Source organism: Toxotes jaculatrix, chromosome 4 (genome assembly GCF_017976425.1).
Source record: "Toxotes jaculatrix isolate fToxJac2 chromosome 4, fToxJac2.pri, whole genome shotgun sequence".
Lineage (NCBI taxonomy): Eukaryota > Metazoa > Chordata > Actinopteri > Toxotidae > Toxotes > Toxotes jaculatrix.
The window spans coordinates 6,880,137-7,002,032 of record NC_054397.1 but is presented as its reverse complement, the minus strand read 5'-3'; the positions used below and the strand labels follow the sequence as shown (position 1 = coordinate 7,002,032).

The following is a 121,896-nucleotide window of genomic DNA, read 5'->3' as shown; positions in this document are numbered from 1 at the left end:
CATACTATACTATGACGTTTTTTATGACTTTTTGAGGTCAAAAATTTTTTTGACTTTTTTTGTCCGAAAAAAACGCCATACTATACGATGACGTTTTTTATGACATTTTGAGGTCAAAAATTTTTTTGACTTTTTTTGTCCGAAAAAAAACGCCATACTATACTATGACGTTTTTTATGACATTTTGAGGTCAAAAATTTTTTTGACTTTTTTTGTCCGAAAAAAACGCCATACTATACTATGACGTTTTTTATGACATTTTGAGGTCAAAAATTTTTTTGACTTTTTTTGTCCGAAAAAAACGCCATACTATACTATGACGTTTTTTATGACTTTTTGAGGTCAAAAAATTTTTTGACTTTTTTCGGCCGATTTTGACGCCTTACTATACTATGACGCTTTTTATGACATTTTGAGGTCAAAATTTTTTTTGACTTTTTTTGTCTGAAAAAAAATGCCATACTATACTATGACGTTTTTTATGACATTTTGAGGTCAAAAATTTTTTTGACTTTTTTTGTCCGAAAAAAACGCCATACTATACCATGACGTTTTTTATGACATTTTGAGGTCAAAATTTTTTTTGACTTTTTTTGTCCGAAAAAAACGCCATACTATACTATGACGTTTTTTATGACATTTTGAGGTCAAAATTTTTTTTAACTTTTTTTGTCCGAAAAAAAAACGCCATAGTATACTATGACGTTTTTTATGACATTATGAGGTCAAAATTTTTTTTGACTTTTTTTGTCCGAAAAAAACGCCATACTATACTATGACGTTTTTTATGACATTTTGAGGTCAAAAATTTTTTGACTTTTTTTGTCAGAAAAAAAATGCCATACTATACTATGACGTTTTTTATGACATTTTGAGGTCAAAAATTTTTTTGACTTTTTTTGTCCGAAAAAAACGCCATACTATACTATGATGTTTTTTATGACTTTTTGAGGTCAAAATTTTTTCTACCTTTTTTGTCCGAAAAAAAACGCCATACTATACTATGACGTTTTTTATGACATTTTTGAGGTCAAAATTTTTTCTACCTTTTTTGTCCGAAAAAAAACGCCATACTATACTATGACGTTTTTTATGACATTTTGAGGTCAAAAATTTTTTTGACTTTTTTTGTCCGAAAAAAACGCCATACTATACTATGACGTTTTTTATGACTTTTTGAGGTCAAAAATGTTTTTGACTTTTTTCGGCCGATTTTGACGCCTTACTATACTATGACGCTTTTTATGACATTTTGAGGTCAAAAATTTTTTTGACTTTTTTTGTCCGAAAAAAACGCCCTACTATACTATGACGTTTTTTATGACTTTTTGAGGTCAAAATTTTTTTTGACTTTTTTTGTCCGAAAAAAACGCCATACTATACTATGACGTTTTTTATGACATTTTGAGGTCAAAAATTTTTTTGACTTTTTTTGTCAGAAAAAAATGCCATACTATACTATGACGTTTTTTATGACATTTTGAGGTCAAAAATTTTTTTGACTTTTTTTGTCCGAAAAAAACGCCATACTATACTATGATGTTTTTTATGACTTTTTGAGGTCAAAAAATTTTTTGACTTTTTTCGGCCGATTTTGACGCCTTACTATACTATGACGCTTTTTATGACATTTTGAGGTCAAAAATTTTTTTGACTTTTTTTGTCTGAAAAAAAATGCCATACTATACTATGACGTTTTTTATGACATTTTGAGGTCAAAATTTTTTTTGACTTTTTTTGTCCGAAAAAAACGCCATACTATACTATGACGTTTTTTTATGACTTTTTGAGGTCAAAATTTTTTTTGACTTTTTTTGTCCGAAAAAAACGCCATTCTATACTATGATGTTTTTTATGAATTTTTGAGGTCAAAAATTTTTTTGACTTTTTTCCTCCGATTTTGACGCCTTACTATACTATGACGTTCTTTATGACTTTTTGAGGTCAAAAATTTTTTTGACTTTTTTCGTCCTTTTTTGATGGCTTACTATACTATGACGTTTTTTATGACATTTTGAGGTCAAAAATTTTTTTGACTTTTTTTGTCAAAAAAAACGGCATACTATACTATTACGTTTTTTATGACATTTTGAGGTCAAAATTTTTTTTGACTTTTTTTGTCCGAAAAAAACGCCATACTATACTATGACGTATTTTATGACATTTTGAGGTCAAAATTTTTTTTGACTTTTTTTGGCCGATTTTGACGGCTTACTATACTATGACGTTTTTTATGACATTTTGAGGTCAAAAATTTTTTTGACTTTTTTTGGCCGATTTTGACGCCATACTATACTATGACGTTTTTTATGACTTTTTGAGGTCAAAAATTTTTTTGACTTTTTTTGTCCGAAAAAAACGCCATACTATACGATGACGTTTTTTATGACATTTTGAGGTCAAAAATTTTTTTGACTTTTTTTGTCCGAAAAAAACGCCATACTATACTATGACGTTTTTTATGACATTTTGAGGTCAAAAATTTTTTTGACTTTTTTTGTCCGAAAAAAACGCCATACTATACTATGACGTTTTTTATGACATTTTGAGGTCAAAAATTTTTTTGACTTTTTTTGTCCGAAAAAAACGCCATACTATACTATGACGTTTTTTATGACTTTTTGAGGTCAAAAAATTTTTTGACTTTTTTCGGCCGATTTTGACGCCTTACTATACTATGACGCTTTTTATGACATTTTGAGGTCAAAATTTTTTTTGACTTTTTTTGTCTGAAAAAAAATGCCATACTATACTATGACGTTTTTTATGACATTTTGAGGTCAAAAATTTTTTTGACTTTTTTTGTCCGAAAAAAACGCCATACTATACCATGACGTTTTTTATGACATTTTGAGGTCAAAATTTTTTTGACTTTTTTTGTCCGAAAAAAACGCCATACTATACTATGACGTTTTTTATGACATTTTGAGGTCAAAATTTTTTTTAACTTTTTTTGTCCGAAAAAAAAACGCCATAGTATACTATGACGTTTTTTATGACATTATGAGGTCAAAATTTTTTTTGACTTTTTTTGTCCGAAAAAAACGCCATACTATACTATGACGTTTTTTATGACATTTTGAGGTCAAAAATTTTTTGACTTTTTTTGTCAGAAAAAAAATGCCATACTATACTATGACGTTTTTTATGACATTTTGAGGTCAAAAATTTTTTTGACTTTTTTTGTCCGAAAAAAACGCCATACTATACTATGACGTTTTTTATGACTTTTTGAGGTCAAAAAATTTTTTGACTTTTTTCGGCCGATTTTGACGCCTTACTATACTATGACGTTTTTTATGACTTTTTGAGGTCAAAAATTTTTTTGACTTTTTTTGTCCGAAAAAAACGCCATACTATACGATGACTATTTTTATGACATTTTGAGGTCAAAAATTTTTTTGACTTTTTTTGTCTGAAAAAAAATGCCATACTATATACTATGACGTTTTTTATGACATTTTGAGGTCAAAAATTTTTTTGACTTTTTTTGTCCGAAAAAAACGCCATACTATACTATGACGTTTTTTATGACTTTTTGAGGTCAAAAAATTTTTTGACTTTTTTCGGCCGATTTTGACGCCTTACTATACTATGACGCTTTTTATGACATTTTGAGGTCAAAATTTTTTTTGATTTTTTTTGTCTGAAAAAAAATGCCATACTATACTATGACGTTTTTTATGACATTTTGAGGTCAAAAATTTTTTTGACTTTTTTTGTCCGAAAAAAACGCCATACTATACCATGACGTTTTTTATGACATTTTGAGGTCAAAAATTTTTTTGACTTTTTTTGTCCGAAAAAAACGCCATACTATACTATGACGTTTTTTATGACTTTTTGAGGTCAAAATTTTTTCTACCTTTTTTGTCCGAAAAAAAACGCCATACTATACTATGACGTTTTTTATGACTTTTTGAGGTCAAAACTTTTTTTGACTTTTTTTGTCCGAAAAAAACGCCATACTATACTATGACGTTTTTTATGACTTTTTGAGGTCAAACTTTTTTTGGCCGATTTTGACGCCTTACTATACTATGACGCTTTTTATGACATTTTGAGGTCAAAAATTTTTTTGACTTTTTTTGTCCGAAAAAAACGCCCTACTATACTATGACGTTTTTTATGACTTTTTGAGGTCAAAAATTTTTTTGACTTTTTTTGTCCGAAAAAAACGCCATACTATACTATGACGTTTTTTATGACATTTTGAGGTCAAAATTTTTTCTACCTTTTTTGTCCGAAAAAAAAAACGCCATACTATACTATGACGTTTTTTATGACATTTTGAGGTTAAAAATTTTTTTGACTTTTTTTGTCCGAAAAAAACGCCATACTATACTATGACGTTTTTTATGACTTTTTGAGGTCAAAAAATTTTTTGACTTTTTTCGGCCGATTTTGACGCCTTACTATACTATGACGCTTTTTATGACATTTTGAGGTCAAAAATTTTTTTGACTTTTTTTGTCCGAAAAAAACGCCCTACTATACTATGACGTTTTTTATGACATTTTGAGGTCAAAAATTTTTTTGACTTTTTTTGTCCGAAAAAAAAATGCCATACTATACTATGACGTTTTTTATGACTTTTTGAGGTCAAAATTTTTTTTGACTTTTTTCGGCCGATTTTGACGGCTTACTATACTATGACGTTTTTTATGACTTTTTGAGGTCAAAAAATTTTTTGACTTTTTTCGGCCGATTTTGACGCCTTACTATACTATGATGCTTTTTATGACATTTTGAGGTCAAAAATTTTTTTGACTTTTGTCCGAAAACAACGCCATACTATACTATGACGTTTTTTATGACTTTTTGAGGTCAAAATTTTTTTTGACTTTTTTTGTCTGAAAAAAACGCCATACTATACTATGACGTTTTTTATGACTTTTTGAGGTCAAAAATTTTTTTGACTTTTTTTGTCTGAAAAAAAATGCCATACTATACTATGACGTTTTTTATGACTTTTTGAGGTCAAAAATTTTTGACTTTTTTCGGCCGATTTTGACACCTTACTATACTATGACGTTTTTTATGAATTTTTGAGGTCAAAAATTTTTTTGACTTTTTTCCTCCGATTTTGACGCCTTACTATACTATGACGTTCTTTATGACTTTTTGAGGTCAAAAATTTTTTTGACTTTTTTCGTCCTTTTTTGATGGCTTACTATACTATGACGTTTTTTATGACATTTTGAGGTCAAAATTTTTTTGACTTTTTTTGTCCGAAAAAAACGCCATAGTATACTATGACGTTTTTTATGACATTTTGAGGTCAAAATTTTTTTTGACTTTTTTTGTCCGAAAAAAACACCATACTATACTATGACGTTTTTTATGACATTTTGAGGTCAAAAATTTTTTTGACTTTTTTTGTCTGAAAAAAACACCATACTATACTATGACGTTTTTTATGACATTTTGAGGTCAAAAATTTTTTTGACTTTTTTCGGCCGATTTTGACGCCTTACTATACTATGATGTTTTTTATGACTTTTTGAGGTTAAAATTTTTTTTGACTTTTTTTGTCCGAAAAAAACGCCATACTATACTATGACGTTTTTTATGACATTTTGAGGTCAAAAATTTTTTTGACTTTTTTTGTCCGAAAACAACGCCATACTATACTATGACGTTTTTTATGACTTTTTGAGGTCAAAAATTTTTTTGACTTTTTTTGTCCGAAAAAAACGCCATACTATACTATGACGTTTTTTATGACATTTTGAGGTCAAAAATTTTTTTGACTTTTTTTGTCCGAAAAAAACGCCATACTATACTATGACGTTTTTTATGACATTTTGAGGTCAAAAATTTTTTTGACTTTTTTTGTCCGAAAAAAACGCCATACTATACTATGACGTTTTTTATGACATTTTGAGGTCAAATTTTTTTTTGACTTTTTTTGTCCGAAAAAAACGCCATACTATACTATGACGTTTTTTATGACATTTTGAGGTCAAAATTTTTTTTGACTTTTTTCGGCCGATTTTGACGCCTTACTATACTATGACGTGTTTTTATGACTTTTTGAGGTCAAAAATTTTTTTGACTTTTTTTGTCTGAAAAAAAAACGCCATACTATACTATGACGTTTTTTAGGACTTTTTGAGGTCAAAAATTTTTTTGACTTTTTTTCGGCCGATTTTGACGCCTTACTATACTATGACGTTTTTTATGACATTTTGAGGTCAAAAAATTTTTTGACTTTTTTCATACTTTTTTGACGGCTTACTATACTATGACGTTTTTTATGACTTTTTGAGGTCAAAAATTTTTTTGACTTTTTTTGTCTGAAAAAAAACGCCATACTATACTATGACGTTTTTTAGGACTTTTTGAGGTCAAAAATTTTTTTGACTTTTTTTCGGCCGATTTTGACGCCTTACTATACTATGACGTTTTTTATGACATTTTGAGGTCAAAAAAATTTTGACTTTTTTCGTCCTTTTTTGACGGCTTACTATACTATGACGTTTTTTATGACATTTTGAGGTCAAAATTTTTCTTGACTTTTTTTGTCCGAAAAAAACGCCATACTATACTATGACGTTTTTCATGACATTTTGAGGTCAAAAATTTTTTTGACTTTTTTTGTCCGAAAAAAACGCCATACTATACTATGACGTTTTTTATGACATTTTGAGGTCAAAATTTTTTTTGACTTTTTTTGGCCAATTTTGACGGCTTACTATACTATGACGTTTTTTATGACATTTTGAGGTCAAAAAATTTTTTGACTTTTTTTGGCCGATTTTGACGCCTTACTATACTATAACGTTTTTTATGACATTTTGAGGTCAAAATTTTTTTTGACTTTTTTTGTCCGAAAAAAACGCCATACTATACTATGACGTTTTTTAGGACTTTTTGAGGTCAAAAATTTTTTTGACTTTTTTCGGCCGATTTTGACGCCTTACTATACTATGACGTGTTTTTATGACTTTTTGAGGTCAAAAATTTTTTTGACTTTTTTTGTCCGAAAAAAAACGCCATACTATACTATGACGTTTTTTAGGACTTTTTGAGGTCAAAAATTTTTTTGACTTTTTTTCGGCCGATTTTGACGCCTTACTATACTATGACGTTTTTTATGACATTTTGAGGTCAAAAATTTTTTTGACTTTTTTCGTCCTTTTTTGACGGCTTACTATACTATGACGTTTTTTATGACATTTTGAGGTCAAAATTTTTCTTGACTTTTTTTGTCCGAAAAAAACGCCATACTATACTATGACGTTTTTCATGACATTTTGAGGTCAAAAATTTTTTTGACTTTTTTTGTCCGAAAAAAACGCCATACTATACTATGACGTTTTTTATGACATTTTGAGGTCAAAAATTTTTTTGACTTTTTTCGGCCGATTTTGACGCCTTACTATACTATGACGTTTTTTATGACATTTTGAGGTCAAAAATTATTTTGACTTTTTTTGGCCGATTTTGATGCCTTACTATACTATGACGATTTTTATGACATTTTGAGGTCAAAATTTTTTTTGACTTTTTTTGTCCGAAAAAAAAACGTCATACTATACTATGACGTTTTTTTATGACATTTTGAGGTCAAAAATTTTTTTGACTTTTTTTGTCAAAAAAAAACCGCCATACTATGCTATGGCGTTTATATGAAAATAAAAATGAAAATTCATATTTTATACTAAAATATGAAATTTCTTTTGTATATTTTGACGCCTTACGGCCGTATTTCGTTTTTTTTTATGACGTTTTGAGGTCTTACTAAAATATGACTTTTTTTGGCATATTTTCACGCGTTATACTACTCTCCCACCTGACTGAGAGAAAATCAGTAACAGTTTAACAACACACAACAGGGAAAACTGCTCTTTATTTCTCAAGAAAAATATTATACCAGTTCCTGGGGCAGGTATTTATGAAACAGTGATATGGCAAAAAAATGGCCAGTGATGTTCATAGCAAACTGTAGGATATTGATAAAACTTTAAGAAGTTCATTGTCACTGCTTAAGTGATTTCAGCTAGTTTGCTGTTAAAATTCAACACTCATTTCACTCAGAAATGACCAGGACCTGGATTGTCAAATTGTGCTTGATTAAAAATCAAAAAAGTGCTGATGGTTACAGATAAAGGTTTGATTCCGTTTCCCAAGAGTGCTATGAGAGTAACTATTAAAGCAAAGCAAAAGGGTGTCCAATTTACTGTTACATCCTTTAAAAACCACAAGATATGCATGAACCACAGCTAAGTACCAAATATAAAGTTGAGTTCAAGTATAAAAAAACTCATTAAAATATACCTCAATTAACGGCATAATGCAGGGTGGCTAGCTTTACTCATGCAGGCTATAAAGAAGCCTATGTCCCCACTAATATAAGAATTCACAGGCAAAAGTTCATTCAGAGAAATCCATGTTTAGAAAATCTATCATGAAAAACATACAAAATTTCATTCTTAGCCATAAAACTAACAAAACACCTGATAGCTTACTGGATGCTCCTGAATGTGCTACATAACAGCATCATTTAATTTACCCACTGAGTGAAAGTGAGTTCATTTAGTGACTGAATTCATTTGGGTTCAGCACAACTCATCAGGTACCAATTCACTGGCTGACAGCAGATGTCTATAATGACTCACTAATGTAAGAAAAAAAAAGACAGGATACAAACAAGAATGTTAAAAAAAACAGGCACAGAAATTATACACATAATCCCTTAATGACAGACCTCATAGACCTTGCTTAGACTCAGTTAAACTGCTGATGATTCATAAGAATGCTAGTGCTGGAGGGCAGTAAGGGTTAGGGTTAGGGTTAGACCATCGATGATCTCATGATTAAACAGATAAAGAAGGTCAAACTTCCTATCAAACTGGCTCCCAATATTTTTCCCTGAAATATGTATAGTGTAAACAGCAAAGAGGTAAGGTCAGTTAAATTTTTTATCTGCACACTTTCATAATTTTCAGAGTTTAAAAAGCTGAAATGCCTTACCCCACACAGAAAGAACCTTATCCTAAGCTTGTGAAATGTAACATAATTTTGCACCACATCTGTTCTGCCAGAAAACTGTAAACTGAGGTTTTTAAGAGTTATTCAGTCAGAATGTATAAACTAAAATAAATCACACACACAAGATCCTTTCATACACATCCTCAAGCCTTTCTCCTGCAGATGAAGCTCTGCCACACTGAAGTCTTCTGATGTGAAGACCACATCAAGGAGAAAAATACATCTCTTTGGTCAGCATTGACATAATGCATGGAATTTGTTTCTTTGCATGAAAACCTGGTGAGTTGGAGACAGACTCAAACTCTACTGCCACCTTGTGGTTCACTCGTATCATGATGTGCTGGAGCTCCAATTCCTTTCCATATTTTCTGATCATATCACACAGTGACTGGATGAACCAGGACCCGGTCATCGTGTTCCTCCATGAGTAGTAGCCTGTAGATAGGTGAGTGATAGAATAAAAGGTGTATCAATACAATGTTTAAAAAGGACACAATACATATGCAAAAAAAGAACTGTGGTTGAGTGTATAAGTGTTAACCTGGGGCTGTGGAGTAGGCATAGAGGAAGTCAGCTTCCACAGGAATCTTGGTAGTACCATCTCCAGGGTTGTCGGTTTCAATGCCTGGATCCAGATCAGTGCCTCTGCAAGCCTACTCAATGTGCACATAAACAGAACAAGAACTGGTTACAGGTTACATAATTTGGCAAAGCCCAAGGGAGCTTAGTGCAGGAGGGAAAACAAACAAACAAACAAACTCTTAAAATACCTGGATGAAGAAGAGTTTGGGCTTTCCCACTAGTGATTTGCAGCGGTCACCTCGAAAAAGTGATGTGAGGTACTTAAGATCTATGGAGCCATCTGTCCCAAAGAACACACCCTCATCTCCATGACTCAACAGAACACAGATGAAGGAGGCCGAGCAGCTGTGATCTTCCTTTGACACTATTTAAAAAAGAAAAAAAAAAGTATAGCATTTAATATATTTTTGATCCAGAGAGTCATAGTCTTCATTTGTAACTGTTATTTGGATTCACTTTGCATTATACGTACCAGCAGTTAAAACCTGTTTCATCTGCTCGACTGTCTGGTCATTGTAAATCTTCACTTTATAGCCCAGTTTGCCAAACTCTTTCATCACGTTGGCTGCATCTACATCTGTACCATTTCGCTGGTTCATGCCTTTAAAAAAAGGAAACAAAACAATGAGATTGTTCTGTTTACCTGACAAGCACAAAGAAAACACATTTACAAAAGAAAAAAAAAATTAAGGAAGTAACATCTCTTTTCCCCATCACTGTATACACTGTAGGCAGCTGGATACATAGCAAATATTGATTTATGTTCTTATAATTGTAAAGGCCATGCACACCCATGGTACAACTCCAAATGGGCAAGTTAAAAAGTTTTGGCTGATTAGACTTTTGTGAATTATGCTTGACGTCTGCCTCACTCTCCTGTTAGCTTTGTCACACCTGTAAGGGTGGGAAATTTACACCATTTACCTACACAGTTACCATTGACTGCGCTCCATTTAGTCATGCCTCTGTGCAGAAACAGGTGCTAGAGATGCAGCTGTAAACTTTAATTCCATCTTAGCACAGCTTGTCAGTGTTGGCAAAAACATTATAAAAGTGTGCAACCTGTGCTGTTTTGTGTGTCCATTTCAAATGGAGTGAAAGCAACACCCAACCTGCACAAACTGCCCCTGTGCTGGTGCGGTTATGGGTTGCACCTATTCTTATCAGCACATAATGTCTAGCAGCCTCACACATATCTTCAACCTAATAAGCCATAAAAAGTGAAAACCCCTACACAGGGGTAAATAGTAAAATTATTGACGGCTTAATTCCTGGCTCAGTGTCGCAGTGTGATGACTTACTGGGATACCTGGAATGGAACAGAGCCATTGTTTTGTTATTAGTTAACACTTGTGCTTCTCCTGCTATGTCAAGTCAAAATGTCTGCTGTGAAAAAGGCCTGTGCTGGCAGTTGCAAAAAAATCTATTAGTTTATTTCCCTATTCATTGCAATGCAGTGTCTTTGTTTAATGTCTCCAATTTTATTTTTTTCTTAATTAAATTTCTCTGTGTTTTTCTACTTTTACCCCTGGTGTATGTACACCATGGGTACACTGTCAAACTTAGATGTTTACTGTAGGTTAAGTAGTGTGCTCTGTGCATTTTGTTGGAACGAGTCTGAGTTTTAACAAAGCTGGATGAAAGTAAATATGCTGTATATTGTCAGCAAAACCATTTAGCCACCTGGCCACTGCCTGTTGAAGGACTGATCCCCTCTTATATGTTAACTACAGTAGCTAGACGATCCTATTGGCTATGACAGGCTTCACTGATGCTGATGTTTATCCCACTCATATGATGAACTTGCTCTTAGAACATCATGCTGTCTCTTGAGCAAGCAGTCATGTGTACTCAGTTAATCCTGCTAGACGAGTTTATAAAACAAAAGTCCGACAGCAAACCAAGACCATAACAGACTGATGTTCTGTGCAGTAAGGGCAGACTGGAGCTGTATTTGCTTGCACTGATATTCAAGGTCCTTTCAGCCAGACATTAGTGGCTCTTTATATACTAACAGACACCGCTCTCTTAAGCTTAGATCGCAGTGTCCCTGTTTCAACTCAAGGCCTCATAAAGTATCTCCAACTAATGTAGACATCAAGCTTTTATATCCTCAGAGAAGCAAGCACTAGACAAATAATCCCCTATAGATCCTTAAGGGGCAGACATGGTCATGCTTCACAAAAAGATTATGAATACCCAAAGGACACATGTAACAGTATCTGTGATATCCTACTGAATACTGTCTCCCTAAAGCAACACCATACATTGTCATATGTATTATTGTCCACAGTCTACATCAAACTTTGAAGAGGAACTACTCCAACCATGGATATCCATGTGCAGGCCATATGGGTGTTTGAACTTCCTGATGAGCGAGTAACAGTGTGCTGCACTAGCAGTTATTGAATTCTATGATACTATCAAATGAACGGATGTATAAAACTAATAATGTTGTTAAGTAACCACCTGCTTGTTCTCGTTCTCTCCAGCCAACACACGGACTGCCACTGGTCTAATCTGATCATTTAATTAACTGGCATGGGATGTAGTTAAATGGTATCCACAGAAACACACAAGTGTAAATTGTGTCCCTCGTGGTGTGGACTCTCTCTGGTGGCTCTGGTGTACACTGAGATGGAAAGTGCAAGAAGCAAAGAATTACTTCACTCATTTAAAAAAAAAAAAAAAAAAAAAAAAAGAAAAAAAAAGGGCTGCTCGGGTTTCTCAGGCCAAGGTGTCTGTTTCTGTATAAAGACCCTTCATATAGGGATGGGGCCGATCCGATCCAGTATCGGTATCGCGTTATTAACTTTTACACTTAAATGATAAACCAAAGCGGGACACCGTAACAGGTAAGTCATACAGGTAATTCACACACCAACAATATATTACTCACAGACTTACGTCCCTTCTAGGTACAACAGGAAGAAAATGAACCGTGAGTGAGATCCGGCCCTCGGGATATTTGAGATTTTTAAAACCTTTATTTGTTTCTGCCACAAGAGCCAGTATACTTAATTTGTGCAAGCAGCCCTTTTTATTTCTATTTTATTTGGAGAGGGGTGGTGTAAGAGAAGGTTACCCTTTATAGCTATCTCTTGAATTTAATAAATATTACAACAGGATTATAACAGGATTTCCTATTTTTCCAGAGGCAGAGGCACCTCAACTATTTTAGTTTATGCAAAGCGAGGATTTCAAAACGGGAGTCTCTAAAATCCGACTTTTGAACAAATCAAGTAGAAATACTAACTGTACTCATTACCCTGTAACTTTTACTACAAATGACTTTATGTTTAAGTATGAAGCATAACAAATGACAAGTGCCTTTCATAAGAACCTATCCTATTGCTGTCTCATTATTGCTTATTTAGTCTGGAGACAAAACTGTAATGATGCAGGGTGAAGAAAAGCAAGTAAATATTCACCTTTAAGAATATGTTACCACCAGCTTGTTATTTTTTCTTACCATGATTACTGAATATATTTCATTCCTCAGTTTCAGCAGTAAGTAAAACATAGGTTGCATCTGTGTGAAATGCAGTTTCACTGAAATTAAGCAATGCGGTAAGGTTTCCCAGCAGTTTCATTCTGACTGCGTTTCATCTGAAAAATAAAACACCCACAGCCCTGCCCAAATAAGCACAAAAACAAACACCTGTTCTCCTGTCAAAGTTCTTATTGTTGATGATGATGCACTGGCCGATGCTGGGGAAATTGAGGCTGTATCTGTAGCTGTCGGAGTGGGGCTTGGCATCCACGTCCATAGGAAGAGACGAAGATCCCCCTGACCTTAAGGACAATGTAAGATGACAACAACAACAACACCACCAGTAAGATATACGCTATAGGCAGGAGACTAACGTAAGTTAAGCAGGAAACAGTGGGAACTACAGGCGTACATTAGTACTTCATATATTTCTTGAATAACTCAATGCTAAAACAGTTAACAGGATTACAGACAACAGCTAGTATGTATGTAGTCAGTTGCGGATGAAATAATATGCTAATAACAAGATATAATCTAAGAATCTGACGACGAACCGTTTTCTCATCACTGGCCGAGTCCTTTGTTGTCTAAACACAACAAAGACAGCTAACTAGCTAAAATAACCATGACTCACTGTTGTCCATCGCCTCGCCTTGCATCTGTGGAGTCTTCTCCAGGTCCAGATCCATTAGCCGACATATTTTAGAGACAGCAAAGAAATCGCTAACCAACCTGTAAAATTACACGCCCTATGTGATGAACAACAGTCTTCACAAACACCGTAAACAGACCTGCTCAGACAGAGGAAGCGAATATGTGTGCCTAGCTAGCAGTCAAATATGCTGATGTCACGCAGAGATGCGCTCGTTTTAAACACCCACGCCTGCCGTGTGGGAGGCGATCCACACAACCAATAACCGTTGCTGTTTTTTTCTCTCATTTTTTTTTAAAGAAACATTGAGGTCAAAGTTTTCACTAGAAATATTACTTGAATTTTTACATTGCATGTAATCGGGTTAACTAAAAATAACAGTTTATCTAATCACCCCACCCCACCAGATTGACTGTTCACAATGCTGTTCGCACACGGCCCTAAAGCTAGTCATATTCAAATAAAAAAAATAAAAGATTCCCGTATAAAAAAGGCAGTTAAGGCTAGAGTAGCTGTACTTTAACACACTAAAGCATTAAATACTGCTTACACAATTGTGCATCAGTAATTGTTCAAGTGTGTAACTCTCTGAAACTGGCTATTCTGTGTGAGTACTTATAATTGAATACTAAATGATACTATGAGATAACTACACAGATTAAGATTTATATTTCTACCTAGCCTAACCAAATATATATTTATTTAACATTTTGCTGACACATTATTGTTTTGTGTGAAAATTTTCAAAGACTTTGTGTCAATCTGTTATTAACGTAAGTTGTAATTACTGTAATTAAACCCATCCCTAGACCAATTGATAATTAAAAAGTAAAAGTTTGCTTTATATATCTTAACTAGTACGAGCTGTTCTGTGATAAAAAAAAAAAAATGAACGAAACCAAAGCTATGCATTTCATCTCAATACAGACTTTAATTTAACTGTCAGCTTCTAACACAATCCTGCTAAAAAACTGAATTAACAGACAGAAAAAGTGAAAAGTATGCTGGGACTATAAGTCAATACATTTGTATATATATATTTTTAACTTATGCACATATATGTGTTTGCAATTACTGAACATGGTTTAGGAAAAATTCCCAAAACAAACTCACAAAGTGAGACTTTTGAAGTCTTCAGTAGCAGACTTCAAAAGTTGACTTATCATCATTCAAACCAAGTAGTGCAATAACACCTTCATTCTTTTTGTGCAGGGAAAAAACATAGCTTGAAACAAGAAATGGAATAAAAAAAAGTAGGAATGAAAAAAGTTAAAAACAAAGATGCAATAGTGGGGTTACACAATTAAGACCAATGGTTAAAAATCAAGATTATCTTGTATTAAAAAAGACAGAGACGACAGAAAGAAGCCTGTAAACCCATTCTGTAATTGAAGAGATGTAATGTAGTACCAAGACATATATTTAAAGGATGTATAAAGCATAAGTTTAAAGCTGGAAGGGATAGTGTAGATCAAAAAAAAAAATTTAATATAATTTAAAATACAAAGCTTTTCTAGGTGGTAAAGGGTGACTTACGGTATCAGGATAGGATAGGATAGGATATCCACATCTGAGTAAACAAAAATGACCAAGAAAAAAAATTTAAAAGTGCATCACCACTTTGATTCTCTATTAACATAACCAGTTAATATCACAATTACTCTACCATTTAATACATTAACAAAGAAATATTTGCAACATTATGTTCTGTGATCTTCATTTTTAGTGTTCTTCTTTTAAGTACACTTGAATAAAAAATTACATTTAGACTTTCATCAACCATACAGTCCTTCCACTCAAGTGACGAACAACAAAAGAGACAAATACAGAGACAGAATTCAGCCTTCTCGATTCACACTGTCATCACATTTCATTCTGTGCCAGGTGTATACACACTGAGGCACTCTTATTGCTGTCTGTTAAAAATATTCACTCGCAACACACAAAGACTTAAATATCCTAATTCAAGATTAAAGCTATGATCAATACGTCTGAAGGAAACCAGGAAGACAAAAACACTTGCCGCATATTTCGCATCCCTTCAATCATCATAAAGCCAGTAGAACCCGCACAAGGCTCAGTGACTGCTCTAAATTGAACAACTGTTCAAACTGTGAGCCTCAACATATACTCTGAAAACAGAATTTTGATGGCTGATCCTCTAGTAAGCAAGAGCACAAAGTTTAGATATGAAAATACAAGTCTGAAATTCATGTGCTTGGGTTGGAGAAGCAGGGTAAACTAGCACATAACACATTTTATCTTAAACATAATGATCAGTGTAAATCTAGGGTTAGGGTTAACAAAAATAAACGGGGAAAAGGACAGGGTTTAAATGACCCCCCCACCCGAACCCCCAAATTCCTTGCCAGAGTGCCATTAATATTTTTATATTTTAAATTGTCAACACAAGATTTGTACCACTACTTCAGTTTTCCTGGTATTCAATATGTTAACATTTGCTTCAACGTGTAATGAAATAAATACCATATTAAAATTTATATGCTGCACACAGAAATGCCATTATTTTTCCAAAAAAAATCAAAAAAATAGACAAAAGAATAGAAAAAGTAAATGCTATTCTTCAAGACTGAAAAAAGTAAAGACTCCCTATTTATGAAATATAACCAAACCAGACTTTATCAGGTCAAATTAAGTAGGAGGAGCGGCATAACCATAATGAACTATTTTCATGTCTCTTCACCACTGCTATGTATGTCAGGGAGAAAAAAAATAGCCAACAAATTTTGAAATAGCCTAGTTGAGTGCAAAAATAAAAAAGGCTAATGGGTAGATATAGTATATCTCTATAGTTGCTGTTTCACTTCAGTGAATAACGTAGCACCTTAATTAACCATAAATCCAAAGGCAAACTCAGTATCATTTTTGAAATGTGCCGTTAATTACGTCCTTGAGAAAAGAGTAGTGCTTAACTGACATTTGTCAGTACCACTGAAGCCTTCCCATCTATGCATATCATGTGGTCTGAAACTGGTGTAGTTAGTATCTACTGTGTGAACTTCTGAAAACGTTGGGTATGACTAAACTTTAAGTTGTTGTGGTGCTGCACTGGGGAAGCTGAATTGCAAAATAATGAAAAATAATGAATGCACAACAAACACAAACACATAAATTACATTTTAGGTAGTGGATCACAAATATCTAAGCAAATATATCTTTTAAGATTTCATCTGGATGAATTATGCCTGTTGCCAAATACAACTCAAAGGCCGTACCAAGGCCCCTGGACTGAGAACAAGCAGAAGACCAAGACCAAGTGTTTGAGAGGCAGTGAGAGGGGATTCTGAACACTAACCAGATGCAATGTTACAACAATGCACAGTGTGTGTTCTATCTATGTTGATAGTTAAATCCACATGGCCTTGATCCTGCGCAAATCTCTACTGGAATAGGGGAGCTGAGGTGGGGTGGTCAGTTAAAGCAACGGACACTGAAGATAGACTGATGTCAGGCTTGATTCCCCACTTTAGCTAATGTAAAGTAGCAGTTACCATCTTATTTATACACGACTAAGGGAAACAGGCTCATCTAACTGTGATCAGAAGATGTCGGGGCACATGTCCCAGGTGCCTTGATCCTTTGCCTCCCAGTAACCCCCCTTGTAGACATGCAAGGTCTCTCCGGATACAGGGTCGTCGATCTTCTCAAACCACAGTGCTTGGTAGTTGTCTAGATGGGTGCCTGTAGGAAAAGAGTGAAAATCTATTACCAAGAAGAAGCTTTAGAGGGACCTGAGGTGAGGGTTAGGAAGCCACAGAGCCGTGACAACATATCATGCTTAAATTAAGCCGATATGCTCTCAGATGGTTGATCAAGGAATAGAGGTAAATATATTAAATGTTACCAATTGCTTGGTCTTCAGATGCACCATATTCAAACCAAATGCAGAAGGCAAAATATTGATTTGCTCCTCCATGTACCATGTGGAGAGAACAAAGCTCACGACTAATGCACCAACTGCCCATGACCAAAGTATAGTGATCAAGGGCTAACAAAGTACCACTCTAAAAGACAGTATTTCAGTGCTAGGATCATTGTGCAAATTCTACAATTAGCTAAAGCTAGTCTCCAGGAAGAGTACCTCAAGTCCATTGATACGCGCCTAAATAACACAAAAATGGGGGGGGGGGGCAATAAAGAGCAGGACTGATGTTACTTGCTTTTGACCGGAGCTCCATTAGGACCTTCCTTGCCTTCCAGTAAGAGAGAACAAGTTGCAAGGGATGTAAAGAGGTAAAGAAGAAATGATGGAAGATGAACAAGGGTTTTTCAATCTAGATTCTACTACTACTACTACTAAATTACTACAAAATCTGAAATAACTGCACTGTATATTCTATATTATAACCAGAATACTTGCTTAAATAAGGGAAAAGTGAAGGTCCATAAGGGGCTGAAAAAGAAAAATGCACGATGAATGCTTGTGTGTTAATAAATGAAAGAATGGGTATAAACTGAAAATGATTGATAAAAAAAATGGTGAATGAAAATGTAAAGGGCTACTTGCATGCAACAGGTGTATGAGGGGGAGAGTCCTCTGTGTCAGCTGAGCAACACCAGCACAAAAAAAGATGTAAATCATCCACAACTCAGGAGACTAAAATCCACACCAATTTCTTGTTTGTGTACATTTTAAAAGTGCTATTTGTAGAATCTTAAACACTATAGACTTGTCAGAACAACTGTGACAGCTCAGTACACTCGTTGTAAATAAAAACAAGAGACCACAGTCGAGACTATTTTTGACCTCAATCTCATGCAAGTGTGACATTAACGGCAATATTAACCCGTTAATGCCTTTGCTTGGTGGTACGAAAATAATCTGCTTCTTCCGTTAATGTTTTTTTAACCTCTGTTTACGTTGACCAGCCCTCCACACATTTATACTGTCAAGAATTTTTTTTTTTTGCCTTAGAAGAATATGGGCAATTTCCTGAATTTGAAAATGCAAGGTAGAAGCTAATGTAAGTGAAAAAATGTATTCAGTGCTGGTCTCATTTGTTTAAGGGAATTATAATGTTTCAAAGTACACATGGTAAAGATTTAGTGGGCATTACGCGTCCTCTGTCAACCTGTCACATAGAGCTCTGTCCACCATGAACATGAACAGTTGAAAATGTAAGGAAATCTCGAGTGTCTTGTTCCAAGCAGCAGGTGACAAAAAGCAAGTTGTTTCTCCACAAACAGCAGCACTATTTTGAGTAGCTGTAGAGTCATTAGGGTAGAGAAACAGGCCTATCGGCCTCCTGTGGAGATGCTAAGGTCAATTCTCACTCACTACTTTGATAAAATACCACTCAAAGCACCTTTAAAAGTACACTTTATGTTTAACTGTGAAGTGATACTTGCTTTCATCAGAAACCTCACTCGCTTCTGTCCCAGTCTCCTGTGCATCAGCTAAATGGAGCAGGAATGGATCAAGGGACAGTAAAATGTGAATGAGCTTTTCTCAAGATGATACAGAAGTCACTTAGCACCTTCCTATTACACACACAAACATGTTTTGATTCTAGCAGCAATATAGAGTGTAGAACTAGGGTGGGGAAAAAACTAAGAGAAAAGTACTTGCTTTTCAGGGGTGAATCATTGATTGAATCCTCAATGACATCTTAGGGTTGAGACAGAGACAAGCAGATATAGCAGGTATACCAAGACAGACAAAATGGACAAAATATGAATGGACAGAAAAACATTGGACAGAAACACAAGACAAACAGTTAAACTCCAAAACAAAGCTGGCTTCTTTCTTTCCCTACCTTCCTCAGGTGAGCTGGCTACTTTAACAGCTTCCCTCTCCCTTTCTCGACGGGAAAGGCGCTGTTTTTCTTCTAGCCTCTGTTTCTCTGCATTAGCCTCATCCCAATGGCCTTCCTCCATTAATCGCTGGTCAGGGCGCCTTCGACTGTCTGTTGGTGCCACTCCCTCTTCTGGCTCATTGAGTGTCAGGGCCAGTGAGGAGAAGTAGTACATGTTCTCTGCTCCCTCCCTGGAATGTCATTACAATAAAAGATCAGACGCACAAAGCCAGAGCCACCCCACCTCTACAGCTCCATTTGTTTAAAAACACTTTCAACTTTTTCAATATTACCAGTCTTAAATAAATAAAATAACGACTTACGGTAAAGGGTTCTTTCTCCAGATTTCTTTGGCTTTGAGGGTCTGATAGACAGTCCTCTGTTTACCTTCAGTGCCGTTCTCGCCTTTGCTGCTCTGCATTACCCTGGAAAACTCCATCTTCTCATCCCATGTTCCCGACAGCACATAATGGGCCTTTCCATCCTTATCTGTTACTACTCCTGTCACCTGAGAGAAAAACACAGCTTTCAGTTAAGAATGTAATACACCCAAAACTGTAACTGTGTGTATTGATATCCTACTGTAAACTCTGGTTTTTACATTCAGTAAGTGCTGTACCATTAAAGAACATTACAAAGCCCACCTTTCTTGGTACATCTCTGGAGAAGTAACTGTAGGGAGCAAACTTGAGGTGGCAGCGATCTCCTGTCCTGTGGTTCACCACATCTATTTCCCCTGACTGGAAGGAGAAAATGTAAATGACCAAAATGTTTTGTTGTCAAAGACTTTAAGGACAAACCAAGCAGAATGATGTGCAAAATGGTCTATGAAAACATCTGTCCTTTATTTTTTCTGATATCATTAGTAGTTGTGTCATACGTTTAATAATGATAATGTAAGTTTAATCAGTACTTTATCAGCTTTAGGGTTACCTGATCGATCCATAATTTCCCCACAATAATGTTGTGTACTGTTGTAGTAACTTTTTTCCAAGAGTAGTGATTGTTGCTCTTATCAAATAAACACTGGATAGAACCTGGTAACAGAGAGGAAGCAATGTGAAAATGTACCTGTATCCTACATATCTACATACTAAAGTTATGAGCTTGTAAATGAGACACTCCATGGGAACAGGAATTATTTTAAAATGTACACAGTGACACAGTGTACACTTACTAACAGTTTAACATATACACGCACACTCACCCAAGGGCATGATAGAGAGATATTTTCCTCTAAACTTGCTGGCCAATGTAATTTCTTGTCTGAGGGTCCAACCCTTTTCAGAGATTGCATGGTGAGCAGCAGCAGGTGGATGGTGACTCACCTGAGAAGAGGTGAGAGAAGCGAAGAGACAGAGAAAGTAGCAAAGTCAAGATATGATCACTATAATTACATGATGGCCTAAGCCTGTTGAACAAATAAACATACTTGTATAAACATATTTCAAGCATGTTTATTTTTTTAGAACTGGCACTTTCAGTATAAATGGAAACAGCTGTATGCTGGAAACAGCCACTTGTTAAATGTATTTCATGTTTAGTTAGATGTTTTTTTTTTCAACATACCTGTTCACACAGGGAGCGGTAGCCACAATCTCTGAGACGATCAAGCTCAAAAGTTTCTCCCAGCAGAGGATTGAAGGGTTTTCCGGTGCGGTGGACAGTGGTGGAGTAGGAAGAGATTGTGAAAGCAGCGACGTAACACATCTGCTCTAGTGAACTCTGACATTTAGCTGCCTTATCCAGCAGCTCGTAGTACTCCAGGTCTTCAGAAAGACGTTGCAGCATTGAGAGGGGCTCATTGAAATTCACCTAGCAGGTGCACAGTCACACAGAGAAGAAGTCTGATTATTTCTGTTTGTTCTCAAAGAAAAGCCACTTACATGCCAACAAGTGCACAGTTTCTTACAGGCATTGGTATTTTTGAGAGCTCCTTTCCAATGCAGTTCTTCATGATGCTCCACAGATTGAGGTAATAGTTGGGCTTGTCAGGGATACGAGTTCGTCTTTGTCTGACTGGCTCTAGCTCAAGAGGCTGGGGAGACTCCGGGTTGGAAGCCAAAGACAGCTCATCAAACTGAAAGAAAAAAAAGGAAAATATCCTAAATGATCAAGTAACTTTGCCGTATTGACAAGGAGAGGAGAAAACAAATCACAACAGATCAAAACTTGCTTGTAAAATCAAATTCAACACACATTTACTGACTGATCATCCATTCCAGTCTCACTGCTGATCCCACTAACATTGCTGCCAGATCTCCTGACGAACAGAGAAACAAGACAGCAGAAAAGTCAAGTCAAAACAGTACACATGGAGAGAAAATAACAAGAAAAGTTTAAAAAAAAAAAAAAATCACTGATAATTGCAAAGAAACAACAGTTAGTAACCTGTGATACTTGGGGTCAGCAGGGACAGTTATAAACTCTGCTGGGTCTTCCATAGCATCAAAGAACTCATTGTCATCATCCTCATCACTGGCATCACCTTTTCCTGAAACACCACCTAAAGTGAAAATATAATAAATATAATAAAAATATAATAAACAACTGAAAGGCTCAACTGGCCTCAGCTGATTGGTGGGGGTATGGGGCATGGTGGATTAAGTAAGGCTCCAAAGACTAAAGTTCAGTTAAGGTTGAGAGCCTTACCTTTGTTAGCTAAGGCGGGATTGCTGAATGAAGGGGGGAGAACTGTAGCTCCTCTGAAAGCTCTTTCCAAGTGGTTGTGCTGTTTAGCCAGTTGCTCTAAAGTCTCCTCCAGTCGTATCCTCTGGTCTCTTTCAGTCTGTAAGGCCTTCTGCCAGCGCTTACTGTGGTTCTGGGCCAGGGAGAGGAAGTCTCTACATGCCTTGGGGAGCATGCGAATGCAACAGGAATACGTCAGCGAGAGACTCAACAACAGTGTAGTGTGTTCCTCTATTGTTTACACTAGGGTAACTTACATTGATCATGGCATTAGAGGTGATTCGGAACAATGTGGCCCTCTCTGTAACTTGTCGGATCTTTTCCCCCATGTCCCCTCCAACACGAATCCCCTCCAGTTCTGACAAAGACCTGTGTGTGTAACATAGAATAAGAAACAAATAGACAAACAAAGTAAACAAAATTGCCATCACTCTTCTCTTCCTTGAATGACATTATTTCTCTCTAAAGTCAATCTGCTCTGATAACTGATACCTTTGGAGGGCAGACCCATGCTTGACAATGAGATCATTGCAGGTGGTGAGGTCCTCCACCTTGCTGCTCAGTGTTCGTAATGTAGATTGGATTTCTGTGTTACGGCAGCCCCCACCTTGTCCTGAGGTGGGGGGCACTGCAGGACAATCGTCACCTGAGTCATCTAAGGAAGAGGAAAAGAAGATAATATGACCAAAAGAAAGAAATGTCACAAAATACACACATTTACGCCTAGCATACCAGCTGTTCTAAAAGCTATAAAGGATTTTCCTGTGTGTCCAATCAATGCTTCTTCCCTCTCACCAGATTCAGCCTGCATACGGACAGCCTTTGCTTTGGCAAGCTCCAGAGCAGTGATCCATCGCTGGCGCTCTACTTCTGAGCTGGCCTTAAGGTGGTAGGTCTGTGCTCCACCATTGGAAATTACAAAATTGCATGAGTCCTCCACAGCAATATTGGCTGTGGCCAAGTTGATGGTGCCTCGGCATGTGTGACCCATCTCTGCCTGGGTCCTGCAGACATACAAAATGAAGGATAAAAAATGCAGGGATCTAAATAACTGATTTGTGAAGTTAAGGCTTAATGTTCACCCCATGAAAATCAAATAATGTAGATATAACTTACCTATAATATGACAACAGTCCATTGCTCAAAACAAACCAGCGTCTCTGATAACCTTTTATGTAGTTAGTCCATTTGAAGAGCCAACCCTTGTATGTGTCTCCAGGGGTTGGAGTAGGAGGCTTAGGTTCTGCCATCACAACAGCTTGTGGTTTCACTGGGTGAGGTTAGAGCCTTAGGGAAAAAAACTAGTTAAGACTTTTATTACAATATTTAATTATTGGACATACTGCAATTTGTATATCAGAAATATTGAACATGATATATGAATGAATGCTGGATTATCCACACTTGAAAATGTTGTTTACAAATGTTACCGCTATAAACGTTAAGTAAAGCTATGAATGCAGCCAAATACGACTCTGGCTTAGTGTGTAGTCAGTGCTGAGCGCTTTCTATAATGACGCTACGACACTCTTCAGCTTGGTATCAAGTTTAACGTGGAATCAGCATATTACAACATAACAAATGGTGGAGAGTTGACATGACTCTGTTTAGCTAACGTTTCAAGCGTCTTAACGGCAACTCCCAAGCTGAGAAAATCCATTACTGATACCAGTCGTCTTAACCCACCGCTCATATGCCAGCGTCACGTAAACACAGCATGTATATTGTGAAGTACTTCGAGGAACAAGATGCCATTTCCAAACATCAAAGCTACTTAAAACAGCGTCCGTCACTAAGCCTGCTGCTAGCTAAACAACAGGAAGCTGTCAAACAAGCTGACACGTCGTAAACGATGCGAACGATCATTTCCAACTGTGAGACTCTCTCAGAGTTTCGTTGCTTTAACTAAGATATGTTCATATTTTCCTGACACCGACCTTTTCCGTGCAAGACTTCAACCAGCATGTCGTATTGGATGAAGCGATGTTAGCGCGCTAGTATTAGCTTTGCTCATAGACGGCTTTGCTAACTACTTTGCTACAGGTTGTGCAACAAAATAGCGGTCGACCAGACCCTTGACCGTCAACTTCAGTTCCGCCGATGACAAGCGACATTCCACAACTGAAAATAAATTAATTAAATAAAATGAAATAATAAAATATATAATGCGACAAAAACACCGGATTTACAATCTATCTATAGTGATTATCCTGCTATAAACCTTACTGGCTATTTGGACTGTAAGAACGCCTTCGCTATTATTAAAACAATCCAGTACAGTTAAAACCTTTTAATACAGTTGCGCAATAGCTAGGCTAAAATAAATAAATACGTATGTTTTAATATAATTTAATTTTAAATTAATTCTACTTAAAACAAGTGGGACACACTGCTGGTAATTACTCACCAATGTCATGTGCCTTTTAAGAAACCATTACAAGACTGCCCTCTACTGGAAAAAAAAAATCCTCCTTGTTTTTGGACGTCTGCTGCAAACGTTTGTGGAACATTCACTTGTAATGTCAGGTTGTATTCTCCCTTATCTGCTGTAAGTTAACAAAAGTCAAAGACCACCAATTACATTATTGAATGTCCTCACACATTGTATATTTATGTATATGTATGTGTCAATCTTCTAGGGTAATTAAAGGGAAGCTACACTGTGTGCAATTCTACAAAACATTTTCAGTGGTTATATTTTTGCATTACTGTCATTTTTTCTGGTGTAACCCACATTTAACTTATTACAAGTCACATGAAATTTGCTATATTCTTTTGCAACTTAAAATCAGAACCTAAGTGCATTTTACACCTTTGTTCCCCATGTTCATTACCACCTGAACAGTTTCAAACTCAATGCAACAAAAATGGGTGGTGGCTGTCATAAAGCTCAACGGTAACATTCAAATTGGCACTGCTCATATTACGCAAACAAATCAGGGTTGTCATTAAAACAATGTTCTCATTTTGGCAATGAGTGGCCTCTGAATGACTCTTCACCTTGAAAATTTTAAACAGAAAAGGAAAAAAAAATTCTCATTTGTATTCATTTTATTCAACAATTCTTTACTACATTGACACTTGCATAAACTAGGGCATGAAAGTGTAGCAGTTACTTTACTTAAAACATTCTGTGTATGAATGTGTATGTATGTGTGTGTTTATGTATATATGTATGAAAATGCCTGTATTAACCATAATTCACTCCTCCCCAATTACTCATTTAGTGATGGTGTTTGCATTCATACTTTTTCCACTCCCACTAAGCACAATATATGGTGTTTTCTGAGATTTCTGTTTCTCTTGAAGCAAAGCCACAGTCCCTAGAGGAGTATCGCTGCTGCTCATTTTCTTCAGAAGTGCCTCTTCCTCTCGCTTTTTCATTCTCCTCTCTGTCTTCATCTTTCCAGACCCTTTCCCATGGAATCTGTGTGAAAGCTGCCTGAAAGCTTCTTTTGGAGTGAGTTTCCGCCCAGACTCATCCACATACTCAATCTTGACTTCAGGTTTGTAACTATCCTTTTCTTTAAATTCTTGTGTGAAGCCTCTGTATTCTTCTCTGCGACTGTACTTGTCATCAAAGCCCATCTTGTCCTCAATGCAGTAGTTGTCATTGGGTAGGGCACCCTTTGGCGCTTTGACACGGGCTACCTTCTGCATCTGGGTGTCCAACAGACCTTTGTTTTTGCAAAGCAGCAAGGCAGCAGCAAGGCCAGAGTTGACAATGGGCTCCTCATCTAAAATGGTGGCTGAGGCTGTGGAGAAGTCAGGTTGTTTTTGCTCTTCATCCAAGTTCACTGTGCTCCACCCAACATTCTCATCCATTTCGGAGTCTGAACCTCCAGCATCATCTTTCTCTTCCTCCTGTTCAAAATCCATAATGTCTTCTTGGTCCTCTCTGTTACCTGACAGTCCATAAGTTGGAATATCACCCAGAGTTCGGCAAAACTCAGAGGTGGCATTGAAAACAATGTTGTCCCTCCTTTCAGGATCATTGTCATTATCGCCACTACCAAGCCATTTAATCTGCTCTGCCACCTTCTCCCCAGAGTCTTTGAGAAGCTGTTTTTGCTTCAGCTTCCTCTGCTTCCCCAGCTGTTTCTGCAGCTCCTGCTCTGCCTCGTCCTCCTCAATTACAGTTGGCTCAGGAGATGCAAAGTCCTCGTCATCACTTATTTCCATTTCCGCCATCCTGATATCATCAGACATCTGGGGGACATTGTCTGGCAGTTTGCTTTGTTCCTCCTTTACCTCCTGACCCTCTTCATCCACCAGTCTGCGACCTCGGCCACGTGCCCTGGAACCAAAATCAGAGCTGCGAGTGTCATCGAGGAGAAGTTCATCTGCAGCTGTGCTCTTCTCCTTCTTCCTGATCTTCTTTACGCGGCGTTTTGTCTTTTTAAAGCTCACCATTTCTTGGGGTGTGTAATACTCTGAGGCGATAGCGAGAGCAGGCATTTCCAAGGACTGGGCCTGATTTCGCAGGGCGTCTCTCATGGCCTGGAGCTCCCGCTCTCGCTCTCCGTCAGCAAAGCCTCCAGCATTCAACCGGAAGCTCTTCTTCTTTTCGCCCTCAATTTCCTCATCATATTTTGAAAGAACAGAGCGGGGCTTAAACGTTACCATGTCATCCACAGTCTCTTCTTCTTCATAAGGCTTGTAATCTGGCTTTTTCTTTTTCAACTCCACATTCTTTTCTGCTTTTTCCTTGTCAACCAGGCCCACATTTACAAGCACATCTTCTTCGTCCTCAAGAACACCTTTGTCCTGTAGGGTCAGGACAACAGTCTGACCCTCACTGAAGGATTCCACCTTGTGCTGCACTTTTAGTCCCTTTAGATCTTGAGATGTGTAGGCATCATTTTTGCTTTGAGCAAACTCCTCCTCTACCAAACTGCTCACACCAAACTCCTCATCCATCTCCTCCAGAAGTTTGGCTCTTTTCTCTGCCATTTCTTTTTCTTTTGCCAACTTTCTGCTTCTCTCTACCCAAGCAGCTGTGTCATCAAACCAGTCATCCTCACCTAAGGTCTTTACTTTTCCCAATTTTTGGTTGAGGATGCGTTTCTCTTTCACAGCAGCAAGCTTCTCTCTCATCTCTTTCTGCTGCTGGATAAGAACAGGGTTGATGGTCTCAGCCACCACTGGCTCCTCTTTGGTCCCGAGCTCTTTCTTGTTCTCATTTAACTCCAGAGGCTTCAGACCCAGCTTCGCCCTGAGTTTGTTTGTTTCCTCAATACTGAGCGATGCATCTCCGCTTGCAGACTGGGGTTCCACTTCTGCATTGCTCTCCTCATATCCAAGGTCAACCTTCTCCTTTTTCACGCGTGGTTCCACGCTGCTCTTTTCGCCTTTGCTGCGGCTCTCTCGCCCACTTCTTTCCCTGGACCTGGAGCGCTTTCGTTTCTCTTTATCCCGAGTCCCATCGCGATCCGAAGTGTCTCGGTCCTTGTGGCGATGTTTCTTATGTTCGCGTCGGCGCTCTTCTGTGTCTTTGTCGCGGCTCTTTTCCTTGTGTTTCTTTGACGACCCCATTATCTTATCTGCTGGTCACGGCAACACAAACTCAAAAACCCCTCAAAAAGCAAAATATACTTGCGCGCACACAGTCTTTTAAAGGAAAAAATGTAGTTAGCTTTCCTTCGCTAACTAGCTCACATTAGCTTTGAAGGCTAATTGGATAACCGACGACACAACTCGCTCAGGGCAGAGCAAAAAATGAAAACTTGCATTCGAAATCCGATATTGGTCGAAGACGAGTAAGGACGTGGAATGAATGTTTAGCTGATTGTTTTTTTTAGTCCAATTTAACCATCCGCACACCACGTTAACGTACACAAGTTTGATACTTCAACGAACAAACAGCGATCGACGGTGCGACTGTTTCCTTCCTGTGGTCGATCTTCAGCCACCGGTTAATGTATTCCGCCACCTGCTGTATGGGAGTGTTCATATCAGGCTAAGATCACATTCACGAATTGCTGCATTTTGGGACCGATAGTACGTTATTGTTTACTAAATGGCTATAACCACAGTCGGAGAGAATTTGTGAAACCTTTGTTGCAATCTATGAAGTGCTAGGCAACGGCATTCCCTTCACTTTTCACTGTGAACGGTAAAATGTAAGCTAACTCAGCTAGCGTAGTTTTAATTAATATGACTAAAACCAGTATTTTGTCGACATGGTGCGTTTGTCGTTAGCTGCCTAATTTTAAGGTTACTTCTGTTTGCAAAATCAAGATTACTCCGATAACTAACCTAATCCTCAGCTTCAGGCGTAGCTGAGATGCTTGTTTGTTTCAAGTTTTACCGAGACGTATAAAGTTAGCTCCGTGTTGACCAGCTTTTAGCAAGCTAGGTAGCATTAGCCAGCCATCCCAGCAAGCTTGGCAACTTTGGCGACTCGCTATCATCGGATTTTGTGATTTGATCGACACAAATAATACTTGTGGTGGTGTTCTGTCGACAGAAAATCTAAGTAATTTCAACCAGCAGGTTAGCTGATGCAGATCGGGGTTATTGCGTGTTGCCATGGCGATTGCGGGACGTAACTAGGTTAGAGTTGGTGAGCTGCTAAAGTTCCCAAAGGAAGAACGAAGCTACATACACTCACATTTTATTGTTTGTGTCCACCAATTATGCGTTTTCTACCGTTTGTTGCTGCGCTTTCTGACCGTTAAGCTAATATTAGCCGATATCTGTCCCTGTGGGAAGCAGTGACGGAAACCTCGCGCTAACTCTTTGCGCTGTGGAGGGAATGTCTCATTGTTTTTCCCCGGGCATCTGAGCGGGCCACACATAGAAAACCCAACGGCAGCGAACGTTAACGGATAGGTCACAAAAACTGGCCAGTAATTGTACATGATCAACGTAAATGACAGATGTTCCTTTAAAGCTGATTGTTAATCGGAGCGTTATCGTTAGCTAATATTAACAGCAGTTGGTAAGAAATGACGCATTTGATGTTTCCTTGTAACCATTAGCTTTAAAAGTTAACACAAACCGGGTTCATAAAACCTATCTGCATTAATGACATTAGCGTTAACGTTAGTACTTAGCGTTATACCGTTTTGTAACGTATGGCGAGCAATGCGTCGTTAGTAATAGCGAACTGCTGTTAGCCAAGTAACCCATTTCATCAGGTTAGCTTCAGGTTTGCTGTAGTTTTTAGGTACTAACGTTTGGTTAACGTTGAAGTGACAGTGACAGGTATAGACGTTACTTGGAAACGTTATATATTCGCTTAAAATGCGTGACTTAAGTCCTTTTACTTATTTGCTGTTTTAACCTAAGGCTGTATTACTTGATTGTTGCTCTGTGGTCCTGTATGGGGACCAGTATAAAGAAGCGTGTGAATTCCAGCAAGCTGCAAAGTTTACTGAACTGCAACATGTCATTTTTGTTGAGTGTTTTTAATGTAGACTTGTAAAACTTGCCTGTTGTTTTGTGGTTTCTGTCTGGTGACCAGTATGCATTTGTTGTGGATTCCAGCAAGCTGTAAGTGGGCGACATGGCAACTGGGGGCACTCCTCTTGATGACAGTTCAGAAGAGCTGCACAACTGGACTGTAACCAATAGCAGTCTGGAAGATAGACTCAACAACATGGTAAGTGATGATCAGAGTCTGGTAGAAACTATAGACAAATGACTTGTAGTTTCATTTTCACATAATTTTATACTGGAGGGACTCCTCAACACTTACTGCAGTCAATTTTACCAGAAGTTTGTCATTCAAACTGTAAAGTACATTTTGCTCTGTAAAATATATCTCACTGTCTTGTGTCTATCATGGTTACTGTTGTCATGATGTGAACAGTATATACATTATATATTTGTCCCTTTAAAAGGAAACATACATAAAAATAAACAGCAAAAATATATTTTTCTGTTGATCAGGACTGGGGTGTACAGCAGAAGAAAGCCAACCGATCTTCAGAGAAGAACAAGAAGAAGCTAGCAGCTGCAGTAGTGGAGAGCCGCCTGACTAATGATATTTCGCCAGAGTCCACTCCTGGGGCTGGTCGCCGGAGAGCACGCACTCCTCATTCCTTTCCACACATCAAATACACTACCCAGATGTCTGTTCCAGACCAAGCTGAGCTAGACAAACTGCGTCAGAGGATTAATTTCACAGACCTGGATGAGGTAAAAAACTGTTGTATCCCATTAGAAATTAGTATTTTTGGTTGATTGTGGTCAGTATGCTGTTTATTTGCATCCCAGGACTACAAAGATAGATGTTTGAGGTTTTTTTTTTTTTGATATATTGTATCTTTACTCAGCTGTGTTGTGATGTGACGGGCTCCATTTGCTGCTGGTGATTTCTGACAGTAAGCTTTGTAACCAGTGTGTGATCTTGTTGGATGTAAAATTAGAAAGGCACCCTGTGGAGTTCTTGACTACTAAAAGCACTTTAGAGCACACTGCAGATTCTCATTATTGTCAAGTTTCAAGTTTTACTAGTTTTTTTTTGTGGGATCTTAAGAACATGAAATAAAAAATGCCTTATCACACTGTCACAGAATAAGAAGTTGTAGTCCTTTTTCAGTGATTAAGATCCAATGGACTGCCTGGTTCTCTAGCAGCCAATGGAGGAAGTGATAGCAGAATATTTTTCATAGTTACCTCTGCCAAGGAGGTTATACTTTCACCCGCATCTGTTTGTTGGTTTGTCAGCAGGATTACACAAAAAGTACTGGACTGATTTGCACCAAACATGGAGAGATGGCTTAAGGGCCAGGGAAGAACCCATTAAATTTAGGTGCGGATCTGCTTAAAGGCGCGGATCCTGATATGTTTTATCACTTTTCTTAACATAGTGAGATAGTGTGATATTCAACATTTTTGTCAATATTTGGCCTCAGTGGAGGTATGTGTTCTACTGAGACCTTTCTTACCTTTCTAGTTTAGTATAGAGCTGTTTGACAGACGTTGTTCTGTCGCACCACTGAGGGTGGCAGAATGACAGAGCAGTGTAGAGTGTAAACTTTTACTGGAGAAAGAAAAACAACAGAGTGAAAATCTGTAAGTATTTGTAAGGCTTACTTACAAATACTTATGGTGTTACAGATATTTACAGTATCCGGGTTTTTAGAAGAAAATACCTATAATCTTGAGTGGTGATCTGTCTGACTTCTTCTCCTTCTTCTTGTCTTACTCAGAGGAGCATCGGCAGTGACTCCCAGGGGCGTGTCACAGCTGCCAACAACCAGCGCCAGTTAGCTGGAGAGAATAAGAAACCCTACAACTTCCTACCTCTGCATGTAAACACTAACAAAAGCAAGGAACTGCTCCCTCCCTCCTCTTCGGCCCCAGCCACCCCAGCAATCACCAAGGAAACCAAGAAGCAGAGCCCAGGACTCAGAGATACGTTAACCCCTGTCGTTCCTACCAAGGAAACTCCAAGGCTCAGCCATGGTGGCACAGAGAGAGGGCCCTTGCTGCACAGAGATTATGGGAGAGGAGAGCCAAGAATAGACAGCAGCCAGGTAATATTTTGTGCTGTGGTTACTAAAGTTTAGTCTTGATGTCTTGTAGTCTGAGGATTGAGCAGAACAATGTTTCTCTCAGAAATGCACAATTCTGTACAAAAGTGCCAATTTATAGAGTAGATGCTAAAATACTTTCCTAAGTTCAAACTTCAACCTGCTAATGGTTTTAGAGGAAAACTCTATCTTACTTTGATGAGGATCATCAAAGTAATTTGAATTTATCCTCTTGGCAATTAGAATATATGTACCAAATTTCATAGCAGTTCATCTGATGATTTTTAGAAGTTTCACACTGAGTTATAGATGTCAGACTGATGTTTGCACAAGAGGAAAAGTCATATGATCAGGGAAATCAGCAGGCTTCATTTATTGGGGACCATCATTGTCTGTACAAAATATTATGGCAGTCTATGCAGTTGGTTTTGGAATATTTTGTCTAGACCAAAGTGGTGGGCAGACAGACAGTGCCAAAAAAAGGTAACTGGTAAACTGGTTTGGGGGATTAAGAAATTGGTTAACTTACAGCTTTCCAGCAGTGGAAGTAAGTGAAGGTTTGAAAAAAGACATTAATTTCACATTCAATTGAAGTATGTGTCTTTTCATATGTAGATTTGGCATTGTCTGTGTATCACTGCACTCTCACTATTACTGTGAAACCAGAACTAGGATGAAAGTGAGGGAGAGCTAGTGCAGCTGAAACTAGGCTGTATTTAGGGCAATTTATAAATATGCCACCCTTGGTGCCCAGTGAGTTTTGTGCCCAACCCCCTTTCTGCCCTTGTTCAGCCCAGTCTGAGCTGTCGCTACAGATGCTCGCTCACCTTTCCTTACGCTTTTCTTCGTCTTCATTTACTCCTCTGAAACCCACACCTGTACATCACCCTCCTCTCTGTATATGGTCTCAGGTGGTGAGCAAACTGATACAGATCCGGGAGTACATCAGTAAGGCCAGCTCCATGAGGGATGACCTGGTGGAGAAGAATGATGTGCCGGCCAACGTGGAGCGTCTTTCTCATCTCATCGACCACCTCAAGGAGCAGGAGAAGTCCTATTTGCGGTTCCTGCAGAAAATGCTGGTAAGTATATGAACTGTTTCTCGAGCTTCATGGCTGATATCTTTTATAGAATCTGCTTTTGTGCCATCAGATAAAGCCATATAATTTTGGATAAATGTGGTGTGTCATGTGCAAAGGATGTTTCTTAACTAATTTATAGCTGAAGTGGAACCTGTTTTTGTTGGTATCTTGGCAGCTTGCCACACATATATTTTTAATGGCTCTTTCTCTGTGGCCTGACACACTTTAACAGTGGAGTCATGTTTCTTATGATGATAAAATTGGGACATAGCATACCAGCTTTCTTTGCTATGGGATAGTTTTTTCTGATCTCTATACATTGATTTAGGTGTTTCTCTGACCTATATAGTAGTTCTTACTATAGACAAAAAAAATATTGTTCAGACTTAAATTCATAGGAGGTTGGAGTATGTATGCATTTCCATCTATGTATTTTGAATCATTTTCAGTTACTACCTTGTTACCTTGATGCGCAAAACATTGTTCCTCATATACTTTCCTATTTAAGTCATTTTCTGTTCTCTGTACCATTTTTAATAGGCGCGGGAGAATGAGGAGGATGACGTGGGGACCCTGGACTCTGCAGTGGGCTCCAGTTCACTGGCAGATAGCACGTCTCTTAACATTGAGATGCGCTCTTCAGATGCCTCAAATGCAATGGTATGTACAATTGTTGGGGACTGTTTGCAAAAAAATCTGTCTACTTTCAATCCATGTTAATGCTCTATGTTGCATTGTCTGTAGCCAGTATTATTATTGGTATCAGATGACTCTGTTGTGTCGTGAGGAAATAGAACAATAAGCCCCTATTCTACCTTTATCATCGTATGTTATTCTTATTTGCTATGTCAGTACTTGACAATCTTCTTCTACCATTTCTGCTGAGTAACAGACTCAGTGTTTGTAATGGGTTTGGATTTTGTAGGATGGTAGGCCAGAAGTTGTACGTGCTGACCAGAAGGAAGAATTAGAGAATCTGCGTAAGCAGCACGAGCTGCTGAAGAAGATGCTGGAGCAGCAGGAGCAGCTCAGGGCCCTGCAGGGCCGGCAGGAAGCTCTAATGGCCATGCAGCACAGTGCAGAACAGGCACTTGCTGTGATTGAAGACACTGGTGAGATACACACTGACATAGTCACAGATACGGTCACAGCTAAGTGCAGACTAATGGTTGTATGCAGCATGCATTTCTTTTTTCACAGGAAGAAATGCCTCAGCACCACTCAGCTGGAATCTTTTTAATGAACATTTGATTACTAGAACTGATTTTATTATGGAAGGCATATCTATGTATCAGTGTTATCTGGTAAATACGTTAAGATTTATCTGTCCACTGCTTGAAGTTAGGTTTAATGATATTTTCCTTGTTCCTTGTTTAATTCCTTTGACATTTGTTGTTGTCATTAGTTGTCACAGAAACCACAGGCAGTGTTTCAGGCCTGAGCATCACATCAGAACTGAATGATGAGTTAAACGATTTGATCCAGCGGTTCCACAACCAGCTACATGACTCTCAGGTATTGTAAACACTGCAACTGGGCTGCCATATTCTCCATAAATAATAGCATTATATCATTTAGAAATATTTCATACACCGAATGTCTACTGACTTGTGTACTTCAGATTTGAAAACAACTTTTATCTTTTATCAAGAAATGCATAATAAGTGTTAAATTTAATAAAGAAGTTATAGCGCAAGTCTTTCATTATCTATGTCCTGTAGACTAAAGCAGTGCCAGACAACCGTCGCCAAGCAGAGAGTCTTTCCCTCTCCAGAGAGGTGTGCTGGTCTAGGGCTCCCCAGACTGTTGGCCCACCTCAACACAGGCCACTCCTCCACTCTGCCTCTGGGCCACACACAGGGCTAGACACTGGAGCAACAGCGGCCAGTGCAAAACTCACCAAGCTCCAAGAACTCCAAGACAAAAAGCAAACCATGGATAAGATCCTGCAGGAGCTGCATTCACTCAGAGACCAGACTCTCAATAATAACTCATGTAAGAGTCTTTCCTAATCTTTTCTGTGATAATTCTGTGGCATCTTTCTCTGTAAATTGTTAATGAACTGCACGTGGTTCCCTTCAGGTCGTGGCTTGTCAACACAGTGCAGTCTGAGTATGGGAGGATCCTCAGATTGTCCATCTGCTCTCTGCTCTAATGGGGCCTCAGCTTCCACTTCCTTTCATCCTTCACTCACACAACACCAGGACAGCTCTAACTCCACAGACAAGCTCAAGTACGCACAAAAACACACACCTTCAAGCAGTTGAATAGGAAGGTCAGATATCAGAAGCAGGTGTTGTAGCATGGTGGAAGTGTAACATAAGGTGGTGTAGTATAACCTTGCAGCCACAAAACCTATTACGTGTCCTCCTACTGACAATTTTCAGCCTTTGCTAAAATGTTCTTAAACAAGACACACTGCCTTCACCCCTGGTAGGGGTGATTTTCTGTAGGTGCCTCTGCACTTTGACCTTTAGTAGTCAGGAAAATTGGTGTGCCACTCAACCATTTTAATTATTAAGCCTAGCATACATTACATTACATTATACTACATATTTGTTGTTCTTTTTTGCTTCCTGTAGGAAGCTAAAGGAGGTCCACAAGCGTTTGAATGAGCTGCGGGAGTTAGTTCAGTACTATGAGCAGACTTCTGATATGATGGTGGATGCGGTCAATGAGAATGTGAAAGAGGATGATGATGATGAAGAGGAGGAGGAAGAAGATGAGACAGAGGACGGCTCTATGTTTGAGGCCATGTTTGACTCTGAGCAGGAGAACCGCCAGCCTGTAACTAACATCAGGTGGGTGTATATAAACAAATTAGGAGTTAAATGAAGAAAACCACACTTTTAAAGAAACCGTTCCAGTCAGAGGAAAAGAAGGAAAGTTTTGTCGTTGTTGATAACAAACTCAAATTACAGTATAGGAGTGTTACTGGCATGTATCCATAACAAACACTGCACATGATCTGTTTAGAAACCCTCAGCGCAGTGGGAACTGGACAGACCTGAACAGCCTGACAAACGGGCGCAGTGTCAGGAGTAGTGGCACTAACAACCGGGACAGCAGACTCAACACTGAGTGTGAAATCAACAACCGTTCAGCAGCCAACCTTCGCAGCCTCAACATCCCCTCAGCCATAGGTGCCCACATGCACACACATCTGTGTTAATGCAAAGTTTTAAGGGGTCAAGACATTTTAGAATGTAATAGTACAATAATAATATTTCTACAACTTTACTCCTATTTAGAGTGTCAGTACAACAGGGACACACCTTATAATCAAGTGAAGGACGAGGATGAAGATGAGGACTGTCTTGACAATGATGCAGTGGCACAGGCTGTGACTCAAGACAGTGAGGCATCGGGGTCCAGCAGGAGGAGCAGCCTGGGGAACGATGGAGGTTTTCCCCAAAAGGTTCATCGACAGACAGCGAAGCAGAAACTACGGCAGCTGCAGGAACTGGTGGCCATGGTTCAGGTGAAACAGCATTTTCACATTAAATTGGACATCTTGCATCTTGTTCAGCATTTAAACAATGTGTTTTTGTCTGTATCTAGAGTGATGACACAGATGGTACAACAGCTAATGAGGATGAAACTTTACACCAACAACCAAATAATACCAGAGCTACTGCAGCTAGGCCACTTGGGGGTGGATCTAAGAATCCCGGAGACCTAACCCTCTCCAGCAAGGCCAGGTACAGCATATGAAAGTTTTGAGTGCAATGAATGCAATTTTGAATGCATTCTATTTATTCCTTGTCTTTGTGCTTTGACCTTGGTTAATTTGCATTACATTAAAAACTACTTTGGGCATAGGGAGAAGTTATACAAGGAGAAACTTCTTCAGCAGAAACAGGAATTGAAGCAGCTCCATGAAGAGCGCCAGAGACTCATTGAAATTCAAGGCAAGATCCAGGACTTGCAGTGGGCTTGCCCTGACCTCCAGGTATTTTAATAAAATTAAATGGCTCCATAAACTACAGGCTCTAAAATAACCATGAAGTTGAATCAACACCTCATTTTCAACTAAAACTGAGGATTTATTGCACAGCTGGTGTATTAGACTGCACTAGTTTTAGCTAGGTCTACCTAATAAACTGGCAACTGAGTGTAAACTTGCTTCTGTAAAGGGTTACATATTTGTAACAAAAATATATTGTTTCCTGTACTGTCTCCTTCCTAGTCATCAGTGTCTAGCACATTGAGTCAGCAGGGTTTGCTCAAAAAGGTCCCAGTTGCAGTTTCCACTCCGGCCACTATGCCGGCCACTATGCCGGCCACTGGACCAAAAACCAACTCGGCTGTGCTCAAACCCACTGCTCCAGAAGCAGCTACTTCTTCAGTCACTGACAATGAGGTAAAACCCTTGACTACCACTACTCAAATGTCAAAATGTGATGTTCATCTTCAGAACAGTACCGATCTGTTAACTGAACCCCTCTGTTCTTGCGCTGCCAGCAGCTTTGGTCAGAGATGCGTCGCCACCAGATCCTACGGGAAGAACTGCGCCAACGCAGAAAGCACTTAGAGTCCTTGATGGCTGAACACCAGAGGCGCAGCGGTCTCAGTGACTCTCCCCGTCGGACTGATGACCAAGATAGCCTTGCTACACCCTCACAACCTGTCAGTAGGGATGAAAGGTAGGGGACATACTGCTCCAGTGGCCTGTCTCATATATGTCCAAGTTAGAAGTTGGTTAGCTGTTTAGGTATTTGACAAATTTTAGCAGAGCACTTTAACTATTTGGCTGATGTGCCATTAGGACAATGGCAACCTGGGGTTCCACTCCCTGCCACCTTGATGATGATGATGATGATGATGATGATGATGGTGATGATGACGACGACGACAATGATGAGTATCACTCAGAGATCGGCGCTGAGGAGGAAGAGGAGCAGGAAGAATGTGCAGAGAGCAGCTCTGATGATGACATCCACATCTACTCTTCAAGCAGGAACCAGTGCTCATACAGTAACAGGAATAATCAAGGAAGGTCAGATAAAGTGGAGGCTGGAGGAATTGTGTTACTATCCAGGACTGATAACTGTAATGTGACTTTTAAAATCAAATGTTCACTTTTCTCTGTCTCCAGTAACCTGAAGCCTCCACCAGCCTTTGCAGGTGAGGGTAGTGGACATCTTCATAACAAGATCAAGGCCAAGCAGCAGCAGCAGCAGCAGCAGTCCAGAAGTTTGAACCAGTCTGCGAGCCAGCATGGTGGTACACGACGGCAAGAAAACCTGCGCTGGGCTTCAGAACTTTCCTTTGCTGAGGGCTCATGCCACTGGCAGGAACAGGTCAGCCAGTTGCAGAGACAGCTGGACTTCAGCACCAGCATGTGTCAAACACTCCTTCAGGACCAGCAGGTTGGTGCACTGAAAAAATACATGCACATGCAGAGACAGTGAATGATGTTTGTAACTGACACACATTTCTAGACTTAGTTTGAAGCCACAGTGGATTTTGGATAGGTTTCTTTTTACTCTCTCATTTAAAACAAAATAAATAATAATTATCATTTCTGTCTCTCACCTCTTTCCACAGACACTGTCATACATGTTGCAAACACTGCTGACAGGTCAGTACAGCTTGCTACCCAACAACGTGTCATCACCACAGGTCCACCTGGTCATGCACCAACTCAACCAGTGTTACACCCAGCTGGCTTGGCAGCAAAACAACGTACAAAGGTGAAAGCAGTAGCACACATATGTTCACCACTGTTTGTTTCAATTGATACAACTTTTTAAATTTTCTACATTCTGCCAAACTTTTCCTCCAGACTAAAGCAGGTCCTAAGCGACCTACTTCGCCAGCAGCAGCAGCAGCAACAACAGCAGCAGCCTTCCTCTTCAGCATCAGGTTGGCAAACACAGAAGCACGGCCCATCCCAGGAATCCAACTCTGGTCCCTCAGCCTCTCCTGGTGTCTTCCTCCCCTTCTCCTCTACCCTGCATCCTTCAACAAACATGTCAACAGCTGCCTTATCCCCGTTCCCTCCCAGTATGATATGCATATTTATTAGCTCTTGGGCGTAATTCTGACACAAAACATTTTTTTCCAGACTAGCTTAAGATGGTTTTTGGTTATGGTGCAATGTAGAGTGCCAAAATCCTCTTAGATACTCTAAGATCAAAAGTATGAGTGCATTTCTGAAAATGCACTGCCAAGATATGAAACATGTTTTTTTCCATGTACTTCTTATACACTGACTAAACAGTGTTGTTTCTATTACTGGTACAAATGCTCATTTTCAATCAGAACTTTTCAATTTGAATTAAGTAATATATTTTAAAGTGACTCAGTTGTGCTTAAATGAAAGGCCAAAAGTCCTGCTGTCATGATTTAATTGCTTTTTTGGACCATTAACCCACTAGCTTAAGCTAATTAAGCCCTTTTTTCCATTCACTCTGCAGGCTTTAACTTGTATCCACTGTTCCCTCCTGCCATGGGTGAGTTCCCTCAGGGTGCGGTAGGTCATACTGCACCTGACCACCAGAAGCAGCAATTAGACCCGAACACCTCTATCAAAACGGAGTACATGAGTTTCCCCCCTCCACTGCAGCGCTCTCCTCTTAACACAACAACAGAAAGAGGGTATGTCCATCATTTTTGCCTGAAAAGACATTTGCATTTGCTCATGCAACATTGTTGTTTATATATTTATTTTCCACATGACCCCTTTAGACCAGCTGGCTGGCTTAACACTTCCTACACAAACAACACCGTCCAGCATCACCCATCTAAAACACAATCACAAGAGTCGCCCTCCTCCTCCCCTACTTTTGTGAACCGCCACTCCAGACCTCAAGACTTTGACCAGGCTTCACAGGAAAGCTTCAGCAGCATGCCCGATCCTGTTGACCCCACCACCATAACAAAGACTTTCAAAGCTGGTCGTAAGGCCTCTGCACAAGCCAACCTAGCCTCCCGAAGCAAGACTCCCAACTCTAAGAGTCGTCGCAGAAGGAGCAAAGGGCACAACAGGAACAATGAAGGTATCAAAATGGAGTTGAATTTCCTTTAGTATTTCCTGTTACCAGATTAGACAAGAAATTTCTGTAGTAGTTTTCTTTAATTTATTTTGTGTCTCTCTCAGGCCACGACAGTGACAGTGTTAGCAGCACTGCAGACTTTGCCCAGGAGAGGGCAGCCCCTTCTCGTCAGAAGGATCAGAATCAGAGTCTGCTGGACAAGCTAACTCAAGAGAAACTAGACAACAAGACTAAGCTTGGGAATAAAAGAAATGACCTCTCCTCCGGTATGGTTAAAACTACACGTAGTGAAAGTTATGCACCAACGCTCACTCCTCTTTTGTCTGTGTTTACTTTTTCTTTGTATACATTTAATATCCTCATAAGGCTTATTCTATGTTGAAATGTTTTCTGTGATTAAAACATCATATCATTTGATATAATTTTAATTTACTTTTCTTTGCACATTTGTCATGACCACGTTTAATTTTATTTCTGGGTTAAATTACTTTGTTGTCACTTTAATTTATCTTACTCACAGCGTATGCTTGGAGAACACCCTTCCTCTCTAACAGAATTGCATGCACAGAAGCACCAGGTAAACTCACAATGCAAATCCAAGCATCATTTGGTTCTTATGTCACCTCAACATCCCATGCATGGGCTATTTGTGACTTAACCTAAACCAGAGCTTCTAAGTTGGAGGGCATACTGTTCTGTTCTGTTTCACTCATGGATGAGATTATGCAAATGCCCATTCATTTGTCTTGAACCATTAGATGCAAGCAGTGACTTCTCTCTGTTCGAGGCTCTGAGGGAGACGATTTATTCTGAGGTGGCTACCTTGATATCACAGAATGAGTCCCGACCTCACTTTCTCATCGAGCTCTTCCATGAGCTGCAGCTGCTCAACACAGACTACTTACGGCAGAGGGCACTCTATTCCCTCCAGGTAAGCAAAGACACATGCACCTGCTTACTGCTAATCTGTGTGGAGAACAAGTACTGTTATACTTACTTAAGTACTAAATCTAGTATGGATGTACCCTTAAGGGGTATGTGTCCTTAAACACTATGATCTGACTTTGGCCTTAGATATGAATGCGATGTTTCCTTGATAGCTTCAGGCCATGGTTACAATAGCCCCCTTCTTGTTTCTCACAGGATATAGTGACCAGGCACCTGGCAGAGAAGAGTGCAGCTGAGGACCAGCTGCCTCCTCTTGGTCCTGTGGTGTGGGCTGCAGGTTCTCAGTCTGAGCTGACACCCAGTGAGAGTCTGGCTACTAGTGATGCAGTAAGAGACACATTCTTGTTTCCCAACTTGGAATTCTCTCACATTTCCCATCTTGTGCCCTCTTATTCTTATCTTCTGTTTGAGTATGTTCCTGTTCTTATATCTTTCTCTCAAACCTTACCTTACTTTCCCTACTTTTTTTTTACATGCTTGCTCTTCTGTATTTCAATACATCTTTGATTAGTTTCTCTCTCAGCCTTGTCTCCTTTCATCCTTTCTTGCCTTGTCTCTTGTCATCCTTCCATGTCTCTCTTTATTCTCTGATTTTAATTTTCCCTCACCCCATCTTCATTGTCTTTGAATTTAAGGTTTCAGAAGCCTGTCTGTATTAAAAAAAAAAAAAAAATGACCCTCATCTCTCCATGTCTCTTTTTTCAGATCAGACATGCATTCTTTGTTCTGGGCCAAGGTCCCCAGAGTTCTGCTAATTGGAAGCCAGGCCTTTTGTCTGTCTAAATAATGCCTTTGTTCAAGAATGATGGATGAAATGTCTAATTTTCCATGTTAGGAGAATGGCAAGAGGAGCTACCATTGCTATTGTTTGTAGTAGAAGATAAAAAAAAAATTCTCTTGCCTCTGTGAATGCTTTAGGGGGGTGTTAGGCTGTTTTTATGGAGTGGTTCTGTGTTGAATCATCCATTCCCTAACATTTAAAACAATCAAGGGAAAGTTAAGTGCATGCTGTGTGTGAATGTGTACCTTAAAGCAGAATACTCATCTTTTTCAGGAGGTGGTGGAGAAAAACTTGAAGCTCACACAGGACACAATGAAGAAGAGGGATGATGCAGAATCTGTGGACAATGACAGCACCATGTCAACCTCCTCCAACCTGGAGCCATTTGCTAATGATGACCTGGGTATAGTTTTGCATGTATTAAGCATCTGATTTTGGGAAGCAAGGGGTTAAAGCTTGGAAAACTGTATACCTACCTTTTTCCACATCCCGGTGTTCAGCTGAATTGCTGTGCTCATTACCTTTAACTATAGCAAATTAAGGTACCCCTTCCCAGTTTCTCCAGCAGGGCTTCTCAGGGCTTGTCTTGGTGTACCAACCACTTTACACCCCAGGATCAATATTACATGGCAAAATTAAACAATATTACCTTTCAGAACAGGACTGTATGGCCGTGGAAGAATGCTCCAACGCCATATCAAATGACTCTCAGATTTGGGGAACTTCAGTATCATAGATTGGGAGCAGTGAGCCCTGGCATAATTAGTTTGATCCTCTAGTGTAAACCTGGTTGTAGATTCATTAATATCCATTACTGTCTCCTCTTTTCTCTTGCTGCATTGATTTTAAAAATTTCCATATCCCATTTCTGTTTCTCCCTGCTCTCCTTTCTTTGCTGCTCTGATAGGCAACACGGTGATTCATTTAGACAAAGCTCTGGCCAGGATTAGGGAGTATGAGCGCATGAAGCTTAAAGCTGAATTTAACCCCTGCAACGCCAGCACTGCAGACTCTGAAGTCTCACATGCTGAACATCCTTCCGCTAACCCTGGTGAACCAGTGGAAGGTACCCAATCACATAAACTTGCCTGATTGCAATATGTGCAAAGAACTGTAGCAACACAGCACTGCCTTTCACTTTGCGGTTAACTTCTGAATAAAATATCAATGTTATTTTTGTGTGAGCAGGGGGTGCGACTGGTGACGTGCGCTGTCCTCAGATTGACACGCAGCAGTTGGATCGTCAGATCAAAGCCATCATGACAGAAGTCATACCCTTCCTTAAGGTAGAATAACCGACACAGGGAGGAGGAGACCGCAGGAGTCTGTGGCTTTGTGCCAGGAGAGAATGTACTGGAATTGGGGGGAAAAAAAAACATTTCTTATTCTTGAACTTAACTGTTAAATTAAAATGATGTGCTTGTCAGAAATTCGTTGCTAAACATTTTAAGGTTCAAACTGAATGTGAAAGTACTGGCTAGAAATTCATGTGAAAATGATTGAATTCAGATTTTTTAACTTTAAAATCTGATATTCAAATTCTTGGGGCAGATTTAATATCTATCCATTTTTCATCAATACTGGGTGCAATAGCTTGTATGTCTAAAGGTATTTGAGTTAAATATTTTCTTTAATTAGGAGAACATGGATGAGGTGTGCTCCCTCCAGCTGTTGACATCTGTGCGGCGCATGGTTCTTACTCTCACACAACAAAATGATGAAAGCAAGGAGTTTGTCCGCTTTTTCCACAAACAGCTGGGAGGCATCCTGCAGGTATGAGAAGTGCCAGATTCTTCAAACAGTGGCAATATGCCTTTAATCAGATCAAATAAAGAACAGTCTGTCTGACATTTCATGCTTTGTTTCTTGCACCAGGACTCTCTTAGCAAATTTGTTGGCCGCACTCTGAAGGACTGTGGAGAGGACCTTCTGGTGGAAATCTCAGAGATCCTTTTCAATGAACTGGCCTTTTTTAGGCTCATGCAGGATTTGGACAACAGCAGCAGCATCGCTTTGGCAGCCAAACACAAAAATAAGAAGAAGGCTGAACAATCCAGTAAAGCAAAACACAGTCTCAAGGTTAGTTGTTTTTCTGTTTCCACTTTGTGTGATGAAAAAATTAACAAAGTTTTACGAATTAAAATAATTTGACTCTTGATTTTAAATTGTTCCTCCCATTGGGAAAATAAGATAGCTGGTGGTAATAAATCAGTTTCTCCAGCCTAATCAGATGAAGACAAGTTATAAGTAATTTTAATACTGATCTTGAAATTGCCAATATGACTTACAAAATCAGTAGTCTGTGTTACAATGTCGACTTTTCTTCCAGGACCAAGATGAGGCTGAGCAGGAAGGTGATTCTACGCTCCAGGAGCTCTACCTGCAGACAGAGATGAAGAACAACAGGAGCAGTGAAGCTTCAGAGGTTGAAGAGGAAGATGAGGATGAAGGGGTTGGACAGGGAATGCCTCTGTCAATCAGTAAGTGAAGGTCTATTTTAGTTTTAAAGAGTGAATTTCTGCTCCCTGCCTCTTTCCATGTTCTTTTTAAAATGAAACTTTGAATCTCAGTACATATCTTTATGATACATCAGTCTCTGTCTTCTGTAGACCACAGGGCAGTTTCAACTTTAAACTGAAAACACTGTACCTTGTCACATTGAAACATTATTTGAAAATATTTGCTTTACATTATTAGAAAATTTATAATAATGGCAAAAGCTTTTGAAAACAATCCATAGCACAACAAAACAGTGTGGCAGGAAATTAGCAAAAAATTCAGTCCTGCTCAAAGAGACCATTTTCAAAATGAAAATATTTGTGTCCATCCACAAGTCCAATGCTTTTTGCCTGGATGTGTTTGTATATGCTGTATAAATGCATTCATGTTACATAACTCACACTTATATGTCATTCATGTGCTGCCCTTTTTTTCAGGTCTCTCCAAAGCAGAGACTCAGCCCCTGACAAACTATGGCAGTGGGGAGGATGAGAATGAGGAGGAGGAAATCGAGGAGTTTGAGGCCGGACCTGTTGATGTCCAAACTTCCTTGCAGGCTTCTGCTGATGGACAGGTAGAGCAGGAGGTCAGGATAACAGTGAGGACAACGGTAACCATTTTACTAAAACACCTGTGTTCTTTATCTGACCTTTGTAATTGTGTTGTGTTCTAGGGGACAACAGCCAGTGAAACCCTGGAGACAAAAACTGAACAGAGGAGTTCAGAGAATAATGAGGGTGAGGCCTTCTTAATATTTTTTAGAGGGAAATTTACAAGTGGCACAATTTGAGTCTGGGTCTTGTGTGATAGAAATCTTGTACGTTCAGATTCCTAAACAGTCTATTATCTTTTATCATAAAACTTTGTCTTGCAAAAATCAACAAGCCAGTTGGGACCGCGAATTCCACAGGAGATGAACATACCTTAGCGGCGTGCCAGAATCCAGAGGAGGAGAGTAAAGCTGAGGCTGCTGCTTCAGAAGAAAACACTGCGGTCTCTCAGGAAGGCCAGGAAGTCCCCAAGGAGTCAACCACTACCAGCAGTCCGGACACAGACTCACCAGTCATGATCAACGTAGATGTAAGTCCAAGTGTGAAGATGCCACTTTAACTGAACATTGTCAGGACATTTTTGTTCATCCTGTCATTAGGTTTTACCAAAATTATTTTACTTATATCTGAAATAAATGTCTGACATTTTATTGGTGCTGTTCTGTATTGATTTTTTTCTTTTTCTATTTTTTTTTTTAATATTATTGATGCAGGAGATGGGGTCAGGTAACACTAGTCAGAAGTCTGATGAGGAAGACTTTGTGAAGGTGGATGACTTGCCATTGCAGCTTACAGTCATGTGTGAGGTGTGTAACTAACCTACTCCAAAATATTGTGTACCTTTTATAAAAGCTCTTAAAAACAAATTCATTAAAAATTCCATTATACATAATGAATATACTATGTGTGCTGTAATGTTAGGAGGAGCTTCAGAAGAGAATAGTGGAGGAGCAGCAGAATAACAACCTGTCTGTGGAGATCCTTAATGGGAACACTGAATCGCTGACTGGGCTGGTGGGAAATGCAGAAGCACTGAAGGAACCAGGTATGGATTACAGCTTTGTTTTTGTCAGTTAGGATTACCGGTTTGTTTGTGTTGTTGCCCAACACCCTACAAAAGCCAAGCTTTTGTTACCATGTCTCTTGTTACCATATGTACATCCATACAGGTCTGAGCAGCTTTTTGTACAACCATAAGCCAATACTCCGATCCTTTTGGAGTGAATGAGTGTTTTCTTTTGTCTTTTTCAGACACCGTTGGTGCCCAGAGTGTGTAAAGAATTATACCGATGTCTCAAAATCTACTGTTTTTAGCAACACTATGCTTTCACCCTCAATCTGTTCTGGATTTATGAATGTTGGTTCTTAATCTGCTAGTTTAAAAGGAGCAACGGTTCATAACACTCGTCGCAAATTAGTTGACACACACCAGATAAAATTAAACCTCTACACATAATCAACACTTCATTTTATTCCTGAACATTTAATGTGATTTATTGGTAATCTGGGGCAGGGTTCTCTCTATGCTGCTCAGTTAAGCCTCTGTTTGAGTCTTTGTAGTACTGAAACTCGTGTTCAGATCTGCCTTAGTCTCCTTCTTGGTTCTGGTATCAGTTTGCATCAGGTATCAGTTGTGATTTTTTTTTTTTATGTTTTATTTTTCTTGGCCCTGCCTTACTGTTGTACAGCTCATCTTTTCTGCACTTGATTCTTAATTATAAAGAGATAACAGTAGGATGGAAGTTCAGCTGTAGCCTGGCTTTCAGCTAATTGTTTCTCCAGGTTGAACACTTTTTTCCTTTATATCGGAGCTTGAGGCTCAGACTTAACTTTTATCCCTTCAGATGCATCTTTATATGCTGTTTTGTTCTGTTAACGGTTAGTCTCCATTGATTTTCATGTAATTAAAATATTGACTACAGCAATAGGTTTTAATTAATAAAATGCTGGAACTTTCAAAAATGGTGGTGTGGGCCTTTCCTCATGATGCTGCTGCAGCTGATTTAAGATCATGTCTTGTAGCTACTTTCCAATGTGTGGTACATAAATATCTACTGATCTCAGAAAGACAGGAAACTTGGGGCCATGTCTGTTGGGGCACAATAGCAACTTTGGGATCCCCACACAGGTCAAATTCAACCATGACTGACACAACTACACAATAACTGAGAAATCTACCACCACTTAATTTAAACTGACCGATTCATGTAGTTCACAGTGTAAAAAGTATAAAAATAGAACTGCTGAATTTGTCAATCATTTTAATAACATCTTGTTGTTTTTAAGATAATGGTCAGCAATGAGGTACAATTATCAGTATTGTGTTAAATGGTTAGTCGTGGTGAGACAGTACCTGTAACTGAGCTGTTCTCAACCTTTTCAGCTGTGTGAAACCCAGATTTGGGAAGCAAAAAAAAAAAAAAAACTAAAGCAGAGCCTTCTAACACTCATAGTGTGCAGGGACAAAATAGTGAGCATGGGCAGCATTTGAGAAATTTACTAAATGTTTGCATTAATTTAATTACACGTGCACTCCTCTCAAGGTCCCTAGGCCTGTGTTGAGATCCATATACACTTACAGTAAAAATGAAAGCGAAAACATTTACAGGTTTGATTCACTTTTGTACCAATTTCCCTCCACAGAATAAAGCAGGATTTAGTATTTACAAAGCTTTAAGTTTTCCTGAATGGTCTAAAAAGGAGAAGACAAATGTCAAAATGACACTGGGGAGATGTCAAACTTTGGTTCAGGAGATTAGTTGTTGTGCAAACACTTAGAGGAACTATCAAATGTTTTGTCCCCTGATCAGCTGAGCTTGTCTTACTCACTGCCTCTGGGAGCAGCTAAGCATTTCCAAACTGATTAGAGTATCACCATGGCATGCAGGGGTTAGGACAGTCACGGATATACGACTCAAGTCTGCCTTCAGACACTTGCATCAGTGTTGTGTATGTGGTCAACTGAAAAAGGCAAAAGCAGGAAAGGAGAAAAAAAAACATTATTTACACTGAAATAATCGAAATAGCTTTGAATTTATAAATGCAGATTGTTGTGAAAAGGCTCACCTTGTTTAACACCGGTTTGGTAGACAGCACATTGTACATGGTCTTTAGAGAGATGTTCTAAACAGGGTGACAGGTCAAAGGTGTCTCAGCACTTTGATAGAACAGGAGTGTAACATTTGTACTTCAGACCTAAAATCACATGACTGGGACCACTCCACTACATCTGCAAACATTTACATCCTCAAATCAGAGACAGACAGTTGTCCAGTTCTGCAGAGGAAGTGGGTGCCATCAGTACTCACCTTCTGTGTGGTCTGGTTCATACACTTCATGGCTGGAGTTCTGCGATCGTCCAGGAAAAAAGGCTCCTCCCAGTGGTCATAGTTTGTCTCCAGGACATACCACCGGCCCAGCTTCAGGTCAATCCTGAAATATAGTAGTTAAAAACCTCAGCATGTGACTTGCAGCCATACTTCATGACTGCTTTGTGTAATAGAGTTAAATCAGGTGATCTGAAACCAAAGCTGTCATCAGTTCCTATTTGAGCAAATGGTTAGTGTTTCACAAGACAAACATGAGGCAAGCTGCATCATTTTGACCTTTGAGCGACTACTTCCACCCTTACATTTCATTGTAGCTTAGTAGGTTATATTGTTTTATGTTGTTGCCTATGACTCTCTTATGTAGAAGTCAGTCTTGATGGTGATATAGCACATGGCATTTAACAGGCAAAGCAATTACAAAATCAATTCTGTGTCCTAGAATGCAAATATTGTTTATTGTTGACACTAAATGCTCCAGTACTTACTCTAACAAATCAATGCTGAGCAGTCTGGAGCGGGTGATGATGCAGCCTTGGCCTGTCTGGTTTCCCCCCAGGATGAAGTAGGCTGGAGCGAGCAGCTTCGTCTGAGCCAGGCGCTTTTTGGCCTCCTCGTAGCTGATGACAGTGAGATAATGAGATTATTAAATTAGATTTGGGACTATTCATTCATATCTTGGACTGCACTGTATTTCTTTTCTCATGTTTAATTTGAGCTTATTTTTTTATTTTACCCCTCAAAAATCCTTCTTTATTTATGTATTTTTATATTGCACTGTGATTCTTTATGTTAAGCACTTGAATGCCTTGAGCTGCACAAATAAGCTTGCCTTGAGATTGATTTCAGCATTTTATGTTTCAAGATTCTAAAGGTAGATTTTAAAAAAAATTAAAAAATTGCAAGGCTTTTTCCTTAATCTTTTGAAACCTGAATTCTGCACATCAGCTTGTTCTCTTATACTGGTGTACCTCAGCATTTAACAGCACATTACTGCCACCAGACATTGATATGCATCACTGTCCTCGAAAATAGTGTGCGTCACATCATCACTGTGCTTCAGCTGTGCATGCAGATAGAACACAAGATGCAAATAACAGAAGGACCAGTGCCACTAATGGTAAAACCAACAGTGTACCTCTACATAACAAAGAGGAAAAAAATACCTGTTAGCGGTTTCTAGTACAGAGCGAGTGAGAAAGCTCATCCACATCCCATCTCTCTTCCCCAGGATCCACTCCATGATTCCTGCATGTGGACAAATTGAGAAGATCACTCATTAATCATGAAACATACTACAGACCTTCTCTCTAATGCCTGTATAATCAGAGTAAAGCTAAACAGTTTCACTCACCAACGTATCCTCCATCTAGACTGAAGCGTTCGTTCATAGTCAGAGTGAAAACGTGCTGAGAGGAAAAAGAGAAAATTCTCTTACATATGTCTTACATACAGAATTCTGGAAGAGGTTATACACAATTCAACAGCTGTCATGTGACGGTGAATTAGGTTTTATGCTGTTTGAATCGTCAGTAATGATACTAAACGACTTACAGGCTTGATGCCGGTCAGCATGCCAACATATCCAGCAAAGTTTGTGGACTTGAAGACAGTCTGGTTATTTCTCTTGAAGTCGAGGTTGACCACTAGAGGCTTCAGCTTCTCACTAATGATCCATGACTTGTTTTTCACATCCCAGCTGTGAAGACAGAACAACCTCAGCTCATGAGATGTTGTTTTACTAGATCTAATTCAAGACCATCAAGCTTGAAAATGGTGATATTCTTACCCCAAAAATAATCCAAAATCCAGATTTCTGCCATGAACGAGGTTACCTGTAAGAGTGCAAAGCCAAAAACATTTCAGGACTGATTTATGAATTTAAGTTAATTAATCAACCTGATTCTGGACGATGACCCACCTTTACTATCTTCTGCAACTACTGACGTGCACACAGTGAACACCTCATAGAAGATGTTGAACAAAACAACTTCACCTAGATTATAAAAGTGAAAAAAAAATCAATTGAGGGGACTTTTTTTTTTTTTTTAAACTAACAATTACTAAATGGAGAGTTAAAAACATTTGTGTTTTCTTACCAAGAGGAATCCCTGAAGCTGTGGCAATTCCTTTGATTTCCTCACTGAAAGGATCTGGGAGTGTGTCCACCATCAAAGGCTACCGAAAAGTATAGAAGCAGTGGAAGAAGTGCAGTCAGAAAAGCTTTCAAAACAATCTTCAAATATAATACAAATTCAAAGGAAAACGGTTCAGAGGAGAAATGTCACTCACCAGTGTAATGTCAACAAGCTCTATCAGCGTTCCACTGGGCACAAAAGCATTAGCCAAGTCTTTGATGGCCTGAATCATGCTGGCCAACTTAAAAGAAAAATATCATGAGTAAAAAAAGTTGAGATTTTTGTAAGACTCAGAGCATATTATTTTGAGGAACAGTGCTCTCACATCTGTTTTTTTGTCGTTGATCAGAGTCGTCCATCTCTTGCTGGGTGGTAAGTCGAGGTCCACTGTGTACCAGCTGACAGCTCCTCTGAACCTGATTGGAAATGAAAAAGCTGTAAAACTACCACAGCATAATTACACAAATGAACAGCCCTATTCACAACATCACTGATTATTTTTATTTATCTGTTCTGAATTAATTCGAAGTTTCATAACTCCGGATTTAAAAATCCAGCAGCTGAGGCCGTGCAGGATAATTTTACCTGATCAGTAAATCACTGATCTAGTATATAAGGTGACTAATAAAGTGACTCATTTACTAGTTAAATTAATTGTCAACAATGATTTTAGAACTAAAATCATCCATCGTGCTAAAGTCCCACATATTTACGGATTCCAGCCTCACAGACTCATGCTTTCCTCGGTTTTATATCATTGTAAATTTTTTAATTACAGTAAATCTTTGTGTTTTTGACAAATGTACAAACAAAACAATCTGAAGATGTCACCATTTATGGCTGTATACACTGCAGCTGACCTACTGACCTAATCAATGTAAATAATTAACTATGATTTCATGTCTCATATGGATCAGCTGTTATGTAAAGTTTTTCAGTTGTGAATATCCTATCACATCTAGGTCATTACATTGCTGTGTAATCTATAATAGATAGGTAATACATGTAAGGTAAACAACTACCAGTATTGACCTTTAACTATTTCAAATCTGACTGTGGCTGACCACAGTCAGTATAAGTTAAATGCTTTAATAAACCAGTGTAAAAAGTGTATCTTTAAATGAAAAAAAAAACATAAATAAAAAAGCCAGACAAAACACTACAGAAAGGCTCCCACAAAATATATTCATTAACATCCTATGCCTCTCACATAGACCACTATGGCCAGGATAGATTTTCTGTTGCTTGTCTGATCAGTTTCTCCTCCACTGTTCAAGTTCCAACTGAGATATCATGAGGTATATTTTCTAAGACTTTGGAAAGCTCCTCCAGACCCACAGAAAACACTAAATGTTTTCACAAACTAAGCTGTACTCCATTTGACAAATAAAGGGATGTGTAAAATCAGTGTCCCATTAAAATATTATCATCAGTTGATGAATCCTGTCTAAATACAAATTTTCTTTCCTTTATTTTGTGGCTGCAGCATAGGTTACTCTCTGTTTGATTTCTAAAATAAACAGCAGCAAAACAGAAAAACAAAGTAAATTAATCAATCAGTTGATTGACAGAAACATAATAAGTACATTTACTCAAGTCCTGTATTAAAGCACAATTTCAAAGTACTTTACATAAGTGTTTCTACTTTGATCTGCTCCATACTTGCATCACTACTGTACTGCTACTTTTACTCAAGTAAAAGTAGTATTTCTTCCTCCTCTGCTAACCAAACACAGCATGTAGAAACTACAACTTGAGTAGATGTTCTCATTCACGAGAAGCAAGTTGAGGCAGCACAGCTCGGGTGTGAGGCACAGGCGTTACAAAACACTTCAGTGACTTAACACAACAGGGAGTTTGTTGGAAGTGTTTGTTGTTGTGACAACAATTTCAGACCAGTGTTACTTACGTGGGGCCGTTTGGTGGGTACATTTCTGAGCGGCACTCTTCTGTATACTGCAAATAAAAGAAAAATATAAGCAGCAAATCACAGGTTTGAAGGTGCTTATGTGACTTCAGAGTAAAAACATCAATACAGTTGAATGCAGTTAAACAACACACTCAGTCTTTGTCATCTTTAGGCGTTAAACAGCACGATAATCACGCACAAATGTCGCTTACCGGCGGTATGAACTGTGTCGATGTGACAGAGAATAAAGCCGCTAAAATAAGAAAAACACAGTGACCCATTTTCATTAGATTCCACCCAAACTGTTGTCTGTTCAGCGTCGGTTTCTTTATTCATTACATGATGTTTACCCCGTGACTGTGAGCTGACTTCCGTGTAACAGAGGGGAAACCGGAAGCCCTTCGAGGGAAACAAAACACATTTGCACAAATAAAACAGAAACAAATCAGATGCTTTTGCCTTTTTTTTATAACATTCTGAACTATCTCGTTTTTTGTTTGCTATAAAAGCGGAAGCCTCGTACAAAATAATTAAAAGAGTGATATACAACACCCCTCGAACCAGATCGCAAAGGCCAGTTGGTTGGTTCCATACGGAAGTGAAAAATACCACGGGTAGTAAGGTTGATTGCATTTATTTCCTCATGCGACATCTGCTTTATCTATTTAAAGAGCGTTTACAGATTTTTGTTTTGCTTCACTGAGCAACTTTACATTTGGTCTAATAATGTGTTAATAATGCACAGTGGTAGAAAGTGACTGAGAACATTTACATAAGTACTGCGCGCGCACACACGCACACGCACTTTTGGCTATGCAGTAAGTACAGTAAGCATAGCCAAAAGTATGTAGACAACTGAGTTATTAGTTTTCCCACTTTCTCATTTGTGTAAATTATGGATTTTTTCTTTTTTTTACCGGTGACATTTATCTTCATTGCATGAACTCATGGCAAACTGCACCATATACCATCAAACAGTTTAGTCATAGTATAAATAAATGATACATTATGACCTTTCATAAAAGATCAATTAAATGTCAGTACTGGTAGTTGTTTACATTACAAGTACTACCTTCGCAGTTCTAGATCAAATTGATAATTAACCATCAAAGTGAAATGACAGTTAATTATTTACAGTATAGAAGCCAATGGGTCACATGAAGTGTATAAATGTCACCACAAAGGTAAGTCAAACTGGCTGCAGGAAAAAAAAAATCAGCAAAAATGAATTGACCATGTAATGTTTATTAAAAATATAAAATGAAACAAAAAGTACATCTAACGTTAGATTAAAAGGCCAAATGACGACATTTACAAAGACATGGCAGCAATCTACAAAGTTGAGTCTTCATTTGCAGTACCTGTCTGCTTTCATTTTGCTTCTCCTGTAATGAAAAAAAATATTTTATCACTTAAATGTCTTTGCCTAAAATCAAATGACTGAATTCAAAATCCACCACAAACAAATGTATATTTATTTTCTTGACAAATAAATTTTACTGTATCAGCGTACAATAAATAAATCAAAAGCCACACTTCAGAAGTATTTAGTTGTAAAGATGATCCTTCTATTGTGTTTTTTTTATGAACACACATTTAAGAAAAAAAATGCCAAAACACTGCACATCAAGAACAGGTGAAAAGTGCAACCTCTCTCACATTTTATGAAGTTTACAATGTGTTTGGATTTTGAACATGCCAACCTTTTAATTGGCTTAGTATTATGTCGTGTGTGGATTTACAGACAGTCTTTGATGCATTTCAAATTTAGCACAAATTTAAGTGTTTTTTTTTTTTTTCAAATGAAAACACTCCACTGAGTTTCAATTCATTAATCTCTTGTATAAATTTTCTTTTGAGAGAAACAAACATTTCAGGGACAGTGATTATGAAACATCACTACAACAAGTGTTTGACAATAAATACATAATGAACTTATTTTCCCACCTGTCAAGCAAAGCTTCATGAAACTTCCCGTCCACTCTGGCTTTCTTTAACGTGGAAGTGCCTTCCTCATTAACCCTGAGCCGGCGATCCTGAAAACTCTGAAACTTCTTTCTGTAATTCACATGGTAACATTAATAAGACAATTACAAAAGGTTGTGCAAAAGAAAATGACTCACCACCACAACCACACACACTAACACAGAATTAAAATTACAGAATTACAGAAACATAACTTATCCTTTTCTTTTGAGAACTGACACCAAGGCTCTAAGCTGCTAAATCTTAAAAAAATCCAGATAATGAGCCCAAGTATTAACTAAAGCAGAGTATTTAAATGTTGACAGTGGCTGCCAAATGGCAACAGGCTGAGTGGCTAAGCCTACTAGCTGCCACAAATCAACACGTACTATTATTTAAATATTCAGCTAAGGCTGGAAGTTTTTCTAGGGATAACAGTTGAAACCACTAATTAAGGGAGAAAATGAAACACAATTTCAGCCTGAATTTATCTAAATAAGCTCTGATACTGCTGTATAAAGGTAACAGTGCACTGCCATACACTGTGAGGACTTCACTCTGCTTCATGAATATTTTCCCTTAAAAATGTGCATGTTATTTCAGTGCAAATTGCCATAACACTTAATATAATATCTTGCTCAACAGTGCTATAAACAACCAAGACATCTTGTCGGGAACTTCTTTGATATTTAGTTTTTCTTTGCTTTGTCTGTGTTTTATGATTCGCAAGCTGCACTCCATCCTGAAAGGCATTTCAGACGCTAATAACTACATCAAGACACAGGCTCAAGGGCAGCCATTATCAACATGTCAACGTGACGAGTCCATTTCCCCAGCATTCATCTAAAACAAATAATAGAGTGGGAACACGAGCCAAAGCATGCCAAGCAAAAAACAGCTTCAGACATATTGCCTGGAACTTAATAGGCCTTGGACGGGTCGTATATAAAACACTCGCAGCATGGAAAGCTAAAATGTGGTGTTGCCTGCTTTCTCATCCCAGTCTAACAGCAGACCATCAATTGCATCTTTAAGGCGCGGGACTGATGAGGTGGTAGCTTAAAGGCGTGATCTCACATCCAGAGATGTGATTTTGTTGTCAAAATCTTGTCAGTGCAGACTGACACAATGTGAGGATAATGGGAAGGAAATCATGGTTGTTTTCCTCGGTCAGAATAAAGTGCTTTTGGATTTATTTCAGAGGGTGCTGCTAAAACTGTAAAATGTTAAAATGTTGTGAAACACAAATATGATTACTGATGTTGTGACATTGTTTTATTATAAGAATTTGTGGTGACATTATTCGGCCACTCACAAGAAAAAAAAAAAGCAAAGATTAGACATAAGTCTGAAAAATTTACCTAATACTTTGTAGGAAAAATATGTTTTTTGCAGCTTTCCTGTCCTGCTATCCATTTTGCAACCCCTCATATTCATCTGTGTATTTAACATACATTAATACTAAGCAGCCTGCCCCCCTAACAATGCCCTAATTTGAAAGTACTTGGGTGAAATAACTTCACCTTGACCCCACTCTGGATAAGTGGCATAAAATGGATGGATGGGTGGATGGACTTCTGATCTTAAATTGCTCATTAAATGCAAAAAGGTCTACTGAACCTAGCATATAACAGTTAATTTGAAAGTTTAATGCTGAGAGAATCCAACATGGGTTTCCCTCATTTGTTTTTGACTGGGCTGCTTGTGTAAAAAGTCAGCACTAAAGTCATACACAGTGGAGGTTACGTACACATAATTGATCTCACAGGACTTCACGTTGCCCCTGTCCTCATCTGCAATGTCATCTTTACGCTTGACCTCTCGTTCCACACTTGATCTGATCTGTTCATCATTCAGGAGGAAAAAAAAACAAAGTGAGAGAAGTTGTGCATTAAATATCAATTTCTTGAACCTCCTGAAATGAGGTCACAAACATTTTCCCCCTTCCATCTCAACAGTCAGGTCCTCACAGAGACTGCATGCTTAAAATGAAAGGATTAACACGTAACCCTGTGGAAGAACACAATTTACACATCACCTTCACCATCTCGCCATCCCCTGCTGCCTTGCTCTTGGCCACGATGTCCCCACTGTCACTGTAGGAGATGAAACAGCTATTTGCTGCCAGGAGAGCCATTTTGCCCTGAGGCAGAACAGAGAGAAAACAGAGGAGAAGGTAGTAGATTAGATAGAACTGCAGTGGGATTGGTTGTTGTGACAGAAAGGTTGCCTGATTTTTGATGTAAAAGAGTCTCAAGGTTGTGCCGGGCAGGTCGTTTATAGGTTCAACAAAGCATCAAGGCGAGCAACGTGCCACAGTGATAAAGTAGATGCATTCTGCATAATGAATTAGTTGTTAAATAAAAAAAAAGGGTCCCATTTTCACATGAGATGCCACAACTGCAAAAATGTTGTACAGCTCTGCAATGTGAGTAAGTATATTGAGAACTACTGACAACTAAAGTCATATTTCAAAGATTTGCCCAATAAATGTTGATTCTGATTCTATTTTTACAGCTACTAATTTAACTAACACAAACTTTAATGACTAAAAAAAATCTATCTGTACTTTTTCAAAACTAATCAAAATATCCCTTAAGACTAACAAAGCCTCGCAGTGAAGAGTTGCACTCAAGTGGAAACACAATGCCACAGGGTCTATTAAGCTATTTATGGGCAGTCACTGTAATCACGAAGGCAATTAAAAACAAAACAGCACAAGTCACAGGACTAGGATGGAACAGGAAAAAATAAATAATCAGGTAAGATGGGGAAAAAATTACTCAGGTGGCCTACATAGATTAGCTGGGCCAAAATTAGGAGAAGAAACATTTGAAGATTTACTCACATCCTGGAAAACTGGTTCCCATTGTTCCCTGGAGCCGATGGCATCTGAGCGCCCCACCACCAAACCCTCAGAGTTGATTCCCAGGTACTTGCCATATCCAGACTTCAAGGCTATTCTACAACAGCATTAAAAAAAAAATCACAAAATGAAATACTTACTTGCCTTTTCAATATCTAAAAATCAGACAACATAAGGAATGCTTATCTAATGTTCAAAACATTGTTAGTTTTTCCGAGAGAATGTTTTTCTTCATGACAAGAAAGGTGAAACTAGCATATGAGAAATAGGTCCACAACAGGCAGCACCTCTTCAAGGTGGGAGGTGGGGGGGCCCACAGGAGCGTAAATTACATTTGCACAACAAGACAATATAAACAGATCCTTCATATAAAATTCAGAAGTAGGGTAATAAATCTGAGGGTGAAAGATTATCTATGGACGTAAATACAATGTGCAGTTGGTCTTTGTGTACTCACCGTGTGTCTGACACCTTGATGGCAGTAAACTGCTCTGGAGGGTCTGGTCCTTCATCATCTGAAACATATAAAAAATGTTTACCTTCTTATGGTTGTTAACATTGCTTTTCAAATTGCCATATACAGTGTCATATTTTTCTATCATTTTGGACTGTTTTCAGATTTAATCTCAATTTATTTTATCCATATTGTTGATTTCAGACCTTCTTAATTCTGGTTTTAGGCCACATTATTGTTTTTTCTTATTCATTAGTTGCAGTTTTTAAGTTTAATATTTGTCTAAATGTTTGATTTTTTTGCCTAAAGCCGTTATTGTCCTGTGTTCACAGGGCGCCGCAGCTAAAGAGAGTGAACTGCTCTGTATAAATAATGGCTGAATGAATGAATAATTAGACTGCTGTCTACCTGTTAAAAAACAAAAAATCTTGCAGCGAGCTAACAGCTAAGTTAAAAAATTCTACGATGCAAGATATTTGACCTGTAACCAAATGCTGGACTGGAAAAGGCTTTTGCCGCACAAAAAGAATAATGTAGGGTTTAGTTAACTGCTGTGCAACTATCTCAGTATTGACATGTATAATTTCTTTGCACGCCAAGGTTATCCTTAAGTCCCGTTTCATGTTTTACTTATGCATTCTTGTAATTAATAATGCAAACCCATTTGGCTACGTAGTGCTGTGCTGATCTGGGTCCAGTTCACCAGCATTGAGACATTTGGAGTATGATACGGAGGGAACTGCTGTGTTACATTTAAATGCTTTATTTTATGCTGAGGTGTCCTTGTGATTTCATAAAACTGTGGCCTGCCTGTGATTAGGCCACTCCCTGACCTTTTACAATAAATCAGAGCTTTGTGCAATTTGCAGTGCGTCATCCAGGCATCTGGTCAGGGATGAGCAGAGTCTGCTTGACATTAACGAAGGAAGCATTAATAAAGCAGAGGTAAAATGTGACATAAGCTGATTTTTCAAAAGGCTGATTATCTTTGGAATATGTCAGACTGTGACCCTCTGAGGTGAACATCAGCATGTTTCCTCCGACCTGCAGGTGAATGTGAACATTTTTCCACCTTTCTAAAAAGGCTGTATCATCCACAGTGTGCCATCGCTGCAGAAAATCCAGTAAAGAGGGGAAAATCTCTAATCTCTCTTTCTATACTGCTGGCTTGCATCCTCTTTCATCTCTTAGAAATGAGCTTATGTGCATGCAGAGGATGAGGACCCACTAAGGGAATTGGGATGTTTCAATCTCCCAACCATTTTTCACTGTTTCTCATAAAACGTGGGATGAATTAATTGTTAGTAGTGTCTTTTTCCGGGCAGACTGTAGCAATGAGCACCACTCCCTAAGAAGTGCCTGGAGGCAGAAGTGAGTGAGAACTCATAGTTAGCTCTGTCCTTCCCCTCAACTCAACCCCTGTTCAGCCTTTTCAGTCTGGTGTCTGGATTTACTACTTAAACACTTACTGCTTTGTGGACTGAAGTCAACCCCCCCCCCCCCCCCTCTTCCCCCAATGCCTGGAGCCTACAATAAATGTAACCTCAAAATTGAGTTTTAAGTTCATGTTTGTACAACTGTGGGATAAGTGAACAGCTGTAAAATCTTTCTTTTAATTCAAGATGCAGATAAAACTAAATGCAAAACAGCTTATCCATCCTACATCAAACAAGATGATATTTTTAAATTACAATACACAAAAACACACACACACATATATATTTGTACAAAACTGGAAAGTGATATACAACAACATTGAGTTATTGCCCAGGCACAATGGGGGGTCAGAGGATTATTCCATGTTCTACCACATTACACTACATAATCGGGAAAATTCTACAGAAATGTGCCATTTTTGCCCTTAATCTAAGTTAAGCCTATAATTTGAAATGTGCAATGAGAATTATCAAAAAACCCAAAAAAGCAACCTAAATCAGTAGGAAGTCTAGGCATCACACAACTAGTAGAAAAGGAACATAAGTGGGGACATTAGTGCAAAATGTTCTCATATACAGCTCAGAAATATATATTTCATAGTTGAAAAGTGATTATACAGTGTGTTAAGTCAAATTTTCTCCTCTGAAAAATAACTTGGTCAAATTTTGAAGTCACCGCAGCGTCTACTCACCTTTGTGTGGTGCACCAAGTGTGAAAAGTCCAGTATCCAGGGCATGGATGTAAGCGTTGTTCTGCATCTCTATGGCAACCGTTCCGGTAATTTCCCCGAAGTTGCTGATGGACCACCACCCACCTAGTGAGCAGACGCATGGCATCAGTGTTTGCTTTAAAGCCACAGCAACATCCAGATGCAATCTCTCCTTAGAGGACAATTTTTGAAGTAAACTGCACTCATATAAAACGCTGCACTCATACAAACCCACTGACAAACTACAAGTTTGTCAGTGGGTTTACAAGTTACGGGAAGTTGCTGCATCAATCAGAATCATTTAGTGATCAATCAGTGATCCAAATATAAATGCAGTGGTTGCCCTAAAGCATTAAAACAAAACCTGAAAGTGTAGTCTGCTATCACACTAACATCAAATACATTTAATTTATTAATGTTTAAGTGAAAGACTTGCTTGCATCAATTATGTTGGTAAGACCAGATGTAAATCAGGAATATATTTGTAAATACTGTAGTTTACTACTGTCTGTAACTTGCCCGTTACAGACAGTGGGGTCCTAATGTCTGAGACAACTTTCCCATTGAAGTTAAGCTTCAATGGGACAATCAAAATTGTCTTAAAGTGCTTTAAAGAAACCCAAAACCTGACCCCAGAGCAAGAGCTTAAGGTGACAGTGGCAAGGAGAAACTCTTGCGCAGAACCTGGCTCATATCAGGAGACCCTCCTGCCGATGGCTGGGCTGGGTGAAAGGAGGAAAATGTGGGACAGCTGGGAATGGAGGAGTGGAGGAGAAGGAGAAACACATTAGTAGATATACATACCTATTATATCAAGTTTTTCTTCTTCATCTGTCGCTTTTCTCTTCTTATCTTTGTGCTTCTTCTTCCTGTGAAAAAAAAATACTATTAAAAATTACTTATATACATATATATGTGTGCGTGTGTGTTTGTAATTACGTGACTAAATGTTGAATCACACAGTTAGACCTTGCAAAACATAACCAAACATTTGGAGTCTTAAGCCGGCTAGTTTACTTCTTGAAAAGTGAATACATTTTCCTTGAAATGCAACTACAAGGCTCTTAAAATCGATTACAAACTGTTGAGTTACCATTTAGTTTTCAATATGAATGAATATTCTCAGACAAGAGCTGCAGAAACTTCAATAAGCACCAATTCTGATGACTTTTAATACATTTTGCAGTGCTCTGACATAAATTCAAAACAAGATGCTTTTTTGCTGAGTAACATCAAAATGCCCCATAGCAACAAAGTGAATGATGTTTTAGACACATACATTTATTTGCAAATTATTACGAGTAAACATGTGCAGAAACGCCTGAAAACAAAAGAGTATACTGGGCTACAGTTTTTATATTTCTGTTCCACACGTTATAACTTTCTTGCTATAAATTTTCTTGTCAGTTATTTCTCTGAGCAGTTTCTTGGACCTCATGATGTGCTGGTTTCATCTGCCATGTAAAGCAACAGTGTTTTCTTCTTCTTCTAGTAGTAGCAGTAGTATTTGTTGTTGTCGTACATACTATTAATGTTTTCTGAAAAATACTTTGTATGGTTAAATATTTTAGCCTTAGATATATAATCTAAAGCTGCTTTTAAAGTTACTTTTAGACAATGTACCGTTTCCTTGTTCAAAACTGAAAGATGGTTCATTTGTTAGCTATTAGCATTAGCAGCTAAGAAAGGTGCTAATGTGTTGGCTAGCCTCAAACAACCGACTGAGCTTAACATTCTGCGAAGGGCAACAGACTGTTAATAGTTGGTAAAAAGTTAAAAAGGACTAATCACTAAATTAAGAATTGACACTGAGCAGTAGAGAAGCCTTCAACGTAACGTCCTCGCTTTTAGCCTCTGCTACTGTAGCTTAAGTTACCACAGGTTGCAAAGATCCACTTACTTATCCGTTAATTATGCTGCAGGCGAAAGCGATGAGTGGTGCTGAAGTGAGAGCAGAACTTACCCTTTGTTAAGACCTTTCAAAACCAGTTTGGTTGATTTTACATGTGAGTATTCAGCCATTTCTTCACCTAAGGTAGCGGTTAGCACGGTTAGTAAACACTCGCTAAGTATCGAGTACGGCGGCCGCAGAGGAACATTCAGCGTCGTATCGCCACATCTCATCCAACCAGTCAGCATAGGCATGCAACCTAAATCAAATCTACCCAACTACCTACAGAGGATGTCAGCTGGTTAGGACGCTGAAATATCTTACATTACACATTGCACAATACATTTTGTGCTACAGACAGAGGTGGAATGAGTACTCAGATCATATACTTAAGTAAAAGTGCATTCAAAATTGTATTTAGGTGGAAGAAATCTTATCAGCAAGATATACTTAAAGCATTAAAAGTATTTGCATTAAAAGTATTTGCTTGTCCATGATTACCACATTTATCTCCCTAAGTATATAAATTGCTTCTTTGCTGGGTTTGAACTTAGTTTGGTGAGGCCAAATTAACCAGTGAACAGAGGAGAGTGAAAAACCAGTGAAAGTGGATGGGAGGTAGGTCCTAATTAGATATTCACACCCATACATTTTTTTTCCCACAGGTATTGATAGTTTGTGCTAACCTGTACCTTTGTGTGAGTTTTTCAGGGAGTTTTTCCATACTACACAGTAAAGTTAACTACAAGAGAATAATCCGTTTTCATTCAACATCATCTGCATAACACTGAATACATTTCTGGCCTTCCTTCATACATCAGATTTAATCATAGCAGATCATAAATCATACAAGTCAGTTCCTTCTATATATATCAGGCTTCAGGTCAGGGTCTGAACGAGTGGCATTTGTCTCATCTTGCTTGTCCACACACACACACACACACACACACACACACACACACACACACACACACACACACACACACACACACACACACACACACACACAGATATACTAGAAATGTTAAATGTTCTCGGAGTCAGACCCCTGACACGCTTCCCCCAAATGCAAAAATAGTCACACCGGTCGACTTGTAAGGTAGGCCGGAGGGGATGACCCCAAGAACGGTGTTCTTATATAACTGTTTATGTTAATGTCGCCTCATTAAATAGGAATGGGCCAATCAGGAGCCTGTGACAGGAGGTAATAAATCATTTGTGAACACTGTCAAGGAGTAAAATAAATTAGACAGTGGCCCATGTTATCTGCCCAGTGCAGTAAAACTCATCTGGTAAGAACTCTATCATCCAACAGAAAAAAAAATTGTCCGGACTAGAGAAAAATTGATGAAGGCAGTCCAAAACCAGGCAGACAAAACATGTCTTAACTGATGCAGGACAGAAACTACAGTAATACCTCAGTGAGATTCCTGATGTTGCTGTGCATGAAGAAAAAAGTCTGAGTCAGAGTGTGGAAGATTAATCTGGTCAGAAAAGTCCCATAAGCTTTAGGGAAGTTAGCCAGTGGGGTTTTTTAGAAGTCTTGAATCAACAGTTTTCCACTCAACTGTGTTTGTACTCCTTCTGTCATTTGTCAAATTCAGTGATGCTTTGACAGCAATCCCTGTTGTTGATGGGATTAAACAGTCATAACTTGTACTGAGAGAGCTGAGTGGTTAAGCCCATAAGTACTTAAAAAGAGCTGAAGGAAGACAGTGTCAAGCAAAATGGTAACATACACAGTACCTGATACTTCAGGCCCTCGGTATAAAGCAACAGCAAAAAAGGCAAGCTATAGCAGCTCTCAACTTCACGATTATATATATATGTACACTACTTTCTAATGTAGAACCATTTACTGGGAGTTTTGGAACTGATGGTGGTGTCATGGTAGAGAAGGAAAAAGACCAGCCAGAGAGATTTTTCACAACCTGGTAAACTGAAGTTGTTCTTATTAATAGCTTAATAATGATTAGCGTTAGCAAATAATTTATTAACTATTTATAAAGAGGTTTGTTAAAACACACAAAGCTTTTATAAAGGGTAACGCCACAAAATCCCAAGCCCCACTACACTGAATGTATCAAGCTGTCAATATAACAGAGATCCAAGGATCTTATTGTTCAGGCTTTAAATGGCCAATAAAAGTGACACCCTGATTCAATTTCCAAGCGAAATAACATCTCAGTAAAATAATGTTTTGACAAGAATTGAAAAACAGCCATTACTTAGTCCTCCTGTCATATGTTATCACCTCACAGATCACAATGTCGACTTGATGGAGTGACTCAAAATCCTCCTCCCAAAATGTAGGATGATACACGTTACATGCAAATAATCTAACAGTACGACACCCCTTGCAGTCTAAATGTTAGATCTGTCATCTGGTGAAGGATGAGTTAATTCTGGAACGCTCCTATGTCCTTTGTGTCTTTCATGTCCTTGTTAAAGTGCTTTTTGTCTAACACATCTGCCTGCTCCATTAGCTGCCTTTCACCTGTGAAAAAGCCCATTTATCATCCTTATATATACTGTACAAAACCCACAACACAGCTGACAAGAAATTAACTCCTTCTTGTTGAGGTGAAATCTTCTTCTTGTTTGTTTTTGCATCAGTATAAAAAAGTTTTAGTTTTAGTTTAAGTTTTAGTTTTTTATTTGACGTTGCTGATTGAGTCTGTCTGTTGGTCTGACCATGCATGACTTTGGTTCTTGACAAAGACTGGATGGATTTCCATGAATCATTCATGACATTCATGGTCCCCAGAGGATGCATCCCAATTCATTTGGTGAATCTCTGACTTTTTCTGTAGTGTCACCACGAGGCTCTGATTTCGAGTGAGGAATCCTAATTATTGCATTTGAGAGCTTAAAAACTGATAATGATTGATCAGCTGATGTTACATAAGCACATAACATAAACATTTTTTACCAAGGATCTCTTACATTTCTTTGGTAAAGACATGCAAGCAAAGCATTTACTGAACAGGACATTTTACAGTTGAAAAAATAACTTCTTTATGCTAATCTAACTTAATAAATATTTTGTGTCAATCTAGTATGTCAACGTTATCACTCTGAGCATGTTAGCATGCTGATGTTAGCATTTTTCTCAAAAATATATAAAAGAGCATTAATAAAATTCAGTGTCAGGTAACTTCACATACACAAAAAGATAGTGGGTAGCTTTAAATGGTATCGCATCCAAAGTACAAAATAACTTTATGAAATGTAATATTAAATGGCTCCTACATGTTGCCATAAGTGTCTGATTTCAACTCCCTTCTCACACCTTCTCTAATTACCTCTCTTATAGGCTTGTTTGTTGCACCTCTGTCTTCTCTCCTCCTGTCCTTCTATTTTCATCCTTACTCTGAAAAAACTTTTATTTCTGAAGTCACTTCTGTCACCTCACCCCGGTCACCCCCGCCCCCTGACCCCCTCCTGTCCTACATCTGTCACATATAATCCTCCTCTGGGGATTTTAGTGATAGAAGGTTAAGTTGCTGACAGTGTGGAGCAGGTGTTTTCATAAGTGGCAGCGTGCTGTTACATTGCACTATGGCCGCACTCTCACTTTGTCAATGTCACCGCTCCTTCACGATGTGTTTCCTTGGCTTTCATGGTGTGTGTTTGTACAGGCTGCTGGAGTTTATGATGTGGATGACATCTGAGTGAAGGAGACAGATGAAGATGGATCAAGCACATAGCTCCATGCCCCGGGGCTTCCTAGTTAAAAATGGTGTAATGATGTAATTTCCTGAGAGTGACACTGGAGAGGAGACTGAGATGTTGGGCAGGTGGAGAATTTAAATGTATGGCCTATTTAAGCTATTTAGTCTATAATGTGTAGTTATTTTAACTCCATAATTCACTAAATTGATGACAATATTTTGGTGAGATGTGAAATAAATCACAGTACATAAAGGTCCATATAAGAGCTTGATGAATGACAGTTATTAAATCTTATTTATCATCCCTTAATGACAGCTTTTTAATAATATCATGAAGTTTTCAGCAATGAATTCAGGCTTCACTTGACTAAAATGACCTTGTCACACAGTAATTATGTGATAGAATATTGCATCTCAGCTTGTGATTGAACACAGAGTGAAAAGGAAGGCTCTTTGGAAGAGAAAGTGCCTGACATGCATATTTACTCCTGTATTATTAAATGAAGGGTGTAAAAACATTTATTAACAAAAGACACACAATTAAAAAGATTAACTTGAGAAGTGCAAGAGGAGCTATTTATCCTCGGATGAATAGAGTGCCTGCCTTAATACCTTTCATGGTGGACTGGACTGCAGTATTACTTGCCTTCATGGAGCTCTGGGCCTGGAAATTGACTACAGTCTACAGTCATTTAGGGGTCTTATGGCAATTTGGCTGCAGGTTATGGAAGAGAGGAGTTCAGAGAATGGATAAACACCTGTGACATTTCCTTTCAGCACTACGTCCAAGGTAACGGTTTCTACTCTACCCTTTCTCTCCTCTCTTACCAGATTTTAACTCTTCCTCTTAATCCTTAAATCTCTGTACTGGATGTTACATGACTACACATTTTGCCTTTGACAGATGGCTCAATTTAAAATGTAGTTTCTGACTTTCAGGTATAACCGACAAACAAAATGTGATGTGAAGCAACATATTTCTGTGCCATAAATATCACACTGAAGAATAAACAAAGCAGAGTGTCATCAGAGTGTGTTAAAATGAGAAACATGTACTGTAGTGTGCTGTCTGTGTGGATGAAATTGCACTTTAAAGAGTACAAAAACATGAACCATTATGCTATCAGTGACCTCTTTCAAACACGTTACTCATCAATGTTATAGAGGAAATAAAAGATGTTGAAAACCTTTACAGCCTTTTACAGCCTGCTGCCCTTGAGGACTGTGTTCAGTGCCAGGTTTTATAAAAAGTACACTGGCCTCTGTCTAATTATAAATTTTCTGAAACCAGTCATTTTGTGAGCCACTGAAACTAAAACCTTTTTTTTTTCCGGTAAAAACTTTCTTTACGGCTAGATATAGCATTGCAGGGTTGTTGCAAGCATGTATTTTTCAAAGTTTAAAATGATGACCTGCATACATCTTCCTTTCTCTCTCCCTCTCTCTGTTCCATTGACCTAGGCTGTGGTGTTTGCTCTGAATGGTTAGTGTCTGTGGCTCTACACTGCTGGCTTACGAAGTCTTGCTCTTGTTCTTGCTTCAGAGGATCCCAAATCCCCGCTTCACTCCTTCTGTCAACCCCACCCCCCCCACCCCCTCCTGTCTTTCCACTCCTTGCATGCCATCTAAACAGTCTTTTCAACCCCATCTTCACAGACTTTGAGATTGCCTTCCATCAGTCGTGAATGTTAAAAGAGACTAATTTATTATCCAGCCCGGGTCCCTCTGCAGCAGGGCCCAGGAAGGCGGTCAGGCTGCATGAATGAGTCATCGAATCTTGTAGTTCTGCAAATTTTCACTGGGTGGCAGTATTCACACATGGCTCTATGTGTGAAGCACAAGCCACCTAAAGATCAGCATGACACGCTCCCCACTGATCACAGTTTGCCAATGTGAATTTTAGGCAACATCCCATAATGAATCAAGATTAGATATATTTTTGAGTCATGCATATATGTATGATGCAAATGAATTCAGAAGACATTCAGTAAGATTTTATTTTGCCATGAGAATGTTTTTCTTTCTGAGAGAAGTCAACAAGAAGTGGATCTAATCCCAAAAAATTATTCCAAAATGGCAATAATTCGTTTTTAGACAATTTAAACGAAAACATGCTTCAAATTTTTCTTTATAAACATACTCTATAAGTTGCTTTCTTCAATTTTAAGTAGTGACATTGACAGCGTAGCACACTAGAGTGAGTTTAGCTGTGTGGTAGCAAATGAACCGCCATGTTTGCACACTCCATAGGCGGTATATTCTGTCCCCTTAAATATTCCACTCTCTGCTCTTTAACAACTAATTGCAATCTGTTTTGAATTAAATCCAGGTGAAGGTATTGCAGTGCCTGAGCGTAACATAAACACTGTTCATTTCACCTCCAGTATCTAACCTCTCCGATGGTCTCTTCAGTCATTTGCCACTTCACTCGTTGTGGCTGTGCAGCATCAAGTCAAAAAGCCTCTCAGAATGTGAGGGGAGTGGCTGAATAATTCACAGTCTTGTGTATTTTTAAACTCATCCTTACATTTATAATGCAGAGAAATTTGACTCATATGACACTGACACACTGTTAATCTTTTAGTGTCTGCACATCTCTGTAGGCTTTTATCGGTGAATCACTGCCAGTTAACAAATACATGGGATGCACTCGCGCACAGACACACATACTCACACACACGTACATCTGTACAAAGTGAGATTTGTAAGCCTGTTTTCATTTCCTTCTAAAGCTCCACGAGCACAGATGGCCTCTTGTTTCCCTCTAGTCTTTCTAACAGAGAGGAGTTCCTCAATTTGACATCACCTGCTACAAACTGGCAAGAATCCACCAGCAGCTTTGAATCTGCTCCAAAAATGACCAGGGCATGCAAAAGATATTTTTTTAATCATCATTCATCCTTAATGATTCAGAAGATTTAAAGATACTGTGTCTCTTTAATTAAAGACACCTCCTATTATGATGCAGTGTACTGTATATAGCGCACAGTGGAGTGAAAGGAGATGGAATGAGGTGGGACATGAATCACCAGCTGGATCTGAACCAGGTTTGAACCCACAGCCTCACAAGCATATGGTAATCATGCAATAATGAACTGTTGTCTGCTGTGCTCTCTGCAAGGTATTCTCCATAACATATTGCAATGGGTCTGTTCATACCGTGGCGGTATCGGCTCTGTACAACACACACACACATGCACACACCTACGCACACACACAAACACACACGCAGGCACGCAGGCACGCACGCACACACACACACACACACACACATACCCCTTCCTTACAGTCTACACTGGCAGTAAATGATTGTTTTCACAATTCATACTGAACCACACAAACACATTTGAACAAACACAAAAAAGGGCAGGGTACTGTTGCTGGCTGACATCTCTTTTTTAAAATGTCATTGTTATTAAATAAATGAACAAAAATGGCAGTGAATTAGGAACTTTTCACTTCTTGTAGCAAATTCAGCTCAAATGATGAATCTTTTTGTTTATACATATGCAATAAGTATTAGAAAGCATAAAACACAATGGGAATGCAGCTCAGGTTTACAAGTGCACCAGAATGTGAAGTTTGACTGAGCTTTCGGGAAAATGTAAAATATTTTTTTCATCAACATACTGACAAAACTTTCATTTTGAACGTGCATATTTTATATTTTTTCAAATAGATTCTTACTGACCATTTTTCTTCCCTTGTAGTGTCTTATTATGGCAACTAAAGCACAATTAAGGTATTTGTGGCTATCAGCAAAATAGGACCGCTTTCTGCACAACATTCACAAGATTACCTTCCCAGGTGCTGATGAAAACTGGACTCATTTATCAAAATCAAAAGTGGATCATGGCACACTGTGAGGCTATGTGCCAGTATTCTTCATAAGTTTATATTTGTTTAATCTCAAGTGCAGCTGTGCGAACAACTGGTTTCACCACAGGCGGTATTTATGGTTAAATTTAGGAAAGTGAACCCATTTGGTTGAGGTTAGGTTAAGATTGTGGTTAGGGTTAAATATTATAACTGACTTGAGGTATGAGACAGGACATAAACCTTCACTGTTTAAACACTTTGTACAGTCATCCATAACTCCACCAGATCCTTAGTTTTCCCTGCAGTATCTGAATATCACTGTGCTTTCCTGCACTGGTGCTAAATATTACCACTGAATATAAACTGGTGGCGCAAATTAATTGGATATTAATTGAATCTAGGAGAATGGGGGTTGAGAGGGATTTAAGTGGCTGTAAAAGGGAAATAAAGACACTGTGGTGCTACTTGTGTTTGATGTTGTGGGTTTTTGGGTCTGTACCACATAAACATCAAAACAGTAGCAAAACAGCTACATTTGGTGGTTGGTTGAATCTAGTATTGCTCATTTGTTTTTGATGGATGATATAAATAGCTTGAATTGGCTTTATTTACAAAATGTGTTCTATAAATAAAACTCCCCAAGCCCTACCTTTCTTCACAGACTGTGGCTTCAAACATGAATGATGCCTGGTGACCTCACTGGTTAAATCAAGGTGCCGCATGTTTGTTAAACAGACGTATTGATGAGAGGACAATGTCATTTTGTTCCTTGCAATCAGACACACTGCTGTTGGAGAATAATCAGCTCTACTGACACAGTTCAAGTGGAAAATCAATGCAGAATTCCTTGCAGAGTTTTAGCACTTATTAACCACTATTTGTATTCCGGTAGATGAGGGATTCACTGTGGTAATGTCTCAAATCATTGTGAAAATCAAATATTACTCTTTGTTCTAATCAGAATCATTTTGGCACATTTGAACAGTTAAAATTATATTTAGAAAACTAGTGAGTGTATTTTTCTGCTATGTATTTCTATGCTTATATCAACATCACACACACTTCAAAGATAAAGTAAATTCAGGTCTGCTACAGTGTGTACAGAGTACAGAGCTGACTTACAGTAACCAGTCTTTTTCTTCTGGCCTCATCCTAATCCCATAGAAATTGTGTTAGGATTATGCACAAAGGGTGCATTTTAGACACAGATTTGCATGTTTGGATTAGTAAAGCCTTGTAATGGAGGCTTGCAGAAAGCCACCATCTTGTTCTGACACCCGCTAAACCGAAGCATGGTTGCTTTTGCTTTTAACTACCAGACATTACTCATCTGTCTGTCTGCCAGCTCAGATAATTTCTTGCTCTGAGAAATTTGTTCTTTTGCTTATAAATGTGGGAAGCAGGGGGAAGAGTCTCCCTTTTTTTAATTATCAACCTCGGTAGCCAATCTCCTTGCCTCTACAATGTCTTCTGAACAACAGCCACTAGATCAAATACACTCATTTGCATTTGAGGCGTTGAGAAAATTGAGTGAGTGAAGCATGGCATTCTGTATGCATGTACCCCATAGTGACACCCAGCCAGATTTTTAATATATCTGAAACACAATTTACATGAAAATATGGAGTACAATAATACAATATAATATGGAGTACAATAATACAATAATGTAATGATAAATTCAACTTAAGTGTTAAAATCAGCTTCTCAAGATAGTATACTGGCGTTGTTGTTTTTTTTTAAAGTAGGTGTCCTCCAGGATTCTGTGTTACATTTAAACACACAAACACAGGGCACAGCTTTGAGCTTGTGAAAGTCACAGATCTCAGTAATACCACTTGAAAAGTTACAAGATTCTGTCATCTCTGTCTCCTTTTTCTCATCTTTCTCTCAATTCATTTCACTTTGATTTCATCAAGAAAATCAAAATGATGTTAGCATATCTCATGCCTGACTCAAACAGTTAAAGCCCGCAGTGTACCTACAGTAGATTTAACCAGGAGAATGTGAGCCATGCTTTTGTTTATCACAACTAGTGTGAGTGAGACTGTGATGACTGTGTCTTTGACATAGATAAACATCCTGTCTTAACAAATCTATATCTTATGCTCTGAGTTTCACTTAATATTGTCAGTCAGGACTATACTGAAAAAAAAAAAGCCTATTCGCTTAGCAGAGCTTTTTAAACACAGACTCCTCCACAGACATCACTTCCTGTTGTGTCCATATGTCACAGTTGGTCAAAACTGCAAATGTTGATACCTGATGCAATTGTTGGTAATGTACACTCGAGCTGCTGAACACTCATTACTGTTGTGTGAAACAATTGCAGCAGGTCTATATAAAGAGTGAATTGGGGAGAAGTGAGAAGTTAAATTAGGAAACAATTCAAGTTTTGGCTTTGATTTAAAACTGTATTTATTTATTTTTTGGCCACATGTGAGCAGCAGGACAGGCTGAAAATACAACACTGACTTATTATCACCTTGTTAATGGTGCCCTCTGGAGTTTTCAACTTTAGTAGTAGTAGCAGCAGGTTTTTATGGGACATGATGAGGATACACATGTAATGCAATATACAGTCCCACCAATGGTTTCACGTTATTCAACTGAAGTTCAGCATTTACTCTCCCTTTAGCTCTTCTTTGGCCTCCATCAGCTGCTGCAATAAAAATATCTTGCTCATTTGTCGCTAAATACTCCACTATGTTCACACTGTAGTCGCTAACTTTGGCTGTCGGCTGTCAGCGTACAGTGAGTTTGTCAAAGGTTTGAAAACAGCTGCCTATACAGTGGTGAGACTGAATCAACACATAAAACTTGCTGGTCATGAAACCAAAATGATGAGCTGAAAGACGCTGAAACACACAGCTGAGGGGAAACGGCTGAGGGGAAACGTAGAGTTGTGTGGTAATTTTCTATAGGTTTGTCACCATGAGCTACACATTTCAGAATCAGAATAATATTTCACATTACACAGTGTTACTATAAAAATATTGGTAAGAGCAAATTTAAATTGCATGAAGCATGTGATTCCCCTACGCTGTTGAAACACTGACACCTGGGATGTGCTGATCAGCGGACCAAACGTGATAAAATAGTTGCTTCTCTGGAGAGTTGATGTGAATCGGTGCAGTGCTGTGGTGCAGTGAATGCTGTATCCTTATGAGTGGGATGCGGGTCAGGACACCTCTGTTGTGTGTTGCCCTTAATTCTCTGTGGGTTTGTCACTGCAAGTAACCCCTTTCATATTACGTACATTAATTTGATCCACTGTTAATGTAAAATAGTGATTAGTGATGCTCTGTACTCTGATTAGTGGTACTCTAATCAACACATAACTGGTTGGATTGTACTCTCCTCCGGAGACAAAAAGCTGTATAGAAATTACCCTGAGATGGTTTTCTGAACTCAGACAGACTTACAAATTCAAATCTTGTTTGGATGTGCAATTCCTATCATGGTTCACAGTATCTCCATGGGCAGACACATCACATTTGTATTCATCTCAGTACAACAAATGCAGTAATGGCTTTGGGAATTTCATAACGGCAGTGCTGTATTTAACTTCAGAAAATGTGAATAATTTGGTTTGCTATCATATTTATTAGAGGAGAGATAAATAACCAGCATCTTTAAAATATGTTCATGACCTATTTTCAACATGAAATATTAAGGCTTTAATAAATATTATAAATACACAGTGATATATGGGAACATATTTATAGACAAGCACACACACACACACACACGCACACACACACAGCATGAGTTCCCTGCTATTAGCACACCTTTTATTAGCACAAAATAAACAGACAAGTATTAAAGCAAACACAATGAATGAAATGAGCTCTGAGTATTTTCCTCCAAACGATTAACCTTCCCATCACACAGGTGGTGTGATATTACCATACGAGCTTGCCACCCTTCAGAACAATGGCAGAACAGGAAGTGTGCAGATCCATAAGGCTCTGTTTACACAAATCATTCAGCAGCACGATGTGATTATATCACCAGCATCACAAAGCTTTAAAGGTTATCTTGGTCGAAACAGCTTTACACCGAAACTGTAGCTAACACTTCATACCTGGACTCTTCTTTGCCTGTTCTACAACAAGGGCTGCTGTTTTTGCAGGTAAATTGCTGGTCAAATCAGTTTATCAACTTACTGCTAGATCATGACACACACACACACACACACACACATACACAAACACACAAACACACAAACACACACACACACACACACACACACACACACACACACACACACACACCCTGTTCCATTTGTCAAAAATCTTCACTTCGTCCTGGCTTCCATCCCTGGCAGCAGCGCCCTGTGTTATTGTAGACAATCAATGTAAGCCTCCTAAGCTTTCAAACATACAGAATCATGAATATTCTCATCAGGTCTGGACCAGTGGTCGGTCAGGACCTTGCTCAGAGGACACCCAAGGGGCTATGGAGGAGCCAATCATGTCTTAGTACGAGGGTCACCCGTGATTATGATGCAGGGCATATTTTTCATTACCATCCGCTGAGGCAAGACAGCATGACACAGGCCACAGGTTGGTTACTCATTCCTTACAGTTTCTCTGTAAGGAATGTACAGTGTAGAGTCTTTACAACTTCAGGTCTGCTGCATTTGAAAGGAAAGATTTCACTATGTAGAGGAGCGTAGCAAAGCTTACATTAAAATGAAACAGGTCATGCTGGAAAACTGAGATGTTTTTGCAGCATAAGTGATTTTGAACCACTTCTTACTCCATCAGACCTAAAGTGCAGTGAGGAGTCACAACTGAAATGAAATGATTGCAGTTTTTTATTTTACAGGTTCAAGAGGGGAATTTAGCAGCAAGGCAGGGCTCAACTTGAAAGGAATAGTTAAACATCTAACAAATAGGAATGATGCTCCATTCAGCAGCTGATTAGCTTCACTTAGCATTAAGACTGGAAACAAAGGAAAACAGTTAGCGTGATTCTAAACCACAAATTTATACATTTCACACTGTGTTTTGTACAGATTAAATACTCAGGGTCTCCCCGGGTCCTTTGAATGCCATTTGGAAAACTCCAAGCGGGCTGTCATACGCCTTTTAATCGAAGTGGCTTCTGTCTAGCCTCTCTACCATAAAAACCTGATTGATGGAGTGCTGATGATTGTCCTTCTAGTCGCTACCATCTCTGAGTGATCACTGGGGTCTTGATTACCTCCCTAACCAGGACCCTTCTTGCCCGGTTACTCAGTTTGGCTTTCCAGCCAACTCTAGGGAGAGTCCTGGTGGCTCCAAACTTCTTCCATTTTACAATTGCTGAGGTACTCCAGGGAACACTCAAAGCTTTATAAATGGTTTTATACCCTTGTTCTGATCTATGCCTCACCAGTGAGTTCCTTGCGCTTCATGTCTTAGTTTTTTTATGCTGACAAGCAGTGTGAATTGTGGGACCTCATATAAGCAGATCTGTGCCTTTGTAAACTATGTCCAATCAATTCAGTTTGCCACAGGTGAACTCAAATTAAAATCTAGACACATCTCAAGGATAATTAAAGCAAAGAGGATGGGCCTGACCCAATCAGGAGTGCAACAGGGTTTACGGACAAATCTGGCAAATGTAGCCATTCGAAATTATAAATACAACACAATAAAGTGTGCAAAGAGCGAAAGGGGTCTGAATACTTTCTAAAGCCACTGCATAGCCAACTACCGATTACTTCTTTATTGGCCTGATATCAGATGTGTTCTCAGCTACTGGAAATACTGTGTGGTTTAGGTGAGGGCTGGGGCCTAGGTACAGTGTGCAGGATGCAGAACATGATGCAAATAGTACGCTGCAGTGTTTTATTTACAGTTGCCTGATGATTTTGACCTCAGTCACTCATTTATTATTAGAAACTCAATCTTGGGATCAAATGTCTCAGAGGGCAGAGTAAGATTTTCTCATTCTCTCTAAATGTATTTTAGTAAATTCATTTACTGTTTGTCTCCATGTATCTCACCTATTAGCAAACACAAAATAGCTCATTTATCATCTGTGAATGAATCAGCAACCATGCTCCAGATGTCCTCTGCCTGCTCGTGTCTTCTGTGTCTCCCTGGATCTGTCTTGTCTCGTCTCCCTCCTGTCTCTCTTGTACCTCCTCAGTATGCTGATAGTGCTGCTCTGATTGGCAAGGCATTAGATGGACACAGATGAGAGATGAGAGAGGGAAGAGCGAGGACGAGGCAACAGTGACAGTGAGAGTAAGGAAAGAGGACAGAGAGAAAGTACAAGTGTGTTTGTAGTAAAGCACTACAGAGAAATGGCTGAGGACGGAGGGAGATGAGAGGGACAGAGTCAGAGAGAGGAAGAGAAGAAAAGAAAGTTTTACATAAGTAACTGAAAGAGTAAGTGCATGTGCACTCATGTGTGTAAGAAATATTTCCCCTGCCCTCTCCATCGCTTGGTATTATCCCTCAAAGAGCCAGTGTTTTATCAACACAAGGCAGTGCTGCACCTTCCTTTTGAAGATGTGATGAACATGCAGGTGCAAAGCCAAACAGCCTGAAGTTCAGTCAAATACAAAGGTCACTGTGTTCACTCTTTTGTTCAGAAGATAGCTCTGAATTCAAGCCAGTGCCTGTGCAATTTCATTAAATGCATCTGAGCCACTGAGGTCCTATCTTATTGAAAATCATCCTTACACATTTGCGCTGGGATTATTCTTTCTTCCATTTCTTTATTATTACGTTACACAAAAGTAGTGTAACACTAATACCTGCTCAAGGGATTTTTTTTTATTAAAGGCGCTGATACAGTTTTGCCTCTAGGGGGCAGAAATCATTGAAACAAGTTGACAAGCACATCCTTCCATCCATTCTCCACTGTTTGTCTGTGCTTGGTTTTTAGTGGCAGAAAGTTAAGCAAGGTAGCCCAAACATCCTTCTCCCCAATCACGTTCTCTTGCTCCTCCGGGAGGATCCTGAGGTGTTACAATGCCGGATGGGAAATATAATCCCTCTGGTGTATTCTGGGCCTGCCCTGAGGTGTCCACCCAGATGGACATGCCTGGAAACCCTCTAAAGGGAGCTGACTATGAGGCATCCTTATCAGATGCCCAATGACCAGCTCAGTCGGCTCCTTTCTACATGATAGTCAAAGCCACCTTCAAAACCATGGCTAACAGCTAGCATGTAGGCCATTAGTTGTTAGCAAATAATGGCCTACCCACACTGTACATTCAACAGACACAGAAAAACATCATCATGCCTTTGGAGCTGTGTGTCAAGCCACCTGCTGAATGTAAATGCAGTATTCAGTGTTCTTTTAGCTGTGCCTGAGAGAAATATGTGTTTGACCTTCTTGAACTGCTAGTTGGTAACTTTGTCTGTCTGCCATTTTCTGCTGGGCAGGTATTGTAAAGCTGGTTCATCTCTCGCTCTCTCTTTTTTTTTTTTTGGAAACAGGTACCTATGAGGTTTGACTACTGTAATGCCTTGTTTACCGTTTTTGGTCTCTTGCCTACTTGCAGCTTGTTATACAATTCACTGCAAGGATTTTAACAGTGAACAGAAAAATAAATATAAAATAATATCTTATTTCACTGATCCTTGCAACCCCACAGAATTCTGTTTTTTTTAAAAAGAGGATTGATAACTTTTAAAGCTCTGAGGGGTCTGGCACCAAGTTATTTTTTCTGAGCTGTTAACCCCCATGTTTTGCCTTGCCCCATCCTCTGAGATCTACAAATGTTTTCCTTCTGGTCATTCCAAGTTCGAGATTTAGACCTGATTGTCTTAATGTTTATTATCCTTATATACTTAAGTAATTTCTTTTACCTGACTGATATATTTTTAGTGTTTGGTTTGAAACTTTGAAAATGAAAATCACTGCAATGAAAATGAAAACATGAAACTAATTTGATTCAATCTGGTGAGACTGGGCTGGACCTGGCTAGGTATGTGCCCTGACTTGAAGCCAATAGTACACCTTTTGGAATATTTTAAAGCGGAAGGTAGAGCAGCAAAAGCCCTCCAGCAAAGTTCAGCTGAAAAGAATCATCTGTGGAGAATGTCAGAACATCTATCCACTGTGGAGAATGTCAGAGCGTCTCTCCACAGATTTGTGCAAGACTGGTGTCAGCCCTGCCCAGGAGGATCAAATCTGTCATCAAAAATAAAGACGGATACACAAAATATTAAAATAGTGGAATCTCACTAGAGAAGGGTGTACTGACTTTTGTTGTAGTTGGTGCTTCAATATGGACCTTATTTAGAGTTTACCTGTTTCGCAAGTTTATTGGCTTTTTTCTTCTTTTTCTATGAAGAATAACAAATGAAATTGTAATAAATCGACTGGATTTTTAATTAGTTATCATTTTAATGATCTTGACCAGGGGCGTACTTAGCTCTGCTGTATCTATCCTTTAGTAAAACATTGAGGTTGTGTCAAATTACCTCCTCCCACACACAGACACATAAACACACACTTGATCACACTTCACAGCCAAAGAGAGAAAACTATGTATTGTAGGTACAGCCATTAGGGAACAACACTAACTGAACAAGCACTTCATTTTGAGTGTTCCCAGGAGAGTGAATAAGCCTCTGGTGTTGATGAGAGATGCAACATAATTGATGATTGCTTGCAGTTTGCTGTGGTGCTTGGTAATGCGACTGTACCTGTATCAAAATGCTATGACAGTCGACTCCCTGCAGAGAAAGGCCACTCAGTATTTCTGTCAACAAAACAAAACCCCTCTTTGTTATTTTCTTCCCTGCTGGCTGAAAATAACAAGGAGAATATTCTCTTACTTGTTTTTTTTCCCTCTCAAACCGCTGCTCGACAGAAAAGAAGACAGAAAAGACAATGACAATAGGGGAATACTGAGCTGGCTAACAGACTATGACAGTGTTGCTTTAGTGAGGTGTGAGTGACATTAGAGAGGAGGCGAGTGTGTAGGTGGAAAATTCAATCATGCTGTGAATCTGGTATGCAGAACAATCCTACAGACACCGAGTGAATAATTCTAACTCTTTGATGGGGGCAAATCATCTCAGGACTTTTGCTCTGCTGGGTGTGAAGAGATGCTAAAGAGGGCCAGAGCTGAAAAAGAAAGACGAGGAATCATCTCTGAGTGTGGGAGAGGGAAGAGCGTGAAGGTGATGGAGGTGAGCATTGACTGTAGTGGGTTATATATGTGGGTATGTGCGAATGTCTGTCTTTGTATTTTTCCATAGCATGATATGTTAACACAGGCTAACAAGCCTGATGTACCGAGGGAATCAATCAGCCTGTCAGAGCTGTGCATAAAGTCTGAAAACAACTGGATAACACATAAAAAACATCCATCATGGGCTATTATTTGATCACTCAGTCCATCTACTCGTGCTTTTCAGATGGACTGAGTTATAAAATAATAATAATTCAGCCCATCCACAGAAAATGAGTGAGGACTGTAAGGTATAAAGAAATACTGAAAAATGGGATGATTTTCTGAATTTCAGCAGCCAGCAGAGTTCATTCTGACACAGAGTGGATGAGTGTTTCTTTCCATTTAAATGTGATCTGCTTAGTCCATTTATATATTTTACATTTCTCTAAGATCTTTCAGCAGCAAGAAAAAACAAGTCTTTGCCCTCTTGGGTTGTTGCCGTTAGGGAGAAATTTGCAGCAGGTAATACCAAAGTTAGATCACCAACTGAGCAATGTCAGCCACTGCCCCAGGGCCCCAGACCTCCAAGGTTCCTCTCAAAAAAAAAAAAATCCAGCTTCAGTGTGTGTGTGAGAGAAAGTTTTTGTTACAAATGCAACACATTTGCACACTACAAGTAATATTGACCAAGATGATCCCTGCTCTATTTACCTATTTACCATGAATTATTTGTTTGCATTGTGCTCACATACAGAAAACCTGGAGACAGGTCATATCATTAACCTGCTGTGTAGTTTGCTGTACATTCTATACCTGACACTGCACTCAGAGCAGGAGTGTTTGCAGGAGCAAAACAACTTTTTTTTTTTTTTTAATTCAGGCTTAAATTCCACTACTGAACAAAAAAAAAAGATCATCAGACATGAAGACAATAATACAGGTTATCCAAACCTGTTTGTAAAGACAAAACAAAGGTGAAAGGGAAAATTACAATCCAGACCTTCCGGTTTAAACATCTATCCCAGTCTGACCTACAGTACTTAAGTGTTTCTGATGTTTTGGGTTTGTGTCTCCGTTTCATACAAAATATTAGATGTTCTTAAGCCTTTTGAAGTATTATTTCTGCCATTTTGCCTTAATTTGACAGAGCTAAAAGAGAGATGGCAAGAAATGAGGGGCTAAAAATTAAACCCCTAGGACACCCTGCCACTAAAAATTATTAACTCAGTTTGGGGGAAAAAAAGTGGGGATGTGGGATGAGTTGTGGTTTATTGGATGATGCAGCAGTGCAATATATTCATCATGCACATATGACTGTTAACCATCTCTTTTGCCAAAAAAAAAACCAAAACCAAAAAACAAACCAAACAAGCATCTCAGTGCTACTCATAAATTAAAGTCAGACACGTCGAAGTGTAGGGAGATGATTGCATTTACAATATGATCAAAACAAATGGCCCAAAACACTAGGTAATTACTCCTAATGTAGAGAGTAAGATTGATAGAAGAGGTTAGAGCAGGGGAAGTGGCTAATCTACACACACAGCAGTATTTCTCTTAATTAAAATAGGTGTTCATAAAAAAGGACCAGATCATTGGCTTCTTATGCAGAAGGGTGTTAATTAATGGTGTCCTGGACATATGGAGCAGTGAACGCTTGCCACCCTTATTTATCACCAGAATCTGTTTCCACACTGACATATGATATATCACATATCTGATAGTAAAGTTATGGATGCCAAGCAATGCAATTTTTATTCCAAGCAGGACTGAACTTGAACAAAGATATCTCCTATTCAGTGTACTATTATTTAGCATTGAGTCTAAGGCTATTTTGACTTTTCATATTTTATTTATTAAACTTTTCAGTTACATATTCTGTAAATTTAAATCCCCAACATCAAGGTCTTAATGCTGTTTGAAGGCCATCTTCACACTAATAAAATTCTGAAGGTGAAATATTGAGTTCTTTATTGCGAGTAGTGAGAGTTTGTATCAAATGCTTGGTCAGATTTTAAGGCATGTTAACTAATTGACTTACCATATATGGTATATCCTGATCTAACTTACTTAGAAATGTGTTTGTGTCCACCTGTCACTCTCTTTTAGCTCCGTTTTTGGTCTCCACCCCATCTTGAAGGAAATATCTGGTGTTTTAGGTGCTAAATGCTCCACTATTTTCATACTGGAATTGGCATGCAAAATACCCATCATGCATGGGTATTTTAACTGTGAACTTCTGTTAAAATCACCTAATTCCTAGAAAAAATACAGATACCATGATGTTAGTGCCCTCAGTGGTAAATACAGCACTGGCTGGATTTTAAATAACTCAATTTACAACAAAGCCCTCCATTCCTTATTGCAGACATATTTTGCACGATGTTTACTTGTGAGTTTTATTGGTCTATAATTCTAATTTATTAGGATATACACATATAAAACACCACCCACAAATCTTTGTAAATATCTCTCTATAGTCCCACGATGTCCCTGAACACATGTGTGTATAGCACGTTGTAAAATCAGATGGATGAGAAGATTTGTTCACAGCTCATCATCTTTGTTTGAGTGTGTAGGTTGTGTGGCAGGACCCCTGGTGGTTTATGAGGATGACGAGTTTAGGTGTCGCTTCACAGACCTTACCTCCCAGCAGATCGCTATCACAGACTGCTGCAGTGAAAAATGTCACCTCAGATGTCTAATAGGACGTTACTCATTTCCACAGTCCTTGCCTTTTTGAATGAAATCACTGGAATATATCTAAGTGACAGACTCAAACAGAGCCAATAAGAAATGCAAAGCATCTTTCAAAGGACAACAGACAACAGTGTTCAGTATTTGACAGGAACATATATATAGGTAAATTGTATTATAGAAAATTACAATGCATTGTGATAAGGGCCTATATAAGCAGCTTCATATCAAAATAACAAAACCACAAATAAAAGTTGTCTGTAATGGGCATCCAAACTAATATTGCAGCTCCCACAGATGTGCATCCAAGTGGTTTTCCTTATCCATTTTCCATTTTCTCATTCACACCTTATTTACCATCCCACCGGTCTCATTTGCATTGTAATGATTAGACTGTATGCATGCAAAGTAGCTTTTTAAAAATGGTTTAATAGTCCTAAATATATTCATGAGATTCCCAGGAGAGTCGTGCGGACCTGTCAGAATGGGAACCCACTGCTAGCACAAGCAAAAACCACTGTAAAAATCCTCCATTCTCCTTTCAGTATGTAAAACTACGGAATACAATGTTAAGACACACACACACACACGCTCACACGCACACGCACACACACACGTATACACACTATACATATGTGTGTGTAGTTAAGATTTAAACAGTTTTAATATGGACAGGCACATGTCTGATACATAAAGACAAAGGCAACATCTATGCCGTAAGTTGGGGCTAGAGAAAAAAACTAGAGAAAATACAATATGAATCGGTCTTTAGGGCTCTCTGAAAACTCAACATCTTACATTTCACTGAAGAGCAGAAGCTTGTGATCTTGTGAGCATAGGTTGCACAAAGTGTATATGGAGGTGTTTGAAAGTAAATAAAGTATGTTATATTCCATTTATACACTTCCCTGTTTACTTGAAAAGAAGTGGAAAAAATGTCTGATGATGTTTAAAAAAAAAAGGCTATTCTAACAATAGCCTGCTGTAGTAATGATACAGAAATTGCTGTCCTAAAATACAGATAAGAAGTATTAGGTAAGATCCATCAGTGGTTCTTGAGCAGCTGTTTGTCATTTTTTAATCCAGTTATTGAGAAGCTTTCTCTTCTCTACCATTAAATAGGGAGAAATGAGCTGGAACTGGGGTCTGCTTAAAACATTGGTAACTAGATACCAAGGTCAAACAATAGAGAGGACTGACAATGCTTTTCATACACTTTCCCACCTTCATGACACCTTTTTCATAAAGCACAATGCGTTGTCCAATCTAGAAACATCCCATGGATTTCCTTCTTTTTGTAATATAAGTGATTTTTTTCCCCCATTGATACAACATCCATGTTCAGGGCTGTAGCTGCCACTGAGGACATTGAGATCTTGTACTTGGACCTTTTTGGAAATCTAGGGGTTTTAGCAACAAAGGGGAATTACATGCTAGAACTTCAAAAATATATACTTGGTGGGTGTTTTAAGGGCTGATTCCAGTATTGACCGCTTTTTAGGTTGACCAAAAAATATACTGAAATTAATATATAAACTTAAATGTTTTAAAGAAAATTTACATTGGTTGAATTCAAACATAAGTTAAATCAATAATAACGTTGTAGAATCAATGTGGTGGATGAGTTTGGTGGTATTCACGTTTCAAATAAAAAGGGGCAGCCCTGTAAAAATCTGTATTTCTCCAACAGAAATGTATTCTTGGCAGTGTAAAAAATTTCTGAAGGTTGGGTTATGTGCTCTTGGGACTTGACCTCACTCAATATCTCAGCAGATCCAATATCTAATGTTGGAGTTGCATGTGTCATTTCAAGTTTTCAAATGGTTCACTGTTCTTCCTCCTTGTGGAGCAGCTTGTGTGCTACCGTGATTCTCAACTTCCCCCAAAGTCAGACCCACTAAAAAAGACAACAGGGAAAACTTCAGCATGGTGTTCGTCTTAAGCTAAGCTGCAAGTTAAGTATAGTATGAGAGAGCTCCTTCAAAAACAGGCTTGAAGAGGTATGAATTAAAGGGAGAGGGGTAGAGGAGGAAAGCGGTGGTATTTAATTCACCCAACAGTTCTTAATTGGATTTTGCTTTGATGTCCAATACCAGTCACCAAGGGATGGAAAAAATGAGAAGCTTTTCTTAAGGGAGATTTATTTTATAGGCAGTTAAATGTACCATATTTCCCTATTAACTGGAGACTGGAACTGCAATTACAATAGTGAAAACCTTATCCTTAGAATGTCTTTGGTTTCTTAACCTTGCACTATATTTGAACACATTTTTTTTCAAGGTACTGTATGTGGCCATCTAAATTATTTTCAAGTGGGTTGGAAAAATAAGTGATGCTGCAGAAAAAAAAAAGCTGTCAAATGCAAGTATCTCACTGGAGATACAGAACACTGTGTCAGCTCTGTAAAAAAACAATTTATTTGACTGAAATTCTCAAATTCCACACACCTCTAAGCTACTGTAAAAATATTTGGCAGGATGGTAAAAACCCTGAGACAGCTTTCCTGAAACTAATTAAGCAGCCATTCAGCTCTTCATTTGTTTATTCTTCACTGTGTCCTTGTGGATAAAAAAACATCTCAAGCACCTCAAACCTCAAGCAATTGACAAATCAATTTATACAGTCTGACAAATGACAAGAACCTTGCACAGGTGTGTTGCAGTGTTGCATCATGGGAGGGTGCATTAGGCTAAATAACCTAATACCACTTTCCACGATGTAGTGCTTCAACCTTGTTCCCTAGAAAATATGTTTCTATACAACTCAGCTGCAACAGGAAATACATTTTATAGGAAACATGTTTTTTGAATAAATGAAGTACTACATTTATTAACAGCAGCAGAGTCACCACAGGATGCGTGGGGTGGATGGAGCCCTGTCTGTGGTTAGGTTAAGGTAATAAAAGCCGTTTGGTTAAGTTTAGGGAAAAGATTATGGTTTTGGTTGCATGTAAATAACCACATTGTGTCTCACTCTGAACTTTTTCTGTGATAAACCAGGCCACAAGTTTTCCCCAACCTTAACCAAGTGCTGTGAGTGCCAAAACATAACCATAAAAAGGTTGAACAATGCTGCAGTCATTATAAGTGGATATTGTACGATCTTGTATGTACGACATTGTATGATATGGTCACAACTATAATTTCTAACTTAACTGCTGCTGCATTTTGTTGTATAGAAATGTAATGTAGAGTTATGGAAAAAAATAATTGTACTTGGTTTTTATGAATTAAAGCTATTAACTTGGTTAATGGTGAATTTGTGTGGAATATAATGTTTGGATTTTCAGTACTGGGAACACCCACAGGTGGGATTAGGAGAAACACTGTACGTGTGTCCCAAACTGCCTCCTTGAAGTGAACTAACAGCAAGGGGCACTATAGGTTGAGAAAAGGTTTGCCATGGCCTTTCAAAAAAGTGCTTTCCCTTCCCTTTAAATCCATTGCTCTCTGCATTGGCACGCTTCTTTGAAATGGAAAAAACTGTCTAGATCCTGCCCCAGACATTTCTGTGAAATCTGATGTCCTTGTGTGGGAAGTACAGAACTGCCAGGAGGGAATATATGGTGCCCCAAATCAAATCAGCTTCGGGAGAGATAACACATTTGGTTACCCTGTTGTTCTGGTCCAAGGAGAATCATTCACGAGACATTTTATTGATATCAGGAAATGAGCCAAACAGAAACCGGTGGTAAACTGTACTGTGGGGACAGTTTGGCCACTGAAAACTGCCGTCCACCAGCCAGACCCTGATATCTTTAAATGACACAGCCACAATTGTTATTCCATATGCCAAGTACTGTGGCAACCATTCAGCTGCTGCATATATAGATAGAGCAAATGAAAATGAGCAAACTACTGTATTTTATTTGGTCTTACTTTAGGGATTTAGATAAAAATAAAATTGAAATATGCAAAAATATCATCCCTCATTCAGGCTGGTGGGCCAGCTCTGCTGGCTGTCATGAAACACCACAGAGCATAAGCCTGCATTTTGCACCTTTGACCTGGCCTGAGCAGGTGGTGACATAAGTTCAAACAATGATAATACCTGAGATCAAAAGTGCTGCTTGCTGTTGACACTACAACGGCACTCTGACTTTGGTGCAGTGAAGGACACACAGAGACACTGAATACCAAACATGGACAGGTACAGACTGTCAGTTTTTGTAAAACAGGCAAGAAACACAACTTATCATCCTCAACAAAGAGAAACCCCTAAGTTCTTAGTAGGAGATTCACTGCAGACTGCAGCTGTATAAAGATGTTCTCTGTGTTCACAGTGGCTTGGGTCCCTTTGCCAGAATTTCACTCCAATTTCATATATATCTTTTTAACTGAAGAAAAGTTTGTCCAATCCAGGCACTGATCTCTAAAATGCTAGCAGGTCTATCAAATGCTGCCTCCACTGAGGAGGAAGTAAGGAGCACTGAAAGCTTAAAAGGAGGATAAGCTGTCAGGACAGGATAGAATTCTGGATGAATATATTGAGAGCATAGCTTACAACTTTCTGCCTGTGTATGTCTCATTGTTAAAGTACATTTTGAAGACATTTCCTCTTGGAACAATTTTTTTTTGCTCTGTGGTGATATTTGTTGTCAGCTCCATTAAAAATAATAAATGTAATTTAATTTTTTTTTGTTATGAAATATTTACTTCCAATGTATGTCTGATTTTATCTTGATTTAATCATGCACCCTTTGGAATTAATAATACCAAAATAAAATTATATTTGTTCATCTCAAACTGACCCAAATAATACAATTTTTAAATTGCATAACAGGTTAATTTAAGTTTATTGTTAAATCTACATGAACCATTATTTTAAGCTCTTCATTCACATTCATTTTGACAGAGCAAGTCAAGTCAATTTCATTTCTACAGCACAAAGTCACAATTGCTTTTTCAAAGGGCTTTACAGTCTGTACAGACCCTTCATTTGGAATAACACAAACTCCCTGAGACAACTTTATTGTCAGAATGAGGTTACTTTCATGATACAACTCGTCTCTGTAGGAGGAAAACATCTGCTAGACTGGAACATAAAGAAATTGTTCAGTTCTGAGACACAAGAGGTGAGAGTGTCAGTTGTTTAATTATACAGTTTGTTTCAGCACGACACATATGTGCCATCTTGTTCTCTATGAATTTTCTTCGGCTAGAGTTTTCAATTAGACTGTATTATCATTTAAATATTCAAAATATACATCACACCATGCTTTGGGCTTTCACATAGCATAACAACCTTAAATTGATTTGTTTCTAACTGGGAACTGTGGGCTACAAGTATGCAAATCATTCGCACTGCCTGCACACAATAACGACAACAATGCACTGCCTTTCTTTCTTTGGATTTCACAAACTCACTGTATAGCTACAACAAAAAAGACGAAACAGGTCAAAATTGAGACACTACAGATGAAACAATAAATAGTAACTTACAATGAAAACAAAACAGGACTTGCCACAAATACACAAGAAGAAAACCAAATCAAACAAAGGTTCAAAAGCAGCAGCAGTCAGAGTTACATCTGATTCATCAAGTCTGGTTGTAGAGACTTTCTGAAAGAAAATCTACTTTTGATCACTCTGATGTTGATTGGAAGCACATTCCTACCAGTTTTATGAAGAACAGATCACATCGTACAGTTTGTGCATGGACCTCACACCACCAGATGACCACTGCTCACTTGATGGGTATCACAGCCAGACAAAAACCTATATGTATATTTTTTTTCCACAAAAGGAGTGAGGTGTATTATTCCAAATGACATTTCACATGAATAACAACTTTCTAAAGTACAGTGACACTTTGCCGTTTTACAGTCTGAGCTGTGAAGTGATCAGCTACACTTTGGAGGAAAGTAAGCCTGACATTTTGTTAAGTAAGCCTCCTGATAGAGTGCTCACAGAGCTGCCTGCCATGGGATTTAAGAAGTTTTAAACTAATACCCTGTCACATTTTTCCTGCATCCCACCAAGTTCTTGTAGGATATCCTTATATAACTCTCCACTCTAACACTCCTTTTTCCAAGAAACACTTTTGTTTCTTTAGAGTTTGCCTCTAAGCCTGCTCTTTGCCATCTTGACACTGTAGGTCATCTTTACCTTGTCCTTTTCTGTGTACTTTAGAAAGGCTCGAGACCTCCTGTGTAGGTGGCAGAGGTTTTGAGTGTTCCTTAGAGACATTTATTTACCAGGGTGTATGACCTGTCTGAGGGTAGAGTGTGACTGGTCGCCTGCTGTGCGCATTATGCTGCAGAAATGCGAAAACCCAGCTCATGGTCTGAAATCACAAGTGTCAGCAACAACTTGCAGAGTCAGACGAGTGACAAATAAAAGGCAAAAAGACATTACAGGAGAGACACGATGAAAACAGGTATGTCTGTAGAATCAACATGCTATCATGTGCTATAATTAAAATATGCTGAACAGGCCAAGTTGATTTTGGAGCAAGATAGCAAGAGGACAAGATCTAAGATTCTTCCAGGATGTCACAACCTTCATTTACAGGACAAGAGTCATTGAATGCATTATTATATATTGCTGCTAATTCTTATATACTTATACCCAAGTTAATTTTTCAGTGCTGGGCTTTTACATGTATTGGAGCATTTTTATGTTGTGCTATTGCTACTCTTATTTAAGTAAAAGTGTATAGGGTGAATGTCTTTTGGAAGAATGGTATTTATCCCCCCTTTAGATTTCCAGAGACTTGGCGGATTTGTGCTAAAGTGCAGTAAAGCCTGTCTGGTGGCCCATTATGACAATGACTACAGTTGCCATTTGTGGGGCCTGAGGCTCTGGAACAATCTGTCTGTGGAAATCAGGTTGGCTGATTCAATGACTTTTAAATATCTTAAAATATACCCTAAAACATACAATGCTGAACTGTTTTAACAAAAGAAAATGCCCGTACCCTCTTTGTACCTAACAGTACTATTATGAAGGGAAAAAAATAAATAAATAAATAACTCTCTGAAATTGCGTCTCCAAGACTCAGCAACAAGTATCTGGAACAACAAGGTGTATATATGGTGACTTAAAAGGTGAGGAAAACAATGGGGGTCATAAGTCAAGGCAAACTCTGGATTTAAACCCCTGCCGAAGGAGTTACAGGTTACGAGCACCCAAGAGAACTCCAGAATCAGCATCTAGCACAGCAGTACTGACAGACAATAAGAATCAGTGACTTTGGCTTAGGGGCCCCTTGGACCCTCTGGGCTCTTGGGCCTTTGCCCAGTCATCCATTCAACAATCCATCCAAACCTAAGACACAATAGCACATAAGACAATTTGTATTGGTTTTTCCCTAAATTGAGAACATGTCTGTAGATTAGAAGTTTAATCTTTGGTGTTCTACCTGTAATAGGGGAGAAAAAAGCACAGAAGCTTAGGTAAATACTATAAGTTCAAAACTATGGTGAAGCTATTTAGTTAATTCTTTCCCATTAGAAGAGAATGAAATTTAATGTATGTTGTAATTGTCAGCCTTGTGCTCAAATCCATTTCTGAGATGCAGTGGAGAGCTCAGTGAACTAAAGTCAGTAATGAAATGCTCCTGATAGCACTGTCATTTGAATGGAAAGAATAATTGACTTTTATTACTTTGGGAAATAAATGAATGCCACAAACAAACAAAGAAAGTTTTTTTTTTTTTAGCCTGAATGTGTGAAACACCCCATTATCACAACTCTCCTCATCATACTTCTCATCATCAAATTACTCAGTAACAGTGAGAGACTTGAAATAATCTGTTACAATCCCCGTCCTTTGTTGAATGCAGTGGAATTCATAGTGACTTTGTTAAACACTTCTAACACTCTACAATATTAAAATGTTTTTCTGTTTCCAGAAGCAACTGTGTCCCTAATTTGCCAAATATGTTACACTGCATTGTTCTTTTATTTTCTACATACGCATGAGTTTTCTTCCACTGACATCAGCCTCCAACTTCCTATCAAAGGCTGTGAACAGCAGCTCTGCCATGATTCTTGACTCTGAAGCCTCATGTTTGATCCCAGTAAAAGGCTGCACTGCCTCCTACTCTTTTCTTTTAACAGAGAAAATATGGCCTTCACTGTTTGTTTCAGCACTCTCCCCACCACTTTACACTGCCTGCAGCCAATTTTCAGGAATAAATAGTAATAAAAGTGAAACGCTCCAGAGTAGTACCAGCAGAGACTGGAGTGGCTTGATGGAGTTTCCACAACATGGCTTGAACTGAATTTTGTGCCCTTATTTACTTCAAGTGAAGAAACAAAGAGACACGATTAAAAAAATGTTCACAGCTATTTTGGTCAGGAACAGTGATAAATCTACTCATTAGCTGTGTGATGAGTGTGATTATTCTTTGTCACGAGAGCCTTATTTTTCTGTTCTTTCTGAATTACCTTACATGTCATAGGTATGGATCATCAGGATCATCAGCTAAAGTTCTGTTTATTTAATTCACTGGAAGTTGAATGTGTTATTCAGTTGTCTTATGATGTTTAGGTCTTATCTGTATCTTATTGAACAAACTCACCTCACTCCTAACTCCTGCTGATGTGTGATCTATATGCTGTTTTTTCTTTGTTAGATTTTCTTCAAAGGTTTGCAGAGGCAAGCTGCAACCCATGCAGCAGGCTTTGCTCTCTTGACAATGCTGACATCTGATGGATTGCTACAGTGAGGATGAGTATATTGCCGTGATCATTCATCTTGCCAAATGTGACATATGAGCACAACAGGGCATAACTCAAGGTATATCAACTGCTGTTGACAACAGACCTGACATTACCCAAGGGCAAACAGACTAACATCAGCTCTTAGAACTTACACATCCACCAATTAAGACATGATAGATAAAGGAAATCTGGATATAGTGTAGGGAGCACAAAGTGTTAATCAAAATAAATGTCATAATCATTAAATCGGGTTATTTGAACCCTAATGAGTAACCACTTTTATTAACAGTTTTTATGTTCTCTTGCCATTATTATCAAGCAACTCATGGAATAAAACTCCACCCTGAGGGTTAAGGTTTAAGCATCAAAACAACTTGGTTAATTTTTGGAAAGGATTACCAAAAAGAAAGCCAATGTTGACTGTTAGTAGGAGGCAGGACATGAACCACTGTCTCTGGGGTTATACAAGTGTAGCGGAGCAGAGGCTTAAAGAAAGAGGTGTTGCGACAACGCCACCTGGGGAATTTCACCCCAGGAAATTACTAAGCTAAGTGTTAGGTTGAATATATAGCACAGGTTCTTTAATACCACTGGGCAAGAGGCCGTTTTTAAGGTTTTAAAAGAAACAAGAACTTTAGTTAACAAAAATAATTAACAAAATTGAAACATTAAATAGATAACTACAAGTAAGGCACTAAGGGATTAGCTACCGTAAAACTAGAACTTGGACTTAGGAATGCAGACAAGGCGAGGGCTTACCACAGCAGCAGGAAAACCGAAGAGGGCAGGGTCCATAGAACTAACCCCCCGTGACACAGCACACCAACAAAAGAAGAGGAGTTGAGAAGAAAACACCTCCACCAGGGATCGACTTCCACCTCAGGCCCTCAGCACCTGTTTGAGAGAAAAAGAAAAATTAAAACCTGGCCAAGTGCTACACAGTCGTAGTGCTGAGAGAATGATCCAAAGAAACCAATTCAAAATAAATCCAAATAACAAAAAAACAATACAACAAATGTTACTAACAGTTAACAGTAATGAATACAAACAAAACAAATAACTACAACCTAAATAACTCAAGGAAAATAATAAAAAAAGAAAAAGAAATAACGATTTAAAATATTGTGTATTATCAGAACTCTTCAATAACCAGCACAGCGCAGAGCAGGACATTGCAAAAGAACGGCAGTGTGCAGAAGAACAGCAGTCTACATAAAACAGCACGCTCCATAGGTCAGCAGAACAGCAGAAAAGAAGAACAGAACCAGAACGGAACAGAACAACAAAGCAGAACAGAACAACAGTTTCGACAGGGAGTTGTAGCCAGTGGCAGGCCAAGCAATCGCCAGGACTCACTCTCGCCAGGCCATACGGCGCAGCTGCTCGGATGATTAGAGGGTTTGAGCCTAGAAGGCCGCGGCTCGACCACGCAAAAGGACACGCGAATGCACCCGGAAGAAATCCAGCGACGCAATCCGTCTCCCACAGCGCCAGCGGTCAGGTGCGCTCTATAGGTGGAGACAGGTGCCTCGACGGCTGATATAAACAACAACTATTGCCTCTGGTCAAAGGAAGTTACGGCCACGCCAAACAAAACTGCTCTGCCACGCCAGGCCACAGCCACCACGGGAGGATGAATTGCACGGGAGGAGAAACCGAAGTATGGGCACACCTGTATATATATAGGGGCGCAACGCGCCTCCCACAACTCCGTGCACCAAAAGCTGGCACAGTGCCATGTAGTGGCAGGAAGGGAGAAGGTCCTTCGGCTACACAAGTACTTTAGGCTCCCAACCCTGGGAGCTCAGCCCATATTGGACAGAGGTGTCATAGGTTAATCTCTGGTTGTCACTATTAGCAGAGACTCCAGTGTACTGTACAGTTCACTGATAAACCATACAGTTACACTACATTTCACTGCTTAAATACCAGATAAAAGTTAAGTTTCAGTTCTCTTCTTCTGTCCTCCATGTACAGTGTTTCCTCTCTTTCTTTCTTTCTTTCTTTCTTTCTTTCTTTCTTTTGTCTTTCTCTCTCACTCTTTTTAGAACATTATTAAATAACATTTAAATACTATTAAATTAATTTCCATCCCATGTAGTGTTCACCAAAGCCATTCAGCACCCAACAGGCTTCAAGCCCTGTTCAGGAGAGGAGTTGTGAATGCCAGTGGATATGTTTTGTCTGTCGGGGTTAAAATGAATACTTTTGAGGGGACCTTTTTCATCATGGTGACAGTAATAACCTCTTGGTAACGTTTTGGGAACGTCTACAGTCATGGCTAAAAGAAGAAAACACTTACTTTTGGGACGTAACAGGAAATGAACAGTGATGTCCTGTGTTGAAGTTTGTTGTTTTGTTGACCCAACCCTTCTTCTTCTTTTGCAGAGTTTGCGTCTCTACAGTAAGGTCACCTGACTTAAAACAAGCATCATAATTCCTATAGCGGCTACAGAGCTTTATCACTTCAATGTAAATGTACAGTATGTAGTTTTTGGGCATTTGCTGAAACAACTGATGTTCTCGTTTTTTTGGGGAGAACGTCTTCTCAGAGTTCCTTTCATTTGCTTGTATGTATGTCTTTTCAGCAATCAACCAACGCTATTATTTGCTGTTGTTGTCAACAGTCATTAATCACATGACAAGAAGGGGTTGCTTTTCAGGGAAAACATAAACATGGGTTGTGGGTAATTCTGTTGCTGTCTTGTGAGGACAGCCTCTTTACTCTGTGATTAAGAAAAAGACTATACTTGCTTAACTGCACCAAGCAAATAATTACAAAACTCCTAAACTTCTTCAAAAAGAAGGCTTGTTTGCCGCAGCATGTCTGTTTTTATCTGTTTCATTGTGTCATATATTCATCTGAATGTCGCTGGACTTGTAGCTCAGTGGCAGAATCACAGCCTGTCGGTTTAATCAGTGTCGCCATGGAAACAATTACCTCATCGCTTTGTGTGCGAATGCTGCCATTCTGCACTTTTTGGGACTCGTAAAAACTCCTTTCAAACAAGCCGGTGGCTGAACGTGATTCGTATCATGCTCTCTATAGCAGGAGATAGTTCCTGGTATCAGCTCCCAGCATGTAAACACAATTTTGTTGCAATTCCTTCCTTATCAAGTATAACTTCTTTGGCAATCAGTGTAATTCAGGTTATACCCAGAGTTCTCTCAGAGCTTTGCGTGCGTGTGTATGACTGTGTGTGTGTTTGTTTTCCTGTGGTCTGATAACATTAGACTACTGGGAGTAAATCTGCAGTGGTGCACAGCTCACTCCTTGTGTGTACGCCTGCAGAGCTCAGATTAAACTTGAATTATCGGTGTAGCGACTGCCTGCTGTTTCCTCCTCCTCAATCATAGTAGTTCATCTCTTGGTTGTTATTGCTGTTTTTCTCTGTAGAGAAGTAACTGCAGAAGTCCACCGTGTCTCTCGGGACACCTAAGAAACATGTCACTCACTGTTTATTCATTTTATTATCGTTTGACTCTCAGGATTGTGTCCATATCACAATAATCGGAGCAATCACGGGACTGAATGAGAGAATGCAATCGTGTTTGGAACCAGATCAACAATGCTGCCGTACGCTGTCAGCATGACATTTCCACTCATCAAATGCAAGAAATCAAACTTCTGAATTGATAATAACAGTGAGACCTTAAAAAATATGTTTAAATTGCAATTATGATACATTCTTCCAACATAAAAAAATGTTTTTTTTTACATTCCTTACAAGAACAGGACTTGTAGAAGGACTTGCTCTACCATCCCATGACGTTAATATAAAGTGTTTTTTCTCAACTGTGCATGATTAGAAAATTATCATCCCTTTTAGGCCATGACAGCAGTGTCTCTCTGGTGTATAATTATAAAGACATGCTCTTCTGATTGAGTGATGTATTTTCTCAGCTCTCTCTCTTTTGTTCTTAGTTTCAAGAGCTGTCATGCATATGGAATATTTCTTGAACTTACACTCTGCCATACCACTGTGTTAATTTCTATCATCTAGTAAAACTTGTTTCGAACCTCTGTTACTATAAAACTTCTTCTATTTCCAACAAACAGGCAGCCTAATAACTGAAACACTTGACATAGTGTTCATGTTTGCTGTTCTGGCTTATTGAGAGTCTGTTATTTTTCTCAAACAAATCAGACAGAAGCAACCTTAGAATTCAGTCCAATTTTTGACCATGTGATCAATTCAAGTCAACCATTCACATTTTTGCTTTGTTTTTCTCGCCACCAACTCCCGAGGGAAATATCTGGTTCTTTAGCTGCTAAATTCTCCACTATGTTCACCAACTAGTCACTAAATTTGTCTGTCTGCTGTTTGGTGCTGAAAACAGCTGTAACTGTGACTGGAAACAGGGTTGATATCAACGATGAGATTGAAGAAGTAAAAGGCTCTGAAACCAAAACAATGAGCTGAAAGATGCTGAAATGCTCTGGAGAGCTGAAAGGAACAGCAAATTTGGGTTATGTGGATTTGTTAACTAGACTTTGTCAACTCCTTTTACATAGTCGTGTAGTAATGTAATCATGGATCCACTGTTAATTTAGAATATGGATTGTTTTAAGTTTTTCACTGACCAAAAGATGTGCTGATTTAAGCGGCATTTTATGTGTAAATCCACTTCTAAACAACAGGTGTAGCTGCACAGACCTGTACCGGTTGCTGTAAGTGGATGGTGGCACATGACCTCTGTTTCTTTAGGGGTAGCTACAGTCCTGTAGAGTACGTCCCCGTTCTCAGTCCCACCTACAAAGCTCTAACTGGTTCAGCTGCTTCTCCAGCCAGGCAAACAGCTGTCAGTGAGCACGACTCACAACCTACATGAATCACTGGAAAAAAATTTTAAATGTGTGCAATGATTCAGAGGTCTGGTCCAGACTAACATGTTGGTACACTGCTGTGTGAAAACATTGGCTATATTTTGAGGCATCATTGTCACAACTCCAAACCCCAACTTAAAATGCCTGAATATTTTGGAGTTAGTCTGTCATAGAGCTTTTACTCTGCTCACTGGGGCTTTAGACTGTAGCATCAGTGGCCATAATTTTCCATCCTCGCCTGGCTGACAAGTGTATTTTATCCCATCATCAAAACAACCCCGGAGTTTCTCTTCTTTCTCTTTCTGTCTCTGCTACGATTTCTTTATTCTGAATGTGCTCTCGGTGGAAGCAACATGTATATTAAATGAAATCTGACCTTGCCCGACTGCTGTGTCTTAGTAGTACATGGCCACAAACTGTGAGTGGATGTGTGCAATGAGTTACAAAAGGCCAGAAATCAACAGAGGGAAATAAAACTGTTTGCAGTTTACCAGTCATACTCTGAATGATACATGAATGACACATGTATCAGGAGCCAGGTGGTTTCTACACAACTAAAATGTTTAGCCATCAGTATGACTGAGGAGCTTTTCTTTGCCCTGCGGTTACTTGTAGGCCTTTCATGAAAATCACTACATGCTTTCATGTATCATTAAGGATGCTCCTCAACTAGCATCCCTATTGTTTCTAACAACAGCGGCTTTGATTGATAGTGTGTAAGACATGTTAGTTTCGTTAAGTGTACACCCTCTTGTGAATATTTGATAAGTATTGAGTCAGTACAGAGGTGATCTGCCCTTAGCTGTTGAGACTTTCCCAGAGGACTGAGACCAGGATGCTAACGGCAGGCAGTCCGTGTCTGTGTTGTCTGACTTCATCAGCTCAGACATGGATGTGGCTGGATAATAACCAGAAAGGGTTCCACTGCGTTAGTGTGCTTCAGCTGAAAAAGAAACAGGCAGACTCTTGCAGAAAGGGGATCCAATATTATGACAGTGATCAGTCCTGATTGACTCACGAAGAGACTAACAATATATGCAGTCTCTCCTTTGACAGTTTCCCTGTGTGAATGCAACTTTCTACATACACCCAGTTGTCATTTTATTAGGTACGCCTAACTAAAACTAAAGCAGTATAATACAACAGTCCTGCAATAAATCCTACCTTCATGAAGGTTATATTGTCCAGTTTTTGTTGAAACTGGGTTGAAAGAGAGGTGTTGATTCAACTGTTTGGTCATTTTGGAGGCTGCAGTTTGTGGTGCTGTTGAACTGCATTGCATTGTACTATTATTTTGCCAAACCTATTTATATCAGTGAGGGTAGGCAACTATACAGAGCCCGGATCAGACACCCCCTTTTTAAAGAGCCTGAAATCTCGGCGTTGAGGTAACAGAGGGGTGACTCATATTTATGACCAACACTTGAGTGAAGCAAAATATTCCTGATTGCACCCTCATAATGTAAGAAAAAAAAAAAAAAGAAAGAAAGCCGAACATGCTGTGTGGCTTTATTATCAGCTGGTTTCCAGCTATTTTCTTTTGTATGTGCATGCGCACGTGACAGTACTGCATTGACATTTATTTTGATAAGGGTGACACACAGCCTATTTATATGAAATGAATTCATGTATTATATTTAATAGAATTATATTTTCATTTACTTAGCTATGCCTACAATAAAGTCCTGTGAGATGATAACTGCCACAGAATATCAGTACATTGTCACTTGGGCCAATATTTCATTGTTGAAGCCATGAATTATTCATATCAACTCACTGGGTTTTAAATAGAGACATGAATTGTCTTTTTACTGACAGATAAACATGGACAGATCCTTTTCTCAAACCACACAAATGCAGTGTAATATAACCCATTTATCTCTTAATTTGCGAGCAAGTTTTCTCCAAATTACATATTCATAGATTCATAGGGCAGAACAGGCACCTCTGAGAGAATTTTGTATTGATTTTTAAATACATCAATTTTGTTTCAAATGAATGGAACGTGAATTCTCTCTTGAAGGACAGGTGGTTATGAATCCTAATACTGCTCTCTTCAGATTTGCATGAACGAACTCTGTTGGGCCTGGAGGCACTTTTCTCGCTTTACAACCACACTGTGTAATAGCCATTAAGAGGTAAAATTCTGAGTGGAGTAATTCATCTGTCCTGAGGGCTCCTCAGGCATTTTACTTTTGACACCCAGAATGGCTGTCAAGACCAAATCCTGACAGCTATTCAACCCATAGGTTAAATCCTCAGTCTCCTCTTCACAGACATCATACATTTGAATTTAAATTCAGCTGAGGGAGAGGGGTAGTGGTGATAGTACATATTTAGGGCCCGAGCACCGAGTGGTGCGAAGGCCCTATTGTTTTTGTAATGTTTATTATTATTATTATTAGGGCCCGAGCACCGAGTGGTGCGAAGGCCCTATTGTAATTCTAATGTTTATTATTATTATTATTATTATTAGGGCCCGAGCACCGAGTGGTGCGAAGGCCCTATTGTTTTTGTAGTGTTTATTATTATTATTATTATTATTATTATTATTATTATTATTATTATTAGGGCCCGAGCACCGAGTGGTGCGAAGGCCCTATTGTTTTTCTAATGTTTATTATTATTATTATTATTATTATTATTCCTCCCAAACAACTGCATTTTTCAACCCCTTCCCATGCTCTAAAACGCCTGAAATTTTGCACACTCATCAGGTCTGGTGAAAAATTTGATATTTTGTGGTCGTTGTAAATGGGGGGGGCCAAATGGCTCCGCAGCGCCCCCTTGAAATTTTCAAAACCCCCCTCCCATTGGGCTTAGTTTGTCATAGGTGCATGAAAATTGGTACACATGTTGATCATACCGAGACACACCAAAAAGTCTCTTGACACCATGACCTCAACCCAACAGGAAGTCCGCCATTGTGGTCGGAAGTTGGCGATTTTGGCGAAATACACCATTGGTATGCGGACGAACTCGTGCTAGGGATTTCACCTGATCCACTTCATATTTGGTGGACCTCACCTCAAGACTATGATGATCAAAAGTTATCAAAGGCTTTTCTCTAAGTTAAAGGGCGTGGCCTCTGTGGCCCGCCAAAGTTTGGTGGCGTTTGGTGAATTTGCCATGACATTTTGAATGGCTCTCACGTCCACATACTTTATCCAAACATCTTCAAACTTCATGAGCTTGATCAGGGCTCTGCCCTGAACGCCTCCATATGTCAAACTCCCGCCTTACTCGTGGCGTCCCCTGCTGGTAACAGGAAATGACCTATTTTTACTCTGAAGTGTACTGCTCCTTAATAGTTGACACCATCGGCTTGGTTTCTGCTCTACAACCTTCCCAACTACTTGGTGAAGCTACATTATAAAGGCCGTGAAGCTGGGTGCAATGGCATCTGTGTGGCGGCGCGGCAACTGACGATCCCTCGCCGTGAAATTACGTTTGGATTTGTAATGACCTTAACCACCTCCTATGATCCTAAAAATTCATACACACGTTCTTGGGGGCTGGTCCTAGACTCTGATGGGGTTTTTGTAATTGGGCGGGGCAAAATGGCTCAACGGCGCCCCCTTGAAGATTTAAAATACCCCTCTCCATATGGGTTTTTTTGGAGTACGAAGATGAAAATCGGTACACATAAAGAACACTTCCTGACGCACAAAAAAGTCTCTTGACACCATGACCTCAACCTAGCAGGTAGTCGGCCATTTTGTTTTTGGCGGCCAAATTTCAGTGCTTTCCACCATTGGTATGCGGACGAACTCGTGCTAGGGATTTCACCCGATCAACTTCATATCTGGTGGACCTCACCTCAAGACCATGATGATCAAAAGTTATCAAAGGCTTTTCTCTAAGTTAAAGGGCGTGGCCTCTGTGGCTCGCCAAAGTTCGGTGGCGTTTGGTGAATTTGCCATGACATTTTGAATGGCTCTCACGTCCACATACTTTATCCAAACATCTTCAAACTTCATGAGCATGATGAGGGCTCTGCCCTGAACGGCTCCATATGTCAAACTCCCGCCTTACTCGTGGCGCCCCCTGCTGGTAACAGGAAATAACCTGTTTGTACTATGACGTGTACTGGGGAGAAGAGGAGAGGACATAGGAGGACTCTGGTACTCTTGGCTGCGCCGGCTGCGACTCCCGCGGGTCGCAAGGGGTGCGAGGGCCCGTCATCGCTGCTTGCAGCTTTAATTATTATTATTATTATTATTATTCCTCCCAAACAACTGCATTTTTCAACCCCTTCCCATGCTCTAAAACGCCTGAAATTTTGCACACTCATCAGGTCTGGTGAAAAATTTGATATTTTGTGGTCGTTGTAAATGGGGGGGGCCAAATGGCTCCGCAGCGCCCCCTTGAAATTTTCAAAACCCCCCTCCCATTGGGCTTAGTTTGTCATAGGTGCATGAAAATTGGTACACATGTTGAACATACCGAGACACACCAAAAAGTCTCTTGACACCATGACCTCAACCCAACAGGAAGTCCGCCATTGTGGTCGGAAGTTGGCGATTTTGGCGAAATACACCATTGGTATGCGGACGAACTCGTGCTAGGGATTTCACCTGATCCACTTCATATTTGGTGGACCTCACCTCAAGACCATGATGATCAAAAGTTATCAAAGGCTTTTCTCTAAGTTAAAGGGCGTGGCCTCTGTGGCCCGCCAAAGTTTGGTGGCGTTTGGTGAATTTTCCATGACATTTTGAATGGCTCTCACGTCCACATACTTTATCCAAACATCTTCAAACTTCATGAGCTTGATCAGGGCTCTGCCCTGAACGCCTCCATATGTCAAACTCCCGCCTTACTCGTGGCGTCCCCTGCTGGTAACAGGAAATGACCTATTTTTACTCTGAAGTGTACTGCTCCTTAATAGTTGACACCATCGGCTTGGTTTCTGCTCTACAACCTTCCCAACTACTTGGTGAAGCTACATTATAAAGGCCGTGAAGCTGGGTGCAATGGCATCTGTGTGGCGGCGCGGCAACTGACGATCCCTCGCCGTGAAATTACGTTTGGATTTGTAATGACCTTAACCACCTCCTATGATCCTAAAAATTCATACACACGTTCTTGGGGGCTGGTCCTAGACTCTGATGGGGTTTTTGTAATTGGGCGGGGCAAAATGGCTCAACGGCGCCCCCTTGAATATTTAAAATACCCCTCTCCATATGGGTTTTTTTGGAGTACGAAGATGAAAATCGGTACACATAAAGAACACTTCCTGACGCACAAAAAAGTCTCTTGACACCATGACCTCAACCTAGCAGGAAGTCGGCCATTTTGTTTTTGGCGGCCAAATTTCAGTGCTTTCCACCATTGGTATGCGGACGAACTCGTGCTAGGGATTTCACCCGATCAACTTCATATCTGGTGGACCTCACCTCAAGACCATGATGATCAAAAGTTATCAAAGGCTTTTCTCTAAGTTAAAGGGCGTGGCCTCTGTGGCTCGCCAAAGTTCGGTGGCGTTTGGTGAATTTGCCATGACATTTTGAATGGCTCTCACGTCCACATACTTTATCCAAACATCTTCAAACTTTATGAGCATGATGAGGGCTCTGCCCTGAACGGCTCCATATGTCAAACTCCCGCCTTACTCGTGGCGCCCCCTGCTGGTAACAGGAAATAACCTGTTTGTACTATGACGTGTACTGGGGAGAAGAGGAGAGGACATAGGAGGACTCTGGTACTCTTGGCTGCGCCGGCTGCGACTCCCGCGGGTCGCAAGGGGTGCGAGGGCCCGTCATCGCTGCTTGCAGCTTTAATTATTATTATTATTATTATTATTTGTCCTCCCAAACAACTGCATTTTTCAACCCCTTCCCATGCTCTAAAACGCCTGAAATTTTGCACACTCATCAGGTCTGGTGAAAAATTTGATATTTTGTGGTTGTTGTAAATGGGGGGGGGCAAAATGGCTCTGCAGCGCCCCCTTGAAATTTTCAAAACCCCCCTCCCATTGGGCTTAGTTTGTCATAGGTGCATGAAAATTGGTACACATGTTGATCATACCGAGACACACCAAAAAGTCTCTTGACACCATGACCTCAACCCAACAGGAAGTCCGCCATTGTGGTCGGAAGTTGGCGATTTTGGCGAATTACACCATTGGTATGCGGACGAACTCGTGCTAGGGATTTCACCTGATCCGCTTCATATTTGGTGGACTTCACCTCAAGACCATGATGATCAAAAGTTATCACAGAGTTTTCTCTAAGTTAAAGGGCGTGGCCTCTGTGGCCCGCCAAAGTTTGGTGGCGTTTGGTGAATTTGCCATGACATTTTGAATGGCTCTCACGTCCACATACTTTATCCAAACATCTTCAAACTTTATGAGCATGATCAGGGCTCTGCCCTGAACGCCTCCATATGTCAAAGTCCCGCCTTACTCGTGGCGTCCCCTGCTGGAAACAGGAAATGACCTATTTTTACTCTGAAGTGTACTGCTCCTTAATAGTTGACACCATCGGCTTGGTTTCTGCTCTACAACCTTCCCAACTACTTGGTGAAGCTACATTATAAAGGCCGTGAAGCTGGGTGCAATGGCATCTGTGTGGCGGCGCGGCAACTGACGATCCCTCGCCGTGAAATTACGTTTGGATTTGTAATGACCTTAACCACCTCCTATGATCATAAAAATTCATACACACGTTCTTGGGGGCTGGCCCTAGACTCTGATGGGGTTTTTGTAATTGGGCGGGGAAAAATGGCTCAACGGCGCCCCCTTGAAGATTTAAAATACCCCTCTCCATATGGGTTTTTTTGGAATACGAAGATGAAAATCAGTACACATAAAGAACACTTCGGGACGCACAAAAAAGTCTCTTGACACCATGACCTCAACCCAGCAGGAAGTCAGCCATTTTGTTTTTGGCGGCCAAATTTGAGTGCTATCCACCATTGGTATGCGGATGAACTCGTGCTAGGGATTTCACCCGATCAGCTTCATATCTGGTGGACCTCACCTCAAGAACATGATGATCAAAAGTTATAACAGAGTTTTCTCTAAGTTACAGGGTGTGGCCTCTGTGGCCCGCCAAAGTTTGGTGGCGTTTGGTGAATTTGCCATGACATTTTGAATGGCTCTCACGTCCACATACTTTATCCAAACATCTTCAAACTTTATGAGCATGATGAGGGCTCTGCCCTGAACGGCTCCATATGTCAAACCCCCGCCTTACTCGTGGCGCCCCCTGCTGGTAACAGGAAATAACCTGTTTGTACTATGACGTGTACTGGGTAGAAGAGGAGAGGACATAGGGGGACTCTGGTACTCTTGGCTGCGCCGGCTCCGACTCCGCTGGGTCGCAAGGGGTGCGAGGGCCCGTCATCGCTGCTTGCAGCTTTAATTATTATTATTATTATTATTATTATTATTATTCCTCCCAAACAACTGCATTTTTCAACCCCTTCCCATGCTCTAAAACGCCTGAAATTTTGCACAGTCATCAGGTCTGGTGAAAAATTTGATATTTTGTGGTCGTTGTAAATGGGGGGGGCAAAATGGCTCCGCAGCGCCCCCTTGAAATTTTCAAAACCCCCCTCCCATTGGGCTTAGTTTGTCATAGGTGCATGAAAATTGGTACACATGTTGATCATACCGAGACACACCAAAAAGTCTCTTGACACCATGACCTCAACCCAACAGGAAGTCCGCCATTGTGGTCGGAAGTTGGCGATTTTGGCGAATTACACCATTGGTATGCGGATGAACTCGTGCTAGGGATTTCACCCGATCCACTTCATATTTGGTGGACCTCACCTCAAGACCATGATGATCAAAAGTTATCACAGAGTTTTCTCTAAGTTAAAGGGCGTGGCCTCTGTGGCCCGCCAAAGTTTGGTGGCGTTTGGTGAATTTGCCATGACATTTTGAATGGCTCTCACGTCCACATACTTTATCCAAACATCTTCAAACTTTATGAGCATGATCAGGGCTCTGCCCTGAACGCCTCCATATGTCAAACTCCCGCCTTACTCGTGGCGTCCCCTGCTGGTAACAGGAAATGACCTATTTTTACTCTGAAGTGTACTGCTCCTTAATAGTTGACACCATCGGCTTGGTTTCTGCTCTACAACCTTCCCAACTACTTGGTGAAGCTACATTATAAAGGCCGTGAAGCTGGGTGCAATGGCATCTGTGTGGCAGCGCGGCAACTGACGATCCCTCGCCGTGAAATTACGTTTGGATTTGTAATGACCTTAACGACCTCCTATGATCCTACAAATTCATACACACGTTCTTGGGGGCTGGTCCTAGACTCTGATGGGGTTTTTGTAATTGGGCGGGGCAAAATGGCTCAACGGCGCCCCCTTGAAGATTTAAAATACCCCTCTCCATATGGGTTTTTTTGGAATAAAAAGATGAAAATCAGTACACATAAAGAACACTTCCAGACGCACAAAAAAGTCTCTTGACACCATGACCTCAACCCAGCAGAAAGTCAGCCATTTTGTTTTTGGCGGCCAAATTTGAGTGCTTTCCACCATTGGTATGCGGATGAACTCGTGCTAGGGATTTCACCCGATCAACTTCATATCTGGTGGACCTCACCTCAAGACCATGATGATCAAAAGTTATAAGAGACTTTTCTCTAAGTTAAAGGGTGTGGCCTCTGTGGCTCGCCAATGTTCGGTGGCGTTTGGTGAATTTGCCATGACATTTTGAATGGCTCTCACGTCCACATACTTTATCCAAACATCTTCAAACTTTATGAGCATGATGAGGGCTCTTCCCTGAACAGCTCCATATGTCAAACCCCCGCCTTACTCGTGGCGCCCCCTGCTGGTAACAGGAAATAACCTGTTTGTACTATGACGTGTACTGGGGAGAAGAGGAGAGGACATAGGGGGACTCTGGTACTTGGCTGCGTCGGCTGCGACTCCGGCGGGTCGCAAGGGGTGCGAGGGCCCGTCATCGCTGCTTGCAGCTTTAATTATTATTATTATTATTATTATTATTATTCCTCCCAAACAACTGCATTTTTCAACCCCTTCCCATGCTCTAAAACGCCTGAAATTTTGCACACTCATCAGGTCTGGTGAAAAATTTGATATTTTGTGGTCGTTGTAAATGGGGGGGGCAAAATGGCTCTGCAGCGCCCCCTTGAAATTTTCAAAACCCCCCTCCCATTGGGCTTAGTTTGTCATAGGTGCATGAAAATTGGTACACATGTTGATCATACCGAGACACACCAAAAAGTCTCTTGACACCATGACCTCAACCCAACAGGAAGTCCGCCATTGTGGTCGGAAGTTGGCGATTTTGGCGAATTACACCATTGGTATGCGGACGAACTCGTGCTAGGGATTTCACCCGATCCACTTCATATTTGGTGGACCTCACCTCAAGACCATGATGATCAAAAGTTATCACAGAGTTTTCTCTAAGTTAAAGGGCGTGGCCTCTGTGGCCCGCCAAAGTTTGGTGGCGTTTGGTGAATTTGCCATGACATTTTGACTGGCTCTCACGTCCACATACTTTATCCAAACATCTTCAAACTTTATGAGCATGATCAGGGCTCTGCCCTGAACGCCTCCATATGTCAAACTCCCGCCTTACTCGTGGCGTCCCCTGCTGGTAACAGGAAATGACCTATTTTTACTCTGAAGTGTACTGCTCCTTGATAGTTGACACCATCGGCTTGGTTTCTGCTCTACAACCTTCCCAACTACTTGGTGAAGCTACATTATAAAGGCCGTGAAGCTGGGTGCAATGGCATCTGTATGGCGGCGCGGCAACTGACGATCCCTCGCCGTGAAATTACGTTTGGATTTGTAATGACCTTAACCACCTCCTATGATCCTAAAAATTCATACACACGTTCTTGGGGGCTGGTCCTAGACTCTGATGGGGTTTTTGTAATTGGGCGGGGCAAAATGGCTCAACGGCGCCCCCTTGAAGATTTAAAATACCCCTCTCCATATGGGTTTTTTTGGAATACAAAGATGAAAATCGGTACACATAAAGAACACTTCGGAACGCACAAAAAAGTCTCTTGACACCATGACCTCAACCCAGCAGGAAGTCAGCCATTTTGTTTTTGGCGGCCAAATTTGAGTGCTTTCCACCATTGGTATGCGGATGAACTCGTGCTAGGGATTTCACCCGATCAACTTCATATCTGGTGGACCTCACCTCAAGACCATGATGATCAAAAGTTATAAGAGACTTTTCTCTAAGTTAAAGGGCGTGGCCTCTGTGGCTCGCCAAAGTTCGATGGCGTTTGGTGAATTTGCCATGACATTTTGAATGGCTCTCACGTCCACATACTTTATCCAAACATCGTCAAACTTCATGAGCATGATGAGGGCTCTGCCCTGAACGCCTCCATATGTCAAACTCCCGCCTTACTCGTGGCGCCCCCTGCTGGTAACAGGAAATAACCTGTTTGTACTATGACGTGTACTGGGGAGAAGAGGAGAGGACATAGGATGACTCTGGTACTCTTGGCTGCGCCGGCTGCGACTCCCGCGGGTCGCAAGGGGTGCGAGGGCCCGTCATCGCTGCTTGCAGCTTTAATTAGGGCCCGAGCACCGAGTGGTGCGAAGGCCCTATTGTAATTCTAATGTTTATTAGGGCCCGAGCACCGAGTGGTGCGAAGGCCCTATTGTAATTCTAATGTTTATTATTAGGGCCCGAGCACCGAGTGGTGCGAAGGCCCTATTGTTTTTGTAATGTTTATTATTATTATTATTATTATTATTATTATTATTATTATTCCTCCCAAACAACTGCATTTTTCAACCCCTTCCCATGCTCTAAAACGCCTGAAATTTTGCACAGTCATCAGGTCTGGTGAAAAATTTGATATTTTGTGGTCGTTGTAAATGGGGGGGGCAAAATGGCTCCGCAGCGCCCCCTTGAAATTTTCAAAACCCCCCTCCCATTGGGCTTAGTTTGTCATAGGTGCATGAAAATTGGTACACATGTTGATCATACCGAGACACACCAAAAAGTCTCTTGACACCATGACCTCAACCCAACAGGAAGTCCGCCATTGTGGTCGGAAGTTGGCGATTTTGGCGAATTACACCATTGGTATGCGGACGAACTCGTGCTAGGGATTTCACCCGATCCACGTCATATTTGGTGGACCTCACCTCAAGACCATGATGATCAAAAGTTATCACAGAGTTTTCTCTAAGTTAAAGGGCGTGGCCTCTGTGGCCCGCCAAAGTTTGGTGGCGTTTGGTGAATTTGCCATGACATTTTGAATGGCTCCCACGTCCACATACTTTATCCAAACATCTTCAAACTTTATGAGCATGATCAGGGCTCTGCCCTGAACGCCTCCATATGTCAAACTCCCGCCTTACTCGTGGCGTCCCCTGCTGGTAACAGGAAATGACCTATTTTTACTCTGAAGTGTACTGCTCCTTAATAGTTGACACCATCGGCTTGGTTTCTGCTCTACAACCTTCCCAACTACTTGGTGAAGCTACATTATAAAGGCCGTGAAGCTGGGTGCAATGGCATCTGTGTGGCGGCGCGGCAACTGACGATCCCTCGCCGTGAAATTACGTTTGGATTTGTAATGACCTTAACCACCTCCTATGATCCTAAAAATTCATACACACGTTCTTGGGGGCTGGTCCTAGACTCTGATGGGGTTTTTGTAATTGGGCGGGGCAAAATGGCTCAACGGCGCCCCCTTGAAGATTTAAAATACCCCTCTCCATATGGGTTTTTTTGGAATACAAAGATGAAAATCAGTACACATAAAGAACACTTCGGGACGCACAAAAAAGTCTCTTGACACCATGACCTCAATCCAGCAGGAAGTCAGCCATTTTGTTTTTGGCGGCCAAATTTGAGTGCTTTCCACCATTGGTATGCGGATGAACTCGTGCTAGGGATTTCACACGATCAACTTCATATCTGGTGGACCTCACCTCAAGACCATGATGATCAAAAGTTATAACAGACTTTTCTCTAAGTTAAAGGGTGTGGCCTCTGTGGCTCGCCAAATTTCGGTGGCGTTTGGTGAATTTGCCATGACATTTTGAATGGCTCTCACGTCCACATACTTTATCCAAACATTTTCAAACTTTATGAGCATGATGAGGGCTCTGCCCTGAACAGCTCCATATGTCAAACTCCCGCCTTACTCGTGGCGCCCCCTGCTGGTAACAGGAAATAACCTGTTTGTACTATGACGTGTACTGGGGAGAAGAGGAGAGGACGTAGGGGGACTCTGGTACTTGGCTGCGCCGGCTGCGACTCCCGCGGGTCGCAAGGGGTGCGAGGGCCCGTCATCGCTGCTTGCAGCTTTAATTTTGTAATTGTTGTTACTGTTGTTGTTATCAAACCCAAGGAAAAGACCAAAACTAACAGTCTGTTGGTCCACCCACAACACTTGTTGTGAAATCCCTAAAAAAAAAAAAAAAAAAAAAAAGTCACAAGTTTATACTTTCTCTAAATGAAAAGGAAAAAAAATTCTTGAACATTTGTTCAGTTTTAAGCTTTTTTTTGCAAACATTGCTCAAGTATAATAGTGTATGGTTGTGGACTATTTTTAGCTGTGGAGTATGTATTTTTAATTTTTTTTTTTTTTTTACATTTGGAGCACACACAGTGCCCATGTTCATCATAATGAAGGAACACGGCAAGAGATGTGTTGTTAATAGTCTGTGGCACAGAGGACTTGGCTATGGCTGTGTCCAAAATCATTCCATCGTCATCTCATTCCCTGCTCCCTATGTAACCTATACTCACTAGTCGTTATGAGGGTTGCAGCCAAGAACACAGGGGAAGGATCCAAATGCAGACACCAGTAGCCAGATGGATAATGATTATGTCCTTTATTAAACTCAAAATCTCTGGCATAAGAAACAAAAAACTCAGGCAACTTAAAATCATCCACAGTGGGGAAAAACACCAGAAACACAAACGCAAGGCAAAAACTAAAAAGGTCTTCACTCGGGTGGGGGGGGGGCAAACCAGGCACAAAGGTAAGTCCAATGGGGAAACACGACGGTCGACCCAGGAGACAAACACAGGCAGGATCAAAGGTGCATACAGGAGCTCAGGAACACAGGGACAAGCGCAGGGATGACGACAGCAAGTATAAACTGGGACATAACCACAGCGCGAACAGACTGGAGCAAGAACACAGACTCAGGCTTAACAACAGACAATCTGACAAAGAGATAGGGGATCAACAAGACTTATATGCACAGAGGGTAATTGGCCACAGGTGATTCCCATTAGGGCGGGGCAGACAATCAACAAAGGTGGGAAACAAAGACAAGTAACTAGACTAGGAACAGATTCACAAGAAACGGGGCTTTAAAATAAAACAAGAAATACTAACAAAAACAGGAACAGGTACACAAGAATCAGGATTTCAAACTCAAACAAGAAATACTGACCAAAACTCAAGAACCAAAACCAGAGTAACCTGATTACAAAATAAAACTAGTAACAAGTAGGCTAACTAAAACAAGTACCTGTTTGTAGTAGGGTTAGGGTTAGGGTTAGATGTAGAGGTAGAGGTTATGGGTGTTTTGTAGTGATAATGGCAATGTTTGGGAAGGTTAGTGTTGGATGTTCACAAGCAAAACTTATACAAGATCACAGTGGCCTTGACCTTTGACCTCTGACCTCCAATACATACATGCCACAAAACTGTTGATGAATAAACCCTCTTTTCCTGTTTCAATTGTGTTGAAAGGGCGAATGTATTTGCATGTATGACAATCTGAGCAATCTACACGTCAATATCATAGCTGAGCCACAGAAATTCTATTTATGCTTTGAAGACACATTAATTGAACATAACATTCAAACAACAGTGAGGTGTTACCTCCAGTAAATCACAGAAATCTGCTGTCATTCAGGGGACTGGGGGAAATTGTGGCTGAGACTTTGTTGCTGAAGTTGGAGCATAAAAAAAAAAAACAGCACAGTTTCTTAGACTCAAATTGGGAACTGAAACAAGCTTCACTTGTAGTGGTGTATTCCCATCTGTAGAATGAGGTGCAACATCAGCACAAAGCTACCTTACTGCACACTCACCGATGATTTAACAGTCAGCTCTTAAGCGCAGCCATGGATTAATAGAGCCTGACACAAAACCTTTTCACTGGCTTTATCTGTTTCTCCTAAGCTTGGGGGAATTGAGCACTGGTCCTTTTCCCAGCATGACACCAGCATCATTTGCACTGCTGCACAGTGGTTTTTTTTTTTTTAAACTTCAGGGTTTATGTTGTGTTGGAAAGAGTTGCCACTGACTATTGGCAATGTTTCTCTTCAGAGATTCAGATCAAAGAAATACTGGGTTGTCTGCCCAAAGATTAGCCTAAATCAAGACCCAGTTCTGTGCAAAGCCTCTGTTCTAAATTTGAGGAACACGGTCAGATACAAATGTTAGTGGTGATGCTGCATTGGATTATGGGAGGTTACCAAGGCTGACCTCATAATCCACTTGTTTATGGATACACTTCCTGTTTTTGTTGTAGTGGCCCTAAAGAACAACAGTTTCTCTGAATTTACTGTTGAAGTTTTCAAAAACTGGGCGCAGCTCAGGATTCAAAAATATAAACAGGGAGGAGATTTGGGGATTTTGGGAACTATTTGGGGCTTTAAAAAAACAGTTACTGCACCTTTAATCTGAGGTTAGTTGTCCACCCATTCCCAAGTAAGACACGTGACAGCCTACTTTCTCTCATTGCTCAGTCCATTAAAAAAACATGTAAAATATGTAAAATTTCTTCACCACCAAATTTTGGACTCGCAGTGCTTTTTGTTTTAACTGTCAGCTTGGAAATTCCCTCATGTCAAAACGACCACAGGGATTTTACTTGAGAATAAGACAGTGTAATAATGGCTGTAAGTTAACTAAGGTTTTCTTTTCAAACACTGCTGGTCTCAACCTGTAGGTGACCTTCCAAAGTACAAAGCCAGTCAAAAACCCAGATCCATATTGAAGTTTTCACAAGAAAGCCAGCCAGCGATAGATCTGCACTGCTCAGAATGTGAATTAAGCCACAGCAGAGGCACTGGTGGAAAATGCTGCTGAGATTAAGAGGAGATTCTTCTGAGATGAAATGGGGGATTGTGCTTCTGCTAATTGTCTCCCTCAGGGAAAGAATCAGCTTTTTTTTCTGGTGTAAATTGCAGAATTCTTGTGAATTTTTTTCTCTGAGTTTATATTTGGAAGTGAGTGATTTCCTAATGATATCTTGCTAATAACAAATAGCTCAAACTGTAGCTGTAGTGACCTGCAGGGGTCACATTCACCACTCAGAATAAGTTGAAACTAATTACACATGGAGGTTGTTTTCATTGTGCTTTGAAAATGACATGTGCTTATTCCTAATAAATGCATAGCAATATTAATTATACCACTGCAAATATTTACAAACATTTCCCTTAAGCCATGACCTTGTGTCCTCTTTAAAATCAGTGCTCCACCATCTGGTGATGCCGTAATCTTTATCGCGTGAGACTGCTCGGAAAATAGCTGGTTTCATTGTTTGGATTGAACTGGCCTTTTGCAGAGCTGTGGGAGACAAAGCAACTCTAATATTTTTGTGGCTTTACAGGGCAGTGTGTTGAAACTGACAACGAATCCTCCTATTTAATAATCCAAATTCTGAGCCATGTTTAGATCAAAGGAAGAAATGGTAGTCATGTTTTCTATGGACCCTCGTCACATTGTAAAACCGCTGCTTTTTTTGTTTCCTCCGGTGATGTTCCAGTGTTTTGTGTAAAACTCTCTGTGGACCATTATGTCTTACATTCACCAGAAAAGCACAGCCAGTGCACAACTGACAGTGGAAGATTTTTGACCTCAATAGAATTTGCTGCCAAGCTCACGCTGTGGAAGACTAGTGTGGATCATAAATGCCTGCAGCTAAAGGAGGAAGCCTCAGGGTTCATCGACAAGCTGTCACCAAAATACAGTGGAACAAGAAGGATTTTACAGCAATTACTTAGAGTACCTTCCACAACAATGAACTGGATATACAGTACAAAGCAGAATCTGTGGGAACTGTGAAATCCACAGACAGTTGTTCTAATTTTAAAACAAATAAAGAAGAGGACAGTGTTTGCTCTTTCAGCCAAGCTAAACAGCTCTTTTTCTGTAGCTGAAGTTTCTTTATCTTAATTGCAATATTGGTGCATTGATATTTTGTCAGGAGGTACTTTGACTCACTTTTTCAATCCACAATGACCCTTTTTCTTTCAGTTCATTAAACGGTCCTTTGCAATGAAAGCCTCATTTACAACTACAAGAAGCAGGGCAGTGGCAGTCAGTCTCACACCGCACATTTTACTGTGTCTATATTCATTCTGTGTTTCAACCATGTGATGATTAGAAGAAGGCTGTGGACTGGAGTGGCGGAGTTCTCACTGTATTGCCAATTTAGAGAGCCTGCTGCTGACCACACACACACACACACACACACACACAAACACTGGAAGAGAGATGAGAAAGGGAATTTGTGTGAGTGCGTGAGTGAGAGAGAAAGAAAGCGAGAGAACATCAATCTTGCCCAACATGATTTGCTGACTGGATGAAAGCACTCCATCTGTCTTATGCTGTTTATTGAGGGAAAATTGGTTGAATTTAGCACAGTTGTTCCACAAACAGAGAGAAAAAAAAAGATTAGGAGATGTCCTTGTCCACACCTGTGGTGGAGTGAGATATGTGAGAAAAACCTTAAATATTACACTTTATACATTATTATCATCTACGGTGCAGTCGGTGAGTGTTTGGAGGGCGGCACGTTTGATGATGTTTTGGTTCTTCCACCATAGCACATTGGATTTGAAACAATAATGATGATGTTAAAGTGCTGATTTTCAACACTTTAACAAGGGTGTTTTGGGGGGGCGGGTCTTCAAAGAGCTTTTTATATACAGTCCAATATTTGAACACTACAGTAAGGCAAAGACAAGGTTTCGATCTGTAGCCCCTCATATTAAAGCTCAAAGCTGATATTTTCAACTTTCAAGTCCTTGTTTTATTTCAGATGCCTTTTACAGAAGTACGGAGCCAACACGACAAAAATGTGTCTGTCCAAATACTTACAGACTAAACTGCATAACAGATCACAACAAATATGCTTAGCCAACTCTAATGAGCTCCCTTACATTAGTTTGTTTAACTGAAGATGAAGAGTTTAAAGAGCAACGTCTGCCATATCATTGCCTTCTCGGTGTGAAGTTTGATGCGTCATTGTGTAAGTAAGGTCACAGTATCCCAGTCTTGCTGAACTAGCTGGAGTATGCAGTGTCAGCATTCTTAGCCAAATTGACAAGACAAAGGTTGCGCCCTGCCAAGGCCCTAATCTGTGCCCACTCTTTGCACTCAGCTGTGTGTGCCAGGCCATGACTGCTAAACAGCTTGCTCAGAAGTATTTTCACCCTTGGAGCATTAATGGAGCTCTCTCGGATATTCTCTTCACTGGAAGAGAAAAGAGTTCATGTCAAGATGTTGTCGCCGGGCGTCCTGATGGTCCAGTGCATCGAGATGTGTTCTGTACCACACGCTGTAAACGTGCTGCCGTCTGTAGAGCTACAACTAACACTATTTTTTAGTTATTGATTAATCATATTGATTAATCGTTATCGTTTAGTCTATGAAATTTCAGAAAATTGCAGTGAAAATTCATTTCACAGTCTCCAAGAGACTTAAAGTGTCTTCACACTGCTTGTTTTCTTTTCACCAAGAGTCTGAAACCGAATGAAAAGTTGTCAGTGTTGAGCAGCTGGATTTTAAAACGACTTATCAATTATCAAAAATTTTAGTTAAAGAATTTTCTCTCGATGTACAAATTGATTGAATGTCATCAAATCTATCCTCTGTTTCCTACTTTGAAGGAACTAATTTCATTTGAAGAAAACATTTTCTCACTACTGATGATGATGATCAAGGATGATGATGACGACAGTGATACTATATTGTGATAAAGCCTGAACAATACTAAAAGCTTCTCAATACTCAGCTGCTGTCTGTCTAGAAACTTATAAACTACTTGCTGTGCTCAGCCTGCCCAAGATTAGAAACATAAATGGGGGTTAATACTGCTGCATTTTGCATCATTAGCCTTCAGTCACTTTGGACTGTGCAGTGCAGCACCCATGGTGCATGAAACTCTGGAATGATGGCAAAGTCCTGATTTTTTTTTTCTCCCAGATTGGTTTTTCAGCAGCCGTTTTGAAAAAAAAAAAAGAAAAAAGGAGGACTGCATTCTGTGAGGAGTTGGTCCAATTGATCGCAGACACAACAAATGTTTGGCAGCAGGATTTCTCTTTCTGCCTCACTCTGTTGGGATTTTGCCCTGGCAAAGTTTCTCTGCTCATTTTAACCAGATTCTTTGTGTTGTCTGCTGCTTATGCATGTTTACACTGTGGCAGACACAGCAATGACTGGTTGTGTTCATGATGAACACAGACTTGGATTATAATCTCTCTTGGCATAATTTAATGCACCGCTTCACGCAGCAGGACCAGAGTGAGTGGAAGTCACACTGTCAGTCAGACTGGGATAGAAGCTGTATTTTTTTCTCACTTTATAGTTTTGCTGAAAATGTGACAGCAATCATCTTTGGTTGTTAGTTAAAATGAGGAAAGGATGTCATAAAACTCACACCAGATGGCAGCCAGCCAGAATCCCTGCAGAGTGTAATGTAGAGGTGTGACACCGCTCTTGGGGGAAAGAAAAAACATACACATTTACAATCAAATGACAGCTTCACAATTGTCTCCTTCTTTTGCAATGAACAGAGTGAACTGAAGGTGATTAAACGCAATACCCAACTTAAATTAATGCTGGTAATCTAAACAACATTTTGTGCATATACGGTTTCTGTAATGCTAAACAGATGTGCACAAAGACACATCTAAACACTTAAAAGTACATATTGACTTTTTAACTACTGTCAGTGTTACAGAGCAGTGTTTTCACATGTGGGTGCTCGTACTGATTATGTCTGTTCTACCAGTGCGAGGATGTACACGCACGCCACAAGCACAGGGAAGAAGTGATATAAATTTCTTCAGACTGCAGTATGCAGATGTGTAGATGTATAGATGTATTTGTTGCTCCCTTGTTCTCTGTAGTCTCAGCAGAATCACCCTGTAAATTGCAAGCTGTATTATAAAGGCTTGCCTATAATTCTTAAGCTTTTTGTGTCTGGTGGCAGATGATCTGTGGCCCCAGGCTTGGGAAACCCTGGCACAGTTGTTGGTAGGATCATAGGATCATCAGATGTAGCCAGTCGCCAGCAGAGCTGTGCTTGCTGACGACAACAATGCTGGGTAGCAGATGCAGTGGTAGGTGCTCACTGTCTGAAAGCATCATAAGACTAAGCCTTTGCAGCTTACACTCTCAAACATGCCAGCACAGACATCAAATTTTAATGTGCTACATCCATTTCCTCCCAGAGAAGAATAAAGACATCAAGATGTCCTCTGCTCTCCTTCCCACAACACCCTCAGCTAAACAGCAGCTCTCTTCCAGTAGTCACAAACCCTGAGAAGGCATACCCTTGGGTCAAATATTAAATAGGCTTTGGACTAACATGGCTACATCTGTGCTTCTATGCCTGCAGGGAGAACACCCAGTCCACTAACATCAGTCTTTACCGGACACATAGCAGCACAAAGCAGCTGGAGGCCCTGAAGAGGAGCAGAGGCAGGAGGAAAGCCAAACTAACTTCAGGCTAAAGGCATCTTATTTCATTTACTTGTTGCTTTTACGTTTTCACTTTTCTTGACTTGCACTTTTTAATTATTCTGTATTTGAATGATCCTTCCCTCATACATGTATGCATGAGTGACATTCATATTTCCCATTGAAGGACAATCCCTGTCCACAAGCTGCACACATGCCGAAAAATCAAGATCCTGCTCTGGTGACAACTAATAATCCATTTCTACACATGAAAACATGAGCATGACAGTGACCCAGTCCCATCACTTCAGCTGATGTTGCTGCTGAAGATAATTTATAACCTGTGTCCTGTGGCTCCAGAGTCATTTGCTCATTTGTGTTTAAGCTTGAAAATGTATTTGAAAGAAATAAATTGCAGGGTGACCAGTGAGGTTTTTGACAGATGAGCAATTCAAACATCTTTCGAATTTTTCTGAAGTCAATTTGAGAAAATACTTTATGCCACAGATGTAACTGTGGCAGCCATTTTTTTTCTGGTTAAACTGAAAATAAACTCATCTTAAAAGAGTTGTGAAAAAAGAGAGGTGCCAATTTTACAGTGTTTCTGTAAAGTTTTCCTGTTTTGGAGGAAGTTAAGTTGGATGGAGCTAAATCACTGCCTGTATTCATGTCCAACCATATGATGGTATGTTAAGATTCCAGTAATATGGTTGGTTCAACATGTGGACATGTTTCTGCATCATTTAGTTTGTGTGTTTGTGTTTGTGTTTGTGTGTGTGTGTGTGTGTGTGTGTGTGTGTGTGTGTGTGTGTGTGTGTGTGTGTGTGTGTGTGTGTTTGCAGTAAATGGGTGTTTTGTTCTGGTTCCAGCAGCAGCTCAGGGACAGTAAAAGTGATGCACACTGGGGAAAAGTAATTTGATGGATTCCCAGCCCTCCGTGGAATTACAGAACCATTTTCTTGTCTCATTATTGAAGCCGTATCATTTTTATTTGGTGATGGAAATAAAGACAGGTTTATTTACTCGATATCTATCTTTAATAACCTGTCCGCCTTGTCCTTACATCATGCTGAAAAATAGATTGTTTGACCCATGATTGTACAATTTTGTGCTACACTGGAAGGAACCCGAATAAACAAATAGGCTTTTATTTCCGTTATATTGGCCACTTATCTGAACAACAAAGATAACACAAAGTGTGTCAATAGGCGCACTGATTCCTCTGTCTTAATTACAGAGCTCCATCAGGAGCCACAATGATCCTCAACAAAAGTCTTCAAACAGAAGAATGCAAATTAATGTAGAGACTGAGGGAGAGGAAATGGTGTTATTATAGCTGAGAGGAATGAATGCTGAAATTATTGGAGCTTAGCTCACCCAGGCCTCAAACTGTGTTTGTGAGGAAGGCTTCTCTAGGACAAGACTCTCAGTGTAGCTGCATGTCCTTGCATTCATTTAAACCACAGCATGCACCCCTGAGACCGCGGGCCAAGGGGGTGGCTGGGGGGTGTGTGTGTGAGCCACCCCATCTCCCAGCATGCACCCCTGTGCATGCAAGACATGTACATGTGAGACTGCGGGCCAAGGGGGTGGCTCTCATCCATGGCTTTGTTGTAAGGGGAATGAATGATTTACACCTGTAGCTCATTCTATACATAAATCTTTTTCTTCTCCCACTGTTTTATGCTGCTTTTTATCAACATCCTTTTTGAAGGATTGCAACATTACCACTGTGCCGTGCATGTGTTATCCTCAACACAGGACTTATTTAAAAGAATTGCAGCTGAACTGCTGTGTAAGGCACACTTACAATATGGTTCTCTGTTTAACCTTTATCAAACAAATACAAAAATAATTTTGTAAAGTAAAATTAAAAAAGATTAAGAAAGAGTCTAAAGCCTTGCTGGTGACCCAAACCTGTACATTGACCTAAATGCTAACAACTGCATGGTAACATGCTCAAAATAACAATACTTATATGCTGATGTTAAGCAGGTATAATGTTTTCCATGTGCACCATCTTAGTTTATCATGTTGGCATGCTAACATTTTCCAATTAGCAAAAAACACAAAGTACAGCTGAAACAGATGGGAGTGTCATTAATTTTTCAGGCATTTAGCCATAAACCAAAGTAAAGTACAAAGTAAGGATTCTGCCTGGCTGACAGACATTGCCACCCCTAGAGCTGCACCGCTGAAAATGGTAAGATAATAATATGATCATGTAGTGAATGCCAAACACACACACACCTTCCTCTGTTATGCTTTACAAGAAATGTGCTGTCTTTAAAAATCTGTGGACAAATGTGCTGTGGACATTGGCATTCAGAAAGAGCAAAGGGAGAAAAACATATATGAAAAAAATGGTCTGACCTTTGTTTCAGCTCAAGTATTAGTTCATTTTTTTGTTGCCATCAGCCACATTCATATAATCATACTGTGAAATTGTTCATGGGTGTTTCAGACTTTTGAAGGATACCTGAGTCCTGAAATCAATAGTGAGTGTCAAGCGGAAAAGAAAAATCTTCCAATTTCAAAAATTCCAACAATAACACTGCCTCTCTGGAACACAAACGTCTTAAATGCAGAGGATATTCATTTTTAAACACTTTAGCTATGATGCAGGGTATTAAAGGAAATGGAGCAAAGACAATTCTGGTAGGATTCATTTCAGGTTGCACTGCTGCATTTAAACGTAGACATACTGGAAAATATAGGCACACAGGCATGCAGCAAGTCACTGGATTCAAACTTACAACACATTGCTCTGAGGCTTCACTGCTCATTTTGCAAGAGCAGCTAGTGCCACTTCTGTTGTCGCTCCATGTTATAGCCTTTCATCAGTGATGTTATGCACTCATGAGTGCCAGAATGGCTTGATGACTAGAGGAAATAATTATACATACACACCATATCCTGCTACTGTTGCTGGCAATCTGCAACTTAGAATGTTGATCACAGATCCTGGCTTTTGCTCAGAGTATTTTCTCAGCATTATTCCAAACTCTTGTCATACAGAACAATAGAATAGATATAAGTAAAGTATCTGCGAGCGATGGACCAGCTTCTTATTAGTGCTGTTTTTCATTCTGAAAGGTAAAACAGTGTGATGGGGATAATGACAAGTCCTGCAAAGTCCTGTGTGAAATTCGATCATACTTTAGTCCATTTTTATTGTCAGCCAAATTGCTGGAGTGCACCTAAACATGGTTACGTGAGACTGCTGAGAAAATGGACACCAAATGGCTTTCTCGTGGAGTCATAAATAAAAATTTTCAAAAGCCAAATAAACAAAAATGAATTACAGTCTAATGCCTAATTCAGTGTATCAGTGTGGTACAAATGCTCCTAGACTGCCATTATGGTCATGTCCCCTGATGTGAGTACTTTCTAAAAAGCATGTTCTCTTCCGTGTGCATTGAGTGAAAGCCTGACTCATCCTAATGACATTATTTTAACTCAAACAAATCCAGGAAAGAATGAAAGAAGCTGTCTCCAAAAGTCTCATTGTCTCCTCACACCTGCAATGATGGTTTTACCAGAATGGAGCCATTAAATCATAATGAAAATCTTTTATTTTCAGCCTTCTGTACTTTTCATGTGACAATAGTATTACACAACACTCTTTTTATTTGCAATGCAAATATGGGAGCTTGGCTTCATTTCATTCATATATGATGAAGCATGAGTGAGAATGTAAAAAAAAAACTGTTTACCTCATAAATTCTGTAGAAATGACTGGACATAAGCTTTGCTAAGACATATCCTGTTAGGCATCCTCCAGTGAGGTGAATCAAAAAGTTAGCTCACAAGCTGCATCTGCTTCCTAAGCTTATCACTGCTGGTGAGGATTGCCATAGAATTATGTGAAAGACGCTGTCTTAACTTCAGCTGCGTCCTATTGATAAGGAAGAAGGTGGAAGCAGTGGAGAGAAAACTAAAAGCTCAGAAGAGAGCAATAGTTGGTGGAGCACAGAAAAAAAAGGACTGCAGTGCAGGACCAGTGTTACAAGTGATATAGAACTGTAGAGGAGCTGAGTTATCACACTGTATAATAATAAGTCATAATGAAATATGTATATGTCAGATAGTAAAGCCACTGCATAAAGCTAACCTGGAGGAGTTCCTGGAGATTACTGTGGAGACCCAGCATGACCTATGAGAGCAAAAAATTCAAGGATACTAACATGTTTTTGATTTTTTTAAGTGATAAGGCTGGTGGTGGAAAAAGTATTTTGATCCTTTATATGAATGTAGGAATACTAGAATATAAAATGAGTCTATTGCAACTAGAAGTCACAGTTCAGAATGTTACTTAAAAACTCTGTAGACTTTACACATCAAATCTTACAGGTCTTGGGGTGTACCACTTCATATGTGGAAAAAAGTTTTTGTGGGCCCAGCGGGAGCTGTATGAAATCTGATAAATCCATTGTGGCAGCGTTGGTTGGGTCTGAAGACTTCAAGTATGAAAATGTAAAAAAATCTGGGGGTGTGGAATTAGAAAGAAGCAAGTTTACCAGACCTCTGTAGACCTCTGTAATCCTAATCTGTCAAGTACACTGTATATATATTCATCAGAAAAATTAAATGGTGTAAAAAGTTCAGTATTTCCCTCTGATTTATAGTGGACTACAAGTAAAATAATAATAATAATAACGTTACCAATTTCAGTAAAACATACTGGTGAACGATTACGTATTTTCTTTTTAAAGGTCATTTTATATTTGGGATTGCATGCCTTTGTTAGATGGCAGATGACAGTGGAGAGACGACAGGAAGTGTGGGAAGAGGGAGATGGGGAATGACATGCATCAAAGGGAGATGGGACAGTGTGATTCATACCTGACAGCTTAACCCCTGGACCACCAGGGCACGCCTGGATTAGACTTTTCATCAATATTACAGGGATACTGCATACTATGCATACTGAATGCTTCTATAAAACATCTGTGGATATTTCAGGTCAGGCTGTAGACCCAGTCAAGGGCCAGTTGAAGACTGAGTCCCACTCTGCCCAAGTGACCACACCATTCACTCTCTAAGTATTCAACTCTTCTTTTTAAAGAACACAGAGTCAAGTCTAAGCACTGGAGACCAGGGAGGTTGAGTCCAGAGAGCTTTATTCTTCAATACAGAGTTCAAAAGCCTGAGTTGTCCTGTGGAAACAACTGAATTTTACCAACTGTACATCATTTTTTATATTGTAGGCTGTGCCCAGGTTCAAGGACATGTCTGGGCGTAACTGGACATGTCCCTTTCTTGTTTTTCTGTTGTCTGGTCGGTGTGAAGAATAAATCACATCGTCACAATCATTTCAAAAGTAGAGGTAAAATGTATTTTATTCCAACTTCATAGGCAACAGTGAAGTTTAGAATTATTATGATTATTATAGTTCTTGGACTGGAAATAGTTTACTTCCAAAAAAACTAATATTATATGAAAACAATGCTGGATGATAGGGATAGCATTCCACTCAATTCCTACCTTTAGACTTTTCTATAGATTATATTGTAGTGTGAAAATAATTAGTAGTACACTTTCAGGATTTGCACTCGTGCAACAGAGCTGACAGCAGAGTTCTCACAAGCAACTTCACATTCAGTCTTGATGGTTAATTACATTTTCAAGGTGTTGCTTATTACCTGAAGAGGAGGTGACTTTGTTTCCCCTGAGCACAGAAAACGCTCTGAAATGGAACATGGGTCCTGAAAGGTGGCATTAGCGGCCCACTGAAATGAAATGGTGTCAGCCATTGTCGTACCACATGAATGAATTTAATTTGTGTGATCCTCATGTTCTCGAACCAGTGGAGCAATCAAGTACATCAGGTACTGCTGATGAAGAAGCTCAAGGGCATCCAACAGGGTTTTTATGAACAGTGAGCAGTTATAAATGAGAATAATAAAGCATTTTTGCTGTGTGAATAAACAATGGATCTGAAGGTACAAATGAGTGGTTTAAACATATTTTTGATGACAAAACCAAAGAACTGAAAAAACAAAAAACTGGGAAATTGGGAAGACTACAGATCTAAATGATAATAATCTTGTTTTTTTCTTCAGTTGTACAATGATAGCAGTAAAACACATGCTTGCTGTTTTTGACACTTCTAAATGTGGAACTAGAATGTTTAGAAAGCTTAGAAAGGCAAGAAAGCTTAAATATGTAACTAGATGCAAATCAGCAGCTGTTTTGTCTTTAATGCAATGCACTCTTGTGTTGTATATGACCCAACAAATGCAGGTGTGAGTGCATTTACATACATTTTGGTGTGACAGTAGTTCTCATTTCCTTCTGTTGTAAATTACAATGAGATGCATTACCAACCTCTATCTTTTCAGTGTTTTATTTCATTCGTAGAATTCTTAGCGCTCAATCACTTTAGGAAACACTGAGAAAATTAGAAGTGCACATAATTGCTTTACTTTTTAGAAACCTGCTCTGACAGAAGCTTTACTGTCACTAGGCAACTGAAAAATCAGGTGCTGTCAGTCATTTGGCTAGCATATCTGATAACATTAGCTACTGTACTTAATAGCTCTGAAGGCTATCTGAACAAGAAAGAACTCAACACCCATTTCAGTTGAAAATGGTGGTGAAAGCCTGATGCTATGTATGGATTCAACAGCTGATGACACAAGCTGGGTGATTTCATCCAGGTGGATGGCAGAGAAACAGACAAGGTGATGTAAATGTTTCCTCCTTTTAGTCTTAATTAAATATGACTTTCAAAAGACTTTTAAATCGCTTTTTCCCCTCTTAATTTATTTCTGAAAATGTATTTTCATTGTAAGCTTTTTCTTAAATCATCTTATTCAATTTGGATACATTTGGATTTGTGTATATTTATGTGTGTATGCAGGTAGATTCACGTGAAATATAATTTGTAACAGTACAGTTTGTAACTATATATTTTTTTCTGTTTGTCCTTTTGACAGAATTGCTTTATTTCCCTGTCTTACACGTCTTTTCATTTGATCCTTTATGATTTGATATGAGCACCATAATCTAAATTATTGATTAGCTTTGCATTCTAACTCCAGTAGATATCTCTGCAACTCAATACCTGAATCTCTTTGACATAACGTAAGAACTTAAGTTATTCTTTACATTCTGTTGATAATCTTGGTCAATGTTTCAAGCTAAAGTACATCGTCCCCTTAAGTAAATCCTTGTCATGATTTGATGGATATAGGTTGGTTTTAGCGGTCCTGCTGTGGTAAGAAATATAAAAACTCTATAAACTCTTTTTTTTAAAAAAAAGGAACACAGCAGGTGCCTGAGTGGGGCCACAGTGGGATATCCACCTCACATGTCCTTGGGAGTTCATAATTAACACAGCTCTGCTGGGTGCTCTTATCCTCACCCACACAATCAGACTGTGCATCTTGCGTAATGCCTGGGGTTATGTGTAGAAGAGCCCCCACAGGACAAATAAACCTAATTGTATTTGATTTACACACTACAGAGCTCCACTGTAACAATATGGAATTACTATAGGGAGGTCTGAATTGACTTAGCAGATTTATTAATTACTGTTGTTGTTTCTGTGTTATCTGTACAAAGCAGGAGGAGACTTAAAGAACTTTTCCAATTTTATTAACTATACTTAAAAGCTTAAAAATGGTAACACACTACCGCATGAGCACGATGAGTTCATGAAGTTATTTATCTTGTTGATGTTGGTATTGAAAATATCAAGTCATTCACCAACCTGCTTTGCTCATTTTCAATTTAAGCAATTTGAGTGGACATCGTTTCACACTGGGCTGAAGTGGAAAAGTTGGTGTATCAATAAAATGAAAATGCAGTGGAAACAGATTTTGATAATAAATCGTGATGTACATGAAGCATGTGACTTAAACTTCCACTGGAGTTTCCTCAAAGATGAAAAAAGACATCAATTTTCAGAAGGATTCAGGATTACAAGGTTTTGAAGGAGTGGAGTACCCACAATCAACTTTCAGAACAGTCTGGATTGAACCTCCTACTGTTGTGCATATTTTTCAGGGTGGTGACAAAAGTATAAAGCTGGTTTGAAGCTACCAGTGTCTTTGTTACAATTTATGTTGACAGGATCCCCAGGCTATTGCAAAGCAGAGCTGAGGTCATGTCTGCCTGTTCTCTCCCTCCTGAACTGAGCCTCTCGTGGGAAGAG

The 121,896-nt window shown here is 39.4% G+C and overlaps 6 protein-coding genes across 19 annotated transcripts; 1 reads left to right on the top strand and 5 right to left on the bottom strand.

Annotated features, from left to right (window-relative positions):
* Positions 1-7,837: 7,837 nt before the first annotated feature.
* Positions 7,838-13,914, bottom strand: casp3a (caspase 3, apoptosis-related cysteine peptidase a). The gene is made up of 6 exons (XM_041036318.1): positions 13,707-13,914; positions 13,241-13,374; positions 10,052-10,180; positions 9,768-9,943; positions 9,539-9,650; positions 7,838-9,432 (listed from the first exon to the last, which is right to left on the bottom strand). Exons 1-6 carry the CDS (start codon positions 13,769-13,771, stop codon positions 9,203-9,205), a joined length of 846 nt encoding a protein of 281 aa, XP_040892252.1. The 5' UTR covers positions 13,772-13,914; the 3' UTR covers positions 7,838-9,202.
* A 723-nt stretch (positions 13,915-14,637) lies between these two features.
* On the bottom strand, positions 14,638-24,284 carry LOC121180494 (oxysterol-binding protein 1-like). Of its 4 annotated transcripts, none has more exons than XM_041035950.1 (17): positions 24,166-24,284; positions 23,345-23,515; positions 23,024-23,232; positions 22,721-22,883; positions 22,486-22,597; positions 22,193-22,391; positions 21,932-22,046; positions 21,740-21,803; positions 21,453-21,620; positions 21,110-21,355; positions 20,748-20,868; positions 20,474-20,577; positions 20,185-20,280; positions 19,864-20,048; positions 19,502-19,731; positions 19,315-19,353; positions 14,638-17,426 (listed from the first exon to the last, which is right to left on the bottom strand). In XM_041035950.1, the coding sequence occupies exons 2-17, from the start codon at positions 23,476-23,478 to the stop codon at positions 17,284-17,286; spliced, it is 2,328 nt and encodes a 775-aa protein (XP_040891884.1). In that variant the 5' UTR covers positions 23,479-23,515; positions 24,166-24,284; the 3' UTR covers positions 14,638-17,283. The 4 variants fall into 4 exon arrangements, with proteins under 4 accessions (XP_040891884.1, XP_040891885.1, XP_040891886.1 ...); XM_041035951.1 differs by lacking the exon at positions 24,166-24,284 and adding an exon at positions 23,915-24,026; XM_041035953.1 differs by having other exon boundaries at positions 17,288-19,142.
* A 959-nt stretch (positions 24,285-25,243) lies between these two features.
* On the bottom strand, positions 25,244-28,122 carry sart1 (spliceosome associated factor 1, recruiter of U4/U6.U5 tri-snRNP). The gene has a single exon (XM_041036931.1). It carries the CDS (start codon positions 27,761-27,763, stop codon positions 25,448-25,450), a length of 2,316 nt encoding a protein of 771 aa, XP_040892865.1. The 5' UTR covers positions 27,764-28,122; the 3' UTR covers positions 25,244-25,447.
* A 61-nt stretch (positions 28,123-28,183) lies between these two features.
* On the top strand, positions 28,184-46,787 carry pcm1 (pericentriolar material 1). Of its 11 annotated transcripts, none has more exons than XM_041036922.1 (39): positions 28,184-28,228; positions 29,720-29,834; positions 30,125-30,373; positions 31,390-31,716; positions 32,625-32,795; positions 33,336-33,455; positions 33,721-33,907; positions 34,201-34,310; positions 34,517-34,790; positions 34,878-35,028; positions 35,378-35,596; positions 35,772-35,938; positions 36,047-36,276; positions 36,357-36,496; positions 36,618-36,747; positions 36,985-37,158; positions 37,260-37,441; positions 37,564-37,794; positions 37,894-38,167; positions 38,346-38,491; positions 38,584-38,804; positions 39,218-39,398; positions 39,489-39,799; positions 39,901-40,062; positions 40,317-40,373; positions 40,555-40,727; positions 40,940-41,071; positions 41,799-41,928; positions 42,433-42,591; positions 42,714-42,811; positions 43,164-43,298; positions 43,401-43,604; positions 43,855-44,005; positions 44,462-44,610; positions 44,698-44,761; positions 44,914-45,104; positions 45,289-45,381; positions 45,497-45,620; positions 45,827-46,787. In XM_041036922.1, exons 2-39 carry the CDS (start codon positions 29,739-29,741, stop codon positions 45,850-45,852), a joined length of 6,339 nt encoding a protein of 2,112 aa, XP_040892856.1. In that variant the 5' UTR covers positions 28,184-28,228; positions 29,720-29,738; the 3' UTR covers positions 45,853-46,787. The 11 variants fall into 11 exon arrangements, with proteins under 11 accessions (XP_040892856.1, XP_040892858.1, XP_040892863.1 ...); XM_041036924.1 differs by having other exon boundaries at positions 28,219-28,350; positions 37,263-37,441; XM_041036929.1 differs by having other exon boundaries at positions 28,219-28,350; positions 38,584-38,663.
* Positions 46,788-46,819: 32 nt separating this feature from the next.
* On the bottom strand, positions 46,820-52,306 carry asah1b (N-acylsphingosine amidohydrolase (acid ceramidase) 1b). The gene is made up of 14 exons (XM_041036932.1): positions 52,161-52,306; positions 51,949-51,995; positions 50,365-50,455; positions 50,194-50,280; positions 50,001-50,079; positions 49,823-49,897; positions 49,691-49,736; positions 49,456-49,600; positions 49,256-49,310; positions 49,068-49,149; positions 48,390-48,521; positions 47,884-48,007; positions 47,642-47,698; positions 46,820-47,536 (listed from the first exon to the last, which is right to left on the bottom strand). The coding sequence occupies exons 1-14, from the start codon at positions 52,233-52,235 to the stop codon at positions 47,447-47,449; spliced, it is 1,185 nt and encodes a 394-aa protein (XP_040892866.1). The 5' UTR covers positions 52,236-52,306; the 3' UTR covers positions 46,820-47,446.
* An 867-nt stretch (positions 52,307-53,173) lies between these two features.
* frg1 (FSHD region gene 1) lies at positions 53,174-61,477 on the bottom strand. Its single transcript, XM_041035245.1, has 9 exons — positions 61,343-61,477; positions 60,184-60,248; positions 59,362-59,484; positions 57,237-57,294; positions 56,762-56,876; positions 55,952-56,056; positions 55,664-55,755; positions 53,896-54,006; positions 53,174-53,333 (listed from the first exon to the last, which is right to left on the bottom strand). The coding sequence occupies exons 1-9, from the start codon at positions 61,399-61,401 to the stop codon at positions 53,297-53,299; spliced, it is 765 nt and encodes a 254-aa protein (XP_040891179.1). The 5' UTR covers positions 61,402-61,477; the 3' UTR covers positions 53,174-53,296.
* Positions 61,478-121,896: the final 60,419 nt, after the last annotated feature.

Excerpts from the sequence above, each read along its gene's own strand:
- pcm1 (XM_041036922.1), top strand. The coding sequence starts at position 29,739 with ATGGCAACTGGGGGCACTCCTCTTGATGACAGTTCAGAAGAGCTGCAC. Across the intron at positions 38,805-39,217 it reads CTTATCCCCGTTCCCTCCCA|GCTTTAACTTGTATCCACTG; the intron begins GTATGATATGCA and ends TTCACTCTGCAG. Across the intron at positions 44,762-44,913 it reads GAGTTCAGAGAATAATGAGG|TTGGGACCGCGAATTCCACA; the intron begins GTGAGGCCTTCT and ends TCAACAAGCCAG.
- sart1 (XM_041036931.1), bottom strand. The coding sequence starts at position 27,763 with ATGGGGTCGTCAAAGAAACACAAGGAAAAGAGCCGCGACAAAGACACA.
- LOC121180494 (XM_041035950.1), bottom strand. The coding sequence starts at position 23,478 with ATGGCAGAACCTAAGCCTCCTACTCCAACCCCTGGAGACACATACAAG. Across the intron at positions 21,804-21,931 it reads GCTGACCCCAAGTATCACAG|GAGATCTGGCAGCAATGTTA; the intron begins GTTACTAACTGT and ends TCTGTTCGTCAG. Across the intron at positions 19,732-19,863 it reads TGGAGAAAGAACCCTTTACC|GGAGGGAGCAGAGAACATGT; the intron begins GTAAGTCGTTAT and ends ATGACATTCCAG.
- frg1 (XM_041035245.1), bottom strand. The coding sequence starts at position 61,401 with ATGGCTGAATACTCACATGTAAAATCAACCAAACTGGTTTTGAAAGGT. Across the intron at positions 55,756-55,951 it reads GGGATGGCGAGATGGTGAAG|ATCAGATCAAGTGTGGAACG; the intron begins GTGATGTGTAAA and ends AATGATGAACAG. Across the intron at positions 54,007-55,663 it reads TCCTGTGAGATCAATTATGT|AAAGAAGTTTCAGAGTTTTC; the intron begins GTACGTAACCTC and ends TGTGAATTACAG.
- asah1b (XM_041036932.1), bottom strand. The coding sequence starts at position 52,235 with ATGAAAATGGGTCACTGTGTTTTTCTTATTTTAGCGGCTTTATTCTCT. Across the intron at positions 50,080-50,193 it reads AGCTTGTTGACATTACACTG|CCTTTGATGGTGGACACACT; the intron begins GTGAGTGACATT and ends ACTTTTCGGTAG. Across the intron at positions 49,150-49,255 it reads TCTAGATGGAGGATACGTTG|GAATCATGGAGTGGATCCTG; the intron begins GTGAGTGAAACT and ends GTCCACATGCAG.
- casp3a (XM_041036318.1), bottom strand. The coding sequence starts at position 13,771 with ATGTCGGCTAATGGATCTGGACCTGGAGAAGACTCCACAGATGCAAGG. Across the intron at positions 13,375-13,706 it reads AGGCGAGGCGATGGACAACA|GTCAGGGGGATCTTCGTCTC; the intron begins GTGAGTCATGGT and ends ATTGTCCTTAAG. Across the intron at positions 9,433-9,538 it reads TGCCTACTCCACAGCCCCAG|GCTACTACTCATGGAGGAAC; the intron begins GTTAACACTTAT and ends ACCTATCTACAG.